Source organism: Triturus cristatus, chromosome 4_1 (genome assembly GCF_964204655.1).
Source record: "Triturus cristatus chromosome 4_1, aTriCri1.1, whole genome shotgun sequence".
Classification (NCBI taxonomy): Eukaryota; Metazoa; Chordata; class Amphibia; order Caudata; family Salamandridae; genus Triturus; species Triturus cristatus.
Genome location: NC_140585.1, coordinates 1,242,615 through 1,386,793, shown reverse-complemented (window position 1 = coordinate 1,386,793; position 144,179 = coordinate 1,242,615). Strand labels below are relative to the sequence as shown.

At 47.4% G+C, this 144,179-nt stretch overlaps 1 protein-coding gene across 1 annotated transcript; it reads right to left on the bottom strand.

The window, feature by feature from the left end:
* Positions 1-40,416: 40,416 nt before the first annotated feature.
* On the bottom strand, positions 40,417-136,179 carry LOC146839249 (uncharacterized). The gene is made up of 4 exons (XM_085651293.1): positions 136,028-136,179; positions 44,460-44,531; positions 43,786-43,926; positions 40,417-43,409 (listed from the first exon to the last, which is right to left on the bottom strand). The coding sequence occupies exon 4, from the start codon at positions 42,269-42,271 to the stop codon at positions 40,982-40,984; it is 1,290 nt and encodes a 429-aa protein (XP_085507419.1). The 5' UTR covers positions 42,272-43,409; positions 43,786-43,926; positions 44,460-44,531; positions 136,028-136,179; the 3' UTR covers positions 40,417-40,981.
* Positions 136,180-144,179: the final 8,000 nt, after the last annotated feature.

Here is a 144,179-nt window from a genome sequence, read left to right as displayed (position 1 = left end):
AGGTGGCCCCCCTCCCTGGTCCACTACTTACCACTTTTGCTAAGGGGGCCCCCTTGTGCTCTGCACCCCCGGACTGCGGGGGCTTATTTTACGCCACCGCTGCAGACAAATATTCACTTGAAGTATTGCCTAAAATACATACGAACGTTACAGAAAAAAAAATAGGGGCATGCACAATTCACTCTGAATGTGTGGATGAAAAGCATGATTGGGTATTTTCAGCACAATGAAAAATGAACATTGCCATATTAACAGAACACCGCTCCTCCAGAGGAAGCATGGGATTGAAGACATTTGGGCCTTGCCGTTTGTCCGCTTTCATAGTCCCCACCAGGGTGTAATGGAGAATGGCTGTTGCAAAAGCCCTTAGTCAAGTTTTTCATTTGTGGCACCCGACCCTCCAATAAAGAAGCATCAATAAATCGAATACCCTCGCAGGGCAGCAGGCTGGCTTCCACAATATTTTGCGAATGAAAGGCTTTCTTTATGATGGGTGTAAGGCCCGTGGTGGCTAGAGCCTCGCAAACGGCATGCAAGCAAACCCGGGGCCCAGGGCCCTGAATAAAAGCAGCCCCCACTGCAGAGAAGTGAAGAGAGAACATAACCAAACTCAACCAGTGGTCAAAGTGGGGAAACAAAAGTAGAGGAACTGTGGGTGGAGCATCAGAGGGTGGGAATAACCCGAAGGACTTGGTCAGTGGGCGGAGTCAGACGTGTAACCAGAAACAGCAAGACAACCCAATTTCTAGTATGTGTTTGCCATTTCATGACCAGTTACAGCTTATTGCATTATTTAATTCAACAAATGGATGCGCATGTTTATTAAAGGTTTAATATGAGTTAATGACATTAAAATACATTCACAAAGTGGGATACATCTAGGAGCCATGCAGTTTCTGTCATCAGCACTTCTCTTCCCCTTTTCTACAAGAGCAGTTCATACACAAATGTCAAAATATCCTAGTTTACAAATGTATTCCACATAATTACGGCCCTGACATATTTGCCACATATTACACCATCTGCTGCATAATTTGACGATTATAACTAATAAATTGTTTATAGCTCAAATGGATCAAAAGTTACTAAAAAATGTGACTTACCTTGTTGCGAAGTGGAGGGCCCTTTGCAAAGATTTACTGGTCACCTTTCTCACTGCTGCATTTGTATGTTACACTGGTACTAATCAGGCAAAATCTTTGCAGAGATTAAAAAGTATCAGCAAATATACCGCATTACACTGCAGCCATTTTGTTTGCTGCATAATTTAGTCAACACTGCGGCATAATATTGTCCTCCCTTGCTGCATAACTCCAGTGGCCACAAAGCAGGCAGCACATGTTAAAAGGGCTTGTGAATGAAGCAGAGATACCGTGCAGTTTGCAATCTTAGGTCGGTGTACATGCAGATCCTGTAATGCCGATCCCTGGTGTGTTGCACTACTACTGCTGAAACAAGGCCAATGGAGGTACCAATGGGTGAGGCGGACTGGCCTCAAGGGTCCTGTGACCTCAGTGACAGTGAGTATGGATTGTGGTGGACAGGCCTTCAAGGTTAGCCTTTTAGCCTTTTTGCCGCGGCGCAAATTTGGCCGTGGCACGGGCGGGGCTAGGGGGTGGGCGTGGCGCTCCCTTACTCATGGCGGCTCCATGCTGTCACGGGCGGCGTGCGCTCATGACGATGTGGAGCCGTCATGACCCCGCCCACTCACTAATTCGCCAGCACAGGCGGGGAATTAGTGCCGCGTAGACGGAGCGTAGGCTGCGCAGCAGGTGCACGATGGCTCCATGTCGTCATGAGCACACGCCGCCCGTGGCTCATGATGGCATGGAGCCGTCAAGAGCATGGAAAGAGTTAACCCACACTTGTCACCGTTAGGGTCTACCTGCTGGTGCTAAGACACCAAGGCTTCTAAGGTCTTGTGGGGCCTTCTAAGGTCTAGCACAGGAATCTGCTCCCTCAGGAGAGTGGTCTTGGGGACTGGCCATGAAGGTTGAACCTGGTTCCCCAGTTCCAAGTTCAGCAGCTTTGGCCATAGTGCCACATCCTCTCCCCACTGAACACCATACTGCTCCACTGAGAGAGACTTGCACTGCCTTCAGCTACAACCCAATCATACTGTGCTATTAACACCTGAATGCAAATCAATTCAAATTATGCACTACACAAGAGTAATATGCTGCATGAAAAAAAGGAATGTCCGGGAAAAAGCAAACACTCATAGGGACTGCAAGATTCAGTAAAGTATGTGAACGTAAGCAGGATCAACATGGTTACCTTAACGCTTTTACTATTATTATTCAGAAATCAGTGAGTGTTTTTGCCTGAAAAGTTAAGCACATGACCATAGGGCACATAAGGGGCGGGTTTCAATGTCCACTGCTTATATCCTTACAAAACGTAAGCAGTTTGGTTTAGAAGGACCACGTTCCTGAACGCATATAAACTAAAATAAGGAAAACAACTGATAATGGTCACATTAAACGTGTACCACTGTACACATTAACCAGGTAGTGCAGTACCTCCAGGAATGGTGCACTTCCCCACCCTGGGAAAACGATGCTGTTCAAAGAAAGACGAGAAAACAAAAGTAGCGCTTCACTAGTAAACTCTGCAAAGTAGCGCTAAAGTGTGTGGGTGTGAATAAAACCAATCTGGCCACTTTGCAACCACAATGTCTTGCTTTATTTAGTTATTTGTTTTTTGTATTTTTAACCTTTTTTTCTCTCCATCCCGAGGCGGCACTTTGGAATAGAAACACATTTCCAGCAAGTGTTTTCTTTTTTGGATCCATTTCACAGGGAAACAAATAAAGAAAAGGAGAGAAAAGAGAGGGTAAAAGCCGTTTGTTGAAGTCATGGTTTTCCGGCCAGTGGCGGAGATTTAAAATCTCCACCTCTGGGCCGGAAGCTCCGCCCCTGGCCCGGAAGCCCCGCCTCTGGGCCAGAAGCTCCGCCTCCGGGCCGGAATTTCCAGCCCGAGTGCGGACGTAAAGTTAGTAGTCTTAAATCCATTCTGTGAATAGCAAAAGTAGTAAGTTTATTCTGTGAATCGCAAAAGTAGTAAGTTCATTCTGTGAATATCAGAAGTAGTAAGTGCATTCTGTGAATACCAAAATGGTACTAAGTTTAGGATTTTGTCTTAAGTTTGTTCTGTGAATCGGGCCCATAGTATTTTGGTCATGAGACGTTGCTGTCATTTTGCATCATTCAACAACATATGTGTGTGTAAATGTCAAACTATGCCTGAGTGTTGAACTAACTCCAGCCATCCATACCCTGGGATCAGAGTCTAGTACAGGACACACATGGGTCACAAGGTATCATTTAATGTAGGCATGGAGCACAACACTCACCTGTGATGGCCTCTGGCTGCTGAGGGGGGGCTTGCAATACTGTGCGGACAGACCGATTTGGGAGATTATCATCAAGGCGTAGAGGTCATGGCTCATGTGGAGGTTCCCGGGGAGGGAGTCCCAGGTATGTGTGGCCAGGTGGGAGAACAATGTCCTGTATGCTGGAGTACGGTGGATGTGAAGAATGGTGGCCAGGGCAAGGTTGGATGCACGGAGATGGCCCAACGGGATCTAGGATGACAGACGTACAAGGTTGGTGTGGGGTCGGGGTTGTGGACTGCCTTCTGAGTGTGGGTGGGGAGTGAGGAGGTCATCCTGCAGCAGACAGTGATCCATTGCAGCTATCTATGGTGGACGGTGAGGTGGCTGGGGCGCAGGGTGTTGAAGCTGAGGTGTGCAGATGCACCCTGGATGTGGACAAGTTTCCTGGGAGTTTGGCTGTACTTGCTCCTTAGAGGGCAGGGCAGTATTTGACATGGATGTTGTCATGGACCTGGGAGATGGTCTGTCTTTTCTTGGAGTGGATCTATCTGTGGATCATGTGCATAATGCAGAGGGCGTTGCAGCATGAGGTACAGATGCTGTGGACTATCATGGCAAATGTGAGCGAGCAAAACATGATGCACACCATCTTGTGTGTGTGGCCACTGGGTGCTTGTGCAGGGCTCTTGCGGGTGGGGCACAAGCACTTGACCCAGCTGGAAGGGGACAATCCTCAGATGATCACCTCAGTCCTGTACAAGTCCAGCCTCAGGTGGCTCGTGTTCAGCCATTCATCAATGGATCTCATGCATTCTTGAATAATGGAACTGCCAATGTCTGTGTCTTTGTTGAGGGTGAGGAGCACCTGGCTGTCAATGGCATACGAGCTGATGATGAGGTGCTGTGCGCATGTGATGGTGGAGAGGGGGGTCCTGGACACTTTGTAGATTGACATGCTGAGAGATGATACCTCTGCCATGTGCCAGACGATGACACCATACTACATGCTGAAGCCTTGAGTCCCCCTCCCATGCCCTTGCTGGGGTACAGAGCCGGTGGGGAGTATTAGGGACATGACCTGGTTGGTGTGACAGGACCTGGAAGGCGGGGCAGCGCAGTGTAGGCAGTTGGAGTTGCACACTCAGCATGCAAAGGTGTCGTGTGTGTGCCCAGGGTATGTCTGACAGCAGGTGTCAGATGTGCGGCTGGACATAGCTTGGAGTGTGGCTGCTACATCAGACTGTAGTGTGATGTGGGTTATGCAAGGACAGGATGGTGGTGCAATGTGCACCTTGCATGTGCTGATGGTCCAGCCTTTGCCACCGCATGGCGGAAACAGTGGCATAGACAAGCTGAGGACAGCCAAATGAATGGGTGGAGGGAGGAAGTGAGGAGCATCTTTGAGGCATGTGTGTTGCCAAATCTGGATACTCTGCGGTCCCTTGCTGCAGGGGCTGCAGCAGCAGGCGGCATGTCCTGGAAAATATGCCAGAATTTGTACACAAAGACTAGGATGTCAGAAGGACAACTGCAACAGGCGCGTGGGTAAAGGAAGGCGTGTCCAGTGTCACATGGCACACCCAGAGACAATGCATGCACAATCGCCAAAGATGCATGACACCGGATCAGGAAACTGAAGGCCGAGCTGCGCACAGAATACACACCCTCAGCTGGTGTTGATGGCCCATTGTGTGGACCAACATGCCAAAAAACATACACGACCATGTACTTCATGCACAATAGGGATCATAATCCATGAGCAACTGCATGCATGTTGCTAAACTGCACATGGACTCCTATGCATGATCTTTCACAACTATGCCAGATATGCCGCATGCAAAGTGGCAAGAGACCTGCATTGACAGAGATGAGGCACCTTGGAGTGTGAGGAACACCTTTATTACTCAGGCTCACACTAAGGGAAAAGCATCCTTTTGAACAGACTCACAGGTCATTCCTCTGACCATGTGGGACCTACACTGGACACCCCCTGCAACACACAGATGTGGTAAATCCTACTGAGCTGGCACACAAGTGAAGGGGGTGAGCCTAACACCCCTTGCTGCACACGGAGAGTCTGCAATTCCCCATTGAGCCTCATATGGGGATGTCCCACACTATGTCCACCATTATCATCCCGTCCTGAGGGACGTTATACACACATTGATGCCTTCATCAGAATCCACAAACCATTTCAGATGACTGTCAGGAAGGGTGACTATCAATTCATGGGAGCCATGCCACACGTCATGTGCCCCATGGTGAGTCGACATGTATGCATGGTAACACAACATGCACAGGAGCAGTCCCCACATATCCCAAACACGTACCACCCACAAAATGCCTTGCTGCACTCCTTACCCAAAATGACTTTTCACCATGTCTGTGCATGTAACTCTGATCCAGCACATGTTGCAATACTCATGAGGAATAGCAGGAGGGCAACGATGACACTAGCAGACGACAGGCGCAAGAACCTGGGGAGGACAGACACACAACAAGTCAGCGAAGAGCTAGTTATCCGCCGACATGGACATGTACTCTACAGGAATGATGTTGTCACCATGCTCTCAAAAAATTTAGCGTCCCAGCTAATATGTGTGGAATGACATCATCACTTGAATGACACATCAGAACACACCTCCAAGTCACTTAGCACACAGTCAGCTGGACACACACATTGCAACACATGCCACACAAGGCTCAAAGCGTGCACACTCAGACACAGGGACTCACCATTATGAGAAGAAGTTGCGGATAAGCTGACTCCGGATGTCCTGATCCTCATCCTCATCCTCACTTGCCCCGTGCCCAAGCCCTTCATCCTCCATGGGTGGATGATCCTGCTCATCCGGATCAAGGATGAGTGGCACGGCCTTCTCCACTGCCATGTTGTGCAGCATGCAGCACACAAGGAAGATTTTGCAGACCTTCACCGGGGCATATGGGAGGGAGACGCCGGTCTTGTGGAGGCACCGGAATCTGCTCTTCAGGAGTCCAAACGTCCTCTCAATCATGCGCCTCGTCTGCCCATGGGCGTCGTTGTACCGGTGTTCTGCGGCTGTTCTGGGGTTGCGGAGAAGCGTCATCAGCCATGGCATGTTTGGATAGCCAGAGTCCCCTACATGGAAACATCATGTGAAGAAGTGGGTCAGGAGATGCCGTAAGATACAAAGATAGCGCTAAACACAGGACAAACAGAGTATACCCACCAACAAGACATGCTCGTTCGGCGTGCAGCTGCAGCATCATTTCTGGCACCCTGCTACGCCTCATGATGTAGGCATCGTGTGCGGACCCTGGAAAACGGGCACAGACATGGGAAATGAACATGTTAGCTAGACACACCACAAGGGCATTGATAGAGTGGTAATGTTTGCAGTTCCTAAAGGCTACCTCCTGTGCCCGTGGTGGTACCAAAGCCACATGTGTCCCATCAATGGCCCCAATTACGTGAGGAATCCCTCCCAGGGCATAGAACTCACCCTTGACACCTGTCAACTGCTCACGAGTGGGAAAATGGATGAATTCATCCAGGTGCTCCAACATGGCTTCTAAAAATCATGCAGGACACGGCTGAACATGGTCTGGGACATGCCACCTACATCAGCTATGGTCAATTGAAACGTGCCGGTGGCAAAAAAATGTAGGGCTGCCATCACCTTCATCTTGGGGGTCAGAGCTGTAGGATACCTGTGTTGTGGTTGGAGGTGTGGTTCAAGCCGGCGGGTCAAGTTCTCTATCAACTCTTGCGAGAAACGGTATCTGCGGATGCAGTCATGTTCACGCATGGCATCCAGGTCTGGCATTGGTCTGGGGAGAGGCGGTGCCCTGCAGAGATTTGGAAGGAATAACGAAGAGTGAGTACATTACAACACCAATGTCAATGAGGTGAGCACATGTTCAACAGCTAATACACATCTGATAAATACAGAGTCTGGTCTGTGCAATACATCCAGGACACGTATGCCAGCCAGGTGATACTCCTACGAAGAGCCAGCCACAATAGTTGATTGGCAATGTCGACGTGACATGCCATGAAAAGAGCTGTGGGCCAGTGTAAGTGAACAGCCAGACACATTACAGGAGTGACAGACATCCACATATCAGCATTTGAAGGATGTTATCTCATACAGACAGCTAGCGGGAGGCTAGATGCACAGGTCATCGGAAAAAGGACAGAAAACACACATTTCCATGAAGGGGTACATGTCAAAACCTGATAACACAGACATTGAGACAACGCAGATATTGCCTCATGTCAGGAAGTCATCTTCGAACCATCCTGACACATGTAATGTGTGAGTCCACATGTGGCATGGTGTGCGTATATGTGTGCCATACACATATGCACACAGACACATGTTGGATGCTGCAACAGCAGATGGAGTTGACGGAACACCAACTGTAAGCTCATGGGAACACATGACACACACATGACATAGTCACATCGTGGCACGCTGGTAGTCACATGTCAGGTGTAATTATCCGTGTACCTGGCATCAGGGGACAGTTGCGGGTGTTGGTGACTGTGCCATACCAGTGATGCAGTGTTTGACACGTTTGTACTACATGCACACATGTGCAAATTGTGAAGGGAAAGTGTGCCACGTAGTGCCCCATCACACATGACATGTGTAAACAGCTCATCACACATCTATTGTGCCACAACAGGAGGAGACATGTGCCACATCACTGGCTGACACACCTAGGCCCTGCACATGAAGGACTGCACTGACAATGACTTGACTACAGCCTTGTGCGAGTCTGACACCTCCATTCCTTTCGTGTGTGCCTCCTATCACCAGTGTAAGCTGTAAAATGCAGTACACACGCTCTGAGGCCGTGTGTGTGGCCCGTACATGCGTGAGTATGGGCCGTACACGCGTGAGTACGGCCCTATCACTATGGCCTACGGTAACACAACTATAGTGATACGGGCCGTACTCACGCTTGTACGGGCCGTACACGCGTGAGTACGGGCCGTACACGCGTGAGTACGGTCCTATCACTATGGCCTACAGTAACACTAAGTAACACTACTATGGTGATACGGGCCGTACTCACGCGTGTACGGCCCGTACATGCGTGAGTACGGGCCGTACACGCGTGAGTACGGCCCTATCACAATGGCCTACGGTAACACAACTATAGTGATACGGGCCGCACTCACACGTGTACGGCCTGTACACGCGTGAGTACGGGCCGTACACGCGTGAGTACGGCCCTATCACTATGGCCTACGATAACACAACTATAGTGATACGGGCCGTACTCATGCGTGTACGGCCCATACTCACGCGTGTATGGCCCGTACACGCGTGAGTACGGCCCGTATCACTACAGTTGTGTTATCGTAGGCCATAGTGATACGGGCCGTACTCACGCGTGTACGGCCCGTACACGCGCGAGTACGGCCCGTATAACTATAGTCATGGTGCCCTAGGAGTACATGTGAAACGCGCCGTACCTGTGTGGGGATTTAAAAATTACAATGGGGACACATGAGGGACAAGTATTAGGGCCTAAATGCATGCTGGTTGTCATGGATACCGAGTTTCAAGTTCAAAACTTTACATCATGTGGTCTGGAAAAAGCAGTTGGCCATATTATACATTGTTGCAAAGTGGTTGTTGACTTGAGATGCTGCAGCAATTTTGAAAAATGCTAATGCTGTCACTGGTGTATGTTTAAGGGGATTGGAGGAAACGTAGGATTCAAATGAGTCTGACCAATCAATCTGTACTCCTGTAAATGAAATAGGCCAGCAAGGCAGATATAAGGCAGCCAGAACCCATGAGAGGGCACTTGCCTGCACAACATGTCAGTCGATACCACTGCTGCTGCAATGTCTTCCTCTGGCACCATGTCAAGGACTGTGGAGAGGGCCCAGCCTTTCACCCAGGAGGAGAATGAGGCCCTGCTGGATGTGATTCTCCCACGGTACCCCATGCTGTATGGTCGAGCAGGTGAGTGCTGACTCCACTACCTTTGCCTGTGCACCTTTTTTGTGTCTGTCACTTCTGGCATTGTGTCCAGGTGTGACAGACATTCCATGTTGGTTGGAGTGGGTCCCAGAGGGGGGGGGGGGGGGGTGGATGGCTTATGTCTCTCATGCAGGGCTTGATGTAGTTCATGTGTGCACTCCTCACTTGCATTGTGCTTACTGTGACATTCACTGCATAGTGCATGGCACATTCAGCCTGGCTAATCCTCTTGGGCATTCTTGTTCTATTGTCCTGCGGTGATTCAGTGGTCACCCCGGTGTGACAGGTGACTGCACCCACAGATGTGTGTGAGTTGAGTGGAGCTGTGGTGAGAGTGGTGAATGTCCAAATGATGTGTACGCCCCCTGGACACTGATGTGTGTGAATGTTCCTTGTCATGTGGGTGAGTGTCTATGTGGAGTGTTGCACCACAGCTGCATGGAGGAGGCAACTGCTCGACCCATCTAATGTGAGAAGTAAGCCGTGCTGTGTGTCTGACTTGCTGAGCTAGCCCCACACCTGTGACACCCCCCTGGCAAGTGGCACATGTGCAGAGTGAGGTTTGCATCCGCTGTTGCCAATGGCAGGTGAGTGATCTGTGCCTGTGTGTGTCTGTGTACTCAGCTGAGGTTTTGTCAGTGGCCTGGGGCATGTGACTGCTTTGCTGTGCTGTCCATCAGCCTTGTGTTGCTTGGGATGCACAGTGTGTGCCATGATCAGGGATTGGTTTGCACCCCTCATGCCACCTGTGTACTTACTATGCCATGTAGTGCATTGGTGCGTCCACTGTGGCAAATGTCCCTATGACTAAGGTGCTATTACTTGCCAGCATACTATGCCCTGTTCAAGAAATCAAAGATGTTCAAATGTGTGCCTCTGTGACATGGTGCAGGTGTAGTGATGTTGTCCCACTTTGTCATCCTCACAGGTAACCACCTACTAGAAGGGGAAGATCTGGAAGGATGCCGTCAAGGCTGTGCAATCGGTGGAGGGTCGCAGACGGCGCCTGCCACAAGTGAGGAAGGGATGACAGGACATCCGGTGCTGGACCCGGAGGATCGCCCGGGTCATGCTGAAGGAGGAGGCTCCTCGCAAGCATGGCGGGCACCGGCGCCTGACCCACCAGATGAAGCGTGTCCTGGCGGTGGTCTACCCAGACCTGGATAGGCGGATACAGGAGTTACATCAGCAGGAAGGGGGTAGGTACATGTGTATTTGTTGTGTGTCGCCAGCTTTTGTAGCTGCTCAGTCGCCTGGATACACTGCCAGGCTATATATGTGCAGTGCATATCCTGTTCCCCCAAGTCAACCTGTGATGTTCTTCCTCCCTTCCCCTCCTTGACATGTGTTACCTGGTCTGTGTGTTATCACTATTGCACATGGTCATCTAGGCTGCCAGTTAATCAAGGTGCACACTGCTTTCAGCATTATGTGTGGGGGTGGTCTGCCTGTGCCCTGTCCTGTTCAGTAATTTGGGGGTGCATAATTGTTGGCACTGATGCTGAGTCTCAACATAGGAGTGTGAGGTTTCAAATGAACAGACTTGCAGCATGCATTACCAATGTTGTGGCCTCAGACATGATGTGCATGAGTGGGAGATATGCATAGTGCCGGGACGGTTGCTCCTGTTACAGTCAGCTCATTCCAGGACCATGGAGCTGTGTGCCCACTACAGTCCCCTGACACAGCCTGCCCTCCTAATCATGTGTGCCATCCAACACTGTGCACATTCACTGTGGGTTCAGCATAGCTCTGCCTCTGTGGCATTGTTCCCTGGCCTAGGTTGTATTTTTCATATGTGTGCTACATGTGTCCACTGGACAGGTATACACCAGTTTGCTTGTGCATACTCACACTGGGCAGTGCCTATGTGGCTATTCACAACAATCTGTTGATGTTTGTTTGTGACAAATATGTTTTGCCAGCCCTACAAGGTGAAGTTGTGTTAATGAAGCTAGTTTTCAAGCACAGTATTGTAACCCTGAATAAGAGGTGTCACTTCTTGATCGGTATCAGTCACATTGACTCAGGTATGGGTGGGTGTGTGCGGGAGGGGCGTACATGTTCAACCCTGAATTTTCATTGCCAGTTCTGACTTGTGTGTGATAATTCGCAGTACAGAAAGTCACCGTGCAGTGCCCCCGTGATGTTGGCCAGTGCTTAATGTTCGTGCTTCGTAGCCTGTGTCAGTTTTTGACAATCATGTATCCTGCTTGTACATTTTTGGCACCTGTGTGTGGTTCAGATGCTACACAGTTGTGACTTTGTGTGCTGACATCTGTGGGTACATTCTGGCTTGCCATGAGGGTGTCCCCACAGTACAGCTAGGCTTTTTTGCTAAACAATTGCAGGCCCATTGGCTTATGCATTGTCCTGGGTGTGGACATGTGTGCCACTCCAGATGACAGTCAGTAGGTCATATGCGTAGCCAACTGTGTAATCAGGTGACGGATAGCCATGTGACAAATGACATTATTCAAGTTGTTACTCAGAGAAAATGTCCCTTGGCACTCACTACACCTGTCAACATGTCTCAATGTTTCATATGCTTGACCTTGTTGTTTTGTTGTGAAGGACAATGATGTGCCTGCATGACAGATGTCTCCCAAGGAAGTGCACAAGAAACCACTTTTACACTTTCCAGGGACACGCTGGCACATTTTAAAGTAAGGCACAGTTTGAACAAAACTTGTTTGGAGTTCATACATATACATGTGTTCTCCATGAGGACAACTGTTACGTCCAAAAATTGGCTCTTTCCATACGAGCTTGTTATGGGGAACGAGCAAATGTATATGGGTTTGCCTCTCCACTGAAGTTGCAGGAATTGACGCATTCTGCTTTATTGGATTATTGTAAAGAACTAACTTCTGCCCTGTCTACCATTCGCCAACAGGTGAGAGACACTTGGTCCCCGCCTCTGGAAGGAGAAGTACATGACATCAAGCCGGGGGACTGGGTCCTGACCAAAAACTTTGTGAGGAAGAACAGCCTACAGCCCAGATGGAAGGAGCCTTCCCAAGTTTTGTTAGTGACACAAACAGCAGTTCGATGTGATGGACACAAAAATTGGATCCATTTGTCAAAGGTAAAGAGAGCACCACCGTTCTGGCCACAATTGCCCCCGGAAGAGGAACATTCTGACCGAAGGATTGGTGACTGCACTCCTGCAAAGATTGACAATAAAGGAACTGTATCAGGATACAATCTGCGCCCAAGGAAATTGAAGAGTGCTTAGGACGGAGCAAGCACCAACTGCCGCGCACTGAACAGTGCCATCTTTAAAGGACTAACTTGTGCAGTGAGGTTAGTAAAATAAGGACACTGCTGATAAGGATTTGCAGCAGCCGCAGCAGCAATATTTCCGAGGCAGTTTGGTAGGCCTCTTGCTACCGGATCCAATGTTGAGGAAAAATAGGCACATGGTCTATTCTTCTCTCCATTTTTCTGAGTTAGTACAGCCATTGCGCACCCTTCCCTTTCATATACGAACAATGCAAAGTCTTTAGTGTAGTCTGGTGTGCCCAAAGCAGGTGCGTTGCATAAAGCATTTTTTAAAGCCATGAAGCTATCGGGATGCTCTTTCTCCCAAGGGACGGGATCTGTCACATCTTTGTGAGTTAAGGACAGTAATGGTTTGGCCAGGTAAGTAAAATTTGGCACCCATTGCCTACAAAAGGAGACAATTCCCAGAAATGCACGCACATCTCTTTGAGTTCGAGGTCTGGGAATGTTCTGCACTGTTTGTATTCTGTCAGATGATAATCTTCTCCCTCCTTTCGACAGGAGATGACCTAAATACGTCACTTCCTGTCGACAATACTGTAGTTTAGCTGGCGAAACCTTATGTCCATGCAAAGCGAGAAATGTTAAAACAGCATGCGTAGCCTGTTTACAGATGTCCTCCGTCTCAGCTGTTATTAGCAAGTCGTCCACATATTGTAACAATACTGTACCAGGTGGCATAACACAATTATCTAGTTGTCTTTTTAATGCTTTGCTATAGATGCTAGGACTTTCCGGATAGCCCTGGGGAGCTCTACAAAATTGGTACGATCTTCCTTGGAAACTGAAACTGAACAAATATTGGCTATCTGGGTGTATGGGAATACTGAAGAAAGCGTTTTTGAGATCAATTACCGTGAACCACTGGGCTGAAGGTGGTACAGATGAAAACATTGCAGTAATGTCAGGTACAACAGGATATTGGGGATCCACTATTTTATTAATGGCTCGTAAATCAACCACCATCCTATATTTGACCCGCCCTGTTCCATCATCACGTTTAATCACAGGTAGAATGGGGCTATTACATAGGCTACTTGTGACTTCTTTTATTATTGTCGTTGTAGCAAGTCTGATATGACAATTTTCAGTCCCTCCTCACCTTCTTTTGATGTCTTATATTGGGGAATACGAGGCAATCGAGCATTTTCTTTCACTTTAATATGTACTGGGTCAATATCCATTTTCCCTACATCATTTGGTCCATGTGCCCATAATTTTGAATCTATATTATGAAGTTCAGGTGGAATGTTATTTTTGTCTGAAACCATGTATTGTCTAGATAGACATTGTTGCTTAGGAAGTGCTGTTTTCTTGCAAGTCAAGTAGACACCATCCGGTGTACAATATATAGTGGCATGCATCATTTTCAAAGCCTTGAGGCCAAGTAAATGTAGTGAACATTTTTCTGTTAATACAAATGGCATACTCCCTGTTATGGGACCAATTGTAAAGCCCAATGGTCGTGAAATAGGGCTTGTGACAACAGCATTAGAAAATCCCACCGACTTATCTAACTTTCCCGAGAGAGGAGCATGGGGGAGCAGGCGGTGGGAAATGGATGTATTAGTGGCACCAGTATCTAGAAGAAATACCCTCTCTTCACCTTCAACTACCATTTTTAAATATGGCCCTGAAGGATCCACTGGTATCTGCACTCACTCCCTATCCTCTCCTGGGCATCCCTATTGTGTCCAATTTTGAAGGTCATCATCCTGTGTGTAATCCTGTGTGAAATACGCATTATTTCTTTGATCAAAATAATTTGTCTGCTCTGCATTGTTATAATTTCTCTGTTGTCCCCTACCTCTCCCTCTGTCTGCATGGGGGGTTGTATTCCCTCTATACGTATTTGCATTAGTTCTCATATTCTGACCCTGGCCCTGTAACAAAGGGCACTCGTTCTTCCAATGACCCTCCTGATAGCAATTGGCACATGTATTGTACCCTAACCCTGCTCTCTGCTGCGTCGTAGCTGAAGCAGCTCGACCAGCCCCTCTACTACGTCCACCTCCCCTCGGAAAATTTGTACGTCCTCTTGACCTTCCTCTGTCAGGAAAAGCTTGCTGCATTAATGCCTTTGTTTTTAACTCCTTCATTTGCTTATCCTTTTTTCCTTTCTCTGCATTTCTCTTATTCTCATAATAGCAGGCCATTGTTAATAATTCAGCTGGATCTTTAGCAGTCCAGGTACTCTCGTAGGTCTTTATACTGTCAGATAAGTCAGATAAGAGATTATGCACGAACTGATTAGCAAAAATGCGCTTTCCTTGTACAGTCTGTATATCTTGTCCACTATATCCTTTAAAAACCTCTTCTATTCTGCTGAAAAAATCAGTCACTTCCTCACCCTCCTTTTGTCGACATGCAGTCAATTTATCCCAATCCACCTTTTCCCTGGGTAATATTTCCTGCATTTGTGTTATAATATGCCCTGGTAGATCCTTTACTGTTTGTGGCACAGCCCCTCCCGCTGGTCTTCCAGCGTCATCATTTGTTATGTTTTGCCAGTTAATGGTCGCGCAATTGTTGTCCCTAACTTGACGCCACATGTTCCCACAGTGTTGTAGCATTTGGGTTAGTCCTTGGTTGTTGCTGATACCAACTTACGAGTGTCAAGTCATCCCGACCACCGTGGTGCCATGTATATGTACTTACTGATACACCATTTCTGCCTAACAGTGGCTTATTTGAATGAGTCTGCCAGCTCAGACAATGACTGTGTACATGTAGTTTAGTGTGCACCTCCTTGTGTGACTTCTGCTATACAGACACATGTGAGTTCTGTTCACAAAGTGCCACATTCACACATTCTAGACATGTCCATTGTGTAAAGGGCTGTGATCCTCCAGGAATCACAATGTATTTCTTTGGGGTTTCCAAAGTACTCACAGGTCTCTGAGTGTGGGGACACCTTCTGCATTGGCATGTGGTATTTGGCCTTGGGTGCGACAATACTGTTTGGTTCACAGTGAACAGGAGGTGGCATGCCTTCATAGTCTTGCTGTGCTCAACTGATTACAGACACTAGCTTCTCATGATCTTGGGATTGCAAGTTATTTGCTGTTGTGTCCTAATTTTCTTTTTTTCCAAGTGGCATGGTGGGTCAACCAACTGGGGAGTGCAGGGCTTACATATGTGGGGAGTATTCTAGATGTTACTCATGATGCCTTTCCTGATATGCACTGTTGCCTATTTTGTTTGGACTCATGTGTCAGATGTATACAGGTGACTGATTTTTTCCTGTCTCTTCACCTTGCCCACAGCATCATCGGAGGACACCGAGGGAGACACCGGCACGGACGTGGAGGAGGGATCGAGCACTGGTGCCACCACTGCTGAGGAGTCGGCGGACTCAAGTGGCACCGAGGGCGAGGGGAGTGAGGCGGAGGACCTGCCCAGTACCAACACTGACTACGAGGTGGACGGGTCCGAGGCTGAACTCCCTGAGGGGGCGGAGGCTGCTCCACCAGCTGGTAGCAGCACTCCATCCGTCACCGCCCCCTCCATTCCCATCACCGCCCTCCCACTTGCTCAGGTCCCTTCTGTCCGTGCTAGGCAACACCGTGTCTCCTTCGTGCCAGGCACCGCACCCCCTGCCCCTGTCCCCCCTGCTGCCTTCACTGCCGAGTCTGTGGACATTCAGCGGCAGTTGCAAGTTGGGCAGACATCGATCCTGACTGTCCTCCATGGCCACACCAGACTGCTGACCCAGATGGTGTCGTACATGGAGGGCATGTCATCAGCGATGTCTGACCAACAGATGTTGCTGAGGTCCATGGACTCGTCACTGACGGCAGTAGCGATTCACCTGCAGCTCTGCGTCTCCCCCCTACCCCTGCACCATCCACAAGTCCCACACCCATGCCTGTCCCAAGCACACCAAGACATCCACACACACGCACCCCACCAGACACAAGCAGCACACCACCATGTAAGGGCAAGCGCACACCTCCTGACACGCACACTCAGGGGGAAGCAGGCACACCCACTGGGTCTGGGGCACACTGGCAGGCACGCAGCCACAGTCCTCGTCCACATGACTCACTCCCCAGTCCCTCTGATGTCACTCCCCTTGGCTCCCCTGCCCCAGAATCGGAGAAGGAGGCCTACTTTGCTGGGCTGGGCCTCAGCCCCACTAGTTCACCTGGCCGGAAACAGTCAAGGCACTCCACGGGTAGGGGAGTTAAGTCCCCCAGCCTGTCCACCACCTCCCCCAGTAGCGCTGCAACCCATCCCTCCGACCCCCCCCCTCCTTGGGGCCTTTTGTTTCTCTGGGTGCAGGGGAGACGCTTGAAGATCTGGCAGAAGTGTGCAGCGCCGAGCTCACCTCCACCTTTGGCGCTGCCCCACCCCCTGTGGTGGAGTCGTCTGTCCCTGCACCCACCACACCCACCCTTCCCCCTCCTGTCCCTGCGGTGCCTGGTCCTTTCCCACATGATGCCCCCCCCCCCCAGTCGACGATACAGAGTCTTCTGATGTGCAGGCAAGCTAGGGGAGACGCATGGCCATGTGTCCCCCCCAAGGACTTCATATCTGGACTGGCCATTGGCCTTTGTACATAGTGTTCTTTACTACATCTTATTTTTTCATGCTGAATAAAGCTTTTTCTTTTTGAAAAGTCTTGCATTTTATGTATTGATGTTAATGCTGAGGCTCCAGGAGTTGGGGTTGTGGGAATGTGTTATGTTTCATGGAAATGTTGTAGTCTGCATTTCATGGGGTGGAACCTGGTATCTGCGTGCCCTCACATGGTCTATGCAAAGATTCTTTGGTTGTGTCTGCTCTTTGTGTTTGGAGACATTGTCCATAGGAGTGTTCCTTCCTCTGTGGCACCTGACATCTCCCCTGCAGAGGGTTGCACAATTGTGGTGTTGACCTGTGTCTACATTTCCTTTGTTGGTGATGGATCCCTTCAACTCTGCTCAGCAATGTCTCCGGCTGCATCGTCTGTGCCATCCTTGGTACTCACTGTACTTGTGTATAGAGTATGTTGCCATGCCTTCATGGAGAAATTGTCCCTTTTCCGCACAATGCATGTGTGTAATCCCAGCCTAGCACACATATGGTACTTGTTCAGCAGGGTATTTGGGCACCAGACTCACAATTGTGGGCATTGTATCTGTAGGAAGTCCACCCTATTCCTTCCATGTGAGACAACATCTTGGTGCCTGTCCCAGCACCTGTACATTCCTATCAGTCCTGGGAGCTGCGTGACAGTGTGTGTTCCCTTTGGCTCTCTTAGTTTAGTAGGCATTGACATGACCATACAGTCTTATGGCATGATCTCTGTGTGTGTATTGTACTGCATCCACCAGGGGTGGGTATGCATGTGTGATTTGTCCTCACGCCCACATGTGGTGTGTCATGCCGTGGGGGAAGGACATCCATCCTCATGGGAGTGGGACACTGCGGTCAGTGATGTGTTGTTATGGCACTATCAGCATAGTCGAAATATCGGGATGCGTACATACACCCATGGAGTTGGGATCATCTGATAATAATGTACACACCCCCATGTCTCTGTCCACTGCTGGGAGTGATGGGCACCCACCCCTCACATGTCTGTGTCCACTGCTGGGAGTGATGGGCACCCAACCCTCACATGTCCCTGTCCACTGCTGGTATTCCTCTGCACCCACCCCCATGTCCCTGTCCACTGCTGGTATTCCTCTGCACCCACCCCCATGTCCCTGTCCACTGCTGGTATTCCTCTGCACCCACCCCTCACATGTCCCTGTCCACTGCTGGTATTCCTCTGCACCCACCCCCATGCCCCTGTCCTCTGCTGGTATTCCTCTGCACCCACCCCTCACATGTCTGTGTCCACTACTGGTATTCCTCTGCACTCACCCCTCACATGTCCCTGTCCACTGCTGGTATTCCTCTGCACCCACCCCTCACATGTCCCTGCCCACTGCTGGTATTCCTCAACACCCACCCCCATGTCCCTGTCCACTGCTGGTATTCCTCTGCACACACCCCCATGTCTCTGTCCACTGCTGGGAGTGATGGGCATCCACCCCTCACATGTCTGTGTCCACTGCTGGGAGTGATGGGCACCCACCCCTCACATGTCCCTGTCCACTGCTGGTATTCCTCTGCACCCACCCCCATGTCCCTGTCCACTGCTGGTATTCCTCTGCACCCACCCCTCACATGTCTGTGTCCACTGCTGGTATTGCTCTGCACCCACCCCTCACATGTCCCTGTCCACTGCTGGTATTCCTCTGAACCCACCCCCATGTCCCTGTCCACTGCTGGTATTCCTCTGCACCCACCCCCATGTCCCTGTCCACTGCTGGTATTCCTCTGCACCCACCCACTTGCACCCTTGCTGTGGTACACTGCTGTCCTGGGCATACACCACCCCCAATTAACAGATGATGTGCTGCACCAAGCCGTACACCAACATTCGTGGCGTTTGTACGCCTTGTATCCATCATGTAATGGGGCCGTAGGGATATGGGTGGTACGGCCCGTATCCCTGCATTCATAGTGTGTGTACGGGCCATACCACGCGTACCCCTACGTCACCGCCACAATGGTGGTACGGCCAGTACCCACGCTCTGGGGGGCGTGGGTACGGGCCGTACCACCATTGTAGTGGTGATGTAGGGGTACGCGTGGTATGTCCCGTACCCACGCTCGGGGGGGGCATGGGTACGGTCCGTACACGCGTACCCCTACATTACTGCCACAATGGTGGTACGGCCTGTACCCACGCTCTGGGGGGCGTGGGTACGGGCCGTACCACCATTGTAGTGGTGATGTAGGGGTACGCGTGGTATGGCCCATACCCACGCTCGGGGGGGGCGTGGGTACGGTCCGTACACGCGTACCCCTACATCACCACTACAATGGTGGTACGGCCTGTACCCACGCCCCCCGAGCATGGGTACGGGCTGTTCCACGCGTACCCCTACATCACCACTACAATGGTGGTACGGCCCGTACCCACGCCCGCCGAGCGTGGGTACGGGCCGTACCACGTGTACCCCTACATCACCACTACAATGGTGGTACGGACCGTACCCACACTCTGGGGGGTGTGGGTACGGTCCAAACCATTGTAGTGGTGACGGGTACGCGTCCACGTCCACTTCCGTTGTGGCGGGATGTGGGATTGGTGGACACTCCCCCCGGAGTGACCAGAGCCTGGAGGTCATTTATGTGCAGGGCATATGTATATTTTTTATTGTGTGGGGGTTATGTTTCCTGCCCCAGCCCCCCCACCCCCCTTTGCCCCTGGGTTTTGTTCTGACCTTCTGCGGCGTCTGCATCGGTTTCTGAACACGAGATCGTAGGCTATGAGGTCCGGGATGACGCGTAGGTTGGGGTCCATGGCTGTTCATCGTGTACCGGGACACCTTGTTTGCGTCGTCCTCAATTTTGTGGGAGTTTTTGGCTGCCGTAAAAAATGAGAGGTGCGGAGTGACGTGGGCACGGATCGTACTTGCTGGTCCGTAAAACGCTGCCTGACTCCGTCCGGACGTCACGTACGCGATGTCCCAGATCGGAATTGTGGGTATATTTTTGCCGCACGTAGTTTTTTACGATTCATCCAGAAATGGTATTTCTGTCCGAATCGTACTTGCGGGTTTGTAAGGTGTTTTTCCCGGGTACGAGTCGAACGGAGAATACGCTCCGTACGACCATTCGTACTCGGGTTTTACAGGATCAGAATCGACGCCCTAATGTTAAAATAAATTAAACATATACATATAAATTAATATATATACTTACTCCACATAGTGCAACAGTAGGGAAAGCGCTGGATAGCGTAGGGGTAAAAATTACTATTCCCACTCCAGTGAGTGCAACACTAAGGAGAGCTTTGGATAGCATAGGGGTAAAAATTACTATTCCCACTCCAGAAAGTGCAACAGTAGAAAAAAGGGCTGGATAGCGTAGGGGTAAAAATTACTATTCCCACTCCAGTGAGTGAAAAGCAGGGAAAACGTTAGATAGCGTAGGGGTAAAAATTACTATTCCCACTCCAGTGAGTGCAACAGTAGGGAAAGTGATGGATAGCGTAGGGGTAGAAATTACTATTCCCACTCCAGTGAGTGCAACACTAGGGAAAGCGCTGGATAGCGTAGGGGTAAAAATTACTATTCCCACTCCAGTGAGTGCAACAGTAGGGAAAGCGTTGGATAGTGTAGGAGTTAAAACTAACATACTTATAAATCAAATAAATATTGTAATGAAATAATGATTTATAAAAAAATTAACAATAAAAAAATAAAAACTACAAATATATCCAAATTAATAATTACTTTATTAATATTAAATACTTTCCACCCTATTCCCCAATAAACACACAACACTCAACATAACGTTTCACACAATAATTTGATTTTCAATTAATCAATTAATAAACATTAATTTGCAATTAATAATCAATTAACAATAAATGAAATATCAATACCAATAAATATTTAATAACAATCAATAACCAATTAATAATTGATTAACAAAAAATTAATTATCAATACACATTTTTTTATTAATTACTTAATTACAAATAAGTTACTTTCCACCCTATTCCCCTATAAATCCACAACCCACTCCAATCATAAATTAATACAAATAATATAATTATCAATTAATAATAATTACCAATTACTAATTAATTAACAATAAATTCATTATTAATACCAATAATTAAGAATGACTTAATTAAAATTAAATTACTTCACACCCTATTCCCCTATAAACCCACAACCCACTCCAATCATAAATTAATACAAATGATATAGTTATCAATTAATAATAATTAATTACCAATAAATTAATTATTAATACCAATAATAAAAAAATAATTACTTCATTTAAATTAAATTACTTCACACCCTATTCCCCTATACACCCACAGCCCGCTACAGAACTAAAACACAAAATTTAATTTAAAATAATTAATAATTCCTAAAAATGTATATTTAATTTACTATAATTAAATTACTTCCCACCCTGTTCCCCTATAAACCCACAACCCGCTACGGTACTAAAACGTAAAATTTACTTAAAACAAAATACTAAGTAAAAAAAAAATTATACATATATATTTAAATAAACAGTACAATACTTAACAAAAAATATAGAACACATACATATAAAATACATACTAAAATACATAACGCTAACATAAATATCGATATTATTAACATCGATAATTTTACTATCGATATTACTAACACCAATATTTGCAACATCGATATTTCTTACCTTAAGGTCGATATTCTTGATGACGATATTCTGTCCCTACGATATTTAAAACTCGATATAAATGTACTTCGATATTTAAAAATCAATATTTTGACTGTTCACCAGCACGATCTCCATGGATATACTTCAATTAGCGTTATAAAGGATCATATACTCGATTCATTGCCATCCATTTCCTCTTAACCTCCAAAGGACGCCCGATGATATTGCACCTTACGTGTAATCGGTTAAGATTTGGATGGTGTGGTTATCGATAGTGGGATCATTCACCATCTCGACGAGCGGCCCTGAGGATGCAGTCGAGATCCCTAAAGTTTAGGATCTTTGTCATGAGTTTACTCGGCAGGTCTCCCATCAGGGGTGACTGCATAAGGGCTCGGTATCAGCTTTCAATTACAATATAAGAGGGCAGATCGACCATGGGAAGGGCAGTTTTGATCGAGCGTTTAAGAGTTCAGGAGCCCTGCTCCCGCTCCTTCCCTGAAATCCAACTAAATGTAAATTACATCTCCGGAAGCTGTTCTCCACATCGTCAGCTCTGCGCTCCAAGGCCACTGACTCGGTGGACAAGCCAGGGAGGGCAGCCTTCAGGACAGCCACCCCATTCTGCAATTTAGACAGGGTTTGTCTGTGGCAAGAGACCTTTCTGACACTGTGCGGAGGTTGACACATGAGTCCAATATCGAGAGACACTGGGTCTATTTTGGCTTGCACCGCTGCACTTGAGGCGTCTATGGGTGCGAATATATGAGCTCCAATGAGGTCCAAAATGTTCTTTTTTGCTTTACTGGAGGGGATTCACATGGGGGATATGTGCTCAGCATGCCCCCCACACCGTGTTTTGATCCATCCTCATCAGCTGTGCCCCCCTCTGTGGTCTGTCCTTGCCCATGATGGTGCACCCCGAGTCGCAAGGCAGTCCTTAGTGCAATGAGTATGCCACGTAGGGACCTATGGCAGTCTCACATCGCTCCTGTATGTAAACGTTTGTCTGATGTCCAAGAGCTAACTGCAGGGAGCTGCCAGGGCCCAGCACTGCCGCCACGAAGACCCACTGGGGAGTATCGAACACCAACTCAAGGTGTATTATCTACCACCCCTGTGTGAAAAATGCAGCGTTGAGCAGAATGTAGTGCCCAAAAAGTGTCCAAGAGGCCAAAATGGGCGGGGGGGGGGGAGGACCAGCCAGGGGCCAAATGAAGCAGAGGCAGCAGCAGCCAGGTGATGTGCCCAAGCGACTCCCAGCACCATAGCTCCCTGGTCACAGAAGTCGCCTGGCGTAGTCAATGGCCCCCACGTGCAGCAGACAAAGTCCTTTAAGTGAGCAAAAGTTCACCCCCTAGGCAGAGGTGAAGTGTGGTGGCAATGACCTCTGGGTACCAGACACAGAAGTCTATCTCCTACCAGGACAGCAAGGGCTATGGCAGGGTGTGCACCAGGGCACTCCTCACAGGTCATATCGCACCCTTGTATATACAATCAGGCTGGCTAGTACACAGTCACTGCACCAGCAGAGAAGGTAACAGGGACCCATGCTTCTTTTCCCAAGCGAGAACTGCCTCGTGCTAGGCTCTGCGTCTGCTCCCGACCTCGTGTTTAACCGAGGTTCAGGCTGGTGTGGCCGAGTCAAGGAGGCGGCCCCTGCGGCCCCCAATCCTCCAACCAGTCATGCCGGAGATCAGCAGGCCCAGAGGCTTTAGTACGGCTCAGTTGCTGTGCGCTTGACCCGACCTCAGCCAGCGCCTCCCATGCAGCCGGCCCTGGGTCCATCCACGGGTGGCACCCAGTGGACCATCCCTCCCGGTGCCCAGGCCTCAAGAATGGCCCACTGGTACTGTGCCCTGATTGGGTGGATTTTTTTCACACACCCTGAGGGCACTAAGCATGACTGGCAGGGGGGGCAATTCTAGGAGTGGGGCTGCTGCAGTAGAGGAAGTGGGGCTAAGGCGATGTCTGTTCATGCTGGGCCGGGCACCGCCTGCGCCTGTCAGCCGTGTCTAGGTCACGGCACCAAAAGGACGAAAGTTTGTTGTCGTTCACCACAGATTCCTCCTCCGCTCAGCCCCCACCTGTATTCCGATTGAGGGATAGAGGTGCGGGCACAGAACAGCAGGATGGGCAAGAGAATTTCCAGATACTTCACGGGCGGATTGCAGTGCTCCTCAAGCATCCACTTCGGCCGCCATCTTGGCCATGCCCCCGTCAGCTTATTCATAGATAAACCTTAAAAGTGATTTATTGGTGATCAAGCAAATTAATCTGTTTTAAGAGCCATTGAGCCGACCCTTATTTTCTTCGTACCTAACTTGGTACTTGGATTAGTGTGAAATGTTAATGGAAGGGTCTGGTGATCATTGGGATGGATCGTATCAATTTTTATCTAGGTTTTTATGGGCGCTGCCAGTTTTCCGAGACTCTGTCTCTCCTGGTGTATGCCTAGATGCACCGTCTGTGCGGGCTGCTTGCAACCTACACGTACACGGGGAGGGTGCATGTCGCTGTTAAGTGTTGTTAGTGGTTTCAACGTGCTCCAACATCATATGTGTGTGTATTCTTCTCTGTTCTCGGCATGCAGAGTGTAATGCGCCCTTCCCCTGTGGTGCCAGATATCTCGACTCTGCCCTTTCTCTTGAGAATTCTTTTTAGGCCACCTTTGGGCTCCTTTTGCTGCTTTGTTTAGCACTTCTCTAAATCTTAAGGGGTTAGAAAGTTGTTCCAAGCCCCATGTACCACTGATCATGCCGATTTGTAGTATCCGAGGTCAGCTCTTACTGCCTTCCCCGGATGGTGTATGTTAGGCCTGGTGCATTGATTAATTGCTAGGCCTGATACCGGGGAATGCACATTTTGCGTTGACTCTCTCTCAGACCCTATATTTTATGTGCACTTTGATCTGTGGATCGCAGTTTGTAGCTAGGGGCTTCCAACTAGCGGGCATGCTTCTTTCGTTATTTAGGAGGGGCATGGCATGCTGACCAGACTTTGGAGATTTTAAAAACCTGAATGAAAGAAAAAACACCGCCAGGATCAGAAGACATCTGGGAACCTAGGTCCAAGGTTAAGAACCTTCGCTGAACTTTGCCTAGGGATGATGACTGGACCGGGACTGCCTCACAATTCTAGGACTTCTGGCTAACGTGGCAAACCTCCTGATTACCTTGACACCATGCAAGTGCCTGCTACTCATTGGTTCTTGTGTATGTGCTGTGGAGGTTATGGGATCTTCATTGTCCCAGGCCGACAGGAATCTTGGCTCCCGTCACTTGAATACAGCTTCGGTTTAGAAGTGAATCGGGGCCTCCATCTGGCCAGAGGCTTCTAATTTTTGGGAGGCACTGTTGCGGCTACACACCATGAAGGAAACATGGGTCCTGGGCCAGATGCCAGAGAATGGGGACCTTTCGATTTGGTAGTTTGGATGCAGGGAGCAGAGTGCCTATTTTTAGGTACTTTGTCTGGGAGCCACCCCACCCCCTCGTCAGACTGCCCTCCCCCTGGGGTGTGAATAGTCAACACCGCTCTGAGGGATCAGCAGCAGAGTGGGCCCTTGCCTCCCGCTGGTGCTCTTAATTGCAAACATTAGTGAGAATACTCGATCTATAGAACACATATAGCAGCCCTGAATCCCCAGATGCAAGTAACGGTCTGTATTCCCTAAATTGTCTCATTGGTCCTTCTTTTGGCTTTGGTACAATTAATTTTTGGGATATGGGTGAATGGGTGGTATTTACTCTGGGGGTTTTACCTTACTTCACATTTGGACTATGTCTGTGTAAAGACATTAATGCTCCAGACAGTTACCCCTCCCTGCTGAGTCTGTGGCCCCGGTCCCTTTTGGGCTGAGTTCTCCGTCTGTGGTTGCTGTTGCTACGTGTTTGTCCAACTACTGGATCCTTGTTTCGGTGGCTGACTGACCTCCCTGCGGCTGAACGTAAGGGGCAATCGGGTTTCCCTGGGCTTGGTACTGTGGATGAGAACTTTGTGGTGGCTGGCCCTGGCCCATCGATCTCTGTTCGTGGTATGCTTTTAGCCGGCATCAGTCTGGCAAGTGGCCCATCCTGTGGCAATAATAACATTCCCTGGTGTCTTCCAACTTCCTTGGCCTCTGCCGCTATAGCTAGGTTGAAACCCTCTAGGGTTTTGTGGTCGAGCTCCCTTTAAGACTGGTGCCAGTTGCACCCTCGCTGCCAACAGGGTCCCCTCCAGGGCATTCTTTTTCAATTTGTGTTGAATCAATTTAGCAGTGTCTCTCTGGGCTTGTTCCTGTTTCTGAATCGTTCTCTTGCCTTTTTTTGAGGTAATGTAATATGTGGGCTTGTATCTCCCACCAGGTCACCATGTCCAATCCGTTTTCTTTCTCAGTGGTGAGCCCCTTTTTCAGAATATTGTAAAAGCATGTGACTTGTAGTCCCGTATCTGTCCATGGCTGTCCTGTCTCTTGTCCCCATTGTTCCCTCATTTTATCAGGAAGACGGTTATACTCTCCCCTTGCTTCATAGCCTTCGCCATTAACCCTCCTACATCAGGGCGGGGGGGGGACATCTCTCTCAGGGCTATCCATATTCGATGCCTGTATGAATTGAATGCGGCTGCATGATGCTCAGTGTTTGTCAGCGTAATTCCTGGGATGCAAGCTCAGGCTAGTCGAGGCGTGGGTGGAGACTGCAGCCTAGGAGGTTGAGGGGCTGCACTTCCCCGCCTGTCACATTGCTCCCCTGGGACCTGCCTGCTCAGGGCCCCATGGAGTAGGAGCACCTGCTAGAGCACTGTTGGGGGCCCACGGTGAACACTGGCCCCAGGTCGGCAGGATAATCTAGATGCGGGGTTGCCACCGGGGGTCTGGGGCTCTGTGACTCCCTACCTTCACCCGCTGTTCTTCTTGCGTCAGCTGTACCAGAGCACCACAGTTGGGCCTCGTGGAGTGGGTGACAGCTTGGTCAACTTCAGCACCAAACTGCGGCCCGCGATGTCAGGTGCCGACCGCGCCGACGATGCCTGGGCTTCCTGGAACAGGTGGCAACGCAGGGGGAGGACTCAATTACACACAAAGCCTTCACCTCAAGTGTCTTTGAACAGTTCCCCCAAGCTGCAACAAATTGTTGCGGATCACAGGCTCCTCAGCCACGGACGATGAGCAAGGTCTACACATCTTCACATCTGAGGAGGACCCAAGCACTCGGGCAGCTCCCAGGCTGATTTGTCTACACCTGCCGTAGTGACTCCAGAGATGGCAGATACCCTCATGTAGCTGATTCGTGATTACTCACCTGTGCTGAAGATGGCACAGTGATGCAATACTGCAGAAATGCATCCCCTGCACCTCCGGCAACCTCCCTTTTTAGACATTTTTGGGCAATGCACCTTCTCTGTATTAGGAACACTTTTAGCTCACCCCCCACGATCCACTGGAGCATGCTCCACACATTCTGTTTTGGCATATCACCGGTTGCGGTAGGCCCCCAGTATTGGGAATATCCTATCCCCAGTTATTGCAGGTTTACCTTACTCTTCCCATCCCTTCACCATTAGCACTATGGCGGGTGGGTGTCACCAGGCTACAGGGACGGGCACACTGGCACTGGGGAAGGGTACCGTTACGTGTCTCCCATACACTACTGTCACCTCGTCATAGCTTCACCGGCTGACACCCGTCTTCTCACCCTCAACATCTGAGGTAAGCATGCTGCTTGAAAATGCTATACTGTCTACTCCTATATGAATCACCTGCAGGCGCAAATAGTCCTTCTGCAGGAGACACACTTTACTGCTGAGTAGCTGCACTCCTTACATGAGAGATGGAGAGGGATTCTTTGTGCCACTACCTATTTGCCATTTGCACGAAGGGCTATGTTGTGTATGTACCCTAGGGTCGCATTCCAGGAGACTCGCAGGGTAGTCAACAAAGACGGTCTGTGAGCCTTCCTTGATGGGCATCTGGACAGCCATCCGGTATTCCTGGGTAGTATCTATGCACCAAACACTGATCGGGCACATTCTGGGAAACCCTCTCCGGCACGCTGGCCCACTATACAGCATTGGATATTAGCACGGGAATACAATTGCGTGCTTGACATATCCTTGGACGGATCCCACTCTCCACTTCCGCACTCCCCGCCCTACGCACAGATGGAGCGCTTCCTCCCCTGGGTCCATCACTGGACACTTACGGATGCTTTGGGGTCCTGACACCCCAAATCCAGACTATACTCTTTCTATTCCACTCTGCACAGTCTCTATGAGCGCCTTGAGCGCTTTCTCTACTCACCCCCAATTGTACCTATGATCCAGCACACAGAATATTTAGGCGGGGTAATATCATAACCATGACGCGCACATTATGACCCTTAACTGGATGCCCCCTGCATGGGAGTCTACCTATATCGTAATCCTTGTGACCTTTATGAGAGCAACCACCGCAGGGCCCTGATGGGCGTACGAAACCAAGTAGGCTTCTGGAGGACAAATCCCATAGCCCCCATTGGCAAGATCGCCCTGGCAAAAAATGTCATTTATACCCGCCTCTTATATTACTTCACAAATCTTCTATTTGTCTGACCTCACTCTCACTTTAAAGAGCTGGATGCACTCCGTGTTCACTCATTTGGGAGACCGGAAGTCAGCGAGTTGCCTTGGACAAGATGCAGCTACCGACGGATCGGGGAGGCATAGGGCGCCATCCTTCGAGGCATATTTCCTGGTGGCACAGCTTCAATGACTGTCTCACTGGTTGCTACCTCGGGGAGGCATGCACGGATACCGGACCCCAGTAGCTGCTGTCAATCCGCCGTCTGTTTCTACTGGGAGCCCAGCCCGTCCCTACCTATTCCATACATGTGGCGATGGCAAAGGGTAGAATGGCTAGGATATATCATTTCTCCCTGAACCTTCCGCTCTATACTCCTTTGCTGTTCCTGGTCGGCTTGCCTTGGGGCCAGGGCTATTATACAGCCAGGGCACGGCGCGCCTTGACCAATGGCTCACTACTAGAGGAGGAGATCCAGCTTCTCCCCTTCGCTCATCTGGCTGAAGAGAGCAGGCTCCCTCTGGGGCAGTTCCTCCTTCACAGGCAACTTATATTCTCCTGTGAGTAACTCTGGGAACTATCCGGGTGTGAACCAATGACACACACAGTGCTTCAGGCCATGCTGACCATGGGATCAGGTCACCATTTTATGACATGGCTGTACAAAGCCATACGGGAATTGGCGGCCGCACCGCTCAACACACTTTGCCAAAAATGGGAGTCGGAGTTCAGGAGGGTGCTTCATGATGAAGAACGGGAAAAGGACTTGGAATTGCCAAAGAAGGTTTCCCGAAACTCATATTTCAAAAACATTCAGTTCTTCCTCCTACATCGGGCATATCTAACGTCAGCGCAGCTCCATCGCCACTTCCCAGAGTCACACTTTGCTTGCCCACGATGTCACACATCTTATGCGTCACTTGTACACATTTTATAGTCCGGCTCGGCAGACATATTCACTCGGGAAGCCTTCTTGCTAGGTGTTATCAAGCCCCGGAAGAAGCACAAGGTGCAACCGTGCTTTGCAGCCCTAGCCCTGCTGTTAGCCAAGCAGGCAATCCCACTACACTGGCGAGCACCAGCAGGCCCCCCAGTGAACGCATGGACTGGAGCAGCATGCAGATGGGGTGCTGCAGAGGCGGAAGCCCTTCGGTACGAAGAGGTGCGTCGGATGCGTTCATGCCTCATCTCCCCACATCCCGCTATCTTGCTCGCGCACTTCCGCAAGCAACTGACAAAGATTCTGAGACCCGCAGTTCTAGCACCCGCTGGAGGTACCAAGGTGGGCACCTTTCCCAGCAGAATTGACTAACCCCAGCCCTCCATGAGTGCGGCCCTGCCCAGGCCCCTATTATTCTCACTAGTGTCCAACATCCAGAGATCCCATTGCTAGTTACCTGTGCCTAGACCCGCACTCCCTACTACCATCACAGCACTAGAACCCCACCCATCCCCCCCTTACCATCCCTCCCAGAATTCGCTTCCGGTTAACAGTTTATTTTCATTCGTTGGTGGGATAACACAATGCAGCACTTATCACACCATTTAACTTAAAGCTCCTAGACTTGCTTCTTGTCACTGCCTGTTGTTAAATGCATTGACCTCCATAACATGTTACACCTTTAGCCTAAAACTGCATGTTCCATGTAATGGCACTTTGGTGCATATGCTATCATTTGTATTGCTATTGTATTATTGAAAAACCCAATAAAAACATTAAAAAAATAAACAACAGCTTAGCAGACTTTTGATATTGACTAAGCTGACTCCAGTGCAGAAGGTACCTAGGAGTAAAAGAAGAGAATAGAGTGAAGACTTCTCGTGTCAACAATACAAACTGAACATGAGAAGTAAGAAGAGAAGTAAGCTTAAAAAAACATTCTGGTAAGACAAGTAATCTATAATAAAATTGAAGAGACAGTAAGTTTTAGGTTATAGTTTAATTAATGTGAAAATGTTAATGTTGGCATCCCTGTAAGAAGAAGGTGAAGAAGACGAAGCAGAACAGGCAGATTTTTGGAGCAGTCTCTTCTCTGTCCCAACCTCTTTCCCCTCTTGGTACTTACCTGCGATGGAACACTGAAAACCTAGCAGGGAAGGTACAGAGAAGGGCATTGGGATTTAGCGCCGTTTTGCTCCTGTGCAGTTCAGATAAATAAAAGCCTTGCCCCTGACATTGGCTATGTATTCCTAACTTCATTAGGCATCTAACTTTATGGTGATTTGGGAACGTGCCCATCTGTAGTAGCGGGTACATTCTTACTTTGGGTAGCTCAACTGGTTTATCCCTAACATGGCGCTCCCATCTTCTTAGGCATTCCTGCATGTAGGGGAGGTTCCTCTTGAGATCTCCTCCTCCATATCAGATGCAATCTTCCGCTATAGCCATGTCCTCTGGTTCCAAGGATCCCTCCTCCGGCCACGTGCATGTGCAAAGGTGTCATCTTCCTATGTCTTGCTTGGTTCAGCACCAGGCTAGCTTGGTCTTCCATTTCCCAGTCAGCCTATCTCCTACGATGAATATTTTTAAGTCTCGGATACCAGCCACAAGCCTCTATTTTAATTCTACCTCTGATTCTTCCTCGATGAGTATCCTCTTCCTAAGGATGCTCTCTTCATGTGGTGGGCACACTGCTCTGTTTTATCACTGTGCTTCCTGGATGTAAGCTTTTTCTCTCTCTTCCTTGATGTACAAATGTGAATCCCTCCAGGCGGGGTCCCCTTGCTTTATCTGTAGTTAGGTTCAAGGTACCAATTAGCTCCTATCTGGCTCACCAAAATGTTTGAACATGAAACACCTTGGAAAAACAAGAGACAAGAGGTATTTGGCAAGCCAGACAGATACAGCCAGGAGAACTGTTACAGTCAAAGGGTCTGAGGACTGTCTCAACTTATAGTCGATCTGAACTGGGTTTTAATACAATACATTGAGTGCGATAAAATAGTTCCAGCGATCCTTATTTGGTAAGGAATGTGAATCTCTGTCTTTGGAGCCATAAATTAGTTTATTCGATGAGGAATCCAGGTGGGCCTTGACCTTGCGTGGACACAATGCGGCCAGTGGGAAACACGTCCTGATGTCCTGCATGAGTAGTGTGTGATCACTGCCTGTACTGTGTCCTGATTGGCTATGTGATCTAACTTTATGTGGCATTTGACTTTATGGTGATTTGGGAACACGCATACCCCTCCCGCCATGTGTGCTTTATTGGGGCCAATCTCCCTGGACCATTGTGGTGTTGCTGTGCATATCTATGGGACTGATCTGGGGTTTCCTGTACACACGTTTGTCTGCCAGCTGCATGCCACCCTGTGAGTCACCTCGGGCATGGGTCTCAGCTGCTGCCTGATTACGTGCTTCTGAGTCGGGGTTGACATGGATTTCACAACAGGCGAATTTGTCAATAAAGATGAGGTTTTGTGTTTATACATTGTCACGGAGTCACAGATCTCCCACAGGATACCGACCCAGAAGAACTAGATGAAAACCCTTTACCTCCTCATGCTATGCCCTTTCTTCTTTTACAGCTGTTTCATCCGTTCATGGCTTCCTCCATGCAGAATGAATATATCAGTGGGCCCTTTAAGGAGGAGGATTTCCTAGAATCCAAACCTATCCCCAACCAACTGCATCCAATGATCAGTTGACGCGGAAGTCAAAGGCCAGAACCTCCCAGAGACTGTGCGTTGCGAGAGGGCTCGAGAGGATGCCGATGATTTCAACGAAGGAGACTCGCAGTACGGAAGGGCTCTACGGCCAAGACCTGGAGAATGCTTCCTGCATAGATGACGTAAAAACCGGGAGACCCGACCCGACTTCCAGAGAGACGACAGCATTACCCATTGTTACAGTAGGGAGGAAACAAGACAAACGAAAGACCCCACGCAGAAGCTAGCCACGTTCCAGGAGGAGCGTGGCTCACACTTGCAATGAACTCACTCTACATGGTGCAATAAACTAGCAAGAAGAAAAATAATCTTTTTGACCTATCTCCTTATTTTGAGCCAACTTCCTACACGTGGTGGAGAATGCGTGCAAATGCTCTCCATTAGAAGACAATAATGGAAGACCTAATGCAACACCGGATAAAGGGACAAGAAAAGTTGGAATAGGCCCTAAAGAACCAGATGTCCACGGCTCAGGCCGAACGAGACTTGTTCAAGGACACAGTAGCCCAACAAGTTGAGTGTATACCCAAAGTCGTGGAGGATCAAGGCCAACTTACTACCAGTGTACAAACCCCACAACTTGCTACTGGGGTCCCAAACATTGCCCTCCAGAAATACGTTCACGGGGAAGACCCGGATACCTTCCTCCTGAATTCTGAGAGGGCCGCAAGGGCATGTAGGTGGCCCATAGCCAAATGGCTATTCTTCCTAGCTCCTCACCGGTGAGGCCCAGGCCACCTATCAGGTCGCCAATAGCAGGGGTAATACCCCTTATACAGAAATCAAAGAATTTATAGAGGATCATCTAGGTATGGATGTAGAAGCATACCAAGTCAAGTTTAGAAAGGAGAGATCCTAGCTAGGAAAATTGAGTGACCTGGCCTATTCCAACTTAGAAAAGGCCCAAAAGAATCAAAAGACCTTTTACGACAAGGGGAAGAAGTGAAGACTTCCACAAGTCGGTGACTGGGTTTTAACACTCCATCCCCCTTCTCTGACAAAAGAGAAAACCAAATGGAAGGGACCCTATAAAATAGTGGGGATAATAGGGCGGACGTTCTGTTACATATAAAACCGTAAAAAAATATATATATGTCACATTAACATATTAAAAAGCAGATAGCCCCCTCCCTGAAACAACCAACCTTATCCAACCTAGTGACCCCTCTACACTAGAGCAGTTAGTTGTCAATGAAGTCTTAACAGCCAAAGAAGTGTCCCAACCACAGGAGGTTTTACGCTCGTATTCTACCATCTTCTCAGATCTCCCGGGTACAACATCTCTCGTAGAGCATACTATAATCAGTTCCCCAGGAGAAGTGGTCAAACAACAACCTTACCGTATACCTGCTGCCAGATGGAAGGCCATTGATGTTGAGCTAGACAACATGTTGAAAATGGGTGTCATACAGCCTTCTCAAAGTAACTGGTCTTCCCCAATAGTCGTAGTCCCAAAACCGGACGGTTCCGAATGGTTTTGTATTGATTTCAGAGCTGTCAACTCCATTTCCAAATTCGACTCATATCCACTTCCCCGAATCTATGAGCTGATCGAAAAACTAGGAGAGGGACAGTACATATCCACCAAAGACCTTACCAAAGGTTACTGGCAGGTTCCCCTTTGGAAAGAGAATCAAGAGAAAACGGCCTTCGCTACACCTTATGGTTTATATGAGTTTATAGTACTACCATTTGGGTTAAATGGGGCTCCTGCTACATACCAGAGACTCATGAACAAGGTCCTTCATGATCACAAAAAGTATACCTCCACATACTTAGATGATAATGTGATTTTCAGCCCCTCTTGGGAGGAGTATCTCGTACGCTGTTAAAGGGTTCTCAAAGCTCTTGAAATGGCTAGACTTCACATTAATGCAAGGAAGTCTAGAATGGCTTTTCAGAAAGTAAGATATCTTGGTTATCTCCTAGGGAAGGGTGTTATAGAACCCCAAGCAGAAAAGGTCAAAGCCATTTTAAATAACCTTTCCCTACCATTAAACGGGAAAGTAGAGCATTTCTAGACTTACTGAGCTACTATCGCAGGTTCATACCAGGATACTCAGATATAGCACGTCCCCTTACTGATCTCTTAAAAAAAGAGGTGAAAAGCAAAGTCCTGGCAAAACCCCCTCCTGAAGGCAAAAGGGTGTTCACAGAATTAAAGCCATAACTTCCAGTCCCATTTTGGTATCTCTGAATTTAAACAAGCCTTTCATCCTACAAACGGATGCATCTGGCATAGTTCTAGGAGCCGTTCTCTCCCAGCTCTCAGTTGAAGGAGTTGAATTCTACATTTTATTTATCAGTCGGAACGGAAATACCCCATTATAGAGAAAGAATGCCTTGCAATCAAGTGGGCCGTGGAGAAGTTCGCTACTATCTGGAAGGGTGCATCTTTACGTTGTATACAGACCATGCCCCCTTTCTTTCCAAACCTTTCGGTTTGAGGTCCGTCATCGAAAGCGTACTGCTAATGGGAATGCCGATTTCCTTTCCTATGTTCCCCATTTCCGCCACGGGAAAAGTCTGGTGTGGTGTGTGTCACGGAGTCACGGATCTCCCACAGGACACAGACCCTGATGATTCGGACGAAATCCCGTTACCTACTCATGCTATGCCCTTTCTTCTTTTACATCCGTTCACGGCTTCCTCCGAGCAGAACACATATATCAGCGGGCCCTTTAAGGAGGAGGATTTCCTAGCATCCAAACCTGTTCCCAAGGACTATGGCATTAACGTCTTCCAACTAACAGCATCCAATGACCAACTGACACAGAAGTCAAAGGCCGGAACCTCCGAGAGACTGTGCGTTGCGAGAGGGCTCGAGAAGACACCGACGATTTCACCGAAGGAGACACGCAATACGGAAGGGCTCTACCACCAAGATTGGGAGAACGCTTCCTGCAGAGAGGACGTCAAGACTGGAAGACCCGACCCAACTTAGGGAGAGACGACAGCGTTACCCGTTGCCGCAGTGAGAGGAGACAAGAAAAACCAAAAACCAAACGCAGAAGCCAGACACATTCCAGGAGGGGCATGGCTCACAAAGGTACAAGACCGTTTAAGGGGTTTAGGCGGGAGGCGGGCGTCTCACTCCACTTGAGTTACTGTATGGTAAAACACCAGAGTCAAAGACTCGGTGACACTGGTGAAGGTTATTTTAAGGTGTAGAGATCCTGTGACTACCCACCCTGTGTTCCACTCCAGCCGCCGAAAAGTCACGGACTCTGGTCTCCCTATTTCTGTATTTGTTTTCTGAGGCACTGAACAATGAGCACTCCAAGGAGAGACCACGCGACGCCTGTCAAGAGACAGTATCAAGACTGGCAAATTTATTTTCTGTATTCTTAGTGAAATGAACTCACTTTACATGGTGCAATAAACCAGCAAGAAGAGAAAGAATCTTTTCAAAGTCTCTCCTTATTTTGAGCCAACTTCCTATATACATCAATGTATCGTAAGTCATATTCACATCGACTTTCCCATTATTAACAAGTGAAAGAGGACTGTTAATGCATCATGATGTGATATTCTTTAAAGAGGAGCATTTTCACCTCTTCTCTATCACAATTTGCAGCTCTGACAATTTCATATATGTCTATCTTATTATTCCTATTACAGCGCCTTCAGCCTTGAGAAGGCCCACGCGGGACCAACGTGCTGACAAATCGAGAACAAAGGGATTTTGGCATGATCAAGGAAATGTAACAACCGATCCTGTGTCAAACATCAGATGTTCAATCGATGGAGAGAAATGGGCGATATAAAGTGATATACTTAGTAATAAGTAACCTAAAGAATTGCTGCAAGTTAACTTTAATTAAAAAAACGAATAAAGAACTACATAACCACAATTGTGTGACTTGGATGCTTATTATTTCTCAATATAGCCCTTTTTTGGGATTCTGTTGCAGTTCCTACATCACCACCCCCATTAAAGAAGATAAAAGCCTGGGGCGTCTGTTCACAGAGGCTCATTTACATACAAAGAGGTCGGGGCACAAGTCCAATCACAAAGCACAACGGTAACCTTTTCATCTGGGTAGTTTGCTTCCTGGAATCAGCCTGCTTTGTTCCCATACTTAGGTCAACAAAGGTAAATTTGTTTTGCACTAAAGTGTTCTTGACTTTCCTTTAGTAAAGTGTCTTGAGCAGAAAGGCCACGCTCGAAGGTAAATCAAAACAGTGGAAGTCACACATTTCAATACAGTGTCTTATAAAGAGAGAAGGGGTTACAGATTCAAACCAAGTTTAGATATACAAGAGTATTTAATAATTATAAGAAGTAAATCAAAAGCAGGTCCAAGATTTAAGGATTCATAATTAGCAAAAACAACTGTTCTAAAAAAATAAAAGACAGTCCCAGTGATGTATTCAAAACTACAAAAAAGATACATTAGTTTAAAAAAAAAAAAACAGATCCACTGAAACACTGTTGAACACACATAGAAAAAGGTACTTGACCTCACAAGCTATGCTCGAGGGGGCACTGATAAGCCTATTCTCCGGTGATGATTAACACTGGATTTTGATACAAGGTTTTGGGCAGAACCAGTCAGAGAAGGTGACGAGATGCACAGAACTCGCATGAGGTGCAAAATAGACACAAAGAGTTGAGTCATCAAATCAAACCCAAATCTTGGCCATCAAAATGTGTCAAACATCAGGCAATTAAAACAGCTGCAAAGTCTTTGGGGTTGCCAGGTTATGGAGATGGTTCGAGGTTCGAGGTTGATGATCCGAACCAACGCACAGAACGTGGTATGAGAACAAGCAGCGTACGAGAGCTCACGCTGACGGTACAAATATCAAATTTGTAACCGCCAAGGTATAACACAGCAGGTTCAAAGGTCAATCAACAATTCAACCCACATCTCAATTATCCAGTTGGAGAGATGGAATACCAATAAAGGCAGATCAAGGTGCAGGAATCTTAGGTTTTGGTCTCTCTGTGCTTACACTGTAGCCGTACAGCGAGGAAAAACAACTGTTCATCGTATAAAAATGTACATGAAGAATAAGACCGCAGAACCATTCAACAGCAAAGTACATTTCAGTGCAATGCGGTGGTAAACACAACAATATCAGGTGAAAGGAAGAGAAGGGAAAATATAAAAGTAATTCATGATAACATGTTTAACAACAAGGAGAAATTACCTGATCCTACTAATGTAGCAAGTTCAGGAAAATTACTGTAAGATATTCGTTGCCGCTCCTCAGTCAAACAAACACATCGGACGAGTGCCCTGGTATTCCCGCAGGATCCCCCCATTCGCTCTAACAGCCCAAGAAACCGAGTCCACTTTAGCTTTACTACAAAAATGAAACACTCTGGTCGAGATGGCCGCCTCGAGGGCTATTCACAAAGGTATTTTACACCTGTGAGTGCTCTATACATGCAAGGATGCTCCTAGAGTAACTTTGCCACTTTTAGCTATTTACCAATACGAGCGCAAACATACTAAAACATGCAGACCTGCGCGTCTCTACGCCATTTAACTGAGGTGGGGCAAAAATTTACAAACAAACTTACTACAGCTAAAGTTGAGCAATAGAAAGTGCAGCCCCATGTGAGAAGATGGCCTGATATCTGCTGTCCACTAGTTCTAGTGGGCACCTTGTATCAGTCCAAACAACTCCTTATGGTGATAGGTTAAAGACAACCTTTATTGAAAGCTTCCTAGTGGTAGCTATGGAGAGCAGCCTTCAGGCTAAGTCTTGAAGGAATGTAAAGCAGCTTGTTTTACCAGTCTATAATCTCTTGAATGATCAAATGAAAAGACAACCACACCAGGTGTATATTCAAAATATATCTATTTAAGATAATACACACTCCTCTAGTCTCTTTATGAGACTGGAGTCCGAAGTACCTTAGTTACAAGTGTTTAAGCATCAGTAAAAGCACAAATACACATTTGGGCCCTAGGGGCGTACCAAACCATATACTAAGAAAGTGGTATAAGAACCACGACTGGAATAGGCAGTGTGCCTATTGACTCTAGAATCGCTGGGACCCAAAGGGAACTGTATGCAGTGTGGAAACACAACCGCGGATTCCTATTATCTTCTATGGGGAATGTCGCAGTTGGAATTTTAAAGATTAGCGACACTTCTAATCGAGTCAGGACCAAACCCTTTTGGACTTAGACAGTTATAGGGCTAGCACCCACGAGAGTACCGGAGTACTCGAGTTACCTCACCCAGGGAAGCCGGGTGCATAGGTGCCTTTTGGTGTCGGGTCGCGTCGTCGATTCCAATGGAAGCCTGCAAAGAACTGCTGCTGCCGTGAAGAGGAGAAGTGTCCGGAGAGATCCAAGCCTGGCTCTAGGATGTAAGGAACCTGAAAGCAGAGGGGACAGAGTCTGGGTCACTTGAGAGTGACCTAGGGCAGGATGGACCAATGCCCACAGATGTCAGGTGCTTCAGGTGAGTTGACGGGTGTCTTGACTCTTCAGCCATGAGGTCCAGGAGGCATCGACGAACTCCACGAGCCTTGGCAACGGCAAATCTCAGGAAATCAGAGAAAGGACTGCGGTGCAGACCAGCAAGGTCTGATGGACTCACCCAGCAAGGGTAAGTATGAGCAAGTCTGGAGGAACCAGAAAAGCCCAAGTAAAAGTGGAGTTGCCTTCGTGGGGACCTGCTAGCTAATGGGCTAGTGATCGCGAAGGAGCCTTGAGCGGCTGCACTTGGAGCTGGCCCACGGTTCACTCGTAGAGTGGAGGCCAACAATCTTCGGTGCAGGAGGTGCTCAAGGCTGGGGCTACTCAGAGCCTAAAGCACAACTTCGAGGATGACAAGGAAGGTGTTGTTGCTGCAAAAGTTCACGGTGTCCAGGGGTCACGGTTCCACGTTACACACGATAGCCACGGACCCCAGCTTTGCTCCGGACTCAGGGTAGCCTAGGGGAAGTCTGGAAATCCACCTCTGGGGATGCAGAGTCTTCGGCGTCCGGCGGGAGCTTCAGTAATGCAGACCGGTCAGTTGCTTCTTTGGTGCCTGCCAAGCAGGGGAGTCACTCCTTGACCCCAAGGGAGATTTCTTCCGTCTTCTAGTCGGGATAGAAAGTCGAAGATCCAGGATATATGTTTCAGAGGTTCGTCCAGGGTAATCTAAAGTCCTAGGGACTGGATTCCTATACTTATACTGAGTTTAGGGGATGGACTAACTCTAAGGCCCCACCTACGGGTGGGCTTGGGGTTGGGGTGGTTACACCCCTTCCCCTTTGTCCAGTTTCGCACCAGAGCAGGGGCTGAGTGTCCCTGCAACCGGTTTGAACTGGCCTATGTACAGGGACACCTTGTGTGCCCCAGGCAGTGTCTCAAAAGCATTCTCTGAATGCACCCACCCTGCCCCAATACACATCTACCTGTCTGGGGAGGTGGTTACACCTCCCTGTGACAGGAAACCTATTGTCCAGGCCTCCCCTGCTGGAGTGTCGGTCAGCAGCAGGAGGCCAGACCCGTGTCTGTGGCAGTGGCATCCATTTTCTGATGCCAGGGCTTTGGAAAGATTTAACCGGGTTTAGCCAGTGTGAACATGTCTCTCCCTCTAGAAGGGTGGAATGCTACCCCCGCCGACAGAACTGTAGGGGAGGGGGTAGTATTCCAAAGCGTTTGACACCAAACACAACATGTTTTGATGCAGCCATCTCAAAGTTAGCATTTACCGCAAGGTTATAATGCACTTAAGAGTATATGGTATGGCTGTATCACAAAACAGGCATAAGGAAGTATTTCTGAATGCTGCAGTGCGGCTCAGCTCATGCTTGGGCACCCTCTCACATAAAACCAAGCACTCTGCCTTCAGGATTGTCAAGGCCTGCCATAGGAGTGGCTTATAGGTTTATATGTGTCTGTATAAGGTAGTGATATAGGTAGCCTATACCACAGTAAGGAGTGCAAGCACACCCTTACCCAGGTTGCAGTAGCAGACGTGTGGTGTCATTTTGGAGTGCTTCCCAGGGGTGGCATAGTACATGCTGCAGCCCCTGGTAGGCCTCTGAGGTACCTATGCCCTAGGTACATAGTATACCTTATACTAGGGGCTTATAAGGCAATCCAGAATCCAATTAGATATGTACCTAATGTACATGGAAACCATTTTAGAGAGGAAACAGCTAGGCTGTGGTCCTGATTAGCAGGGCCACAGCCAGACTAAGGTCGAAAAACAGTGAAACCCCAGCAAAAAGTGGGGGTACCCATGTGAAGCAGATCCTACTCTCCTACACCCCACACATAGCCAACCAATGATAATGCAAAACCCTCCCTTAGAAAATGCTGGAGACAGAGACTTAAAAATAGAACCCAATAGGAAATTAAGATAAATTAAAATTATTTATACATTCAAAAACTGTTTACAAAATAAATAAATAAATTACTTCATGATAACATTTTAGACTTTTAATTTAAAAATCATTGTAACTTTTAAGAACATAATTTCAAATAATTCTATTTATAACTTTTTATAAGGCACAAAGAAATAAGGCAAATTCAAGCATTTCCATCCCTCGCTGTGTGCGTTTCTCAGTACACGGTTTGTTGGACAATCAATGGATTGATGTCTTTGTGGCTGCTTCATGTCAATGTTCTGCTATAGTGAAACCTCCTCCCCAGGGTTGACACTGAGCACCTTTTATTCTCCCGCATTATCTATCTCATGTACATGGGTTGCATTTATAACTGAAGTTTTCATCACATTTAGAGCACTGTTAATTTTCTTTCTCCCGTTGGGTTCTCTCATATTGACGCAAACTGAATCTCCAGCAGACACCTCCCTGGCATTTAGAACAATAACAAGGTTTTGTCTAGTGTGAATTCTCTTGTGTTGAGCAAGAGTAGATTTTTGGCTGAAGCTTTTCTGGCATTCAGAGCACTGATGAGGTCTTTAGCCAGTGTGGATTCTCTGGTGTTGAATGAGCTGGATCTTACAAGCAAAGATTTTTTGCCACTTTCAGCACTGATCAGGTTTGTCCCCTGTGTGTGTTTTCTTATGTTGAGCAAAACTAGTTTTCCAGCCAAAGGTTTTCTGGCATTCGGTGCACTGATAAGGTTTTTCACCAGTGTGAGTTCTTATATGTTGAACAAAACTAGTTTTCCAGACGAAGGTTTTCTGGCATTCGGTGCACTGATAAGGTTTTTCACCAGTGTGAGTTCTTATATGTTGAACAAAACTAGTTTTCCAGACGAAGGTTTTCTGGCATTCAGAGCACTGATAAGGTTTGTCCCCCGTGTGTGTTTTCTTATGTTGAGTGAGCAGACCTTTCAGACTGAAGCTTTTCTGGCATTCAGTGCACTGATAAGGTCTTTCACCAGTGTGAGCTCTCTCATGTAGAGCAAGGCTAGATTTCCGGTTGAAGCTTTTCTGGCTTTCAGTGCACTGATAAGGTCTTTCACCAGTGTGAGCTCTCTCATGTTGAATGAGACTGGCCTTATAAATAAAACCTTTTGGGCACTTTGAGCACTGATAAGGTTTGTACCCAGTGTGTGTTATCTCATGCTTAGTCAGGATACTTTTCTGACTGAAGCTTTTCTGGCATTCAGTGCACTGATAAGGTTTTTCCCCAGGGTGGATTCCCTCATGTTTAATAAGACTGGCCTTCCACCTGAAACTTTTTGGGCACTTTGAGCACTGATAAGGTTTGTACCTAGTGTGTGTTAGCTTATGTTCAGTGAGATTACCTTTCTGACTGAAGCTTTTCTGGCATTCAGTGCACTGATAAGGTCTTTCACCAGTGTGAGTTCTCTCATGTAGAGCAAGACTAGATTTCCGGTGGAAACCTTTCTGACATTCAGTGCACTGAAATGGTTTTTGCCCAGTGTGGATTTTCTCATGTCGAATGAGATTGACTTTACAACTGAAACGTTTTTTGCACTCTGAGCACTGATACGTTTTGTAGCCAGTGTGTGTTATCTTATGTCGAGTGAGATGACCTCTCTGACTGAAACGTTTCTGGCATTCAGTGCACTGATACGGTTTTAGCCCAGTGTGAATGAACTCATGAATAATGAGACTGGATTTCCACTTGAAACTTTTCTGGCACTCTGAGCACTGATAAGGTTTTTGGCCAGTGTGAGTTCTCTCGTGTTTAGTGGGGTGGGATTGATGACTAAAGCTGTTCTCACATTCATTACTCTTATTCGAGTTATGTGAATCTCCATGCTGGGTTTGCTCCTGGACACCGGCCATGTTAAGACTGAATCTGATTCCAGAGTCTGTACTCGTATATGTTACACTCAGCATTAACTTCTAAAATAAACTGCAGATGCTCTTCTTAACATTTGCATTTAACTAATTATAGCTTTTATCTGGAGATTATTTTCCTACTTTTAAAGGCAGCCTGTCTAACCTGTTTTATCAGCTTTCACCGAGAGGCCCCTTGTATTTATTGAGATGGATTCAACTTCTCCAAGTTATGCCCGGGTGAGTTCTCTCAAGTTGAATTAAACTCATTTTGTGACTCCAGTTTATCAGATTCGATTTAGGAGTTTTAAAAGCCTTGATAAGATCTCTGGGGTCTAGTATAGGCTGTTTAAGTATATTTGTTCATACAAGTAATGACAGGTGATTAGGGCATGCTAGAGTGGCTTTATGAATTAGCAATACATAGCACCGGCCCCTTTTAAACTTTTTGCCAGGACATGCTTTGTCGCTCTAAGTCTAAGGCAGGTACATGATCGGCTTTTGCGGTCCGGGACACTTTGAAACTACTCTGATCAACCCAAGACACAGCGTTAGTGCGGGACAATGTTTTGGTATTGGAAAGGAAAATCCAGCGTCTTTGCTGTAAGGACACTTGAGAAAGAGCATTTACAATTTGTTTTTTCAAACAATGTCTTCTCTCTAACAATCACTTGAGAAGTAGACAAAAGCTTGCTCTTTTAAACCGTGGTTATCAGTCTTTCTAACAATTCTGTCACATCACATGAATGGATACTGTTGTTTGGGAGGGGTTTGGGTCCCCAGGGCATTTCTCATAAACCATCAGACAGAATTTACAACACTGATTATCCTCAAATGCACTGTGTGGGTATCAACTTTTGCCAATTTTCTTTGTTCTTGAAATGTTTCTTTCAAGTGAAAATATTTTTACAAATAGTAGTAGCAGACTTTCAATTTACTCCTGAGTTCCATTTATATGTCAGAGGCTTCTCAATCTCAGTAACTGACTCGTCATAAACATTTAACGTAATTTTTCTTTAAATATTTGGCAACTTTCACATTCAGCAGTTTCTTCTGCTCCAAATTCATCACCATTCCTGGCACTTAGAATGTGTTTCTCCTCTGGAGCTCGAGAATGATTTAACTTTCCATGAAATAATCCTTTTTATTGTGTTTCACTTAATTAAAACCTTCTTTTATCTGTTCATGCTTTGGTCACCTAGAGAAATAGAGTTAGATATTGTAAATCAACCTGAAGAACAATTATTTATGACTTTGTACTTTACAGAAAGAAAGCATTTATAGACGCAAGATAGGAAATCAGTTTGAGTTGCATTTCTGATCTGGGACACAGTGTAGAAAGGGAGCTTGGAACCCACTGGAACTCAAGGTTGTGAAAGCAAAACAAGTGAATATTTAAGGAAGAATCACAAGTTAGACATATATTGCGACACGGATTATCAGACGCAGCCAACATATTTGTAATACTTGTAATGAATTATCAGATGCTATTTATTCCACTGCACACTGGGAGTGTTCCAGTGATCTATGAAAGAACATTTAATTGAACAAAGGAATGGGCCTGTTGTACTCACTGCTTCAAATGCCACCATAGACCGAAGCCGTGTCCAGTTAGCTCAGTGGAATTCACCATTTCAAATTGTGGGGATGATAATGACTTACTTTGTGCCTGGAACTCCTCACACTCCTCCGACAGGGCCCAGGCACTGCAACACCTGACAAAGGAAAAATATCACAATATTAAAGGAAACCAATAAGGGCGAGAAAAGAAAAAAACACAAAACAAACAGACGAATGAGAGACAAAATAGACTATCTTCCACTCTCACCACAAGTACCCAACACAATCCCTGAAGTGGCAGAGAAGACAGTAAAGGGCTGGATGGGAGGACGTAAAGAGGTGGAAGTCAGATCCAGAGAGAAAAGATGCAGAGAGACCAGACAGAGAGGGGATAGTATCACGTGGTGTAGAGGAGGAGACAAATGCACCAACAGTAAATGAACTGCTGGGCAAACAGGAGGCAAGTGCTCACAGCCCAGTGCATCCTGCCATGATAAGGAACCTGATAAGGAACCTGACCTAGACTAGGTGCTCAACATGTTCCATCAGGTTATTATCGGATAGCAACAAGAATAGTGTACGGAGGGAGTCAAATGCTGAAGTTGGAGAGACACAAACCCAGATCGAGAGAGTGAAAAGAGAAAGAAGAAACAGGTTACAAGGAAACTTAGGGTGCTAGGAACACTACCTGACAGTTATTTGTTTCTTCCTCCAAGGGTGTCAGCCTCACCTCAAGCATTGCCTGATCATTCCAGAATACCTTGAAAGGAAGTAAAGAGAAGGTTTTACATCAGACGACAATCACACTAGATTACCGTCCTAAACTAACAAAACAAAATGAACTGTTGTTCTCTGAAAACCACTGTGAAGCAACTATGGTTATGAATATATAGACCATGATCTATGATCCCACAGCTGGGAAAGGTCTCGGTGCATGTGGAGCGCACCCACAGGCTCAGAGAACAGACCCCAACAACTCAGTCCCTTCTTCATAACTCCCATCTGTCCATTTACAGTTCATGAAACTTGCGAAGCAGAACAATCTGGTTCACAAACGGCATGCTAAAGTCCTTCTACATAATTCTGCCCACAGTCCATAAGTCAGTCAACCGCACTCTTATATTTATACAAAGCATGCTCTCTGAGAAACAGCAACTCAAGGTCAAGCTGATGCAGTGTGGGAACACTGAGAAACGGAAAGCAACAAGGCATCAATGTGTTGGCGCTTTTTATTTATAAATGATCTAAAGTGATGATGTGGAGGGTCGGTGTCTTGTGAGCCCCAAAGGACGGCGACTCAAGAGCTGGAATTTGGACTCAAACCTTCGCAGGACAAAGCTTAGAACATTGGAATGTTGAGATCTCCATTGAACACAAGGAGCAGCAGCAGCCTCTAAAACCAGATACAGGCCCGCTGCTCTCAACATTAAAGTGTCTTCATACACGGCCTCTCTCTTTCCCCTGCCTCTCCGAAATATGTGGATTGGGCAGAGAAAAGCAAAAGATAGTGCCTGTGCTGTCGGGCCCCAGGAGCCTTCCACCCTTCTTCTTCCCGTAGCTCGTAGTGTCACTGGTGCTTCAGAAGGAGAGGGGGATTACTGCTCAGCCCCTGCATCTCCCTGGCTCACCTGAACAACAAAAAGAAGTTTAGTCGAGCCCAGGGAGAACAAGGTGTGGACTCCAGCCCCTTTCATAGCTACTGCTGTTAATGTTCAATAATTAACCACCGTGGCATTGCACGCAGCTCCTAACTGTTGAACATTCACATCAACAGCTGTCAAACAAAGGTTTCTCAACCCCCTCGGTCTCGGTCCCCTTTGTTTTATTAATTAACACATTCTGCCCTCCTTAGTTAAATGATGTAATGGACCTATAGTCCCCCGCAGCAGGCTATACCAGCCATTAAAGGACCGCTCCCTAGTGAAAGGCCTTTGCCTTTGGAGCTGTAAGGCATATTAAAGATTTAAAATATTTACAGTAGTCAGAAACATGGTTTCAAAGAAATAATCATTATAGTATTTGCAAGAGGATCACATAAGGTATATCAATAGACAGACCAACACAACAACTGTCTGCTAAGAAATGGAAAAAGGTTCTTTTATAACATCAAATAGAAAATTGACAGAGTCTGCTTAGTTAAAATGAAAGGAAAGTTCTTAAGTATAAAATTAGAGGTGGGGCGTAAACTTTTCAGATGATTTCAAGACAAGGAGGCCCGCTGATGTGTCCAAAGCAAAGCGGCCCAGGTTGATGATACTTGCACCATATCTATTTTTGTGAATAGGATTTTGTTTGGCATTTGTTGCAGTACACAGCCCCTCATCCCCCAGCTCAGGTGAATGTGCCTCAAATTTTATCGTTCCGCACAATACCATTCCAGTTCGTTATCAGGGTGGGAGTTTTCAGTTACAGATGGGCACAGTAATGTAAACTCCTTGGCCAGAAGCGAACGGCTCCTTCTCCAACTGAGAGGGGACGGCCAGTGTGTGGGAGCCCCGTACCTCTTGCTGCCCATCCCAGCCAACCAGAAAGTCCATTTGGGTTCACATGCCTCAGAGTTCCCAGACAAAGAAGGTTTCAACCCCTTCCTCCTTGCTTGAGTCTACCCTCCCCCACCTTGCAATATCCCTACAAAGCCAAAGAAGGGGGGCAACCGGCACTTGAGTGGACTGTGCAGCTCCAGGGTTTATGGGTAGGTCCCTTCTTTACCTCACTCAGTCTGTAGCTGGGGCTGTGGAGGCAGAACCCCAGAACCCTGGGATTATGACTGACGCTTCTTGATGTGATTTTTGCTGTCAGATCTGGGCTGCTGCTTGGGTCATCTCCCTGCTGCGAGGAGTGGAAGCCCTAATCATACCCCATCAATCTCTGGAGAGCTGGGCTTCTACGGAGATGGGGGTAGGGAGAGACACGTCCTGCACAGCCACACAGAAGTGATGGGGTGCTGGCATTGGCGTGCTGGGGTAGTTATGGGCTTAGAGCTGGAGTTTGTTTCCATGTCACATGTGGAGAAGTGTGGCTCAATGGTTAGAGCGGCAGACCCTGATGCAGAGGTCTGGCCTGGGACCAGGGTTCAATCCCCTGCCTCGGCGGGTCTTGGGCTCAAAAATTCCACAGACCTGATTATTCTCGCGTCGGTGCCTATTCCAATCATGGAGTCCCACTCTGCAACTCTGGGCAATAGCTTGCTTAATCTCCACAACGGCCCCCACAACGCTAAGGATGCCTGGCCTCCACCCTGGGGGTGCCCAGGAGTGGACGCCTCACAGTGTAAGCCAGGATGGGTTCCACAGCGGTATTCGTACAAGTGCCTTGAGACCCTTGCGGGTGAGTAGTGCGCTATACAAGTATCAAATTTACATTTATTGTGCTTTCTCCATTCTGTCCGGAACACAGTATCTTTTGCGGGATGGCACTTTCTTCTTGAGTGGGTAAGGCTTACAGTGGGTGGTGAACATTGGCTGAGAATTCTTATTTCGGGGTGAGCCTTTGTTGAGGCTTATTTTGTTTGACTCACATGGGACTGTTGTTGCCAGTGCCACTAAAGAGCCGTTTGTTGAAACTGCTGGGCACGGAAGCGTGAAAAAGATTGTTTGTTTGTAAAAGTCACTGCCCTGCATGTTACTCTTTGAGGTTTTGCTACCAGTTCCTAAGGGTCAGTCTGTGCAAAGGTGAGGGGTGTTAGTAGTATAAATTGTGAGGTTGAGTCGATGGTATGCATGATGTTATGTTATGTTATGTTATTTATTCTTTTGTATAGCGCAACGGTTACTCAAAAAGAGTGTCCCGGCGCTTTTAGGTAAGGGGAACAGATTTCAGAATAACACAACACAGCTAAAAGAGGTTAAAAGATAAACAAAAAGAAAGCAAAACTACTGGCAAACCTATTGGGAAAACAGCCAGGTTTTGATTCTGTTTAATTCTATGTAGAGTGCTATTTGAGCTCCTCCTCACGGTTACAGAACAAATTCTGAATCCTGGAGCCCCCACTTTGGCACCAGCATGTGTTCTTTGCAGAGGGACTAAACTTCCTTGCCCTTTGGAGCCATCAGAAAAGGTTGGAGTCAAAATTTGAGTTTTCATAAGTTTCTAAAGGTTATTTTTACAAAAGTTAAAGGGTTCCATAGCGATCCTTCCTGCAAGGAGACAGGCTACACTCTCTAAGTTGACAATGTCTTGCGGTGCCTTGGCCCCTGAAATGGAAGGGGTTAGGGACAGGATTGAATGATTAAAAGATCTAAAGATGTGCCCTTAGCACATGGTGTCCCAGCGATTTCTACCAGAACAGTGAGGCACCTACTGTGTGTAGGCTGAATGTGCATACTTCGTACATCTTTGGGCTTAGAGTTGGATTTACCGACGAGTGTACTCATACAGATAAGAATCGGCCCTCTAATGTCCCCTTACTCTCAACACCTCTTGGGAGGATGGCTGTGAGGCACCAGGATTCTACCACTTGCACCGACATCAGGGGTCCAGCTTTGGGTTCCTTTCTTCTGTCGTGTGGTTGTCAGGTAGGACATGGGGTGTTCCCCAACGCCGAAGCCTCACTGCCTAAGTAGGAGTTGAGGTGTTCAAAAAAGGCAGAGCTCGCAGTCATTAGTGTCAGGTGTCTGCAGTGTCACAACTCGCAGGACCACATGCCAATAGTAGCAAGGCCTCATTTTTGTCATGTTGTTCCCTAGCAGCTCTTTGCTTCCCACCGAAAATCTCACCTGCTAAGACCAGGACTTATTATACAGGGAAAGGCAGTTTTCCCCTCTGATCCAGGCAGTATTTTATTTCAGCCTTATCTTTATTTTGTTTGTTTTCTGGTCTGCAGCGTGGTGTCCTTGCACCTTCTAGTGTGTCAGCCAGCATGCTGACATGCAGTAAATCACAGGTAACAGACCATGGCAAGTGCACTGCACATGCACGTTGCCCTTTGTGTGAATCCCAAAGCCCAAGAGTCGGAGTAGGGGGCAAGAACTCTTTGTTTCTTGGGTGGCACTGTGTCATAGTCAGGGTGGTTGAGTGGAACTCCGCAGAATCTTGCAGAGGTTTTGTAAATCTCACCCGAATTCCGTGGAAAAAGCTCTGCAAGTTTCGCCCACCACTATAAAAAATCTGTAAGAGGACTGGCATGAAGTCCACCTATTGGAAAAGGGTACAAACATTCCAGCAAATATCCCCAAAACAGTACATTTTATAAGTTTTCACATTATTGACAGGCTTCATGATGAGGCAATAATAACAACAACCATATAAAGTTCATGAAAAGATAGCAAAACAAATTGCAATTTTACAAAACATACCAACAAAATGAATAATTAATTGTGACTGAAAGCAAGGGGATGACAATGGATGTTGCATGTTCTACAATATAATACATCAACATGGGACAACATGGGACAACAATATTACTTTTTCTCAGGTTCTGTACTATACTTCATTTTCCACTTGTTTTTTTAATTCCCATGATTAGATGGGCTCCCTAACACTCCTTTTAGAATGCCCTGCTCAATCATTTTATCAAGGAGAGGTAGGATACACTGCAGTCGGTTTCACCGTGGTTGCACTGAGGAGCGTGTGGATACACTGCAGTCGGTTTCACCGTGGTTGCACTGAGGAGTGTGTGGATACACTGCAGTTGGTTTCACCGTGGTTGCACTGAGGAGTGTGCGGATACACGGCGGTCGGTTTCACCATGGTTGTGCTGAGGAGTGTGCGGATACACTACAGTTGGTCTTACCGTGGTTGCACTGAGGAGTGTGTGGATACAGTGCAGTCGGTTTCACCGTGGTTGCACTGAGGAGTGTGTGGACACACTGCAGTTGGTTTCACCGTGGTTGCACTGAGGAGTGTGTGGATACACTGTGGTCCGTTTCACCGTGGTTGCACTGAGGAGTGTGTGTACACTGCAGTTGGTTTCACCATGGTTGCACTGAGGAGTGTGAGGATACACTGCTGTCAGTTTCACCATGGTTGCACTGAGGAGTGTGTGGATACACTGCTGTCAGTTTCACCGTGGCTGCACTGAGGAGTGTGTTGATACACTGCAGTCTGTTTCACTGTGGCTGCACTGAGGAGTGTGTGAATACACTGCATTTGGTTTCACCATGGTTGCACTGATGAGTGTGTGGATACACTGCAGTCGGTTGCACTGTGGTTGCACTGAGGAGTGTGTGGATACACTGCAGTCGGTTTCACTGTGGTTGCACTGAGGAGTTTGTGGATACAGTGCAGTCGGTTTCACTGTGGTTGCACTGAGGAGTGTGTGGATACACTGCAGTCGGTTTCACAGTGGTTGCACTGAGGAGTGTGTGGATACACTGCAGTCGGTTTCACTGTGGTTGTACTGGGGAGAGTGTGAATACACTGCAGTCGGTTTCACTGTGGTTGCACTGAGGAGTGTGTGGATACACTGCAGTCGTTTTCACCGTGGTTGCACTGAGGAGTTTGTGGATACAGTGCAGTCGGTTTCACTGTGGTTGCACTGAGGAGTGTGTGGAAACACTGCAGTTGGTTTCACAGTGGTTGCACTGAGGAGTGTGTGGATACACTGCAGTCAGTTTCACTGTGGTTGTACTGGGGAGAGTGGGAATACACTGCAGTCGGTTTCACTGAGGTTGCACTGAAGAGTATGTGAATACACTACAGTCAGTTTCACCGTGGTTGAACTGAGGAGTATGTGAATACACTAAGTCAGTTTCACCATGGCTGCTGTGGTAAATTTAAATTACCTAGACTTAATTTATGCGGTAAAATTCAATAAGAATAACTCAGTAAAAATAAGAGGCAGAATCCGTGGTATTTGAGGTTATAAAAGGGATTTATTCCTTACAAAGGAATTGGTTCGAACCAGGCAATCGGATTCCGTCACCACGAAGGTTCAGGAAGGGATAGGCAATACATTATTGACAGGTTATCATATATATAGTCAATGCATTACAGTAAGACAGATGCAGGAGGCGTAACAGCTGATAGGAAAGATAAGAATACACATACGTAATGAAAAAGGCGTTACAATAGGCGTGCATAAGGGCGTATACTAGAAACGTCATTATGAGGATGTCACAGGTGGGTGGATCCATAAGAGAATCCTGCATTGTCAGCAGAAATATAAGGCAGAGATGCGCGCGCAGCTGCATGACGTGTGATTGACGTGTAACTGGAGGGTGAAGGGGACTTGACATTTAGCCCTACATGAGGAGACAGAAGTCTGGGATGTCAGAACAACCTAATCCCAAATCATATCTAATATCTTGTGTTTAAGGAACTGTATTATCTGGAAGGAAAGGTCTCTCGGTTAGAGTCTATTCTATACTAACTGCTAGTGCGTGTATAAGCGTCTATGTGTCTACATGAGATGCGAGGGGGCATGGGCCTACCATGGTAACAGGAGCTATGAATTACTTGCACGGAGACAGTAAGGCCGGGCCCTTTGCTCTGCAGCTGGAAGGATGTTTACCTAAACTACTAGACAGGAATGTATTGGTTGAGGAGCGGAGCAGATAACTTGAAGGCGAAATACAGTCTTGGCAGGCAACAGGCCGAGCCAGGCACCGTTAGCCGCGCAGGGAGTAAGACAAAGGTCATGGATACAGATGCAGGCCCAGGCTGGAGCTTTCAGAGGCAGAAGGCAGGAAAAGGCTCGATGGCAGAATTCAGGGCCTACTCGCCAGAGCTGTAAAACGTGAAAGGTGCACCATATGAAGTCGGTGGCCAAGCATACTTAGGAACGGAATATCCGACCCATTCATGGTGGATCTGAAAGAGGACATGTTAACGTTGGACGCACATGTATTTGCGTCTTCATAGCTGGAAGTGGAGGGAACATACATGTACTTGTAGCACGTACATGGAGCCTTTGGGGTCTAAGATAGGGGACACAATTGATCATAAAAATCCATATTTCCTCATTCCCTCCTTGTCCCCTACGGACCCTTCATGAAATATCGATCTTCATTTATCCATCAATCTGTTCATATAACATCATTTGCTCTTCTTTCTTCTTACGAGATCTTGAATGAGAACTTGAATGTGGAATACACGATGTGGCACACAGACCACAAATCGCTGGCCCACATTGTAGACACAGGCAACAGCTGAATATTATGAGAAGGCCAATACCTAGGAAGGATAGGACCTTCCATCCCCAGGCTGACAACACGCTCCAGAACCAACCGGACCAAGTCCAGGTGCCTGGATTCTGGTGTATCTGGCTTACAATCTTATGAAGACGAGTTATGGCTTTATATACTGATGGCGCGTTTTCTGGAATGAAAACACAGCAACTCGATCCGATGACTCTACAGGCTCCGCCCCTATCGGCCAGGATGACGTCAAGGACAAGACGATTTTGAAGAACAACAATCCGCATCGCAGACTGCTCCTCTGTTAAGTTGCCTAGGGCGGAAGTAGTTTCATTCACTACTGCTTCAAGGGTTCTGGTTAATCTACGTATCAGTTTACTATTAGTGACAGTGCCTATGTAGGGAAAGAAACCTTTATTGAAGTCTGTGTATTGCTCCCATGCCGTTTCAGTGTAGTCGACAATCGGGAGATCTCTCTGGGGTCTATTGTGTACTAGATGGGTATTTCTATGATAATCAGGAGGGGCTAGGAAAACAGGTGGCAGAAGGAATGCAATGTAACAGGTACCATCCCAATCTAGAGGTAAACTTATATATGCGGTATGACCACATATGAAGTAGGAATGACGGGAAGCTCTAAATGTAGACTTGCCTTGATCACTGAATTCGATCACAGTAGTACATTTACTATGACCCAGGTGTACTGAACCATTCTTTCTTACACATAATTCACCTTTGACTGGAAATACTGACATAGCAGGCAAGACTGGTGCAGCTTCGGATTCAACATTCAGAATCATGAGGTTAAGTGTAAAGTTACCTAAGCCATATACTTCATTTTCTAGATCAGTTCCTGTTCTTTTGGGAAGTCCCTCCTTGTTAGGATAGCAGACTTTAAGCAAAACTAAGTTCAGGTTTCCCCATACCCAGTTGTCCTGGTAAACTACGGCATTTGAATCTAAAGAATTAATCAAACTAAACCATGCTCCACAGGAGCCATTGTGTGTGAACGGGTACGGAAAGAGGGGCAGAACTCCCTTGTATTTCTGGTAGGGAGGGAGTCGGCCACATATCCAACAGTTTGTAGCGTTGCTGGTCTGATGGGAGTGATGTAACATACTAATGAATGTGTTGTTGCGCAGCGCAAATCTGTAGGACAACTCATGCGGAGGTAATTCACTAAAAGAGTGTTCGGCAGTAGCATTGAAAGCACGCTTGGAAATAGGATAGTATATGTGCAACAGTATACTTACAGCAATAATCAGAAGACTTAGAAAAAACATAATCAATAATGTCACTACACAGTGACTACGAAGTGATTTACAGTATGCATGTTTCTTGAGCTGTTTCTGTCTATTTCTCTCTCTATTTCGGTCTAGAGGATACATGTCAGAGACTAATTTAACCGATTCACCTTGGAGAGGACTTAAACAATCAAATTGTCTGACTTGCTAGACCTTAGTTTCAGTTTGTATTCTTGCGATGCAGTTTTCTCAACCAGGGGGAGTTTTGAGTCAGTCTGTGGGGGAAGGCAGGGCTGAGAGTTCAAATCAGAAAGTGGTCCATGAAATTTCTTGATATGGTTCGAGTGTAGCCAACCCTTGCGACCCTCAATCTTCACTGCTGTTCTCGTGGTCAGAAGTACCAATTTCGGCATTTGCCAGCGAGGCTCCAGCGGGCTCCTCCTGTCGAAATTTCTTATGAAAACATAATCCCCGGGAACCACTTCATGGGGCTTCACCTCGGTGTTGTCGGGAAAAGCTGCAGCTACCTGTGAACGGCAAGATTGTAGTGCAGACATCAAGGAAGCAAGGTAATCTGTCAGCATATTACAATCAACATCAGTGATCTTTCGAGGTATAGGCGCCCCCCACATATTTGGTGGCCTACCGAAGACCACCTCATACGGGGATAGCCCTGTTCGAGAATGTGCTACCATTCTCATGTAAAAGAGAGCAACTGGTAAAGCTACTATCCAGTCGACACCTTTCTCTCTGCAGATTTTAGAAAGTCTAATTTTCAGAGTCTGATTATGACGTTCCACGAGACCTGCTGCCTCGGGATGTCGGACACAGTGGAATTTCCATTGATAGCCTAACAGGAGTGAAATGTGTTTCATTAGCTCGGATGAGAACGGCTGGCCGTTATCTGAGTACACGATACGGGGCAAACCATACCGTGGGAAGAATTCACGAACTAACTGTTTGGCAGTGGTCGGGGCAGTGTAATCTGAGACGGGATATGCTTCTGTCCAACGGGAAAGCGCACATACAACTACGAGGACATATTTGAATCCTCGACAACGTTCCATCTGGATATAATCCATCTGGAGGGCTTCAAAAGGGTGATCGGGAGGTTGAAATCCACCTTGCTCTACAGGAATGCTTTTACCTGGGTTGAACTGACAACAAATCATGCAAGTACGCACTTTCTGTTTGGCTGCTGCTTGTAAGTGTTTGTTGAACCAAATGTGTTGAATACTGTCTAGCATAGCTTTCTCCCCTAGGTGCGCTGGACTATGTATTGTGTTAATGATAACTTGAACCATGGAGTCGGGGAGAAACCATATAGATTTTCCCTTCGTCATCCATCCCTGATCTGGTTGGATCCCTCCTAGTTCAGTCCATTTCTTGATTTCCTCTGGTGTAGCAAGTGTCTGTATGTCAATTACATCAAGGGCGGGATCCCTAACTGTCATGCAGTGTGTCGATGTCGGAACTATTGTCTTTGTCAAGTCAGTTGTATGACTCCGATTCTGAGCTGTCTGCTTAGCTGTTCGGTCTGCTAAGTCGTTACCCTGGGAAATAATGTCGGTGACTTTTGTATGGGCCTTGCACTTCATGATAGATATCGCAGTAGGCAGATGTATTGCATCTAATAGAGCTTGAATGAGGGGACCGTGTTGAATGTTGGCACCATGAGAAGTTAAATAACCTCTCTCTCGCCAAAGGACTCCGAAGTCATGTACAACTCCGAATGCATAACGTGAATCTGTGTATATGTTAACTTTCTTATGTTTGGCTTGAATACAGGCTTGTGTCAGGGCGATGAGCTCTGCTGCTTGAGCTGACAAGGTATCAATACAATTCGTTTCAATAACTTCGGTGTCTGTTGTGACTGCATAAGCGGCCACTAACTCTCCTGTACTTGTTCTCATGCATGAACCATCTACATAAAGTGTCAAGTCTGGATCTGGTAATGGAACGTCAGTCAAGTCTTGTCTGGGTTTCGTCGTAATAGTAATGACTTCAATACAATCATGTGCCAATGGGTCTGTTCCACTTAATGGCAAAAGTGTGGCAGGATTTAATGTACTACACCGTCTGATTTCTATGTGTGGCTGGAACAATGTTAATTCGTAACCTGTCAGTCGTGCTATAGTCAAGTGTTGTGTTTGTGTCCGGTTCAAGAGAACCTCTACTGCGTGTGGTACTTGTACTGTCAATTGATGTCCTAATACTATGGAATCGCTTTGTCTGATCGCTAAAGCTGTCGCTGCGACTGATTTCAGGCACGCAGGAAGAGCCTGGGCTACTGGATCTAATGTGCTATAAAAGTAAGCACACGGTTTGTGTGAACCTGCTTGTTCCTGAGTGAGTACTGACAAGGCAGTACCTTCACGTTCTGTAACAAAAAGTGTAAAAGGTTTACTATAACATGGTGTCGCTAAAACAGGTGCTTGACATAAGGCTTTCTTTAAGTTCTCAAAAGCTTGTGTATGTTCCTGAGTCCAAGGGAGGACAGTCGATGTCGCTGCCTCCTGGGTTGTCAACTGAATGAGTGGTTTTGCTAGAAATGCGTATTGGGGAATCCACTGCCTACAGTACGAAGTGAGGCCTATGAAGGCCCGTACCTCCTTTTGTGTCTTGGGTGGTGGCATGTTTACAATTAACTGGATGCGATCAGGTGTGAGCTGTCTCCCCCCCTTGGACAGCAAGTGCCCAAGGTACACAACTTGCTGAACACAGAATTGCAGCTTTGAAGGGGACACCTTGTGCCCCTTGTCGGCCAGAAAATGTAAAACCGTCAGTGATGCTTTTTCACATTCAGGTTCGCTTCGGGCGGTGATCAGTAGATCATCGACATACTGAAGCAGGGCAGTGTTAACAGGCATGTGGATACTGTCAAGTTGTCTTTTCAGTGCTTGGCTATAGATGCTGGGGCTTTCTGTGAATCCTTGAGGTGCGCGTGCGAATTTAAAGCTTCGTCCATTTAAACAGAATCCAAACAAATATTGGCTTTCCGGATCAATTGGGACGCTAAAGAAGGCGTTCTTGAGGTCAATTACAGTAAAGAACGTTGCTTCTGAATCAATAGCTGTCAGTAATGAAGAGATATCTGGGACCACGGGATATTGTGGTACAATGCATTTATTCAATTCGCGCAGATCAATAACTAATCGATATACTGGAGGTGCTTTTGGATCAGTACGTTTAAGAATCGGAATGATCGGAGAATTACATACATTGGAGTCAGTTTCCACAACCACTCCTTGTGCAATGAGCTCGTCAATGATTTGCAGCAAAGCCACTACAGCATCTGGAGGTAACTTGTATTGTCGCATTCGTGGTAATACCACTCCTGCTTTAAGTGTGACTCGATATGGTGTAATGTGCATACAACCTACATCAGTGGGGCCTTGTGCCCATAAATGTGCAGGTACATTCTGTAACCGGTGATCCATGTCTCTAAATACATAGTGACCTTTAAAGTCACGCAAAAATAGTCGTACTCCTTCCGGAGAACAACATATTACAGCTCCTAGAGCTTTCAGTGTCTTTATACCTAACAAGTTTTCTGGACATGATTTTGTAAGCAATAAATCTGTAGTCCGTGTCAATGGACCAACTGCAAGAGGAAGCGGTTGCGATACTTCGTTAATAATAGGCTTTCCTGAAAAACCAAGGGAAATATTCTGTGAGCCTGAGAGGGGTGTCCCTGGGACTTCGTCATGACTTATTGTTGTTCTGCTTGCCCCTGTATCAATTAAAAACTTTCTGTCTTTCCCTAATACTTGACTATGTACATAAGGACCTTCCTGATCTACAGGAACCTCGATAAGTGGTAAGTCAACTTCCTTCTCTAGGCTATTTCATGTGTATCGCTGATAATCGGGATAATCATTTTGTGCATACTGGTACATCTGTTGTGTCGTGTTTTGTGTTGCAGCAATAGGCTGTGGCTGTGATACTGCTACGGTCTGTTGTGGAACTGGCATAGGCTGTACATGCTGAGGTACTTGTTGTTGGATCTGATCCTGTCTAGGTGCGCGCGGTCTCTCCTTGGTTTTACCCGTAGAGATATTATGTTTCAGGACTGTACAATCGTTTATATAATGACCTGGCTGTTTACAATAGTTGCATGTCCCTTTTACAGGAACCGCTGAATTACTGGACTGTGTCGCACCCTTTTTATGACCGTCAGCTGGAACTGACTGAGCAACAAGCATTTTCATTTTTGTGTCTTTCATACGTCTTTGTTCGTGTTCTTGTTCTTCTCTAATTCTATTCTGGTGATACTGTAACATTTGTAACATCTGTGAAGGGGTGTTAGCTTGCCAAGTGCTCTCGACTTTCAATACTCTGTTCTTAACTTGGGGCAGGGAATTCTCGACTAGTTTTGTTACAAAAAGATGTGGATATGACTCGCTATTTGCTTTCAGGCCGCTATTAATACCAAAACATTTTTCAAATCGGGAATAAAAATCACTAGTGTCTTCATCGGGTTTCTGTTTGCAGGCTGAGATTGCACCCCAGTCTTCCTTTTTCGTAGTTAATAAACGTGGCAATACTTGTACTAACAATCCTGGTAATGCTTTAGTTTTATCCCCAAGCCCTCGTCCTGCAGTTCGGGCATTTTCTTCGTTTTCTAATGCGGTCCAATCAATCTTTTGGTCTCCCACCTCCCATTCTTTTTCTTTGAGTTTCTCGTAAATACCGGCAGGCAATAATACTTTTAATATTTTCATAATGTCAGGATAGGTATAATCACCCATGAGTAACATGTCCTTTATTTCACGGTGAAAACCTGCTGGATCTTTGTCATGGCTGGGCACTAATTTTTTCATTTCCAATAGTTCTATTTTAGTTATGGGCGTGTACACAAACACGCGCGTAAAAGAATCATCATCATTTTTAACTGGGTGCACTTCGCGTAGGGGATTCTGTCTGTCTATATAATACGTTTTTCTTTCCATGGAGGGAGCTGAATCATGCTCTGGGCACAGGAAGGCACTGTATCTATGCCGATGTTCTAGAATTTCTTTAATTAGATCGGTACCCAGACCTCTCCATTTATTCATGAGTAATTCTATCAGTATATCAGGTAGGGGACCAGGATGGGAGTGTTGGCTTTTATATAATATAAGGAGATGTTGTATCATGTATATACCAGCTAAACGCTGTTCGTCTGGTGAAAGATTCAAAACGTGTGTGCTAGCGCGTCATCACTATATTTTTCAGAACTGTCAGCCCATTGTACTGCTGACCTGGCTAATTCTTGTTCATCCATAGAATCGAGTACATGGTACCCCATTCGTTCTCGAAGTATTTTATCAGTAGCCTGAAATAAGTGTTCAGGGGACCTTGGATTTGACATGGCTGCTCGAAAAATTCTGTTACTTTCTGGACGTATCGGACGTATTTGATTATTAAAAGATCTTCCCTTACCTACATAAGCTATCATTTCTCTAGCTGGTAATTGTAATTGTCCTGTTGTCATTTCTGTTTGTTCTTCCTCCTCCTCCTCTGATTCAGTTTTATCTGCCTCTAATCCTTTTTCATGTATTCGTTCTACTGCTTTTCGGATCTTTCGGTACATAACTTCTATACTCTTCTGTTTATCATGTTTTCCGTCTGCTATATTCTGACCTCATCTGTTAAGTATTTGCATTTCATCCGGATCTACCTCAGGCCTATCTCTGTTTCTGATCAAGCAGTTTATGAAGAAGCGTAACAATAGTTTTTGCATGTCCACTTTCTGGTATTCCATGGCCTCGCCAATACTTTCAGGACCTTGCCCTGTTTGGATAAAATGATATATTTTGTCTAGATGACCAATCATTCCTGGTAGCGTCATTAGATAGTTCGAAACTCGTCGTAGACGTACTGATGATAGCATCATTCTGTCGTTTTTACCGGGTACTGGATCATATCTACAATCTGTAAGAGGCTCATTAAATATATTGTGATTAGCTGTTTGAGGTGTACGTTGGTGTGCTAAATCCCTATAAGTCAATCTAGGTGCTGGCGGTGGCGTAGAAAAACCTCCTATCGCACCTCCTGAGGTGCCAAGTCCAAAAGGATTTGTTGGATGTAAGGTAGGGAGTGTAGAAACAGGTGGAAGGTTTGAAACGTGAGGAGGAGTTTGTTGCTGCGGAGGTGGGGGCAGATGATCTTGGGGTTGAGCGCCGTCAGCAGGTGGTGCGCGTGGCTGCGCAACATTAACATATTCGGGGGCTGCATCATCTAAATAGGAAGAAAGGAAAATGTCCTTTGCGGTCTTGGGGTGTACTTTAATCGGAAGTAATGGTGGTGGCAGATCTTTTGGTACCTCCAGGGTGGCCTTAGGTAAACCCTCGGCCAGAAGAGGATACATACCATTCATAAGAGTGTTTCGTTGTCTGTCTACTCTGTTTTTACTCGGCTACCTTCCTCAATTAATATGTTTTCTCGGGCTTTGTCCGAATTCTCCCTACTTTTCTCTTCTTTTCTGAACGCTTTCTCTGCACGTCTATGCAATTCTTTACGCCATAATTCAATGGCATCTTTCTGTGACTGTCTGGCTTTCTTTTTCCATAATACTTCTTCTACTCTCATGATGCAATCTGCATCCCATGTCCCAGCAGCGGGCCATCTCTGACTCTCTGCTAAATCCTTGGTATAGTCCACCCATAAATCAAGATATAATACGGCATCTAGGCCATGTTTATGGTACATAAAGTACCCCGGAGTATCCCTAGGTGGAATGGGAACGGCTTCTTCGAGTATCCCTTTTCTGGTTTTTATCTGTCTTAATTTTGAAAAAAACGGCATCTTTAAATCTTGCTACTTGATTCTTACTCGAACTTGAACATAATTAATACAATAAACACAGTAATGAAGATCGAACAATCACTCATACCACGACATTTTTTTTTTTTTTAAAACATATTAAAACATTTAACATTTAAAACGAACAACGATAATTAGAATAGAATTAGCCACTGACATAATACTAGATATACTGGATGTACTGCTAAACAGTACAGATACACTGCTGAAACAGTGCAGACCGGATCTGTGTACCCAAACCCGTTTCGACCGGCACAAACTAATGCGCACGTCTAAATGCGTCCCCAGCAACGGTACTCACCGGGAAGCACGGAACGGAAGGCCTCGGAAACTCTGAACTGGACTGGATCGGACTGGACTCGACTCGACTCGTGACATAGGTACTTCGGAACTTCGGAACCTGGTGGGCCTCTGTATACCTCGGATCTTGCTCTCTCAGCTAGGCTCTGGTCGGGATCCTCCGCACTCCTCACCGCCTCATCTGGGTGTTGATCGCAGCCTCAGTCACCTCCGTTTGGCCGGAGGGAGATACAGGAAATCCTGCGGGTACGCGTAGTTGTCCGTCCGGCTGTGGCAGGAGACCGGGCCTGCAACGCACCTCCGGCGTGTGAGGTGGGGAAGGTGTCCCTGTTCGGGCGCCAATTATGTGGTAAATTTAAATTACCTAGACTTAATTTATGCGGTAAAATTCAATAAGAATAACTCAGTAAAAATAAGAGGCAGAATCCGTGGTATTTGAGGTTATAAAAGGGATTTATTCCTTACAAAGGAATTGGTTCGAACCAGGCAATCGGATTCCGTCACCACGAAGGTTCAGGAAGGGATAGGCAATACATTATTGACAGGTTATCATATATATAGTCAATGCATCACAGTAAGACAGATGCAGGAGGCGTAACAGCTGATAGGAAAGATAAGAATACACATACGTAATGAAAAAGGCGTTACAATAGGCGTGCATAAGGGCGTATACTAGAAACGTCATTATGAGGATGTCACAGGTGGGTGGATCCATAAGAGAATCCTGCAATGTCAGCAGAAATATAAGGCAGAGATGCGCGCGCAGCTGCATGACGTGTGATTGACGTGTAACTGGAGGGTGAAGGGGACTTGACATTTAGCCCTACATGAGGAGACAGAAGTCTGGGATGTCAGAACAACCTAATCCCAAATCATATCTAATATCTTGTGTTTAAGGAACTGTATTATCTGGAAGGAAAGGTCTCTCGGTTAGAGTCTATTCTATACTAACTGCTAGTGCGTGTATAAGCGTCTATGTGTCTACATGAGATGCGAGGGGGCATGGGCCTACCATGGTAACAGGAGCTATGAATTACTTGCACGGAGACAGTAAGGCCGGGCCCTTTGCTCTGCAGCTGGAAGGATGTTTACCTAAACTACTAGACAGGAATGTATTGGTTGAGGAGCGGAGCAGATAACTTGAAGGCGAAATACAGTCTTGGCAGGCAACAGGCCGAGCCAGGCACCGTTAGCCACGCAGGGAGTAAGACAAAGGTCATGGATACAGATGCAGGCCCAGGCTGGAGCTTTCAGAGGCAGAAGGCAGGAAAAGACTCGATGGCAGAATTCAGGGCCTACTCGCCAGAGCTGTAAAACGTGAAAGGTGCACCATATGAAGTCGGTGGCCAAGCATACTTAGGAACGGAATATCCGACCCATTCATTGTGGATCTGAAAGAGGACATGTTAACGTTGGACGCACATGTATTTGCGTCTTCATAGCTGGAAGTGGAGGGAACATACATGTACTTGTAGCACGTACATGGAGCCGTTGGGGTCTAAGATAGGGGACACAATTGATCATAAAAATCCATATTTCCTCACTGCACTGAGGAGAGTGTGGATACAGTGCAGTCGGTTTCACTGTGGTTGCACTGAGGAGTGTGTGGATACACTGCAGTCAGTTTCACAGTGGTTGCACTGAGGAGTGTGTGGATACACTGCAGTCGGTTTCACTGTGGTTGCACTGAGGAGTGTGTGGATACACTGCAGTCGGTTTCACCGTGGTTGCACTGAGGAGTTTGTGGATACACTGCAGTTGGTTTCACTGTGGTTGTACTGGGGAGAGTGTGAATACACTGCAGTCGGTTTCACTGTGGTTGCACTGAGGAGTGTGTGGATACACTGCAGTCGGTTTCACTGTGGTTGTACTGGGGAGAGTGTGAATACACTGCAGTCGGTTTCACTGTGGTTGCACTGAGGAGTGTGTGGATACACTGCAGTCAGTGTCACCGTGGTTGCACTGAGTGTGTGGATACACTGCAGTCGGTTTCACTATGGTTGCACGGAGGAGTCTGTGGATACACTGCAGTCGGTTTCACTGTGGTTGCACTGAGGAGTGTGTGGATACAGTGCAGTTGGTTTCACTGTGGTTGCACTGAGGAGAGTGTGGATACACTGCAGTTGGTTTCACCGTGGTTGTGCTGAGGAATGTGCGGATACACTACAGTTGGTTTTACCGTGGTTGCACTGAGGAGTGTGTGGATACACTTCAGTCGGTTTCACTGTGGTTGTACTGGGGAGAGTGTGAATACACTGCAGTCGGTTTCACTGTGGTTGCACTGAGGAGTGTGTGGATACACTGCAGTCGGTTTCACTGTGGTTGTACTGGGGAGAGTGTGAATACACTGCAGTCGGTTTCACTGTGGTTGCACTGAGGAGTGTGTGGATACACTGCAGTCAGTGTCACCGTGGTTGCACTGAGTGTGTGGATACACTGCAGTCGGTTTCACTGTGGTTGCACGGAGGAATCTGTGGATACACTGCAGTCGGTTTCACTGTGGTTGCACTGAGGAGTGTGTGGATACAGTGCAGTTGGTTTCACTGTGGTTGCACTGAGGAGTGTGTGGATACACTGCAGTTGGTTTCACCGTGGTTGTGCTGAGGAATGTGCGGATACACTACAGTTGGTATTACCGTGGTTGCACTGAGGAGTGTTCAGTTACACTGTGGTCGGTTTCACCATGGTTGTGCTGAGGAGTGTGCGGATACACTACAGTTAGTCTTACCGTGGTTCCACTGAGGAGTGTGTGGATACACTGCAGTCGGTTTCACTTTGGTTGCACTGAGGAGTGTGTGGACACACTGCAGTTGGTTTCACCGTGGTTGCACTGAGGAGTGTGTGGATACACTGTGGTCGGTTTCACCATGGTTGCACTGAGGAGTGTGTGTACACGGCGGTCGGTTTCACCATGGTTGCACTGAGGAGTGTGTGGATACACTGCTGTCAGTTTCACCGTGGCTGCACTGAGGAGTGTGTGGATACACTGCGGCCGGTTTGACCATGGTTGCACTGAGGAGTGTGTGGATACACTGCTGTTGGTTTCACCGTGGCTGCACTGAGGAGTGTGTTGATACACTGCAGTCTGTTTCACCGTGGCTGCACTGAGGAGTGTGTGAATACACTACAGTCAGTTTCACTGTGGTTGCACTGAGGAGTGTGTGGATACACTGCATTTGGTTTCACCATGGTTGCACTGAGGAGTGTGTGGATACACTGCAGTCGGTTGCACTGTGGTTGCACTGAGGAGTATGTCGATACACTGCATTCGGTTTCACCATGGTTGCGCTGAGGAGTGTGTGGATACACTGCTGTCGGTTTCACCGTGGCTGCACTGAGGAGTGTGTAGATACACTGCAGTCAGTTTCACCGTGGTTGCACTGAGGCGTGTGTGGATACACTGCAGTCGGTTTCACTGTGGTTGCACTGAGGAGTGTGTGGATACACTGCTGTCGGTTTCACCAATGTTGCACTAAGGAGTATGTGAATACACTACAGTCAGTTTCACTGTGGTTGCACTGAGGAGTATGTGAATACACTACAGTCAGATTCACCATGGCTGCACTGAGGAGTGTGTGGATACACTGCAGTCGGTTTCACCGTGGTTGCACTGAGGAGTTTGTGGATACAGTGCAGTCGGTTTCACTGTGGTTGCACTGAGGAGTGTGTGGATACACTGCAGTTGGTTTCACTGTGGTTGCACGGAGGAGTCAGTGGATACACTGCGGTCGGTTTCACCGTGGTTGCACTGAGGAGTGTGTGGAAACACTGCATTTGGTTTCAGCGTGGTTGCAGTGAGGAGTGTGTGGATACACTGCGGTCGGTTTCACCATGGTTGCACTGAGGAGTGTGTGGATACACTGCAGTCGGTTTTGCCGTGGTTGCAGTGAGGAGTGTGTGGATACACTGCGGTCGGTTTCACTGTGGTTGCACTGAGGAGTGTGTGGAAACACTGCATTTGGTTTCACTGTGGTTGGAGTGAGAAGTGTGTGGATACACTGTGGTCGGTTTCACTGTGGTTGCACTGAGGCGTGTGTTGATACACTGCAGTAGGTTTCACTGTGGTTGCGCTAGGGGTGAGTGGATATACTGCAGTCGGTTTTACCTTGGTTGTACTGAGGAGTGTGTGGATACACTGCGGTCGGTTTCACCGTGGTTGCACTGAAGATTGTGTGGATACACTGCGGTCGGTTTCACCGTGGTTGCAGTGAGGAGTGTGTGGATACACTGCGGTCGGTTTCACTGTGGTTGAATAGAGGAGTGTGTGGATACACTGCGGTCGGGTTTACTGTGTTTACACTGAGGAGTGTAGGATACACTGCATTCGGTTTCACTGTGGTTGCACTGAGGAGTGTGTGGATACACTGCAGTCAGTTTCACTGTGGTTGCACTGAGGAGTGTGTGGATACACTGCAGTCAGTTTTACCGTGGCTGCACTGAGGAGTGTGTAGATACACTGCAGTCTGTTTCACTGTGGTTGCACTGAGGAGTGTGTGGATACACTGCAGTCGGTTTCACTGTGGTTGCACTGAGGAGTGTGTGGATACACTGCAGTCAGTTTCACAGTGGTTGCACTGAGGAGAGTATGGCTACACTGCAGTCAGTTTCACTGTGGTTGCACTGAGGAGTCTGTGGATACACTGCCGTCGGTTTCACAGTGGTTGTACTGAGGAGTCTGTGGATTCACTGCATTCGGTTTCACCGTGGTTGTACTGGTTCTGCACTTTCAATCAATCCAGTTTCTTTTCCTGTAAAATTCTAAGCCTCTTACTTTACTGTGTAATTAAAATCTGGAGGTGAATCCTCTTTTGTAAAGACTGGGAAGAAATTAACTCCTGAGTCTTGTGAATGTAATATAGAGTCTTTATTTTGTGTCTGAATGACAGCACCATCCGTTGTACAGAAAAGTACACAATTCATGCAAAGAAGGTAACGCTCTAACAAAAACATTGGACTTGTCTCACTAAGTATACATTTGTGGCCATTCATTACCAACCCAATTTGTACAGGAACATTTTCTGACAGCTTATTAGTTAGTTGTACATCGAAGGGCCTAAAACTCGTACTTCTTTTCCCAAGAGGAGTAGGTTGGGAGCTTCCGTTTGTCTGACTGTGGGAGCAGCACCTTCACAGATAAAAAGTGGTGCTGGATGGCCATTTACTTCTCCTTCCACAAAAGGTTCACTCTGGTGTGCCTCTAGGACTGCACCAAGCATGCAATCCTTCGCCCGTCTCAGGCACCGTCATTGTGTCTGATTCTGGCCAGTAGGAATTCCCAGTGTAGGTGTAAATTGTGCAAAATCATTATTAATAACAGAAGGATTTTTTTTAAATCTTAAATTTGTTGAGAATTCGGCCTTCTATATTGCATTAGGCTGTGGGGTCTCAGGACTGAAGGCATGTTTAAATTTAACTGCCTTTGATTCTGCATGTTCGACACAGAGGCCAGTTAGGCTGGGGCCATTGTCTAAGGCCCCCCACTCTGTGCCAACTGATTCATGTTCTGTGAATCACTCTGAAACCAACACTCCCAGTTACTGCAAATATGGCAGGGAGTGCTCCTTATTCTGCACATTATTAGTATTTGAGGTGAATACTCCTCATGCACTGCTAATTACCCCACATATTACATCACTCATGACATCATCTATGGCATTATTGATAATATCAGTGCAACATTTGTTGTAAAATTATTGATTAGAAAACTGTGCATGGCGGGGGCGAGAGTTATGGTTACCCTAAAGCACAAGTTATAGTCATTTGGCAATTTCCTAACTTTAATGTCCCTGTAACCTTTGTTTTTTTCAATGAATTTCTACATTTTTAATGCTATTTTTGGGTGGGAGTTTTCTATAGCGTGAACTCGACCCGAAGGCATCAGAGCACTTTACATGAGCACCGGTTGCGTTACAGATGGACACATTCACTTTGTTAAGCACAGAAGGATTAAGTGATTTGCCCAGAATCACAGGATGTTGAGTGCCCTTCATGAGACTTGAACCCGGTTCCTCAGCTTCAAGGTTGACCGCTCTAGCCATTTGGCCACATCTGCATCAACAAAAACTACACCACACTCGGTAAATCCTACCAATCCATAGTATCTGGGCGCTTGTCGGACAACATAAACTAAGGGCCTGGTGTCAAGACTGATTTCACACAACCCCACAGGATATGTTGGCCTATGTACCAGCCAGCTCACAGTGCCACCATAACCCCCTAACCATACCGGGAAATGAATGGTTTCTGGCAACCACTGAACATGACAACCCTGACCCCTCACGGATCGTGGAAACAGTACCGTACTTTTCGCTCAGTCACTCTAGCTCACTTATTTTCAGAGAGGTATACAGAAAACACAGTGGGGTGGTTCAATATATTTATTGAGCCAATGTTATTCTTGAATAAAATGCATGTGCTGCGATAATCAGGAGACAGAAGCAAATGAAAGTGATAACGAGCATCAAAAGAGTGGACGGTAGATACATTTCTACTATGGTGTTAGAACATTGAATATGTGCAGGCATATTAAAAGACAGCAATCAAGTGTACTCCTACTATGCAAACCCTTCTCTAAGTGCTTTTAGAGTGTTTGTAGGTGTGTAGCCAAGAATCTGTAGTGAGGGCTGCAATTTAGATGCATACATTGCTAAGTTAGCATAACCGCGTTAGATGTTAGAAAGCCATCTTGCCACTTTTTGCTGCTTTTGCACACAACACAACGTGTGTTTGCACTGTGCTACGTGCAATTCGCATAGTGCAAAGTAGCGCAAACTTCGCAAACTACAAGAGCGTAATGTAGTACTTCGCCCAGGGTTAATTACGAGCACCAAAAAAGTGGACGGTAGATACATTTCTACTATGGTGTTAAAACATTAAATATGTGCAGGCATATTAAAAGACAGCAATCAAGTGTACTCCTACTGTGCGAACACTACTCTAAGTGCTTTTAGAGTGTGTGTAGGTGTGTAGCCAAGAATCCTCTCAAGGGATGGTCCGACCCCATTACCTGATGGAAGAGAATGAAGGACCCCGTCTTGGTCACAAGTTGGACACCCCTCACGGAATGTCAGACCGCTGCGTGGTGAAGACTCAGCATGCAGGGACCCTCGAAGTCAGCGGAAGTGCCTCCTCTGCTAATCTATCAAAGCCATCGATCTTTCATAGTAGAAAGTGGTCTTATGATGTGTTTATCGATTAGTGATGTTATGGATTATGGATAGCCCGATCACCCTTGGATGAAGACAACAATGACATTTGTACAGGGTGTGGCTAGATCTTGTACGTCATGTACAAGGATTATTATAATGTTGTCAGAAGCCTTATGCATAATGAGTTTAGATTTAAAGCAACATTGTCAGGTACGTATGTCAGGTGCCTTGAATCAACCACAGCAGCCGATGACGGTCCCAATGCCCCTCCGCCTCCACTGCCACCCGAAAGATTCTAAGGTGGCAGCGGAAGTAGGAGGGAAAGGAGAAGTGGAAGACCAAGAGAGACAGCCTTGTTATTGGAGCGTTGAGAATTTCTCTCTTCACTGTCAATGTGGTGTCTTCAGAAAACTGCACGAGTTATAGAGACACAATGCTAATAATATTAATTAATCAATAACAACATTTGCCCCTTTTGACACTGGCTATTGCTTCTCTCTTGTACATTAAGTCAGAGGGTTTTGCTTATGCTGCATCTGTTTTTGTGGCGAACAAGAAAACATCAGCTATCACCACTCTACACCTTAATAGTATTAAATCTCTTAAAATACAGTTGTATGTTTACCCACTCCGAGCTTTTGCAACTGCTTCTTTTCCAAGTAGTAACTTCGGAGAAAATTAGTTAGTTATCCACTAAGTTGTGTACTTTAGTCTACAATGCGTTATAATTTTTTGAGTAAATAAGAAGTTGTGGTACCTTGTCTGACGAGCGCTTGGACCTCAGCGCTGCCCACTAATCAGGAATCTAAAATTACCTTGAACCAAGACAAGCAAATTTACGAAAGTGAATTCAGCAGCGAATTCTGTGTTACACCAGACGGTTTCTGTGTTTTCTTTCGACGTTTCTCTCGACCTGGAAATCCCACGTTGCGCATGCGTCGAGTCTTCACATTCAGGTTTATTTAAAGGAAACACATTCGGCACACAAGACGCTGAACACGTCTAATGAATTCCGAGTTTAAACGCTAGTAGACCATGCACGGTGAAGAGACGCTTTCTCCTCACAGAACGGCTACAGTTGAAGTGCGCAGTTCCTTCTTGGAACGTGCGCATCGGATCCTCTGCCAGTCGCGAGGCCAGAAAGACTAGACCGCAACCCTGACAGTGACTGATTCTCACCTGCGCTGCCATCTCTCTTGCAGGAGTCTTTTATTGTTCTTAAGCATTGCCTTAAAATGAGTTTTGATATCAAATGTCTTTTCCTCCAACGAGGGTATCTTGTCAAATCCTTGAATTGTTTGTTCCTCTTCTTACTAATTCCCAGGGTATGAACTTGGCCGGAAACTAGAGAAGAAACTAGAGAAGAAATGGCTTCACGATCGTACACCAGACAGTCTCGCATCCCACAAGGACGTCTCCCGCAGACATCACCAACTCATAAGAGCAGCCAAGAGATCCTCCTTCAAAGCCCGCCTGGACAACAACGCACACAACAGCAAAGAACTTTTCAACATAGTGAAGGAACTCTCCAACCCCAGCGCCATCACCAATGACATCCCACCCTCACAAGACCTGTGCGGCTTGTGGAAATATGGATTTTCATGATCAGTTATGTCCCCTATCTTGGACCCCAACGGTTCTATATGCATGTTACAAGTACATGTATGTTCCCTCTCTAGTTCCAGTTTTGAAGACGCAAATACATGTGCGTCCACCGTTAACATGTCCTCTGTCAGATCCGCCATGAATGGGCTGGATATTCAATTCCTAAGTATGAAAGGCCACCGACTTTATATGGCTTAGTTATTCCATTTTGCAGTTCAGGCGAGTAGGCCCCGATTCTGCCATCAAGCTTTTCCTGCTCTCTGCCTCTGACAGCTTCAGCTTGAGCTCGCATCTGTATCCATGAACTTTGTCCTACTCCCTGTGCGGCTAACGGTGCCTGCCTCGGCCAGTTTTGCCTGCCTGCCAAGAACTGTATTTCACCTTCGAGTTATCTGCTTCGCTCCTCAGCCGATGCATTCCTGTCTAGTAGTTTAGGTAAACATTTCCTTCAGCTACCGAGCAAAGGGCCCGGCCTCTCTGTCCTAATGCAAGTAATTCATAGCCCTGTTACCATGGAAAGTTTCTGCCCCTTGCATCTCATATAGACACTTAGACGCTTGTGCACGCACACACAGTCAGTATAGAATAGATTCTGTCCGAGAGTCCTTCCTTTGTGGATAGCATAGTTCTTTAAACATAGGATGTTAGATATGATTTGGGATTAGGTTGACTTGACCCCCCAGACTTCTTGTCTCCACATGTAGAGCTAAATGTCAAGTCCCCTTCACCCCCTAGTTGCACGTCAATCACACGTCATGCTGCTGCGCGCGCATCTATGCCAAGTATTATCTTATAGATCCACCTATATATGACATCATAACCAATAACGTTTCTTTTTACTCCCCATTACGCCCATTTTCGGTTACGCATATGAATTATCATTTTTCTTATCAATTGATACGCCTTCTGCATTTGCTTCATTGTAATGTACATTCTATAAAAATGATTGTCTGTCAATAAAGTATTGTACTTCACTTCCTGAACCCCCGTGGTGACGGAACATGAAGGCCGCGACTCGAGTCGGCCATTTTGGAATAAAGCCCATTCAGAAACCTCTTATACCACGGATTCTGCCTCTTATTTTTCTGAGCTATTTTATTAGATTCCGTATCAAATTCAGTCCCGGTAATTAAATTATTTACCACATAATTGGCGCCCGAATAGGGACACTTTCTCATCTCACGCGCCGGTGGTGCGTTGCAGGCCCGGTCTCCTGCCACAGCTGGACGGACCATAACGCGTACCAGCAGGATTTCCTGTAGCTCCCTCCGGTCAAGCGGGGGCGACTGAGGCTGCGATCAACCCAGACGAGGCGGTGAGAAGTGCGAAGTATCCCGACCAGAGCCTAGCAGAGAGAGCAAGATCCGAGGTATACAAAGGCCCACCAGATTTCGAAGTCCCGACGTCCAGAGGGTCCGATGTCCGCAGTTGTCGAGTCAAGTCCAGTCCCCTTTCGAGGCCTTCCGTTTCGAGCTACCCGGTGAGTACCATTGCTGGGGAGGCGTTCTGACGTGCACTTAGGTTGTGCCGGTCAAGACGGATTTGGGTACACAAATCCGGTCTGCACTGTTTCAGCAGTGTATCTGTACTGTTTAGCAGTATATCAAGTATTCCGAAGTATCTAGAATTATAGAATTATGCTTGGTGATTAGTTATGCAGACGATCATCATTGTTGGTCATTTTAAAGGTTAAAATATTTAATGTTTAATGTTTAATGTGTTAAAACGTCTTGCATATTGTGGTATGAATGATTGTTCATTGTTGTGCTTTCCGTACTAAGTGTGTTCAAGATTAAGTATCAGATCAGTTGTCAATATGCCGCTCTTTTCGAAGTTAAGACAGATCACTACTAGAAAAGGGGTACTTGAAGAAGCAGTTCCTATTCCTCCTAGGGACACTCCAGGGCACTTCATGTATCACAAACATGGCTTAGATGCCATATTATTTCTTGATTTATGGGTAGATTACACCAAAGAGTTACCGGAAAGTCAGAGATGGCCCGTAGCTGGGACCTGGGATGCAGAGTGCATTATGAAAGTAGAAGAAGAGTTGTGGAAGAGGAAAGCTAGACAGTCACAGAAAGACGCTGTTGAGTTATGGCGTAAAGAATCGCATAGACGTACCGAAAAAGCGCTAAGACAGGAAGAGAGAAGTAAAGAAAGTGCCAATAAAGTTCGAGAAAATCTGTTGATTGAAGAGGGTACACGAGTGAAAGCAGAACAAGCCGATAGACAAAGAAATGCCCTTATGAAAGGTATGTATCCCCTTCTCGCCGAAGGATTACCTAAGGCTACTACGGAGATACCAAAAGACTTGCCACCCCCATTGTTTCCAATAAAAGTACATCCTAAAGGACATCCCAGAACCGCAGAAGATGTTTTTCTGTCCTCATATTTAGATGACGCAGCTCCCGAGTATGCTAACCCCGCACCACATGGACCGTCTGCTGGGGGGGTTCAACGTCAAGATCAGGCATCTGTCTCTGTGCAACAACAAACTCCGACACAATCTTCGGCGAGCACATCTGTTTCCGCATCTGTTCCCGCAGCCGATTCTACAGTTGTGTCCACACCTGTAGTTGCTGTAGCACGTTCAACGAATCCTTTTGCGCCCAGTACCCCAGAGGGGGCTACCGGAGGTGCTACTAGCATTTATTCTACGCCACCCCGAATAAGTAAACTTACTTTTCAAGAACCAGTACATACACGTACGCCAAAACTTGTAAATACTCGCATGCTCAAGGACCTTTTAGTAGATTGTAGATATGATCCGGTGCCCGGCAAAGAGGACGAAATGGTCCTGGCATCATTACGTATCAGAAGAGCTGCAGGGTTTTTAGGGAAGCTACCAGGAATGATTATGCATCTGGATAACATATATCATTTTGTCCAAACAGGGAGAGATCCTGAATGCATTAACAGAGCTATGGAATATCAGAAAGTGGAGATACAGGGGGAATTGTTACGTTTTCTCGTAAATTGTGTGATCAGAAATCAAGACCGACCGGGGGTGAACTCGGGAATAATGCAAACTCTTACGAGATGGAGTCAGAATATATCAGACGGAAGACATGATAAACAAGGAAGTATAGTAGCCATGTGCCGAAAAATCAGGAAAGAAATAGAACGTATACATGAAGAGAGATTGGTGACAGACGAGTTTGAGCAAGACGAGGCGTCCGAATCAGGGGATCCCGTAAGACAGTCAGACACCATAGCCTATGTAGGTAGAGGAAGGTCCTGTAATAATACTAGATGTTTTACTGATCCGATACATTCAATATGTCCAGATAATAACAGAACTTATCCGACGCCTATAATAAATCTGAAGTCTCCCGAACATTCATTTCAGACTGCTGACAAAATACTCCGAGAGCGAAGGGGTTACCACCTCCTCGATTCTATGGATGAGCAAGAATTAGCTAGGTCAGCCGTTCATTGGATTGATAGTCCCGGAAAATATGGTGATGACACAGTAGCACACACGTTTTTGAACCTCAGCCAAGATGAACAACGTTTAGCTAGAATTTATATGACTCAGCAACTTCTTATATTATATAAGAACCAACATGCCGATCCTGGTGCCTTACCTGATATATTAACTGAACTACTCACGAATAGATGGAGAGGTTCTGGTAATAAGTTAATTAAAGAAATACTAGTATCACGAAAGCAGTACATTCTTTTTGTAAGCCCAGATCCTTTCTCACTGCCCAACAAGGAAAGAACGCCGTACTACATGGATAGACAGAATCCTTTACGAGAAGTGCACCCAATAAAAGGCGAGGACAATAATTTTCACCGTGTATTTGTATACACACCCATATCTAAAATGGAATTGTTAGAAATGAAGAAAGTGGTACCCAGTCATGACAAGGACCCAGCAGGTTTCCACCGAGAAATTAAAGACATGTTACTGATGGGAGAGTATACCTATCCTGACATTATGACGATATTAAAGGTGCTAATGCCTGCTGGCATTTATGAAAAACTTAAGGAAAAAGAGTGGGAAGTGGGAGATCAAAAGATAGACTGGACAGCATTAGAAACCGAAGAAAGAGGCCGAACTGCAAGTTCAGGGCTTGGGGATAAAGTTAAAGCACTACCAGGTTTACTAGTACAGGTACTGCCACGTTTATTAGCTACGAAAAAGGAAGATTGGGGTGCAATCTCAGCCTGTAAACAAAAACAAGATGAAGACACTAGTGATTTCTATGCCCGATTTGAAAAATGTTTTGGTATAAATAGTGGTATAAAAGCAAATAGTGAGTCATATCCACATTTATTTGTGACAAAATTAGTGGAAAATTCCTTGCCTCAAGTGAAGAATAGAGTATTGAAATTCGAGAGTACATGGCAAGGTAACACTCCGTCACAAATGCTACAAATGTTACAGTATCATCATAATAGAATAAGAGATGAACAAGAACACGAACAGAGACGTATGAAGGACACTAAAATGAAAATGCTAGTTTCCCAGACAGTACCAGCGGATGGTCACAAAAAGGGTGTGACACATTCCGGAGATTCAGCAGTTCCTGTAAAAGGAACATGCAATTACTGTAAACAACTAGGTCATTATGTACACGATTGTCCAGTCCTGAAGCGTAATATAGCTGTAGGTATTGCAAAGGAAAGACCACGACCACTCAGACAGGATCAGAATGAACAAGGAGCTCCGCAGCATGCACAGTCCATGCCAGCTCCGCAGCAGTCCATGCCAGCCTCACAACAGTCCATACAGTTTGTGCCAGCTGCACCAGCGCTGCCTGTTGCTGCCACACAAACCACAACACGACAAATGTATCAGACCGCACAGTATGAATATCCTGAGTATCAACGTTACGCATGAACCAGCCTAGAGAGGGAAGTTGACTTACCCCTTATTGAGATCCCAGTAGATCAAGAAGGACCTTATGTGCACAGTGAATTATTAGGTCAAGACAGAAAATTCTTACTTGATACAGGGGCAAGTCGAACAACAATAAAACGTAGTGAAGTTCCAGGGGCACCCCTCTCAGGCTCTCAAAATGTTTCCCTTGGTTTTTCAGGAAAACCTATTGTTAATGAAGTATCACAGCCACTTCCACTCACGATTGGTCCCTTGACACGAACTACAGATTTATTGCTTACTAAATCATGCCCAGAAAACTTGTTAGGTATAAAGACATTGAAAGCTCTAGGGGCTATTATATGTTGTTCTCCGGAAGGAGTAAGATTGTTCTTACGTGATTTCAAAGGTCACTATGTGTCCAGAGACATGGATCCCCGACTACAGACTTTACCCGCACATTTATGGGCACAAGGCCCTACTGATGTTGGTTGCATGAACATTACACCATATAGAGTCACACTGAAGGCAGGAGTGGTACTACCACGAATGCGACAATACAAGTTACCACCAGATGCTGTAGTGGCTTTACTGAAAATCATTGACGAGCTTATTGCCCAAGGAGTGGTTGTGGAAACCGACTCCAATGTATGTAATTCCCCGATAATTCCGATTCTTAAACGAACTGATCCAATGGCCCCGCCAGTATATCGACTGGTTATTGATCTGCGCGAACTAAACAAATGCATTGTGCCACAATTTCCTGTGGTCCCCGATATCTCATCATTACTGACAGCCATTGACTCACGAGCCACATTCTTTACAGTAATTGATCTAAAGAATGCCTTTTTCAGCGTCCCCATAGATCCGGAAAGCCAATACTTGTTCGGATTTAGTTTAAATGGACGAAGTTTTAAATTCACACGCGCTCCTCAAGGATTCACAGAAAGCCCCAGCATCTATAGCCAAGTACTGAAACGAGAACTTGACAGTATACACATGCCAGCTTGCACTGCACTGCTTCAATATGTCGATGATCTGCTGATCACCGCCCGAAGCGAGCCTGAATGTGAAAAAGCATCACTGACGGTTTTACAATTTCTAGCCGAGAAGGGGCACAAGGTATCCCCTTCTAAGCTGCAATTCTGTGTACAGCGAGTTGTTTATCTTGGACACTCGCTGTCCAAGGAGGGAAGGCAGCTTACACCCGACCGCATTCAGTTAATTGCTAACATGCCAATACCAAAGACACAAAAGGAGGTGCGGGCTTTTATAGGCCTCACTTCATACTGTAGGCAGTGGATCCCTCAATATGCATTTCTAGCAAAACCACTCATTCAGTTGACAACACAGGAGGCAGCCACATCGACTGTCCTCCCTTGGACCCAGGAACACACACTAGCTTTTGAAAGCTTAAAGAAAGCTCTATGTCAAGCACCTGTTTAGCGACACCATGTTACTATAAACATTTTACACTCTTTGTTACAGAACGTGAAGGTACTGCCTTGTCAGTACTCACTCAGGAACAAGCAGGATCACGCAAGCCATGTGCTTATTTCTCTAGTACATTAGATCCCGTAGCTCAGGCTTTGCCTGCGTGCCTGAAATCAGTGGCAGCAACAGCTTTAGCAATCAGACAAAGCGATGCCATAGTGTTAGGACATCCGTTGACAGTACAAGTACCACACGCAGTAGAGGTTCTTGTGAACCGAACGCAAACACAACACTTGACCATAGCAAGACTTACAGGGTATGAGCTAACATTGTTTCAGCCACATATAGAAATCAGACGGTGTAATACATTGAATCCTGCTACACTTTTACCTGTAATCGGAACAGACCCACTAGCTCATGATTGTGTTGAAGTTATTACAATAACAACGAAACCCAGACAAGACTTGACAGATGTTCCATTGTTAGATCCAGACCTGACGTTGTATGTAGATGGATCATGTATGAGAACAAGTACAGGAGATTTAGTGGCCGCGTATGCAGTCACAACAGATACTGAAGTCATTGAAACAAACTGTATAGATACTTTGTCAGCCCAAGCAGCAGAGCTTATTGCTCTGACACAAGCCTGTATTCAAGCCACAAGTAAGAAAGTTAACATATACACTGATTCACGTTATGCATTCGGAGTTGTACATGACTTCGGGGTGCTGTGGCGAGAGAGAGGTTATTTAACCTCTCATGGCACCCACATACAGCACGGGTCTCTCATTCATGCTCTGTTAGACGCAATTCATCTGCCCACTGCTATATCGATTATGAAGTGCAAAGCGCATACGAAGGTTACTGATATCATTTCTCAAGGCAATGATTTAGCTGACAGAACAGCTAAACAGACTGCTCAGACTCGCACATCCGACATGACAAAGCCAATAGTTCCGACACCAACACATTGTATGACGATTAAGGATCCCGCACTTGACATAATTGACATACAGACACATGCTACAGCAGACGAAATAAAGAAATGGACTGAATTAGGAGGGATTCAGACAGATCAGGGATGGATGACAAAGGAGAAATCTGTATGGTTTCTTCCTGACTCTATGGTCCAAGCTATCATAACTACGATCCACAGTCCGGCGCATTTAGGAGAGAAAGCTATGCTAGACAGCATTCAACACATTTGGTTCAACAAACATTTGCGAGCAGCAGCTAAGCAAAAAGTCCGTACCTGTATGATATGTTGTCAGTTTAACCCAGGTAAAAGCATCCCCGTAGAGCAGGGTGGATTTCAGCCTCCTGATCACCCTTTTGAAGTCCTCCAGATGGATTATATCCAGATGGAACGATGTCGAGGATTCAAATATGTTCTCGTAGTTGTCTGTGCTCTTTCCCGATGGACTGAAGCATACCCAGTATCAGATTACACTGCCCCGACCACTGCCAAGCAGCTAGTTCGAGAATTCTTCCCACGGTACGGTTTACCACGTGTTGTCTATTCAGATAACGGCCAGCCTTTCTCATCCGAACTGATGAAACATGTTTCACTCTTGCTAGGATATCAGTTGAAGTTCCATTGTGTCCGACACCCCGAGGCAGCAGGTCTCGTGGAACGACATAATCAAACTTTGAAAATCAGATTGTCCAAAATATGCAGGGAGAAGGGTGTTGATTGGGTAGTAGCCTTACCAGTTGCACTCTTTTACATGAGAATGGTAGCACACTCTCGAACAGGGCTATCCCCTTATGAGGTGATCTTTGGAAGACCACCGAATATGTGGGGGACGCCTATACCCCGTAAAATAACTGATGTTGACTGTAATATGCTGACAGATTACCTGGCTTCCTTGATGTCTGCACTACAATCTTGTCGTTCACAGGTAGCTGCAGCCTTTCCCGACAACACTGAGGTGAAACCCCATGACGTAGTTCCGGGGGACCTTGTTCTTGTGAGAAATTTCGACCGAAAGACTCAGCTGGAGCCCAGGTGGAAAACACCCAAATTGGTCCTGCTCACCACAAGGACAGCCGTGAAGATCGAAGGCAGGAAAGGATGGGTGCATTCAAGTCATATCAAGAAATTTTATGGACTTCCTTCGGATGTAAATAACCCACCTCGTGTGTCTTCACCCATTGACTCAAAACTACCTTTGGCTGAGGCCACCAGTGAGGAACTTTATAAGTTGAAACTCAGGCCTAAGCCGTCGGACGATTTGATTGTTTAAGTCCTCTCCAAGGTGAAGCGGTTGAATCTGTCTTCGACATGTACCCCTTAGACCTGAATCATGGAAAATCGCGAAAAATGTTGAAACGACATGCGTATTGTAAATCACTGCGTAGCCACTGTATAGTGACGTTATTAATTTTGTTTTTCTTGAGTTTTATAATAATTACTGCAAGTATATTGTTGCATATATATTATCCTATTTCTAAACATGCTTTCAATATAACTGATGAACATTCTTTTAGTGACCTGCCCCCGCATGAATTGTCCTATAGACTTGCGCTGCGCAATAACACTTTCATTAGTATGTTGCATCATTCCCATCAGACTAGTAATGCCACTAATTGTTGGGTGTGCGGCCGACTCCCTCCCTATCAGAATTATAAAGGAGTTCTGCCTTTCTTTCCACATCCGTTTACACATAATGGCTCCTGTGGAGCATGGTTTAGTTTAATCAATTCCATAGACTCAGACACAGCAGTTTATCAAGACCATTGGGTATGGGGAAATCTGAACCTAGTTTTACTCAAAGTCTGCTACCCTGACAAGGAGGGTCGCCCCAAAAGAACAGGAACTGATCTAGAAAATGAAGTATATGGATTAGGTAATTTTACACCTAACCTCATGATTCTGAATGTCGAATCCGAAGTTGAACTAATTTTACCCACCATGTCAGTATTTCCAGCTAAAGGTGAATTGTGTGTAAGAAAAATTGGTTCCATACACATGGGCCATAGTAAATGCACTACTGTAGTAGAATTCAGTGATCAAGGCAAATCTTCATTTAGAGCTTCTCGCCACTCCTACTTCATATGTGGTCAGACTGCATATATGCGTCTACCTCTAGATTGGGATGGTACTTGCTACATTGCATTCCTTTTGCCACCTGTTTTCCTAGCTCCTCCTGATTATTATAGAAATATTCATTTAGTACACAATAGAGAGCGGAGAGATCTCCCAATTGTCGATTACACCGAGACGGCATGGGACAAGTATGTAGATTTCAATAAAGGCATCTTTCCCTATATAGGTACGATTTCAAATAGTAAGCTAATACGTAGATTAACTAAGACTCTTGAAGCTGTAGTGAATGAAACTATTGCCGCCCTAGGCAATCTGACAGAGGAGCAATCTGCGATGAGGATTGTTGTTCTTCAAAATCGTCTTGTCCTTGACGTCATCCTGGCCGATAGGGGCGGAGCTTGTAGGGTCATCGGATCAAGCTGCTGCGTATTCATACCAGAAAATTCGCCATCTGTATATAAAGCTATAACCCGCCTTCATAAGATTGTGAGCCAGATACACCAGAATCCAGGCACTTGGACTTGGTCCGGGTGGTTTTGGAGCGTGATATCAGCCTGGGGATGGAGAGCTCTATCCTTCCTAGGTATTGGCCTTCTTATACTATTCAGTTGCTGCTTATGCCTGCAATGTGGACCAGCGATTTGTGGCCTGTGTGCCACATCGTGTATTCCACATCAAGATTTTCACTCAAGATCCCGGAAGAAGAAAGAAGAAGAAATGATGCTCCATGAACAAATCGATGGATTAATGAAGATTGATGTCTCTTGATGGGCAAGTAGGGGACAAGGAGGGAATGTGGAAATATGGATTTTCATGATCAATTATGTCCCCTATCTTGGACCCCAACGGTTCTATATGCATGTTACAAGTACATGTATGTTCCCTCTCTAGTTCCAGTTTTGAAGACGCAAATACATGTGCGTCCACCGTTAACATGTCCTCTGTCAGATCCGCCATGAATGGGCTGGATATTCAATTCCTAAGTATGAAAGGCCACCGACTTTATATGGCTTAGTTATTCCATTTTGCAGTTCAGGCGAGTAGGCCCCGATTCTGCCATCAAGCTTTTCCTGCTCTCTGCCTCTGACAGCTTCAGCTTGAGCTCGCATCTGTATCCATGAACTTTGTCCTACTCCCTGTGCGGCTAACGGTGCCTGCCTCGGCCAGTTTTGCCTGCCTGCCAAGAACTGTATTTCACCTTCGAGTTATCTGCTTCGCTCCTCAGCCGATGCATTCCTGTCTAGTAGTTTAGGTAAACATTTCCTTCAGCTACCGAGCAAAGGGCCCGGCCTCTCTGTCCTAATGCAAGTAATTCATAGCCCTGTTACCATGGAAAGTTTCTGCCCCTTGCATCTCATATAGACACTTAGACGCTTGTGCACGCACACACAGTCAGTATAGAATAGATTCTGTCCGAGAGTCCTTCCTTTGTGGATAGCATAGTTCTTTAAACATAGGATGTTAGATATGATTTGGGATTAGGTTGACTTGACCCCCCAGACTTCTTGTCTCCACATGTAGAGCTAAATGTCAAGTCCCCTTCACCCCCTAGTTGCACGTCAATCACACGTCATGCTGCTGCGCGCGCATCTATGCCAAGTATTATCTTATAGATCCACCTATATATGACATCATAACCAATAACGTTTCTTTTTACTCCCCATTACGCCCATTTTCGGTTACGCATATGAATTATCATTTTTCTTATCAATTGATACGCCTTCTGCATTTGCTTCATTGTAATGTACATTCTATAAAAATGATTGTCTGTCAATAAAGTATTGTACTTCACTTCCTGAACCCCCGTGGTGACGGAACATGAAGGCCGCGACTCGAGTCGGCCATTTTGGAATAAAGCCCATTCAGAAACCTCTTATACCACGGATTCTGCCTCTTATTTTTCTGAGCTATTTTATTAGATTCCGTATCAAATTCAGTCCCGGTAATTAAATTATTTACCACAGGCTCACTGGCCACCTTCTTCCACCGCAAGATCGCTGACATCCATGACAGCTTCAACACCATGACCGCCCCGACTACGGCAGACTCCACCCACCCCGCAAGCACCACCTGCACCAACCTCCTGACCTCCTGGTCCTACGTCAACGACAACGAGACACGCAAGGTCATGAACTCCATCCACTCAGGATCCCCGTCAGACCCCTGCCCTCACCACATATTCAACAAAGCTGACACATCCATCGCACCCCAACTACGGAAGGTCATCAACACCTCCTTCAAGACAGCGACATTCCCAGAAACCTGGAAGAACGACGAAATCAACACCCTCCTCAAAAAACCCAAGGCGGACCCCAAGGACCTCAAGAACTTCTGGCCCATCTCTCTGCTCCCTTTCCTGGCAAAGGTCATCGAGAAAACCGTCAACATGCAACTGACCCGCCACCTTGAGGACAACAACATCTTAGACCCCTCCCAGTCCGGATTCAGACGACACCACAGCACCGAGACAGCCCTCATCGCCGCCACAGAAGACATCAGACGCCATCTTGACAACGGCGAAACATCAGCCCTGATCCTTCTGGACCTATCAGCTGCCTTCGACACGGTCTGCCACCGCACACTAAAGACACGCCTCCAAGAAGCCGGAATCCAGGAGGAGGCCCTGGACTGGACCACGTCCTTCCTCACCGGCAGAGCCCAGAGAGTGAGCCTCCCACCCTTCCGTTCCAAAGCCACCGACATCAGCTGCGGCGTACCCCAGGGGTCATCCCTCAGCCCTACCCTGTTCAACATCTACATGGCCCCCCTCGCACAAGTAGCCCGCCAGCATGACCTGAACATCATCTCCTATGCCGACGACACCCAGCTCATCCTCTCCCTCACCAAGGAACCGCACACCGCCAAGACCAACCTCCACAAGGGAATGAAGGCCGTCGCCGAATGGATGAGGAGCAGCCGTCTGAAACTGAACTCGGACAAAACGGAGGTCCTCATCCTCAGCCCCGCCCCCTCTGCCTGGGACGACTCATGGTAGCCGACCACACTGGGAACAGCACCAACACCCATGGACCATGCACGCAACCTAGGATTCATATTCGACTCTACCCTCTCCATGTCGAAACAGGTCAACGCCGTCTCCTCCTCCTGCTACAACACCCTCCGCATGCTCCACAGGATCTACAAATGGATCCCGACTGAAACCAGAAGAACGGTGACCCAAGCCCTCGTCAGCAGCAGGCTGGACTACGGCAACTCACTCTATGCAGGAATCCCGGCCAAACACCTACAACGACTGCAACGCATCTAAAACGCCTCCGCCCGACTGATCCTCAACATCCCACGCCGCAGCCACATCACCCCCCACCTGAGAGACCTGCACTGGCTCCCCATCAAGAAGAGGATCACTTTCAAGCTCCTCACCCACGCACACAAAGCACTCCACAACACCGGACCAGCCTACCTGAACAGCAGACTCAACTTCTACACCCCCACCCACCAGCTCCGCTCCCCCAGCCTCGCCCTCGCCGCCGTCCCCCGCATCCAACGAGCAACCTCCAGTGGCAGGTCCTTCTCCTTCCTCGCCGCCAAGACTTGGAACACCCTCCCTACCCACCTGCAGCAGACCCAGGACCTGCTCACCTTCAGGAAACTCCTCAAGACCTGGCTCTTCGAGAAGTAGCAGCACCCCACTCCCCCAGCGCCTTGAGACCCTCACGGGTGTGTAGTGCACTTTATAAATGACTGATTGATTGATTGATTGATTGCCACTGTGGTCTTGACAACGTAACTGTGCAAAAGGTCACCGCTGAAAAAGTTATTATGAAAAAGTCAGGGCAATGTAAGCAATGAGACGCTTCGCTGCAAGGGCCTAATTAAGGAATATAACAGTATGAGTGGTTCTCTGACTCCGAGTAGATGTATCTGTGACTGTATGAGTATGTAAGAGGGTGTGCGAGTGGCTGTATAGATATGTGACATTTAGGGAGCAGCGGATGAGCACTGACAAGGTTGATTAAGTTTTCCCTCTGGTTTCTTGCTATAAAATCCAAGAGTAAATCACAATTAATTCAAGAGAAAGGCGCACATAGTGCGAAAAAATAGCGCTGTTACACAGGCGCAAGGTATAATAATGGGGTGCAATTGTTGTACCCGCAAGTTGTTTTACACAGAGCTGCATTAAAAATGATTAAAACCATGATATTTATAGACATGCTTGTCATTTTGTAAACCCAAAATATATGTAGACCAATGGACGCGTATATGTCCTACACTTAAGCAATGGGTCCCCAACAAACCTCCTTCGTGATGGTCTGATCCAAATAATACAATGGGAAACCCTTTTTTCAGGCAGCAGGAGTCAAAAGTAAACCACATCTGTCACTCGAGAATACAGTCGCATTAAGTAACCCAACCACAGAATGAGTAAATGAAATGAGGTAAACTGTTGTAATATCCATCAGAACCCCACACAAATATGAAACTACCCGTTATTTTCTGACTCGCCTGCCTCTCAGAATGTACGATGTTTGTCAAGGGATCTTATCTCTTTGTGCGAGTGACATTTAGTATGCAATTCAGCTAGCTCCGACGCTGCATAGTTTCAGCTAGATTCACAGGCTGGGTGTGAGAAGTTGGCCTGGCATATGCTGGTCAATAGTTCTAGTGGCCACCTTGCACCAGTCCAATTCGACTCTTGGTAGATAGGTTTAAAGACAACCTTTTAAAAGAAAGCTATCCTAGTGGTAGCTGTGGAGAGCAGCCTTCAGGCTAAGTCTCTGAGGAATGTAAAGCAGCTTGTTTTACCTTATAATCTCTTGAATTACCAAATGAAAAGACACCACACAGGTATATATATGAAATATATATGTATTTATTACTAAATATACTCTACTAATCTCTTTATGAGATTAGTCCCAGGTAAACATTTAAAAGATCAACATTTCTCAACAAATTTAATACATAAATCACTGTAGCCCTAGGGGCGTACCAGACCATATACTAAGTAAATGGTATAACAAATTCGACAAGCAAAATGAAGAGGCCTAGGGCCTTGGGAATCGCTGGGGCTTCACTGCTGTAGTGTTTTCAGGTAAGTAACTAGCCCACAGGAGGCGCGTGCAGTGTCTAAACACGCACGCGAGTTTCTCATAGACTTCAATGCAAAAATGTCGCGATTTGTATTTTAAAGTTCTAGGGCACTTCTGAGTGGACAACAAGCACACAACTTACAGGGTAAGTATTTCGATAGCCAATGCACACTTGGGCACCGTAATGCCAGAGTTACCTCACCCAGGGAGTCCGGGTGCACAGGTGTCCTTTGGTGTCGGGTCGCGATGCTGATTTCAATGGGAATCGAGGTGTTCTTGCTGCTTGTGTCGTCGAGAGAGGTGTCCGTTCGGTTCCAACGATGGATTGGAGTTGCAGGCGACCTGGAAATTGAGGGGACAGAGTTCAGAGTCACTTGCCAGTGACCGGTGGCCTTCAGGATAGATGACCACAACTGTCGCGTCGCTTTCGTCGCTGTTGGTGTGTTGTCTCTTCGCCCACGTCGTCCAGGAGGGATCGATGGCGATCAGCAGCTGGAGTTGGAAGGTCCCACGACGTCTGCAGCTGTTGGCGGTGTCGGCACTCGGATTGGAGCCAACAAACCTTGGCAACTGCAAGTCTCGTGTAGAGTGAAGATTGTGGATGGCTCAGACCAGCAAGGTCCGAGGGACCTACCCAGCGAGGGTAAGTGAGGGTAGGCCCAGAGCAACCAGGCCAGCTCTTGGAATAGTCGAGGATGTCTTCAGGGGGGCTACTAGCCAACGGGCAAGCAACCGCGAAGACGCCTTTACAGGAAAAATTCAGCAACAGCCCACGGTCACTCGGGATGGGGTAGGCCGCTGATCTTTGGTTCAGTACCTGCTCAGGACTTGGACATTAAGTGGTCCAAAGCACAGGTTTGTAGTTTGTCGTTCAGGGCTTGCACTCGAAATCAGTGCACGGTTCCCTGGTATTGTCGTTCCTCGTCACTCGTGGGGTCCAGACGCCACAGCTTCGCTGGGGAGTCAAAATGGCCGTAGAGAGGTCAGGAAATCGACTTCAGGGGACGCAGGGACTTCGGGCTCCGGCGGGAGCGGGAAAGTTTGCAACCGTTGTTCAGTCCTTAAGGTGCCTGCAAATCAGGGGAGCCACTCCTTGGCTCCAAGGGAGATCCTTCAGTCTTCTAAAGGTAGTAGAACGTTGAAGGGACCGGATTCTTCTTCGTAGAGCGTCGTCCAGGTGTAATCTGAATTGCATTGGCAATATTTGGTATCTTATACTGTAAAGATGGGAGGGACTAGCTCTATGGCCACTCCTCTAGGAGGGCAAGGGTAGGGGGTGGTTACACCCACTTCCCTTTGTCCAGTTTCGCGCCAGGACAGGGGCAGAGGCCCCTGAACCGGTTTGAGCTGGCATATGCACAGAGGAGCCTACTGCTCCCCCAGTGCAGGACTTCAAAGGCACTCTAAGAGTGCACCCACCCAGCTCCAATACACTAAATCCTGTCTGGAAGGTTGTGACACCTCCCTGTGACAGGAAACCCTTTGTTGAGCTCCCTCCACTGCGAGTTTCGGTCAGCAGCAGGAGGGCAGCCCGGTGTCTGTGCTGGTGGCATCCATTTTGTGATGCCAGGGCTCTAGAAGATTTCTACCGTTTGGTACAGTGGGTACATGTCGTCCCCTCTAGTAGGGTGGGATCATACTCCCACACCAGTTACTGGTGTGAGGGTATGATTCCAAAACGTTTGACACCAAACACGACATGTTTTGATGCAGTCATTCCAAAGTTAGCATTAACCGGGAGGTTATAATGCACTTAAGAGTATATGGTTTAACCGCATCCACAAACAGCAGCAGAGAATAGACTCTGCCAGCTGCAGAGGGGTCCTGCTCAGGCAGAAGCACCCCCTCACATAGTAAACCACGCACCCTGCCCTTGGGATTGATAGGGCCTACCATAGGGGTGACTGATAGGTTCATATGTGTGTGTATGGTGAGATATAGAAACCTATACCTCAGTGAGGAGTGCTAACACTACCTCACACAGGCTGCAGTAGCAGGCCTGTGGTGTCAGATTGAGAATGCTTCCCAGGGGTGGCATAATACATGCTGCAGCCCCTGGTAGGCCTGTGAAGTACCAATGCCCTAGGTACCTAAGGTACCATATACTAGGGGCTCACAAGGTACCACAGTATCCAATCACTAGTGCATCTAGTATGCACACCAATCATTTTAGGGAGTAAGCAGATAGGCTGGGGTCCTGAATAGCAGGATCCCAGCCAGACTAGTCAAAAACCACTCAAACACCAGGAAAAAAGTGGGAGCAACCATATAGTCAGATTCCACCTTCCTACATAACCCCCCCCCCCAAACGAAAGGAGATAAGGCTAACCTTGTCCAGATAAGCCTTTATTTCCTGAGTGGCCATATAAGGAAGAACCTGCACTAGCATGGTTGCTCCCTGTCTCATGGTCCACTTGGGAAATTCTACCCCAAGGGGTTCTAGAGTTTCTCCAAAGTCTAGGGAAATTACCTGTATTGGTTTTTGGGTCAGAGGTGGGCTGGTGGGGTGTCTGAGTCTGGAAGTGAGGCCCTATTTGGGTTGGTCTCAACCTCCTCAGATCACTGGCCACTATGGAAGCCTTTCTGCCCATGACTGTGTCATATCTGGCCCTAAGGGTCAACCTCTGGCTGCCTACAGCTGGGGGTTGGATCCCTTTGGTTGGAATAGTGGAGGGCACTGGAAGGTTTGGGGCAACTAGGCCCCAGGTTTCCCTGTGTTCAACAACATCCATTTGAGGGGGGCCTATACCTAGGGGTAAGGGGGATCCCTCAGGTTGTAGAGGAATTTTCACCTGGCTAGAACTACTCTGCTGGGTGTCCCTAATCTGCTGATGAGGGGGTTCCTCTGGACAGGGGCCCATTAAGGGTCCACTGACCTCCCTGACCTCTGCAGCCCTGGGCTGACTGAGGCAGGGTAGAGAGGGGCAGGATACCTGCTCCAGACTGGGTACCACCTTGGAAGGATCCCCTGCCATCAGAGAGGTGACCAGGCCAGGCCTGTCCACTTCTGGGGCAGTTACTTCACAGGGGGCAGGATCAGTACCCTTAGAAACTTGACCCTCACCCTTGGTCTGGTGGGGGGAGGACTGTTCCTCTCCCCCTATGCTCTCTGTCTGGGTAGAGTGATCCATAGTTTCAGGCTTCACTCCCCTTACTTTCTCCTGGGGTGGAGGTGAGGCCCTCAGGGTCTCATCCACTCTCTCAGGGATGCCTAACATTCTTAAATGGGCATTGTGGTCTACCTCAGCCCAGGCTGAGATCTCTAGATCATTCCCCAGTAAGCAATCTACAGGCAAGGTTGGGGACACTGCCACTCTCTTGGGGCCAGTGACCCCTCCCCAGCTGAGATTTACTACTGCCATGGGATGGTCTGTCCTAATTCCATCAATATTGGTCACCTGGTAGCTAAACTCAGGTAAAAGCTGTTCTAGGGGCACTAGTCTCCTTGTCACCATGGTGACACTAGCCCCTGTGTCCCTGTAGGCCACAGCCTTCTGACCATTGATCATGGGCTCTTGTCTGTACCTGCCCAAGATATTGGGACTCATGGTAAAGTTGGCAAACCCCATGCCACCATCACAGACTAGAGTTGCTTGTGTAGGGGACCTGGTTAGGCCAGAGTCCACCTGTGTTCCCCAAGAAAACCCAACTAAGTTTGTGGGTGCACTCCCACCACCTGGGGGATTGCTACTGGTAGTAACAGGAGGTGTTGGAGCTGCAATGGGAGGAACATTCTCTTTATTGCCATTCTTTGGACAGCTGGAGTCAGTTTTCCAGTGTCCAGGTTTCTTGCACACATGGCAATATGGTTTCTTATTGGAAGAGGAAGTATTTTGGGACCCACCCCCAGAACTGGGTTTTTGGGGCCCTTCAGAGGACTTTTCTGTTTTATCATCCCCACCTTTCTCTTTGGGCTTAGTGGAATCTTTCTTCTGGTCACCACCTTGGTTCTTGGGCCTAACCCTGGTTCGGACCCATTTGTCTGCCTTCTTTCCCAATTCTTGGGGAGAGGTCAGATCAGAGTCCACCAGGTACTGGTGTAAGAGTTGGTTTTGACAATTATTAAGGATCTGCTCTCTCATAATCAAATTATACAATCCCTTAAAGTCAGTGACTCTACTGCCAACAATCCAACCCTCCAGAGCCTTGGTAGCACAATCTACAAAGTCCACCCAATCCTGAGTCTGTGCTTTCTGGGTATCCCTGAACTTCAACCTGTACTGTTCAGTGGTTAAGCCAAACCCATCTATCAAAGCACTCTTCAGGGATTCATAGTCATTAGCATCCTCTTCTCTAACAGTGAGGAGCTTGTCTCTACCTTTATCTGAAAAGGAGAGCCACAAGATTGCTGCCCACTGTTTCTGGGGGACCTGTTGCACTTTACAGGCCCTCTCCATAGCAGTTATCCATTTGTGGATATCATCCCCACTCTGGTAGGGAGGAACAACCTTGGACAGGTTCCTATGGTCAGGAGTATAATCTCTGTTTCTAGGGACACTGTTGCTGCCACCAGGGGCATCTAACCCCTCCTTCTTTGAAGCTCTTTGGAGCTCGAAGGCTTCCCTATCTAAGGCCAGTTGCTTGGCTCTGAGAGCAAGCCTAGCTTCCTCATACTGTAGCAACTTGTACCTTCTCTCAGAAGAGGTCTCCCTGGGAAAGTTGGAGTTCTTCTGTGGGACAGATTCTCTTCCAGAGTGGTATGAATGGTCAGATTCCCTTGAGAGGGACCTAGGCCTCTCTCCCACTCTGTCAGTTCTCTTAGAGAGAATTCCTCTGTTCCTTTCAGACTCTTCTGAGTCTGGCCCTTCAATCACAGACTCCAGGTCATCTTGATTTTCATCATCAGACCCAGAGACTATGTTTGACCCACCCCCTGATCCAGACCCACTTGCTCCTAGAGCTTGTTTCAGGTCATCTGCTACTAGCAGATCTATCAGGTGCTGTGATGAGGGACTCCTGCCCACCCTCAGTCCTCTTTCAAAGCATAAGGCCTTCAGGTCAGTGTAGGCCAGGTCTTTGTACTGAGCTGGGATGGACCCACTGGCTCCATCCTGGTGAGGCATACTAGTGTTGTGCAGTGTTGTACTACCTACACTAGTTGTGGCCTACTAAACCTAGCTTGAGCTGTAGCAAGGGTGTGCTTATCCCTTTACACACAGCTCTAAGTTCAGTAGAACTTATTGATACTAGCTTGACTTTATATGTACCTTGAGTACCTTAAGTGGTTTTCAGTTAGTAATTCAAATTGAGATTTTCTGGTAAAACAATGGCAAGCTGTAATCCCACACGCTGCCCACCAATGTGAGAAGTTGGCCTGGCATATGCTGGTCACTAGTTCTAGTGGCCACCTTGCACCAGTCCAATTCGACTCTTGGTAGATAGGTTTAAAGACAACCTTTTAAAAGAAAGCTATCCTAGTGGTAGCTGTGGAGAGCAGCCTTCAGGCTAAGTCTCTGAGGAATGTAAAGCAGCTTGTTTTACCTTATAATTTCTTGAATTACCAAATGAAAAGACACCACACAGGTATATATATGAAATATATATGTATTTATTACTAAATATACTCTACTAATCTCTTTATGAGATTAGTCCCAGGTAAACATTTAAAAGATCAACATTTCTCAACAGATTAAGCACATAAATCACTGTAGCCCTAGGGGCGTACCAGACCATATACTAAGTAAATGGTATAACAAATTCGACAAGCAAAATGAAGAGGCCTAGGGCCTTGGGAATCGCTGGGGCTTCACTGCTGTAGTGTTTTCAGGTAAGTAACTAGCCCACAGGAGGCGCGTGCAGTGTCTAAACACGCACGCGAGTTTCTCATAGACTTCAATGCAAAAATGTCGCGATTTGTATTTTAAAGTTCTAGGGCACTTCTGAGTGGACAACAAGCACACAACTTACAGGGTAAGTATTTCGATAGCCAATGCACACTTGGGCACCGTAATGCCAGAGTTACCTCACCCAGGGAGTCCGGGTGCACAGGTGTCCTTTGGTGTCGGGTCGCGATGCTGATTTCAATGGGAATCGAGGTGTTCTTGCTGCTTGTGTCGTCGAGAGAGGTGTCCGTTCGGTTCCAATGATGGATTGGAGTTGCAGGCGACCTGGAAATTGAGGGGACAGAGTTCAGAGTCACTTGCCAGTGACCGGTGGCCTTCAGGATAGATGACCACAACTGTCGCGTCGCTTTCGTCGCTGTTGGTGTGTTGTCTCTTCGCCCACGTCGTCCAGGAGGGATCGATGGCGATCAGCAGCTGGAGTTGGAAGGTCCCACGACGTCTGCAGCTGTTGGCGGAGTCGGCACTCGGATTGGAGCCAACAAACCTTGGCAACTGCAAGTCTCGTGTAGAGTGAAGATTGTGGATGGCTCAGACCAGCAAGGTCCGAGGGACCTACCCAGCGAGGGTAAGTGAGGGTAGGCCCAGAGCAACCAGGCCAGCCCTTGGAATAGTCGAGGATGTCTTCAGGGGGGCTACTAGCCAACGGGCAAGCAACCGCGAAGACGCCTTTACAGGAAAAATTCAGCAACAGCCCACGGTCACTCGGGACGGGGTAGGCCGCTGATCTTTGGTTCAGTACCTGCTCAGGACTTGGACATTAAGTGGTCCAAAGCACAGGTTTGTAGTTCGTCGTTCAGGGCTTGCACTCGAAATCAGTGCACGGTTCCCTGGTATTGTCGTCCCTCGTCACTCGTGGGGTCCAGACGCCACAGCTTCGCTGGGGACTCAAAATGGCCGTAGAGAGGTCAGGAAATCGACTTCAGGGGACGCAGGGACTTCGGGCTCCGGCGGGAGCGGGAAAGTTTGCAACCGTTGTTCAGTCCTTAAGGTGCCTGCAAAGCAGGGGAGCCACTCCTTGGCTCCAAGGGAGATCCTTCGGTCTTCTAAAGGTAGTAGAACGTTGAAGGGACCGGATTCTTCTTCGTAGAGCTTCGTCCAGGTGTAATCTGAATTGCATTGGCAATATTTGGTATCTTATACTGTAAAGATGGGAGGGACTAGCTCTATGGCCACTCCTCTAGGAGGGCCAGGGTAGGGGGTGGTTACACCCACTTCCCTTTGTCCAGTTTCGCGCCAGGACAGGGGCAGAGGCCCCTGAACCGGTTTGAGCTGGCATATGCACAGAGGAGCCTACTGCTCCCCCAGTGCAGGACTTCAAAGGCACTCTAAGAGTGCACCCACCCAGCTCCAATACACTAAATCCTGTCTGGAAGGTTGTGACACCTCCCTGTGACAGGAAACCCTTTGTTGAGCTCCCTCCACTGCGAGTTTCGGTCAGCAGCAGGAGGGCAGCCCGGTGTCTGTGCTGGTGGCATCCATTTTGTGATGTCAGGGCTCTAGAAGATTTCTACCGTTTGGGACAGTGGGTACATGTCGTCCCCTCTAGTAGGGTGGGATCATACTCCCACACCAGTTACTGGTGTGGGGGTATGATTCCAAAACGTTTGACACCAAACACGACATGTTTTGATGCAGTCATTCCAAAGTTAGCATTAACCGGGAGGTTATAATGCACTTAAGAGTATATGGTTTAACCGCATCCACAAACAGCAGCAGAGAATAGACTCTGCCAGCTGCAGAGGGGTCCTGCTCAGGCAGAAGCACCCCCTCACATAGTAAACCACGCACCCTGCCCTTGGGATTGATAGGGCCTACCATAGGGGTGACTGAAAGGTTCATATGTGTGTGTATGGTGAGATATAGAAACCTATACCTCAGTGAGGAGTGCTAACACTACCTCACACAGGCTGCAGTAGCAGGCCTGTGGTGTCAGATTGAGAATGCTTCCCAGGGGTGGCATAATACATGCTGCAGCCCCTGGTAGGCCTGTGAAGTACCAATGCCCTAGGTACCTAAGGTACCATATACTAGGGGCTCACAAGGTACCACAGTATCCAATCACTAGTGCATCTAGTATGCACATCAATCATTTTAGGGAGTAAGCAGATAGGCTGGGGTCCTGAATAGCAGGATCCCAGCCAGACTAGTCAAAAACCACTCAAACACCAGGAAAAAAGTGGGGGCAACCATATAGTCAGATTCCATCTTCCTACACTGGGGGATGGGTAGGAACCTGCTGATTTAATTTTGCCACGATCAGCTAATATGAAGCGTAGCCTCACTTCAGCCAAAATAACCAGGCACCTTAAAACATAGATCGGATTGTCGTATAGTTCCTACAAATCTATAAGGGATCTGCTTGTTTAGACAACATAAAATAAGGTATTGGTGTCCAGACTGATTCCAGACACCCAGAGGGTATGTTAGTCCGCAGACCAGATAGATCACAGTGCCACTATGAGCCCCTCTTACCAAGGAGTGAACAGTTCCTGGCGACTATTGAACATGACAACGCTGATCCCTCAGGGACCGTGGCAACAGTACAGTACTTTTCGCTCAGTCACTCGTGATCACTTGTTCTCAGAGAGATATACATAAGAAAATATGGGGACATGATCAATAAGCATTTATTGAACCAGCGTCATGCTAGTATAAAATGTGTGTGCTGCAACAACCATTAGACACTAACAGATATATACGGTTATAAGCACCAATAAAATAAATAGAAGGTCAAATTCTACCATAGTGCTAAAACAATGAACATATGCAGGCATATAGATACATGACATTAATAATGCACACTCCTACGATGCAACCCTAACTAGATGTACCTAAGAGTACCTAGCATGTATGTAGGTGTATAGCCAAGAATCCCCCTAGGAAAGAGCCAACCCCAGTACCTGATGTGAGAGAGTGAAGGACCCCGTCTTGGTCTCTAATTGGACACCCCTTGAGGGATGTCAGACCACTCCGTGCTGGAGTGTCTGCGGGCAGGGACTTCAGCGTCTCCTGTCAGCATGGAAGTTTCTCCTCCTATGGCTGCCTAGCAAAGATATGGTGCTTATATACCCCAAAGGTACCCTCAGGGGTTCTACCTAGATGTGTCATGGTACTATGGGCATGTCGGCCAAGGATGATAATAGTGGTGGCCCTTATACAGAGTTATTATACAGAAGATGGTTACCCTGCTGTGATACTGAGAATCCGCATGCATAATAAATTAGGCTAGTTTTCGGACAAAATCACACGACATTTATGCAGCAGCCAACTAGGTAAAAGGTCAGCCCCAGAACCGTCATGTAGAACAATGGTAAGACAAATGTAGGTAAAAGGTCGTGAAACTACCTAGACCTATATTGGGGTACATTGGGGTTCATAACAGGATCTACTGGTGGCAGCGATAGAAGATAAATATTCATGTAGATACGCCTCCAGAGCTTCCAATTTGAGAGATATCACTGATTCCCAACTAAGGAAACAACAGTGGTGGAAGAAAAGCACAAGTGACAAGGACAATTAATTTATTTTGTGCAAATAGTTTATTTAGCATACACAGAGAAGAACGTGAAGTGTGATCACTTTTATTGACAATCGTGTTAAAATAATAAAGGATTGTTGCAGGGAATCTGCTCTGAACAGAACTATGCTTGGGACCGTAGAACATCAGCATGTAGAGACTGAGTCACTAAACCACCTCAGTATCTATAAGGCAGAGTCCGAATAGCTAGAGTGCCTCACATGCCCTCCTAACCTTACCAGAGAAACAAGTGAATTTGCACCCCCAGAACACAACACTCTAGACCAACTCAGGGATCGCGGTAACAGGAAACACCCTTTCGCTCGCTCACTTGTAATTGTCAACAATAAGATAACCAGAAGACACGAAGAAGAGACATCAACTTCCACCTTGAGAATCTTCAAGACCCCAACACCTAGACAACCTCCACAACATAGGACTACGACAGATCGTGACAGAGCCAACACACTTCACAGGACACACCCTTGATCCCATCTTTACTACAGGAACCTCCGCTACCTTCAGCCACACCACGGAACTCCCATGGACAGATCACCAATGCATCTACTTCACCTTCAACACACCCACCATCACGAGACCCCAACTCCAGCCATCGCATAGAAACTGGACAAGAATAACCGCCGATCAGCTCACAGCCACAATCGCCATTGCCGCCCCCACTATTGCACGCAACGATAACCCAAACACCGCAGCACACACCTTCCACAATTGTATCACCGACTACACCAAAGCCCCCCTCAAAAAGAACAACACCACCCACACAAAGAAAGCCAGCTACTTCACCCCTGAACTCCGGGAATCAAGACCCACCTGTCACCGCCTTGAGAAAATCTGGAGAAACACCAAATCCCCAGAAGCCAGAAAGAAGTCTATCCAAGACAGGATCTCCTCACAAGTACACAACAGCAAGAAACTCTCAGCATCATCAAGGAGTTCGCCCAACCCAACAGTGACACTAGGGACATCCCACCCTCACAGGACCTATGCGACAGACTCAACACCTACTTCCACCAGAAAATCAAGACCATCTATGACAGTTCCAACAAGGACAACACACGCACAGAACGCCCCCTTCCAAACCCCGACACCAACAAACCTACAATCTCCTCCTGGACACCCCTCTCCACCGAAGATACCCTGGAAACTATGAAGTCCATACACTACGGGCCCCCATGGACCCTTGCCCCCATTGCATCTTCAACAGAGCTGCAGACACCATCGCCCCCAAGCTCCGCCTCACCATCAACTGCTCACTAGCTGACGACTGGAAACACGCCCAGATCAACCCCCTCCTCAAGAAACCCTCAGCAGATCCCACCGACCTAAAAAACTACAGGCCCATCTCGCTGCTTCCATTTCCTTCGAGAGTCATTGAAAAAGCAGTCAACAGACTACTCATCATGTTTTCAGAAGACCACAACATCCTCGACATCTCCCAATCCGGATTCAGGTCTAACCACAGCAGCCAAACAGCCCTACTGGCCGCAACAGAAGACATCCGCTCCCTACTGGACAAGGGAGAGACGGCAGCACTCATCCTACTGGACCTCTCAGCGGCATTCGACACAGTCTCCCATCACACCCTGATAAAAAGGCCCCACAAAGCTGGCATCAGAGACAAGCCCCTCGACTGGATCCAATCCTTCCTCTCGGGCAGAACGCAACGAGTGAGACTTGCCCCCTTTCTCACAGAACCCACACCCACCACCTGCGGAGTGCCCCAGGGATCCTCCCTCAGCCCCACGCTGTCAATGTCTACATGGCCCCGCTAGCCACCATTGCCAGAAGCTACGGAATAAACATCATCTCCTACGCCAACGACACCCAACTCATCCTCTCCAATGAACCCAACAAGGCCAGATACAACTTCCACTGAATGAGAGACAGCTGCCTTCAACTCAACACAGACAAGACCGAAGTTCTCATCATTGGCCCTCAACCCAACGCATGGAGCAACTCCTGGTGGCCTCTCACCCTCAGAAACCTGCCCACCCCGATAATTAAGCCTGCAACCTCAGAATCATCCTGGACCCCAACCTCAGCATGAACCATCAGATCAACTCAGTCACCTCCACCTGCTTCTGCACCCTCCACATCCTACACAAGACCTTCAAATGGATCCCCTCGAACATAGAAAGACCGTCACACACACCCTCATCACCAGCAGACTGGACTACGGCAACGCACTCTATGCCAGAATCAACAAAAAACTCACCCGCAAATTGCAAAACTTCCAGAACGCCGCCACCAGACTGATCCTCGACCTACCCCGACACTGCCACATTTCGCAACACATAAGTACACTGCACTTACTCCCCATAGAGAAAATAATCACTTTCAAGACCCTCCCCCACGCACACAAAGCCCTCCACAACACCGGACCAGCCTACCTGAATCAGCGACTAAACCTCCACGTACCCCACAGGGCCCCACGCTCAGCCCAGCTCTCTTGCAGAAGTACCCGGCATCAGGAAAACCAGAACAGGAGGACGCTCCTTCTCCTACCACGCAGCCACTGCCTGGAACGCCCTACCCATCCACATCAGACAAACCACCTCCCTCCCCAGCTTCATGAAGGAACTGAAGACTTGGCTTTTTTAATCCACCTCACCGGCACACACTACACTCCCCCCGCGCCTTGAGACCCTAAAGGGTGAGTAGCTGCGCTATATAAACCTTGATTGATTGATTGAATGATCGATATACAATCAAAAGCACTGTCATTTTATAGGACAGAGTAATCTTACACACCCTCCCCTGCTTCTAAGGCTAAATGAACATATGAATAATCTTGGGGATTACCAGCAGACCCCATACCTAAGCATGCAGAGATGGACATTTTACATTTCAGGGCATGCAGTGCTATTCTATCAGAACTCTCTTTCCATGTGTCTGTTTTTAGCTGATGTACTCATCTATATGATAGGACATGTGTGCACATAAACAACAGCTGCATTCTTGTGTTATATCTAGGTGCTAGTGCCTGGCCAGAAGGGATAACATGGGGCATTCTTGTTTGGCCTTGTCGGCTGCACGCAGACTAAATCCCAGGAAAAGAACAGAATGCAAAAACATTTGCAGGTTCTGTGTGAAAGTACAAGGAAGCATGTTTATATGGTAACATGTGCAAAAATAAATGAGGCCTATAAGGTTAGGCTAACAGAGAAAAATAAAATGTCCCATGCAGGAAACACTGGACAGGAAGAGAGGCTTGTGAAAAAAAAAAATTCACATGCACTTAGAAAATATGACAAGTTGTTTCTGAAAAAGAGAGTTCAACGAAGCAAATTTCTGCTGTTGTGGGCAGAAAACGCATTTCTAAGCTGAGTTCTGCACATCTCCAAACAACAGCCACATGGCGTGACGGAGGGGGTGAGGTCACGGAACACGTGCCCTCTGAATACAGCATCTGGCATTTAATCTCAGTGTTTGAATGCTCAGCAAATGTGAAGAGATAAGAACAAGCTTTACAGGCCTGTTCCCAGAAACTGAATCGAGTAAGTGAAAACAGGACCGATCGTGTAAACTGCAGTTCAACAAAGTGAAAAAGTAGTTCCTAAAAATGATGCTAAAATGAAACCAGTGGATTGATATAGTGATTGCCCCATGCTTTCGGAGAGGGCTAAACACAGGAAAAGGCATGACGCATGCATGCCCAGGACAAATGGGGAGAAAGACGAGGAGGAGAGCCATGATGGAGCCATCAAATGGGAAGCCTATGGGCGGGCTGAAGCCTAAAAAGTATATGCATCATATCTCGAAGAGATAGCACAAGCGTTGTCTAGCTGAGACCTAAAAAGCACTCTTTCTGGACCAAGATCTAGATTTTTAGAAACTGCATGGGGACCCCTCGCAATTTGGGACCCCTCCTTGCATGCGGGAGTCGCCGCCACTATTTCACTTTTACAGCAACGTTATTGGTGGCGTGGTTTGCATCAGCAAACTCCCCGTTATGTCCTATGTTGCGACATTTGTCAATAGATTACGTTTTCTACTGTGTCCCGTCCACCTGAGACGCAGCTCTTTCTTTCAAATCAGCCGTTTGGCTGTGTTTATCTTGACCATTGTGGTTCCCTAGTTTCTGATAATGCATGTTACTCGATAACATCCATGGGGGTGCAGGTGCATCTTTCATCTCCATATAGGCCCGAGGGCAATTCTGTTGTGGAGCCGATGAACTGTGACTTAAAGCAGTCTTTAATGGCAAAGGTATTAGGTATGGGACGTGGCTGGTTGACTCATCTTTATGGGGTGTCAATGTGCACCTAACAACCTCCCTAAAAGATTTCTGGGTGGGTAGAGCCCATATGAAATGCTCTTTGGCTTCAAGATGTATCTTCCAGACCTTGATGGTCTAAACATTGGGGCGGCAGCCGCAACCTTTGACATAGATAATCACCGTACTGCCTTGCAGAATCTACAAAAATGTTGTGACTTCCTGGCGAATACACATTTGCCTTCGACTCGCTCATCGGATGCAGCTGTTCTGATTCCTGTCTCTGGCTGGCTTCCTAAAGTTAGTGATCTGGTTCGTGAAAAGGTGGCAATCAAGAAAGAATTCGGTCCATCTTACTGTGCTCCTGTTCCAGGGCTTGGTCTTCAGGGTACCCAAACTGTCATTCTACCTCCTCTTTCAGGATTCAAAGACAATTGTTTTGTTTCCATTCAACAGGTGAAGTTACACCATATGGCCGATTCTAAATAATATGCCTAGAAGTGTCCCACTACAGCATGTCATTTTGCAGCATTTAAACACCATCATCCCTGGTTCTCCCCGGCCACCAGAGGGAAACGTCAGGTCATCAGTTGACCTGGTACCTGTTACATCTACTTCACATTCCGCGATTTAAATAGTTTATTCTGATCCACCCCTTCGGATGTGCAAGCTTCAAGTTCTTATCCAGACTCATAGCCTCCCCTATTCCAAATGAGTTCTTCAGGCTACTATATTGATCAAGATAACTTTACTTCCCACAGTGTTTCATTGTCCTCAGTTTTGCATCCTAACAAAGCTGAACGCTGTGCTAAATACCTACCTGCCGTGAGGGGAACGGCCTGCTGTGGGGTCGCTGGGCTGCATTTTGGCGGACCTTCATTGCCGTGAGGGGAACGGCCTACGAACACTACAAATCCCGGCATTCCTGTACCGGCGCTTGCCGATGACGACGCTACCCAGCGCCGGACCTCCTTAAAATCGAACAGGCGCTCACGCACGATCCTGACTGGACTGGGCAACATCTCTAACGCTGCTGTGACACTATATCCAAGGTAGAAGGGCGTACTCATCCTTGTTCGGTCTCGAAAGTGATTGTTGCATCCCCTTGTTTAGCTTCATAGTCGCCCATTTTGTTCAGCGAGTATTGTGTTCTAGTGGAGTTGTATCTTACTCTCTTGTAATTGTTCCTTTTAGGCTAACGAGCACATTGGCCCTAGTATTGTATGCTTAGTACAAATGGCGTCCAAAGGTAAACGTACATGCGGGGGTGGGTCTGTGACCGGTACACTCGACCATTTTATTACAAGAGCTGTATCATGTCTTGAGCACGAACTGGCTATTACTGAGCGTCGCTTGTCTGTTGAGTTAGCGCAAGCTAGACGCTCTTCTTTGGGAATTTTGGCTGGGGCCAAATCTCCTTTGAAGTTAGCGGTCCAGAATGAGGGCGAATTAGTCCTGCAGGAAAATGTTGGGACAAGTCCTTCCACATCGCAGCCCTGCAGTGTCGTGTGTGATGCTCCTGGGGACTCTGGTGACTCTGCGATAATAACTTGCAACCCCCCTATCTCTAATAAATTAGTTATAACCCACCCACAGACTAGGGCTAGCAAAAGAATTGTAAATCCCCCTAATGCCAAGAGGAAACGAGTAGGGGGGTCCCAGGGAGGGAGGAAGGCCAAACACCCTAATGTTACGGAAAAATCTCCAATGGGGGTTACACAGGGCGAAGTTCCCTCATCTCCTAGTGGGAATATTACTTGTCATACAGACCAGCCCCAATCGAGTAATATGGTCCTTGAAATAGAAAATTTTTTCCGTTCTCTGATTCTCCCCGTGCTGGAAAGGGTTAAGCAAGTTAGTGAGAAGGTAGATAGATTAGAACAAACTGTTCTGGATAATTTTTGCTCACTGAAAAATGTTATTAAATTAGCTACCAAGGCAAGGGACAATCCTGTAGGGGTGTCCTCTACCCTTCCAACTCCCCCGCTGGCATCCTCTGCTAATGAAGTAGTGCATGGGGTTTTACCCGAGGTCGCTCTCCCCAAGGTACAGGTCATTGATAATTCTAACTTTACTAGCCAATGTATTGATAATTTGGGAGACAATCTTCCGAGTGTGCCCAGTATTAATGCTGGAAAAAAGTCTATGAGCCAAAAAAGGTCCTGGGAACCTGGGGTCAAAAACAGTATATCGCCTAGGGCTCATATTCATCTGCCCCCTGCCTGTACACCCTATGTTGCTGTTCTAACTGGAGTCCCTGAACTACAGGAAGGTGTTTCGGAATCGTACCAGCAACTAAAGAACAAAGTTACGTTTTGGCTAAATAGGAACAGACCGCTTCCTAACCACCTAGATGGAAAGATCCTCTTCACTAGAAGGGTTAGCTGGGTAGGTCCAAGACCCAAAGATGTCCCAGGGGACTCCATTTTAGTCAACTTTGGAGATAGTCGTACAGTGCATTATATTTGTGGCTCCCGACTGGCTTGCGACCAGTCAAAAATTAGGGTACATGATCTAGGGTTTTTTTATAACTCTTACCCTGTAGGACTTAGTCCACCTCTGGAAAATTGGGAAGCAAATGATTTGTGCTCCCCAGTAGCTTTTGCCTGACCGACACCTGGGCCGCAGTTATTTACTACACCTCTCAATCCAAGTATTCCTGTTGGAGGGCCTAAGTTCAACAAACCTCTACGTTACTCCCCTGTTACCGGGGTGGATAAGATAATAGATGTAGTTGTAGCAACCCCTGATCTGTCTATGGGACCAGAATGTGGACTCATGCAGCTGTGTGCGAACTCTGCCCATGTCCAAGGCCAAGGAAGGGAGGGGGGGTCTATGGTCTCTTGGAATATTGCAGGCTTAAAATCAAAAATGGATTCACCGGATTGGCTAGGCTATATAGGCAACTTTGATGTCTGCCTTTTCCAGGAAACCTGGACCTGTGAGCCTCAGTTTCTACAGGGATTTTTGAACTTCTATGTCCCCGCAATCCAGGGTATAAGGGGACGTCCAAAGGGAGGACTGACAATCTGGGTCCGACAGGACATATTTTCAAAGGCTTCTGCAATACCTACTGGGTCCGAAGATATTCAATTAGTGAGGGTGTCACTTGGAACCCTTGGTGATTTGGACATCTACAATTTGTATTTGAGGGACCCTAATAGGACAGGCTCCCAGGTTTTGGCTCTCTTGGTCTCCATTATCGACCAGCACTCAGGTGGGAGGCGAATAGTGGTAGCTGGGGATTTTAATATCACCTTTGAACCGCTCCTAGACCCTGATTCTGGGTGGGGCAATGAAGCTGTGGAAGACCAATTGTGGGGAGTACCTGCGCTTGATCTCAGTCCAATTAAAAGGTGGACTGAGATTATTGTCCAGACCAACGCTCTCTGTTTTGAGCATGGTCTGAGGGCCCTGAATGGGAGGACGCCAGGTGATAAACAAGGGGCGAAGACTTTTGACAATGGTCGACATTCTAGTAGGATTGATTACGTCCTATGTAGCTTGCAATTATGGCAACCAGCTTTAGATATGGTTGTTGAGGTTAGAGTTGAGAGTGACCATAACCCTATCTGTGTTGCGCATAGATGGTGGTCTAGTAATCGCTTAATAGCTGGTGGAATGGTTCCGTGCCTGCCTGAGGTAACTCTAACAAATAACATGCGTAGACTTAAGTGGGGGGAGCTCGAGCATAACACCCTGGCCATTGCCGATATAGATAACAAATTAGTGGATTCTATTGTTGAGCTTGAGGGTTTGCTATTCCAAGATCCAGGCAATAATAAAGTCACTGCATGCCATGAGAAGTTGTTTGCTGAAATAGGTTCCTATTTTACGAAGCCCCTGAGGAACACGAATAAGGCTCCAACTAAGAAAAATAGATGGTATGACGGTGTTTGTAGGGAATCCAGGTCCAACCTAGTGAAAGCCCTGTCTAATGGTGGACTGGAGGGTATCCGCTCCGCCAGACTAGCATATAAAAAAGCTGTAAGGGTGGCCAAAAAAAACTGGGACGAGCAACACTGGCTGGATTTAAAAAGCGCATGCCATACCCGAGATTCCCGGCTATTTTGGAACATTCTCAAGTGGGGCCATGGTGGGCGCCCTGATAGCCCCTCCAACTATGTTTCACAGGCAGAGTGGGTACAATATTTCAAACCTCAATATGCTTGTAACATTTTGTTTAACTTTGCATGGGTGCCAAATCATGTTTTCTATTCCCAGGGTCCCTTTTGTATCCAAGACGCCAGTAGGGCTTTGTGCTCAGTTACCAGTGGACGTGCCCCCGGCCAGGACAGGGTTCCTTCGGACGTCTTTCTCCACAATAAGGGTAACTGGAGCAAGTATATAACCCTATTGGCTAACGCTGTGGCTGTAGGCACGCCAGTCCCAAAATCTTGGAGGGGGGCAGTCATCATACCTGTATTCAAGAAGGGTGATAGGACGCTCCCGGGAAACTATAGGCCAATTAGCCTCATCGATTCCATTCAGAAGGTGGTAGGGAGGATGGTCTTGAACCAAATACAAGAATGGATGGATGATAATAACATTTTGTCACCCTTCCAAGCTGGTTTTCGGAAACTAACCAGCACGGTGGACCAAGTCTTTTACTTTGTCCAGCTCCTCTGGAAGGTGGTGACATTGGGGAACGGCAGTCTTTATGTAGCTTTTGTTGACTTAAGGGCTGCCTTCGATCTTGTACCACGACACCGGCTGTGGGCAGTTCTAGAGAGGCTAGGTCTCCCCAAAGAAATTCTGACTATGGTGATGCGTCTGCATGAGTCTAACTATGCTAGGATTCAGTGGGGAGGGGCGGGAGAGGACACATCTGAGTTCCCGGTTGAGCGTGGTGTGAGACAAGGTTGTACTATGGCACCCACGCTCTTCTCACTTTATATCAACGGGATAGTTGAACTCATGCTCTCTGCTAATACCGACGCTCCAAGGTTGGCTGGTGTTTCCATCCCCATATTATTGTTTGCAGACGATACGCTTATCGTATCCAGAACATCTAATGGTCTGCAAAAAGCCCTTCGCCTGTTTGATGAGTTTTGCCTTGATCATGGTTTAGAGGTTAATGTGGCAAAAACGAAGTTTATGGCCTTTAACCCTCATAGCAGCTTTCAAGGGAAAAGAGTGTTTATGAATGGGCAACCCTTAGAATTAGTGACCAATTTTACATATCTTGGATTGCAAATCTCAAATAATAATAATTGGCGCAGACATCTGGAAATGGCCTCCCTAAGATTTAAGCAGATAACTGGTGCTTTGACCAGGGAATTTAGTAGGTCATTTACGAAACCAATAAGCCCGGTTTTGCAAGTATACGAAGCAAAGGCCCTAAACTCTGTCCTTTATGGGGCGGAACTTTGGGGCTTTGAACAGCTAGCGACTTTGGTAAATGTGGAGCATAAATTCCTGCGTAAAATTACTGGTCTTCCTCAGAGCACCCCTCTGATCCCACTTAGGTATGATCTGGGCAGGAGGTCCATTAAGGATATTGCAAGACTCCGTCCGGTTTTATACTGGCGGAGGCTTTGGACTACTCCTGAACTTTCCCACTATGCCAAGGGCCTGAATGACATTATAAAATCTGATGTTTTTCACAAAATCGAGTGGCTGAAGAACTTACATGCGTCTTTAAAGGACATGGGTATGGAAGGGTTGTGGACCGACCCAGCTTCTGCCCAGTTTCCATCAAAAAGTTATCTTAAAATAGCATACTGGGAAAGAATAGATTCCCAGGTACTGAATAAAGCAACTGGGATGTCTGGGAAATTTTTGGAGTTCAAAGATTCCCCCTATTTGGAACAATACTGGGATGTGGTGACTAATGTGGGTGACAGGAAACTTTATTTCCAGTTTAGAGCTGGTTCTTTGCCCCTTAGATCTTTGACTGGAAGGTGGGCCAGGAACTCGGAACTGCAGTGTCCTGCATGTGGGGCTGCGATTGAAACATCTCCCCACTTTCTGTTTGTTTGCCCGGCACTTGCCATTCCAAGGCGTGTTTGGCTTACACCAATGTGTAGATTGCTCGGCACAAGGAGCAGCACTGTAGCTTTACGCATTCTGCACACTAGCTCTTTGACATTTGTCTCTGTTGCATTGGCAAAATACCTGGGCTGGGCATGGGCATTGCGGAGAAAATCAATTAAGCGCTCCCTTGATGGTCCCTAATGAATTCAGTGTTTGGGTCTTCCCCACTTTTAAGCTGTACCAGGGACAATTTTAATCTAAAAAAACCTTTTATTACTATATCTCAGTCTGTTGAAGTGTTTAATGTTTTTTTAACAAGGCTCTTTTAATAAGGTATTTTAATGTATTTATTGAAATGTATGTTTTAGGTACTATGTTTGTGTCTTTTATGATTGTATTTTTAAATCGAATAAAGACTGATTGATTGCATCCCAACCAGTGTCGATTTGTGTTTTCATCTCCTGATTAAAACGCTCTTATCTGGTTCCACAGTGGATATATATCTGGATAGTGCTCTCCATGGTATTTCTGTTCATATGGATTGGATTTGTGACTGTTTATTACCTTTCGATTAATGGCCATTATCCCCCAGAATGCTCCGTTGCGGAACTGTTGGACGGGCTGTTGGCTCCACATTCATCCTCATATAGAATGAAAAGAGACTAGTCCCAGTCACTGATGGAATTGTATCGGATAAAGTCCATTTGATGTTTTTTGGGCCAAGGGTTTCCATGGGTGATGCTATAGTGCCTTGGTTGCAATCGGATGATTGGGATGTTGATACTATAAATTTGATGTTTTCAGAATTACAATATTACGCTGTTTTTGAATCTGAAGATTTCTTTTTGAATTCTGCTAACTATGCTGAGTTGTTCTGTTATCAACATTATAGACATCATTTTCTGCATAGAGCTGATGGACAGCGTCCCCAATATAACTAAACTCAGTGGGAGCATTGCCCAACTCCGCCTCAGGTTAGCTCCAAAACACAAAAGATGAAATATACATATTTCACGAGTTATGACGCTTCTGACCCAAGATCATACTATTTTGAATTGGTTCCCGCTACTTATAAAAATATATGCTTTCTTAAACTAAGTTACTATATACCGCCTTGACAACCTAGTCCTGAAAGTCAACGATTATTGGAAGGATAATATTGACTTGAAATCGATTTGGGGCACTAAGTCCTGGCAAGTCCAAGGTACAGAATCTCTATTTCGTACATGTCTGATTCCCAGGCAAATTATTTTTCTGAACGACACTGTCCGGCAAACAACTTTTCTGAGGTTGGCAAAAATTAAATACTTGAATACTCCCAATATTCCATCACTAGCCCCCTTCCTGGTCAGCAGTCTTACACAAATTATACTGAAGACCAATTAAATGGTATTATACAAAACGCTACCTTTAATTCTTCAATCATGGCTTCGGGTGAGTGGTTATTATGGCCAATGGACACAAATGTTTGTCACTCTCGCTTTTAAAACACAACATCTGAATTCAAATTAAATAGACCTGGTCCCCGATATTCACAAGCCATACACTCTAACACTGTAACAGCATATTCTGTGGGTAAATTGTGTCAACGGCGGTTAAAACATTACACTTTATCTGCAGTGAAACAACATCTTTCTCTCAAGTCCGAAGAATTGGATCTACCTGATTCCCTTTTGGGTCCAAAATCACCACGTTGTAAATGATTTATTTATGCTGCTTACAATGAACTTTGGATGTTGTTGCAACTCGAGGCTGCAGTACGTTTACGTCAAATTGACAGAGATAATTTAGATATTGCTGTGGTGGACAACGTTAATACATTGTCATCTCGTATTTATACTTTCGATAATATTGTATCATCTGTAATTGATATTGTGCAAAATTGTACCATGGTCAGAATCAACTTAGATCAATTATGCAATTTAGCTGGACATTACAAACACTTAAGAAAGGTCACGTCCCTTGGCATTATCTCAACAGTACCGCTTTGTTCTTACACAAACACAGCAATCAACGGGTACATCTATGGGCAACTATGCTGCCCCAACGTATGCCAATATCTTTATGGGCAATTATGAACAACAACACATCTTAACGAATCCAGAATGGCTTAACCACCTAAAAATGTTCGTACGCTTCATCGACGACATCTTTATTTTGTGGCAGGGACCAACCACAACCCTCACAAAACTATTAGAAGAACTTAACACCATCGACCAAAGAATACAGTTTACTTTCGATATCCAACAACACACAATCAACTTTCTGGATGTTACCATCATACAAACTAATCAGGGTTTTCAAACAGACCTCCACAGAAAAATCACGGACAAAAACAACACCTTATCATATGACAGCTTCCACCTCAACGTTCTAAAAAACAATCTACCCTTTACACAAATACTAAGAGTCAATTGAATTGTATCTGAACCCGGCACCATGACAGCTCGCACAAAAGAGATGCTACACCGGTTCAAAACAAGAGGATACCCCAATAATATCCTTCATCAAGCAGAAGTGAGAAATGATAACATCAGCAGAGCCACAGCATTATTACCAAGAGAAAGGACTCAACAAAATCGCTTGACAGTGGTATCTAACTACTCCACAATGAGTAAACGCTTCAAAAACACTATCAAGAAGCACTGGTCAATATTACGCCTAGAACCAGACTTTAACCTAATCTTTGAAAATGAACCGATATTTGCATATACCAGAGCCAAGAACTTAGGAGAGATAATAAAGAATCCAATCAGCCAAGACCAACACATCAGATACAAAGGAACCATCCCATGTAGAAATTGTAATAATTGCAATAACATCATACCCGGACCACAGATCACACATCCTATGAAAGGACACACACTCAAACTAAAAGTAACCGCCACATGTGATACCACCAACCCCATATATGCCCTAAAATGCCCATGCGGCAAGATTTATGTGGATCAGACAGAAAGAAAAATTAAAATGCGCATAAATGAACACAAAAGCAACATTAGAACTAGCAACATGAAATCCACAGTGGCCAACCATTTTCAAGAAGCCGGACACAACATCAGCCAACTCAAGTTCAATGTTTTAGAAATTGTCACCAAATCTGAAGGCAAAGACAATCACAAAACATTATTGCAACGAGAAAATCACTGGATTCGTTTATTGAACTCTATGAAACCACATGGAATGAATGATCGCATGGAATTTACGTGTTATCTCTAAATTGATTGCCTTTTTCATTTTTCATTCATTTAATGAATTATGTATTTTCATTATTATTTTTTTCATCTTCCATTAATCTTCTTCATTAATCATTTAATTAATTAACCTCAGCACCATTTTGCACATATCCTTTATTCCCTTTTTCTTTTATTTAACAAAATAAATCTTTTCCATTTAAATATACGTTTTACACTACACACCTAACTCAGATCTAGTCTGTTGTTACTTTCGTTCACGCATAGAAACCAGTCCCATCTCGACCTTCACACACTCACACATTTAAACACACGCCCACCGACGTGCCGTCATCCTTCACGGAACACTCAGCACGTCGCAAAATTCGAGCGAGCCTTAGAAACCATTCAAACACCGACCGCGTTGATTCACAAGTAAGTACTGCAGCTCAAAACATGTAGTTCACTTGACTCGTATTATGCACTTTTAATATGCACCGGTAGATCACCTTTATCAAGCGAGTCAAATAATTACCAAAAAACCGATTACGCTTTTTATAAGCTAACTGAGAAACAAGAAACAATCATCGTTAATTTGATTGATTTCACTAACCCTCTAACGCACCAAAAGGACCATGTTCATCTCACGCGCATGCAACCTGAGCACAGACCCACTAACACAAATGCGCATACCGAGTTTCTCTCACCGAATAAATATACGACTACACTTTAAATAAGTGTATAGTCGAGAGATTTTCTACCGTGCATGTAGGATCACTTTAACTGACGCGCAACCGCCCGAGTACAAATACATAGAAAGAAATGCATATTGAATTTCCATTATGCATCTAAGATCACTTTAACTGACGCGTAAGCGCCTGAGCACACATACGCATAAAGAAATGCTTGCTGAATTCTTTCTTCTAAACTAAACACTTTTGGGACAACTCCTTACACCCGCATGTTCTAGAGATTTTTTCATGCATGAATATGTGCGGAAAAAAACCCTTGATTTTTATTGTTTTTTTTAAATCTTTTTTCTTTTATCTTCACACACATATCACGCTACACATCGCCCGAACATACATTTTGTATCATTTTCTTGCAGATAAAACCCCTGACGAAGGCTACACTAAAGCCGAAATGCATTGGGATATGTAATGAACGTGGAACTTATTGATTACTGCATCTTCGTAAAAAGACGAAAATGTAACGTCGTGATGAAATAAAACCAACGTTTTACCTCATTGAAATCAGTGCAACTTTATTGAAACTCAAAAGGTGTTCGCACCCATCAACCAGTGCCCGGGGGACACACCCTTATCTACAGGGTTTGCTATTAAGGATTCATTTCGATGCACTTTCATTCAGAGAAGTGACACCCAGGAGCACGGAATAAACTTCATAGATCATATAACTACGTTTCAACACATTCATTAAAGCTGTGCACGCGCTTAAATATTTGATATTATCTCAACAGTACCAATTGGTTCTTATGGTTCTTACCCTTTAATTGACACAAACACAGCAATCAATAAAAATGAAAGACGCTAGTTACACTATGTTACACATAGAGAAGCTTGAACAACTCCCCTTCACTGTAGCGGCAGCGCCATCAGCAGTGTTGTTAATACACGGGGTTATCTCATTGCCATCTCAACCTTTCAGTTCACTGCCTGCATGAAACACTTCCCCATAAGTAGATAAGGACCCCTTGGGAGCAGCTACATACATGAGTTATGGTCCTTGCCCTTTACCTGTTGTTGTCAACATGCTGAAAGAGAAGTTTTTCTTACAGGACTGGAGTGTAACTCACCTGTTGGTCATCATTCCCTTAGATGTCAACATGTTAAAATTCATGGCGCCTGTAATGTTTCGACCCCCAATTTGGCTTATTTAAAAGGAACTCCAGTTCCTGTAATAATTCCCACTATAACTTTGCTTTTGAATGGAAGCTATTTAGTCTTAATATTCATGACGGCTGCGGAGTGCGGGTGGGTATTCCCTATTTGCTGTCTGTTTCTCAGAGAGTCACTAGCTGCAACTATGTCCTGTTTATCCCTCTAGATGGGAATGTAGACAGCTCTCTTTGGCCTTCAATTCCGACTTTAAAAAACAGATTTCAATAAGCTAATCAGACTCAAAGTGTTATTGTTTTAGTAAGAAGTGGCTCTCACGTCGGCTCGCGATACCTTAGATTGGCAGGTGGGAAGAACTTCCAGTGAAATACAGTCATTGTTAAATTCAAATCTCTCCCTATAATTCAGCGAATTGATCCACCAAATTTTTAACGTTTCTGATACCATGGGCCTGGCACACTTTTTTAAACTTGTGGGCTCCAGCCTTGTGACATCTTTTAAAACTATTTTGTAGTGACCCTGCTTTTATACATTCTATCTTTTCCAGCGTGTTTGGTGGGTTACCGCAAACTCCTTATTGTAATTTGCGACATTTTTGTCCTGTTCCTTTTATGCCTCAATGAATGCTTCATTTGTGGTCCTGCCAGCGCAGGCATCGCTGCAGCTGTACTGTGATCGAATGCTGAAACTTATTGGAATGGTGCCCTTAGCAGCTTTGGATGCCGAGTTCTGCTTAACCTTCCGCTACGCCTATTTCACCTGCGTACAACCTGTGTTTAATTGTATAAGGTGCCCCTTTCAATGGGCCATGGATATCTGCCTGGCTATGCCACCACAAGCTGTTGATGGATTCCTTAGTGGCCCATTACAGGACTATTCCTTGGGTATGCAACTGGTTTATAGCCCTGCATTATGGCTGATGACCGGAGATGCTCCCTGTGCAACAGCACAGCGTCTTCTGGATCTCAGCATCATCAAAATTAACAAAGGTTGTCCTCTGTTGGTCCTACCGACGTCTGTCACCGAAGAGCATGTTTGTTCTTTTGACCTGCTCAATTGGATGGCTGATGACCCTATCTCGGAATGTTCGGATTTCTTACTGGAATCGCTGACTTTCCACTTGGCATCCCAGTTCCTGGCTCCAACGACACGCTATATCTGGGTACATTTTTTTTAACTATTTTTTTTGCCTGGCCGACATGACAACTAAATGTGAAATCTGTTAAACTCACGTATTCGAACACTTTGCTTTTGCTTACCTGCTGAGTTCTGTCGTCATCTTGGGTGCTACTATCCTGACCAAGGTGAGGGTGTCGTATGTCCCATGCAGGCCCATTGTTGTTTTCCCAATGGTAGCCTAAGCAGGCTGCACTCTGCGTTGCACACGTTACTATACAAACGCACTTTGCTTTGTGCCACCCTGTACTTTCACACGGAACCTACCGTTGTTTTTGTGTTTTGTCCTTTCCTGGGATCTCATCTGAACACAGTGAACAGGGTCAAACAACAATGCCCCTTGTCATTGTGTTCTGGTCAGGCACTAGCACCAAGACAAAACATACAGATGCAACTGTCTTTTGGGAACACGTACTCTTTGTCGTATAGGTATGCACAGACATGTGAAAGACACACTTGGAGGGAGATTTTCAGAGAGAAGAGAGCGACTACAACTGTGATGTAGAACTTTCATCTGTGCATGCTACGGTACGGGGTCTGCTGCAAACACCCAGAGATCTTCTGATGCGTAATCATTTTGCTTCAGTGGAAGAGGAGGGGGGTTATTTTACCCTGTCGGATATCATGACAGCTGCTTTTACGATTTATGGATTACTTGCTATACTGACCGTATTTGTGTTAGGCTTTTCCTTGCTTATTGTGGCACATGTACCGCATACTAGAGCACGATAGTTAAAATAATCATTTTACACTTGTCTTGTGTCTCTGTCAGAGTTTACTGTGGACAAGTACATGTGTGAGAGTAAAAGGGTGTGTCCGGTCACTGCGATTCCTGAGGGTCGGCAGTGTTGTGTTCTAGGTTGTCTAATCACTTGGTCCACTGTGAGTAGGAGGGCAAGTGAGACACTATAGCTAGTCGGTCCAGCGCTCATGGGTGCTAAGGTGCTAGGATGACTCAGTCCCTGCCTACTAAGGTTCTATGGTCCCAAGCATCGATCCTCGACTCCGCAGAAACCCTGCAATCTTTCTCACAGTAAACGTACCATGCCCAGGAAAGTGCATCTGCTGATCGTCAGCAGTGATCTTATTCTATATTTTAAGCCACAGACATGTATGTAGCCCCAGATTCAGTAACATTTTGTGGGCTGGTGTACTAGCTGGAAGCAAAGTCTCTCCCTCGCATGTAGTATTCAGAGATGTTTTACATGCGCAACTATTCACAATGTGAATCAAGACAAAATAAACAAACACAAAAGGCGAGACGTATTATCAATGACCAAAACAAATACACTTTGGCTGCCCTACCAGGACACGGGAAGGAAACCAAAGTTACAACTAAAAGGAATGTTGGTGTCCGCTGCTCCAATACCAGCAGAGAGCACACATTATCGAAAAGTTTCATGTTGAGGTACCAACTAAAACAACCAATAATCGTTCATAAAAACACAGCTCCACAAAATGTAGCTTCACAAAACACACCCATAAAATGAATAATTAATTGTGACTCTCCCCCTAAAAACAAGAGAATGACATTGCATTTTGCTTGTTTTACAACAGGCCTCACTCTTTGCATTCTTCAGTCTAGCAGGAGCACTTCTTCTGCCAGAAGTGCTCTCCATAATCCCTAAACCCCTCTGGTGGAGACACCACCACATTCACACATTCAACTCTCCCTAAAGTGAAATTTGATTAAGGAAAAACATTTATCTTTTTCCGAAAAGGTTTATTTCGTGATTTTTTTGGGTGTAAGTTTTTGAGAATTTATTACTGAAAGAATTCCGAGTCCACTTGGGGTGGTGGGGGGGGGGGGGGGGTTGAACAATGACCACCACAATAATTCCTAAGTGCAATTTGTCATTTTATTATTTTCTTTTGCTAAAACTTCCTCATTTAAATTCAACTGTAAGGGTGTCCTTAACTGAACCAAAAATAGGAGGCGCTCGGCTAGTGTACTAACCTGCGGTCAGTGTAATGCCTGAAGTAGCGTGAGCACTCAGCACCAGTGAGAGAATGATGGTAGTTACTCATGTGTTACACCCCACAAACATCAAGAAAGAGATCTCTGAAGAATCCAAGCCCACCACACCAAATTTAATCATTTGCTCCTCCCGGACAGGCCTCACCTCCTCTGCTTTTCGCAGGACAGACCTCACCTACTCTGCTCCCCCTTGGACAGGCCTCTCGTCCCCTGCACCCCTGTAAGTAGGCCTCACCTCTTCTGCACCCCCTTGGACAGCCTTCATGACCTCTGCACCCCCACTGGACAGGCCTAATCTCTGTTGAATCCCCCTGGACAGGCCTCACGTCTTCTGTAGCCCATGGACCGGCCTAATTTCCTCTGCACCCCCCTGGACAGGCCTCACATCCTCTGCGCCCCCATGCTTTGGACAAGCCTCACCTCCTCTTCACCCCCATGGACAAGCCTCATCTCCTCTGCACATCCTGGACAGGCCTCACCATCTTCACAGCCCCTGAATTGGCCACACCCCGTAACCCCCCCGGGACAGACCACAACTCCTCCGTAACCACCCAGACAGGCTTACCTCCGCCGCACCCTCACTGGACAGGCCTCAATTCTGCATCCATATGGACAGACCTCACCTCTTCTGAGCCGCCCTGGACGGCTTCACCTCCAGTGCAGCCCCTCTGAAAAAACCTCATCTCCCCTTCAACCACGTGGATAGGGCCTCATCTCCTCTGCTCCCCCACGGACAGGCCTCACCTCCTCTGCACCCCTGGACAGGCCTCATCTCCTCTGCTCCCCCACAGTCAGGCCTCACCTCCTCTGCACCCCTTGAACAGGCCTCACCTCCTCTGACCTCCATGGACAGGCCTCACCTCTTCTGTAACCCACCAGACAGGCTTCATCTCATCAGCACCCCGATAGAAAAGGTCTCGCCTCTTCTGCATCCATGGACAGGCCTCACCTCCTCTGCATCCCCAATGGCAGGCCTCATTAGCTACACAATGCACCAGACAGGCATCATCTACTTCGCACACCCTTCCGGACCGGCCTAACCTCCTCCGCACCCCCATGGATAGGTCTCACCTCTTCTGCAGCCCCCCTTGACTGGCCTCACCTCCTCTGCGCTCCCCTGAACAGGCCTCACCTCCTCTGTCCTCCCTGGATAGGTGTTAGAAAAGGTAGACGGACCGGGAGGGTCGGCCGGGGTCAGGAGGAGAGGTCTCCGGGGAGAGCCGTCTCCAGCGATCGTACAGACAAGTAACTTCCCCCCCACAGACAGATACCACACACGGATAAGGTTCAGTGTTCTTTATAAGCACTTCTTAAGGTACGGGTGAATGGTACAAGGAGGTCTGGACTCAGGGGTCCCCTCGATTCGAGTCTCGCAAGGTAGGGAAGGGGGTAGCGGGACAGTCTGTTTACCAGTCAGGTAGTTCGGATGAGATGATGAGCTCACAATCCTCGAGCTTGGTGGTTAGGTGGTACGGGCCGCGGCAGCGCCAGCAGGTCCCAGAAAGATGGACGATGTACGGTCCGCGGCAGCGCCAGCAGGTCCCGGTGAAGATGGTCGTTACAACGGGCCGCGGCAGCGCCAGCAGGTCCCAGGAAGATGGTCGATGTACGGTCCGCGGCAGCGCCAGCAGGTCCCGGTGAAGATGGTCGTTACAACGGGCCGCGGCAGCGCCAGCAGGTCCCAGGAAGATGGTCGTTACAACGGGCCGCGGCAGCGCCAGCAGGTCCCAGGAAGATGGTCGTTACAACGGGCCGTGGCAGCGCCAGCAGGTCCCAGGAAGATGGTCGATGTACGGTCCGCGGCAGCGCTAGCAGGTCCCGGTGAGGATGGAGGTTGCAGAAGGCCGCGGCAGCGCCAGCAGGCAGAACGATGGTTCACAAGAGCGGGCTACGGCAGCGCCAGTAGACCGTCAAGGCTGAGTTCACTCGGTGTCTCTCGACTCCAGGATACAACTGCCTTCCTGCTCCGGAGCTGCCCCAGTTATAGGGCTGGTGCCCTTTGATGTCCGGACCCTCGCACTTGGAGGTCGGAGGGTCCGGGATGAAGGTGTTCAGACACCCAGCAGGGGGTGGAGCCAGTGCCTGGGGGAGCTGGGGGCGATCGGCACCTGGCGGGGGAGAGCCTTTGACACCTCGTTCTCCCATTGACCTGCCAAGTGGTCCGCTCACCTCCTGGGCGGATGGTGGTGCCGGGATGTCGGGGCCGGCCAGGCCCGGGGTTAGGGTCGGGGTGAGGCCACGCGGCCGCGTGGTGCAGGGCCCAAGATGGCGGCTTGACCCGGCCGGGGAAGCCGGTGGGGCTGGACCCCGTGATGAGTAGTGGTCCGAGGGCAGAAGATCTGTCGGGAGACGGGGTACAGGTGCTTGTCGCGGGGGTATGCCTGGTGGGCCGGAGCTCGGGCCCTGTCGTGCGGGGAGGGAGCAAGCCCTCTGTGTGGCCTGTCAAACATGCGTCCCCCCCAGCTGAAGGCGGGGAGAGTCACCCATCTCCTTGGGGACTCTCTTCGTCGAGGCGGAAAAAGCGGGACAGGCCATCCGCGTTGGCGTGGTCTTGGCCTGGTCGGTGCTCCACGGTGAAGTCCATTCCCTGCAGGGAAATGGACCAGCGCAAGAGTTTTGGGTTCTCCCCCCGCATCTGCATCAGCCATTGCAGGGGTCGATGGTCGGTTTGTACCCGGAAGTGGGTACCGAAGAGATAGGGTCGGAGCTTTTTGAGGGCCCACACTACTGCAAATGCCTCCCTCTCGATGGTGCTCCAACGCTGTTCTCGGGCCAGGAGACGTCGACTGATGAAGGCCACCGGCTGGTCATGACCTTCGGGGTTCAACTGAGAGAGGACGGCCCCGATGCCGTGGTCGGAGGCGTCGGTCTGCACCACAAATTCCGGACTGTAATCGGGGGCCTGGAGCACAGGGGCGGTGCCCAGGGCGGCCTTCAGCTTCTCGAAGGCCGCTTGACAATCAGGAGTCCAGTTAATCCGCTTCGGTTGGTTCTTGGACGTGAGACCCGTGAGGGGCCCCACGATGCTGCCGTAGTCCTTCACGAACCGCCGGTAGTAGCCGGTGAGCCCCAAGAAGGCTCGGACCTCGGTCTGGGTGACGGGGGGCTGCCAGGACTGGATGACCGCAATCTTAAGTTGTAGTGGGGCCACCAGCCCGCTCCCCACTTGGTGCCCAAGGTAGGTCACAGACCCTTGGCCAATTTGGCACTTGCCGGCCTTAATGGGGAGGCCGGCCCGCTGGAGGGCTTGTAGGACCTCTTGGAGGTGACGGAGGTGGTCGGACCAGTGGCGGCTGTATACAGCGATATCGTCCAGGTAGGCAGCGCTGAACTCTTCGAGCCCCGCCAAGACCTGGTTCACAAGGCGATGAAACGTGGCGGGGGCATTCTTCATGCCAAAGGGCATGACCTTGAATTGATAGTGGCCATCGGGGGTAGAGAAGGCTGACCGTTCCTGAGCCCTGGGTGTGAGGCCGATCTGCCAGTAGCCCGCTGTTAGATCGAAGATACTAAGGTAGCGGGCGGCCCCCAGCCGGTCGATCAGCTCGTCTGCTCGGGGGATGGGATGAGCATCGGTCCGGGTGACAGCGTTCAAGCCCCGGTAGTCGACGCAGAATCTCAGTTCAGGTGCGGTGCCGGGGGCAGCGGCTTTGGGAACCAATACAACCGGACTGGCCCAGGGACTGTCCGAGGGCTCGATGACCCCGATCGTGAGCATCTTGGCCACTTCCTCCTGTATGCAGGCCCGTACCCGATCTGGTACGCGGTAGGCCCGGTGTCGGACAGGGGGACTGTCCCCGGTGTCTACGTCGTGCAAACACCAAGGGGTGACCCCGGGGGTGAGGGAGAACAGGGCAGCGAACTGCAGCAGGAGGTTCCGGCAGTCCTGGCGTTGCTCCGAAGTGAGGGCGTCAGAGAGCCGGACCCCGTCCACGGAGCCGTCATTCTCCTGAGTCTTCAGGAGATCCGGGAGGGGTTCGGAGTCTTCTTCTGCACCACTGTCCGTAGCCATCAGGAGGCTAAGTTCTGAGCGCACAAAGTGTGGTTTGAGTCGGTTGGTGTGGAGGACCCGAAGGGGGTTCCGGGAGGACCCCATGTCGATGAGGTAAGTGACGGGGCTTTTGCGCTCGACCACTTTGAAGGGCCCCGTCCACTTATCTTGCAAGGCACATGGTTCGGTGGGGGACATCACCCATACTTGCTGACCAGGCTCGAATTCAACGGAGGAGGCATTGTGATCATACCACCTCTTCATGTCCTCCTGGCTGGCCTCGAGGTTCGCCTTGGCCATCTCCCTGAAGCGCCGGGTCTGGTTTCGTAGGGCCAGGATGTATTTGAAGACGTCTGGAGGGGTTGTTAGGGGGGCCATCTCCCAACCTTCCTTGACTAGGCTGAGGGGCCCTCGCACAGTGTGCCCGTACAGGAGTTCGAAAGGGCTAAAACCGAGGGACTTCTGGGGAACTTCCCGGTAGGCGAAGAGGAGGCACGGGAGTAGTACATCCCACTGGCGACGGAGGGGCTCTTCCAATCCCCCAATCATCCCCTTGAGAGTGCGGTTAAAACGCTCCACTAGTCCGTTCCCTCGGGGGTGATAGGGGGTCGTGAATCTGTAGGTGACCCTGCATTGTTGCCAGAGGGACTTCATGTATTTGGATATGAAATTCGTGCCTCGGTCGCTGACGACTTCTCGGGGGAAGCCTACCCGGGAGAAGATCCCCATTAGGGCCCGGCCAACCACCGGAGCTGTCACGGTCCGTAGGGGCACCGCCTCGGGGTAGCGGGTGGCATGGTCCACTAGCACTAAGATGAACCTGTGTCCTTGTGCCGTGCGGGGGTCCAGAGGCCCCACAAGTTCTATCCCCACCCTCTCGAACGGGGTGGTGACCACAGGGAAGGGTTGAAGAGGGGCTTTCAGCTTCCGACCACTCTTCCCGCTGGCTTGGCATGTGGGGCAAGATCGGCAGTGGTTCAGGACGTCATTCCTCATTTTTGGCCAGAAAAAGTGGGTCACTAGGCGACTGTACGTTTTGTCCTGGCCCAGGTGTCCAGCCAGGGGGACATCGTGGGCTAAGTTGAGCAGAAAGTCTCTGAAGCGGAGAGGTACCACCAGAACTCGACCGGCCCCCAGCTCGGCGATTCTTTGCTCGCTGTAGAGCAGGTCGTTATCCCAGTAGACCCAGTGAGTTCCGGTGGCGTCCCCTGCGTTTTGGGCGCTGGCTTGTTGGCGGAGTCCCTCGAGGGAGGGACAGGTCTTTTGTTCCTGGCGGAATTGTTCTTGGGTGGGCCCCCCTTCTTGACGCCACTGAGCCAGACCCGGAAGGTCCTGGGGTTGCGCGTCCTCTTCGGTCGTCGGGTCCGGGAGGCCGGCCTCGCCGTTGTCCTCTACTGGGGCGACCGGGGGCGGAGGTGCTGGCCATTCGGGTTCTTCTGATCGGGGGGCGGCACGGGCGGCCATGGACCGGGTGGTTATGCAGGCCCAGTCCGGGAGGCCCAGCATCCCCAGGTGCTCTCTTCTCTCGACGGTGGCCCACGGGGAACTCTCGAGGTCATTCCCCAGGAGGCAGTCCACGGGGGCATCGTCCCGGACCGTCACCTTCAGCAGGCCGGAGACCCCTCCCCATTCAAATGGGACGCAGGCCATTTTACACATACTCTCAGAGTTGTCTGCCGAGCGGACGGGGCAGAGAATGTTCGGCAGGATCTGCTCGGGCTTCACCAGGTGACAGCGGACGGCCGTCACACTGGCGCCGGTGTCACGCAGGGCCTCGGCCCTCTGTCCATTAATGGTCACCCACTGACCGTATTTCCTGGTGTTGGCGGGTAGGGGAGCCCGCGGGACCATGTCTCTTCCCCCTAAGCACGCCAGGACCATGGCGGCCGGTTCCCACCCTTGCTGGGCCGGCTCATACTCTTCGGGTTCCTCCGATAATCGCTCTTCCCCCAGGGCGGCGGCAGCTACCTGGCGGGGCTTGGGTGTTTGGTTTAGCGGGCAGCTCGGGTCATTGGCGTAGTGGCCTAGTCGCTGGCACCGGTGGCACGTGATGTTGGCTCGGAACCCAGGCCGCAACGGGGGGTTGCCCCGGCCGGCCGGAGGCGGGGTACTGGCCACGGGTGTTGCTGGCAAGGCATCTCTCCCTCGACCCTGGCCCCCTCCTCCTCCCCGAGGACGGTGCTGGCCTTGGCTGCTTCTGTTCTGGTCGTGTGGCCCTTTCCGGCCCACTCGGGTGCTTTCCCATCGGTCAGCTTCGGCGGCGAGCTGCCGGGGGTCAGTCAGCTTACTGTCGAGGAGGTGCTGCCTGAGCTCGACGAAACAGTTGTTTGACAGGTGCTCCCATACCATAAGGTTGAAGAGTTGTTCGTAGGTGGTGACCTGACTCCCCTTGATCCAACCCTCGAAGGCACGGCTGAAATAGTTCACGTATTCTACCCAAGTTGTACCTAGGATCCGGGTGCAATCTCTGAACCTCTGGCGGTACATCTCGGGTGTGAGGCCGTAGCGGGTGAGGAGGGCAGCCTTCATGTGGTCGTAGGACGACATTTGGTGATCTGGGAGCTGCAGTAGGGCATCGCGACCCTCGTTGATAAACCTCCCCCAAAGTCCGGCTCCCCAATCACTCCGGTCGATCCGGTGGGAGGTCATGGCGATCACATAGGCTTTAAACCACTGTTGTATGTCGTCTTCTCGGACATACTCGCGGACAACATCCTTGGGGATATGGACTTTTTTCTCAATTGGCCCCGGGGTGTGTGGTCGCTCAGGCACCCCCAGTTCCTTATTCTGTTTTCGCAGTTCTATTTCCGCTAGTCGGCGCTCGTGCTCGAGCGTTATTTTTTTCTCTTCCAGCTCTCTCTGTCTCTGCTTTTCTTCTCGTTCCTCTCGAAGCCGCATATGCTCGAGGTTGAGTTTCTGTTCAGCTAACTTGAGTTCCCCATCCATCTTGAGTCGTGCCATCTCCAACTCGTGTAATCTGACTCTGTCTCTTTCTCGGATCTCCTCCTGCGAGAGGCCCGTTCCCCGCTCCTCGGGAGCCGTGGCGTTCCCCTCTGGTGTGATGCTGTTTTGGTCTGGTGTGACGCTGCTTTGGTCGGAGGGTCCTGCGACCCCAGTTTCTGTCCATGACTCAAGGGCGCGCTTTAGATCATCCTTGGTACTTAGGCCGGTGGTAGCAATGCCAAGTTCTATGCAAAATTGTCTCAGTTCGCGGTGGTTGTATTCTTCTAATTTCTCCATTTGGAATTTCTCGGTGGGGCTGCTATCTTTGGTCGACATCGTGTTTTTGTCGTGGGGTGAGCTACTCTCTGTACGATTACGCGTTGATTCGGATCGCGCCGCTGGCCACCAATGTTAGAAAAGGTAGACGGACCGGGAGGGTCGGCCGGGGTCAGGAGGAGAGGTCTCCGGGGAGAGCCGTCTCCAGCGATCGTACAGACAAGTAACTTCCCCCCCACAGACAGATACCACACACGGATAAGGTTCAGTGTTCTTTATAAGCACTTCTTAAGGTACGGGTGAATGGTACAAGGAGGTCTGGACTCAGGGGTCCCCTCGATTCGAGTCTCGCAAGGTAGGGAAGGGGGTAGCGGGACAGTCTGTTTACCAGTCAGGTAGTTCGGATGAGATGATGAGCTCACAATCCTCGAGCTTGGTGGTTAGGTGGTACGGGCCGCGGCAGCGCCAGCAGGTCCCAGAAAGATGGACGATGTACGGTCCGCGGCAGCGCCAGCAGGTCCCGGTGAAGATGGTCGTTACAACGGGCCGCGGCAGCGCCAGCAGGTCCCAGGAAGATGGTCGATGTACGGTCCGCGGCAGCGCCAGCAGGTCCCGGTGAAGATGGTCGTTACAACGGGCCGCGGCAGCGCCAGCAGGTCCCAGGAAGATGGTCGTTACAACGGGCCGCGGCAGCGCCAGCAGGTCCCAGGAAGATGGTAGTTACAACGGGCCGCGGCAGCGCCAGCAGGTCCCAGGAAGATGGTCGATGTACGGTCCGCGGCAGCGCCAGCAGGTCCCGGTGAGGATGGAGGTTGCAGAAGGCCGCGGCAGCGCCAGCAGGCAGAACGATGGTTCACAAGAGCGGGCTACGGCAGCGCCAGTAGACCGTCAAGGCTGAGTTCACTCGGTGTCTCTCGACTCCAGGATACAACTGCCTTCCTGCTCCGGAGCTGCCCCAGTTATAGGGCTGGTGCCCTTTGATGTCCGGACCCTCGCACTTGGAGGTCGGAGGGTCCGGGATGAAGGTGTTCAGACACCCAGCAGGGGGTGGAGCCAGTGCCTGGGGGAGCTGGGGGCGATCGGCACCTGGCGGGGGAGAGCCTTTGACACCTCGTTCTCCCATTGACCTGCCAAGTGGTCCGCTCACCTCCTGGGCGGATGGTGGTGCCGGGATGTCGGGGCCGGCCAGGCCCGGGGTTAGGGTCGGGGTGAGGCCACGCGGCCGCGTGGTGCAGGGCCCAAGATGGCGGCTTGACCCGGCCGGGGAAGCCGGTGGGGCTGGACCCCGTGATGAGTAGTGGTCCGAGGGCAGAAGATCTGTCGGGAGACGGGGTACAGGTGCTTGTCGCGGGGGTATGCCTGGTGGGCCGGAGCTCGGGCCCTGTCGTGCGGGGAGGGAGCAAGCCCTCTGTGTGGCCTGTCCAACAATAGGCCTCAACTCCTCCGAATCCCCTGGACAGGACAGGCCTCACTTTCTCTCCACCCCGCGGACAGGCCTCACCACCTTTGCACCCCCTGGACAGGCCTCACCTCCTCTTCAACCCCACTGACAGGCCTCAAATCCTCTGCACCCCGCAGACAGGCCTCAACTCCACTGCACCACCCGGACAGGCCTCATCTCCTCTGAAACCCTCGGACATGCCTCATCTCCTTTGCACCCCCCAGACAGGCCTCATCTCCTCTGCACACCACTGGACAGGCCTTACCACGGCTGCCCCCCCCCCCCCGCCCCACAGGCTTCACCTTCTCTGCACGCCCTGGACAGGCCTCACCTCCTCTGCAGCCCCTGGACAGGCCTCACCTATCCTGCACCCCCATGGACAGGCCTCACCTCCTCTGCATCCCCCTCAGACAGGTCTCGCCTACTCTGCACCACCCGGACTGGTGCTGGAGCAGAGTTTTCTGTTAGAAAATTCTGGGGCTTTTGAAGCTCTGGCATGTCTATGCGTTATAATAATAATTAATAATTAATAACTAATTATTTGTCTTGTGCAAGTGAGTCGAATTAATCAACCTGTTTGTTCTAACACAAGAGAAGGTTACACATGGGTTAGCGTGTATGTGCTGTATTTGTATTCACCATAACGTGCAAGTTTTTCATGTTTAAACGTTGCTGTGTGCTATTTATTTTGAGCACAAAACGCTGTCTGAATTAATGCTCTGTATGTCGCAAAGCTAGATAAATACATACACATAAGGGTATTAGTGGGGTTAACACTGTCTAATCATTATGATGTAGTAATCTTTATTTTGTCTCTTTAATTAAAGATGGTCTATTGTGGCCTATGGAGGCCTTTATGAAAATAACCGAGAATAATTTGAAGCCTGGCTGAGCTGTGGTTCAGGCGTAGAAAATTTTGGTGTATCAAGAGAGACCCCTGCTGGTGTTCAGCTAACAGAGAAATTGTCGGCAGTCCTTATAAGGAAGTTTCCGGGAGGACATCAGCAAGTTTGGAGGATCTCCAAAAGAAATGCTCGTCCTTGGGAGACAATGGGTCTCAGAGAACTCTGTGCAAAAGCTGGTTTGTCGGAGGAAACGAATATGAACTGTTGCGAAAATTGATTCTTTCTCCGAGGATTTTATAATTATGACTTTTCTTGAGCGGAGATTTTAGGATGTAGTCAAGATACATCCCATCCTTCTTGTTTTACTTGGTGATACAATTTTTGCATGTGGGTTTTCATTGTATTTTATGGTATAAAATGTTAGCTTAGGGAGGGCTCTCCCCACTCTTTCTTTCGTCGCCTTGCTGCGTGAACTTGCGTTGCAGATGACCAATGCTGAGGACTTTATCCTGAAAAGACTTTTCAAGAGACTGGTCCTGACCCGTTCTGACACTAGTTAGAATAGGTAACTATGAGAAATGATTTATTCTGATTTCATTCTGACTAATTTTAGATAAAGCAATATAACTTTTGAACATGGTGTTGGTTGTTTCTTTCCTTGTCATTTATTGAATTATTATTGATTATTGTTTATAGATTGTTTATATTATGCTAGACAGCCACTAAAACTGGTCCTATCGCCTAGATGCAGATGCAGGGTGTTTAGGAGTTTTCTTCCCACAGGATTGCTGCTGGTAGAGTATCGGAGCATATGTAAGTGAAATGGGCCCTAGTGTATGATGAATGTATGTGCGTGTAACTGTAAAGATTACTCTATCTGTGGTAGTGGATATAATTTTATCATCCTGATCTGCATCAGATTCTCTGGTAGCAGAGGATGGTTTTAGATGGTTGTCTTGATCTGATAAGATAAGATAAGATTGCTTGTAAACTAGCTTATTGATTATTGATTTATTTTTGATGTTTTTGGTATATGTACTAATACTAAATGTTGGAGTCGTAATGTTGAGTTAAATGTAGTGCTTCTGGAATTTGGAAGCTGGAAGCAGTTCCGTAGTAGAGCAGAGAAAGGTGTATATGCTGCTCTCGGGAAAGACGGAATTGTAAGGAATTACGTGTGACAATAGAAGTTGCGCGTTCATTCATTGTCTGGGTTCGGAATCAGTGACATTGTATGTTACTATTAGAAATTTCTGGTATATAAGGAGTGTGTATCGTAGTGAAGGTTTTCTGTGAAACTCTGGTCTTAAGTCCCAGGGATCCGTAAGGATTGCCGTTAAAGCTTATTGCGGGAGGAGTAATAGGTATTCTCTGAGCTTGTTTGCAGAACTGGGCAGAGGTAAGCTGCTTGGTTATTGTGAGTTATAATTCTGTGCAGAGGCAGATTGTGCGCTGTTCTCAAGAAGCAGAATTCTGTGTGTATGTACTATTTTTTCTCTCGTATGATTGTGCGTGAATGCATATACATTTATTGATTGTAGAACTCTTTTGGATACGTCCTAGAGGAAACAGTTATGAGATGTATGTAAAATTGTTGACTCTTGAGAAATAGACTCTTTTACTATTCTGTGGTTAGCGAAGCAGACAATGGAAATGTTTTAATGTAGTGACTAACAGATTTTGTAAAATTTTGACACACGAAGTCTACTGAGAGTTTTTGTAAAGGAGGGGTAGACGAGTGACAGAGACAGGAGACAGAGACTGCAGCGGCTGCTGACGTCAGGAGGTTCGCGCACTGATTGGATAGTGACTCAGAGAAGGGTTCGCGCTAGGATTGGTGCGTTAGTGTGAGTCGCGCAAGGATTGGTAGAGCTGTTTAGTGACGTAGACGTTCCAGGACTGGTGCGTTAACAAGAATTAAGTTTGCAAATCTTTAAAAGTAGAGAGTTTTAATAAGAATTAGCTAAAATGTATTATCAAGAGGAGAAAAAGAAAAAGACATTCTTTGGAAAAGTTAAGAAATGGTTTAGTAAGGATAAAGAGGTTAAGACAAGAGAGGGTGAGTTGCTGCCTCCACCGAAAACACCTGCATCCTTCATGGTTGCAAAATATGGATTACATACCTGTGTATGGTTACAGAATTGGGTAAGGTATACTAAAGAAGATGGTGTTCTAGCATTCCCGGAACATGGTTCATTTAATATGGCTGTGTTGAGAAATTTACGGGAAAAAATGTTATGCTTAGACCCGAAGCCGAGACCTACACAGTTCGAGGCTTTAGTGGAATGGGAAGAAGAGGTTCATGATAGAGAAAAGCAAAGGTCTAGGGGGTACTACAGGTACATGTTTGGGAGGAGACATGATAGTGAGTCACATCAGGAAAGAATGAAAAGATGGCGGGAAGCTTGTATGACAGAGGGATTATACCCAATGAGAACAGTTGAAGCTTCGGCTCCTGCAGAAGAAAGAGTTTCTGAGACAGAAAGGAGGAGGTATGGAGAGTATGAAGATGAAGTTTTAAATGACATGATGTACAAGAGACCACCTCCATATAGATCAGAATCAGAAGACAGTACACCAGTTGTTTCTCCAATAAGAGATACAGTTGAGAAAGGAAAAATGACACCTGAATCAAGAAATAGTGATTCTTTAAGAGAGGAAAATGCCAGAAATGCCAGACAATTAGCAAAGACGACAACAGAACTGACTGAAAAGATTAGAGAGTTAACGATGAACATGGAAGCTGTGACAGTACCGGTTACTATAGGTCCGATAATTCCTATGATTGACGGACAAAAAGCAGGTGAAAATGGACTGGTAATTCCATATTTTCCAGGTAATACAGCTGGTCCTTCAGGAGATTCAGGTAAAAGAACAGAGAAAAATGACCTGAGACAAACAAGATATGACACAGATAGCGAATTAATGGAAGTCAGTGATTCCAGCAGTTCAGGAATGCCAATTTTAGAACCACAAAGAAAAGGGGTTCCAGTGAGACAGACAACAGAAATAACAGTGAAAGATTTAAACGAATGGATGAAAGTTCTTCAGAAAAAAGACAAAGATCCACCAATTGTTGATGTGGGTAAATTACGTGTAGAATTAGAAGAGCTTGTGACAGGAACAATCCCGACAGAAATTTTGAAAAGTCACAATGATGGTGAATTACTATATATGTGTAAGAGCATAACATGGAGAGCGAGAAATACACATGATAGATTGAGAGCGATAGCAAATGAGCAGGGAGTTGACATTGATAAAGTAAAGGCTTTACAGAAAACGTACAGGATGGATTTCACAGAAAAAGATATAGAAAATCTGAATAATTCTGGTAGAACAGGACAAATTAAAGAAATGGTGGCATTATTGCGTAGATGGGGTGATGTAGAAAAGTGGAAGGATAGGTGGTATAAAAAGAGAGAGGAATCTGAAGATAGAACAACTTATTCAGCATTTCCAGTGAGAGAAAAAGAGAGACCAGTGGAACAGTTTCCCATGAGAGAAATACCTGGAGGAGGATATGTACATGTTCCATGGACCAGACAGGATATTTTATCATTTACGAATGATTTCCCTCGATTGAGAGAAAAGCCCGTCGAGTGGTATAGGCAGGTAGACAGGTTTGTGAAATTGTCAAAAGTGCTGTGGGTTGACCTGAATAGTTTGTTTGACATAATTGTTCCAGGAGACTTGTGGACTGAGTGTAAAATAGTTGTGAGTTGGCCTAGTGAGGAATATCCAAGAGATCCGAGAACAGGGGCACCAGATCCAGAAGTGATGAGGAAGTATGACCAGGTGATGGTATACCTGAAGAGTAAAGTTCCCCCAAAAGAGACAGACTGGGTTAAGATAGATCGAACACAACAGGAACCAAAGGAATCAGTTCATGCTTTTTATGAAAGGCTGATACTGGCTTTTAAACAATTCAGTGGTGATGAACACCTGGGTGACAAAGATCTGAGCCATTTTGTGTACAGATTTGTATATGGTCTTAGACCTGAAATAGGTGAGAGAATTCGTGAAAACACAGTGGATTGGCAGAGTAAGAAAGTGGATGAGATTCTGAGACATGCAAAATATTTCAGTGATGAAATTGAAGCGAAGCAAAGAAAGCTGAAGGAAAAAGCAATGTGGGCACAGGTGAAAGTTGCAGAGAGACAGGAAGCACAGTTGGTGGAACAGGCAAATAATCCAGGAAATAATACAGGGAATAGACCGAGATTTACAGGAAAGGGAAGGGGAAGTCTTGAGGAAGCAAAGAAAAAGTTCCCATGTCACAACTGTGGCCAACTGGGACACTGGAGATCGGAATGTCCTAATCCACCATTAAATGAGGGTAAATTATTGAATCAACAGGTGCAGAATGAAGGGAATAATCAGCAGCAACAACAACAACAGCAGAAAGTTGTGAAACAGCAGCAGAGTCAAGAGCCAAAACCACCTTTACCGCAGAATAGAGGGGTACAAAAATACAGTCAGGATTCGGGATTCTTCAATGATGAGCAGGTAAACAAACAAAGACGTACTAACAAGGTACAGCAGTACTTGTTAAAGAGTGAAGGGAGTGAGTCTGAAGGTGATTACTGACGGTGCCGAGGAGAGGAAGAAGAGTGCATACTTGGTGCAACTCTAGAAATAGACCAGGCAGGACCATTTGTGGATGGGAAAATAAATGAAGAGGGTGTTACTTTTTTAGTAGACACAGGTGCGACGAGATCAACTGTCAGGTCAACAGATGTTAGAAATCTTCCTCTCTCGGATGAAGCAATCCAAGTAGTTGGTGTAGCCAATACACAGATCAGAACACGTCTTACTGAACCAGTGAAAGTACAGATAGGGAAATTTTCAGACATGCACAGATTTATAGTCTGTGACACGAGTCCAGTGAACCTGTTAGGTAGGGACCTATTGTGTAAGATGAATTGTACGATTTTCTGTACACCAGATGGAATAGCTTTTGAGACACCAGATGATGATGCTTTCTATCGAATGACTTTAGAGACTAGGGAAAATGAGTTGATTGGTACATTTCCAGTGTTCAATCCGGAGGATTTACCTCAAGTACTGAGAGACACAGTGAAAAGAGTAGTTTGGGATTTTACAGGAGAGGATGTAGGATTGATGAATAATGTAGATCCAGTAAAAATTGCAGTGAAAGAGGGAATTGCATATCCTAACATTCCTCAGTACAAAATGACACCAGAAATAATTGAAGGGATAACTCCTATAATTGAAAAAATGATTCAGCAAGGAGTCCTGAGAGAACTATTGAGTAGTCCGTGTAATTCACCGATAATGGGACTGAAAAAGCCTAATGGCAAGTTCAGGATCGTACAGGACCTGAGAAAGGTTAATCAGATTGTGGTGGCATGTTGTCCCATCGTGCCAAATCCATCAGTGATTCTGTATCAAATTCCACATGATGCTGAGTGGTACACAGTGATTGATTTGTGTCATGCATTCTTTTCAATTCCATTGCATCATGACAGCCAGCCGATTTTTGCATTTAGGTTTGGCCAGCGTATTTTAGCATGGTGTCGTATCCCACAGGGGTATACGGAGAGTCCTTCGATATTCAATCAGTTATTGAAAAGATCGTTGGAAAGTCTGATCATGCCTGAAAGCTCAGTGCTAGTGCAATACATTGATGATCTGCTTGTGGCATCAAAGACACGTGAAGCTTGTGAAGTGGATACCATAGCTTTACTGAATCATCTGGCAGATGGAGGGTTAAAGGTATCGCCAGCCAAATTGCAGTTTTGTAAAAAAGAGGTGCATTATCTTGGACATAATATTGAGAAAGGTCTGAGAAAAGTGACTACTGACAGGATTAAAATAATCAGAGAAATGAAAGCTCCAAAAACTCAGAGAGAAGTGAGAATGTTCCTGGGTATGGTGGGGTATTGTCGTCAGTGGATAATTAATTTTTCCCTGATAGCAAAGCCATTGATTAAATTGACAAAATGTGACATGACAGATCCATTGGATCTAGATGCAGAACAATTGGCAGCATTCGAAGAGCTTAAAACAAAAATGTGTGAAGCTCCAGCTCTGGGTATGCCAGACTATGAAAAAGAGTTTGAACTGTACTGCAGTGAGAGAAATGGATGTGCACTTTCAGTGTTAATCCAGAAACATGGGCAATTGAGAAGGCCTATTGCATATTTTTCATCGACACTTGACCCTGTAGCTGTGGGTTTACCAGGTTGTCTAAAATCTGTGGCTGCAACATGCAGAAGCCTGGAGCAAAGTGAGGGGATCATAATGGGATATCCTGTAAGGGTATTCGTACCTCACAATGTGGCAATTCTTTTGACAAGAAGCAGAACTCAGCATATGTCAAACAGTAGGCTGACTAAATATGAGAAAGTGATTCTGGGAGCATCGAATGTGACTCTTGAAAGATGTACAAATGTGAATCCAGCGACACTTTTGCCAGACATTGAGAATGTGGGAATAAGAATGGAAGATGATCATGATTGTTTGGATGTGCTGGAATACTGTACGAAACCAAGACCAGATATCAAGGATGTTCCTTTGCCTGAGAATGATCATGTGCTGTTTGTGGATGGATCATGCCTGAGAAATGATAATGGTGTGCTATGTGCAGCATATGCAGTGTGCAAGGTTTCAGAAGTTATGGAAGCATCACCGTTGAAAGGAGTGAAATCTGCACAAGTTGCTGAATTGGTGGCATTGACAAGAGCTTGTGAGATTGAGAAAGATTTGAGAACAACTGTGTTGACTGATAGTCAGTATGGGTTTGGAGTGGTGCATGATTTTGGCCAATTGTGGCTACAGAGAGGTTTCTTGACATCGGGTGGAACTCCGATAAAGAATGCTGAGTTGATTGGGAAATTGCTTGAGGCGATACAGCTGCCTAAGGAGTTAGCAGTTGTAAAATGTGCAGCACATGTTTCAGGAGAAGATTTTATCACTGTTGGCAACAGATATGCTAACGATGTGGCGCAGTATTGCGCAAAGACGAATCAATCAATTAACAGGGACAGGATGGAGGAAATGTCTTTTCTTTCTGTGATGTTTACTAATGTCTTAGAAACATGGGATGAAGTGAAACAGTTACAAGATGAGGCAGGAGAAGAGGAAAAACAAGATTGGGTTAAAGCAGGTTGTGCTCCAAGAGAAACAGACCATGTTTGGGTCTACAGAGATGGCAGACCAGTGATGCCAAACTCAATTTTGTCGTCAATGGCAAGGATGTATCATGGCCAGGGACATTTGGGGAGGGACGCGATGATTAGGTCCTTTAAACAAGTCTGGTATAATGCAAAGTTTAGAGCAATTGCGGAAAGCATCTGTCAGAGATGTTTAATTTGTCAGCAATTTAACACTGGGAAAAAAACAGTGGTGAGTCTAGGGACAATCGGCAGAGAAGGAGGTCCTTTCACAAGAATGCAAATTGATTTCATTGAAATGCCCCAGGTGAACAGACTAAGGTATGTCCTAGTGGTAGTCTGTTTGTTTTCAAGGTGGGTGGAGGCCTACCAGACAAGAAGGAATGATGGATTAACAGTGGCAAAATTACTGTTGAGGGAGTTGATTCCTAGGTTCGGATTTCCAGTCACAGTTGAATCTGACAGAGGTAGTCACTTTCAAAATGAACTCATTGGTTTAATTTGTGAAGCATTAAAAATACAACAGAAGCTACATTGTGCATACCGACCAGAGGCTTCTGGTGTGGTTGAGCAGATTAATGGCTCGATCAAGAACAGAATTGGGAAGATGTGCTTAGCCACTGGCATGAAATGGCCAGACGTTCTTCCTCTAGTCTTGATGACTATGAGATCTACTCCAGACAGAACTACAGGTTTGAGTCCACATGAAATCATTATGGGACGTGCTATGCGCCATGCATTTGTGCCTGTGAATAAATTGATGGCAATAACTGATGACATGATTTTGGATTACTGTAAAGGCCTGGCTGACGCAGTTCATTCTGTGTTTCACCAGGTTGGAGAAGAAGCTACCACACTTGAGAAGAAGCAAGCCCATGATCTAAGTCCAGGAGACTGGGTGAGGATTAAGGTGCACAGAAGAAGAAATTGCTTGGTTCCAAGGTGGGGAAGGCCAAGACAAGTTATTCTGACTACAACGACTGCTGTAAAGTGTGCTGGAGTGAGACACTGGATACATGCAAGTCATACTCTGAGGATTCCAAGTCCGAGAGAGGGGACTGGTGAGGAGTATTATGAAGAGTCAGATTCCAGTGATGAAGAAGATCCTGAAGATACAGAATCAGTGAGAAAAGAAGCAGAGAGAGCTTCAAGAGATTCACTGCGAGTATCAGAAGGAAGACCAGATTCTGATTCTTTGAAAGAGCCTGAAGTTTCGAGTAGCAGTGGTGGAAAAAGAAAAGAAAAGAGAAAGCACATAGAAACTACTCCTGAATCAGAAGAGGAGGAAGAGATTGAAGAACCACTTGAGATTATTCTTGAAGAAACAGGGTCAGAAGAAGATAGAGAGGGACAGATTGCGGAAGACCACCGAGGAGGTGTAGGGAACATTGATGAGGAGCTAGGTAAAGGGACAAATAGACAGCAAGAAGATTGCGTGTCGGAGACCCGAGGAGGGACAGAAGTAGGGAAGTCTCAAACAGTGGTGCAAGAATCTGTGCAAGAAAAGAAAACTGCTAAGAAGCGAAAGCAAAAGGCAATTGAAACAGAATCGGATGATGAGAATGAACAAACGGAAGGTCGAGTTCTGAGAAAGAGAACTTTGATTGGAAGGAAAAGTGTCAAAGAAGTGAAGCCGAAAAAGGTTGTGAAAGGAGATCGTTGGCCTAACAACAGAGTGAAAAGACTGAGATACAGGATAATAAGAGCAAATACATCGGAAGCTGAACAAGTGAATGAAGTATCCAGTCAAACTTCAAAGGCTGAAGAAGGAGGATTAAAAAGTACAGAAGAACCAGTGGAAATAAAAAGAGTTAAAAGACCCAACCAAAAGTACAGATCACCGGAATGGTCTTATGTGACACTGTCTGAAGAAGGAGGAGAAGAAACAGTGACTCAAGATAATCCGGAAGTGGTCTTGAGAAAAGTGGTTGAGGAAGAAACTGGTGAAATTCTGAAAGTATTCTTGACTGACATCAGAGAAGAATCAGATACTGAAGAATCAAGTGTTGGAGATCTGATACAATTTGATGTTGAAGAAACTGGAGTGAAAGATGATGAGCATCCAAACTGAGTGAAAGAAGGATTCACTTGGACTGAGTGAACAGAAAGATCTTTGAAAAGCTGAAGAGTTTGGAACAAGACGTTGGAAATTTGAAAAGTTCTAATCACTGTAGTGGAGTAGAAGTTAAAGCAGAATGGCTAACACAGAGAATAACCCAAATAGATGTGCCTTCCTGAAAAGGTGGTGCAGGATGTGTTTCTGTTGTACTGGGATATTAATGCTTCTATGGGGTGTTTTAGTTTTATTAGTTACTTTTAAGGTTGAATTTGGAATGGACGAAAACATGACTAATATAGAGAAGAATTCACAAAAGGTAGTTCCTATTGGAAGTGGTAGTTACATACACAAAGATAGGTCAATTAACAATTTTTCTAGTAATGTTTTTTCAAAACTGTTATATGAATATGTGAAAACAATGGAAGTGAGGGATTGCTATGTGTGCATGCAATTACCTGCATCTGTTTCAGAAGGTGTTACTTATCACCATTTACCAGCTACATATGGTATTTCTTGTAGTATTTTAAGTAGTGTATTTTATTTGTTAGGGAAAGTAGATTATAAGATGTCTAACAGAGATAGTATTTTTGGGCACTTGCCAATGAACAAAGAGCTGAATCCAGCTAAAGAAGCTAACACTTTTGGTGAGATTTTTATTGAAGAAAAAGGACTAACATTAGATTACATTTTTAAGATTAATTTAACTTGCAGTTTGAAAGAAGAGGAGAAAGCTTTCCTGGATATGGTAGAGGAAAGGAGAATGAACATGCAGGAGAAAGCGGGAAAATATGAAGTGAGTGAGACAATTTGGGACATTGAGATGGGAAAGGAGTTGAGGAATGGGGTTAGTCCAACTTTAGCTTTGGATGCACCGCAGAAAGGTAAACTATGCATTACCAGAAGGAAATCCCAATATGATACGTACTTTGTGGGAACTAGTGAGTGCCATGATACATACTTCGTTGCGACTGGTTGGGGTTTTAGAGGTGGAGAAGATACTATTTTTCCAGGAGTGTACTATGTGTGTGGGAACAAAGCTTATTACAGATTGCCTGACCATTGGTATGGTACACGTTATGTAGGTTTAGTTTTTCCTAAGATTTTTCATACAGATAAAATAGGTGATGTACAAGATATTAATGTACTAAAACGTTTTAAAAGAGAAACTTGGTCTGAAATTGTGGGTGACATTTTTGGGGTTTTGATTCCAGCAGTGGGAATTTCTTTAAATGCTTATGGAATTCGGAAATTGTCCACAGTGGTTGATCGTTTATCGACAAATACCGCAGGAGGATTTCTTTTGGTAAATACGGAGCTGAGTGCCGTACGTGCCATGTCTATGCAAAATCGACTTGCCCTTGATATTCTTTTGGCCAAGGAGGGTGGAGTTTGTGGAATTTTGAAAGTTCAACATTGTTGCACTTACATTCCTGATGAAAGCAGAGACCTGAAGGTCTATATCAGAAATATTACTGATTTGCATGAAGATTTAGTACCACTTGAAACTGGGAGTATATGGACTAAACTAGCTAATAAGATGATAGCTGTTAAGGATTTTATTACTAAAATAGGTAGTACTATTGTAGGTAGGGTACTGTTTCCTTTGTCTTGTATAATTGTTGCTGTGTTGATACTGAGATTGGTGTGTGTGTGTTATAAAAACAGGAGAGGGAAAGAGAAAATTTTGGAGAATAAGAAGAAAAATAAGAAAAACAAGATTTTTAAGAATTCAAAAAGAGAACCAGAAGAGATTGAATTAGAAGAATTGAGGGAAAGTGTTTATTTAGAGACTAAGAGAGATGATGAAAGAGAGACTGGTGTTTAATGTTGTGTAAGGGGAAAAGACATTTCTGATTTCTCCTAAAATGGGACTAAATTTTCACTAATTTTTTTTTTGGGTTTATTTGGTGATAAAATCACCAAAGGGGGGATTGCTGGAGCAGAGTTTTCTGTTAGAAAATTCTGGGGCTTTTGAAGCTCTGGCATGTCTATGCGTTATAATAATAATTAATAATTAATAACTAATTATTTGTCTTGTGCAAGTGAGTCGAATTAATCAACCTGTTTGTTCTAACACAAGAGAAGGTTACACATGGGTTAGCGTGTATGTGCTGTATTTGTATTCACCATAACGTGCAAGTTTTTCATGTTTAAACGTTGCTGTGTGCTATTTATTTTGAGCACAAAACGCTGTCTGAATTAATGCTCTGTATGTCGCAAAGCTAGATAAATACATACACATAAGGGTATTAGTGGGGTTAACACTGTCTAATCATTATGATGTAGTAATCTTTATTTTGTCTCTTTAATTAAAGATGGTCTATTGTGGCCTATGGAGGCCTTTATGAAAATAACCGAGAATAATTTGAAGCCTGGCTGAGCTGTGGTTCAGGCGTAGAAAATTTTGGTGTATCAAGAGAGACCCCTGCTGGTGTTCAGCTAACAGAGAAATTGTCGGCAGTCCTTATAAGGAAGTTTCCGGGAGGACATCAGCAAGTTTGGAGAATCTCCAAAAGAAATGCTCGTCCTTGGGAGACAATGGGTCTCAGAGAACTCTGTGCAAAAGCTGGTTTGTCGGAGGAAACGAATATGAACTGTTGCGAAAATTGATTCTTTCTCCGAGGATTTTATAATTATGACTTTTCTTGAGCGGAGATTTTAGGATGTAGTCAAGATACATCCCATCCTTCTTGTTTTACTTGGTGATACAATTTTTGCATGTGGGTTTTCATTGTATTTTATGGTATAAAATGTTAGCTTAGGGAGGGCTCTCCCCACTCTTTCTTTCGTCGCCTTGCTGCGTGAACTTGCGTTGCAGATGACCAATGCTGAGGACTTTATCCTGAAAAGACTTTTCAAGAGACTGGTCCTGACCCGTTCTGACACTAGTTAGAATAGGTAACTATGAGAAATGATTTATTCTGATTTCATTCTGACTAATTTTAGATAAAGCAATATAACTTTTGAACATGGTGTTGGTTGTTTCTTTCCTTGTCATTTATTGAATTATTATTGATTATTGTTTATAGATTGTTTATATTATGCTAGACAGCCACTAAAACTGGTCCTATCGCCTAGATGCAGATGCAGGGTGTTTAGGAGTTTTCTTCCCACAGGATTGCTGCTGGTAGAGTATCGGAGCATATGTAAGTGAAATGGGCCCTAGTGTATGATGAATGTATGTGCGTGTAACTGTAAAGATTACTCTATCTGTGGTAGTGGATATAATTTTATCATCCTGATCTGCATCACTGGCCGCACCTTCTTTGTAACCCACCAGACAGGTGTCATCTACTCTGCACCCCTATAGACAGGTCTCGCCTCTTTGCATCCCTGGACAGGCCTTTCCTCCTCTGCATCCCCTGGACAGGTCTCACCTCCTCTGTATCCCTTGACAGGCCTCTCCTCCTCTGCACCCGCTGGACCGGCCTCCCCTCCTCTGCACACCCTGGACAGGCCTCACCTCCTCTGCTCTCTGGACAGGCCTCTAGGGTGCAACACCCCTGGGCAGGCCTCACCTCCTCTGTACCCCCTGGACAGGCCTCACCTCCTCTGGACAGGCTTCTCAGGTGGTGCACCCCTGGACAGGCCTCCCCTCCTCTGCACACCATGGGCAAGCCTCACCTCATCTGCTTCACCCGGACAGGCCTCACCTCCCCCCAGCCCTCTGGACAGGCCTCACCTCCTCTGCATCCCCCGGGCAGGACAGGCCTCACCTCATCTGGACCACCCTGGACAGGCCTCATCTTCACTGCACAGAATTTCCCTCTTCTGCACCCCCTGGACAGGCCTCACCTCCTCTGCCCTCTGGATAGGCCTCACTGCCTCTTCATTTCCTGGACAGGCCAGGCCTCAGCTCCTCTGCACCCACTGGACAGGCCTCACCTCTTGGGAACCCCCTGGACAGGCATCACCTCTTCTGCACCCCCTGAACAAATCTCTCCTCCTATGCATAGTCTTGGACAGGCCTCACCTACTCTACACTCCCCCCGTCTCCTGGACAGTCCCCACCTCCACTGCACATCCCTCCCCTCCCTCCCTGGACACGCCTCACCTCCTCTGCACCCCCTGGACAGGCCATACCTCTTCTGCACCACTGGACAGGCCTCATCTACTCTGCACCCCCCTGGACAGGCCTCACCTCCTCTGCCCCCATGACAGGCCTCACCTCCTCTGCATCCCCCCTAGACTGGCCTCTCGGGTGCTGCACCCCTGGACATGCCTCACCTCATCTGGACCACCCTGGACAGGCCTCATCTTCACTGCACAGAATTCCCCTCTTCTGCACCCCCTGGACAGGCCTCACCTCCTCTGCCCTCTGGATAGGCCTCACTGCCTCTTCATTCCCTTGACAGGCCAGGCCTCAGCTCCTTTGCACCCACTGGACAGGCCTCACCTCTTGGGCACCCCCTGGACAGGCATCACCTCTTCTGCATCCCCTGGAAAAATCTCTCCTCCTATGCATAGTCTTGGACAGGCCTCACCCACTCTACACTCCCCCCCTCTCCTGGACAGTCCCCACCTCCACTGCACATCCCTCCCCTCACTCCCTGGACAGGCCTCACCTCCTCTGCACCCCCTGGACAGGCCATACCTCTTCTGCACCCCTGGACAGGCCTCATCTCCTCTGCACCCCCCTGGACAGGCCTCACCTCTTCTGCCCCCATGACAGGCCTCACCTCCTCTGCATCCCCCCTAGACTGGCCTCTCGGGTGCTGCACCCCTGGACAGGCCTCACCTCCTCTGCACCCCCTGGACAGGCCGCACCTCCTCTGCTCTCTGGACAGGCCTCTCGGGTGGTGCACCCCAGGACAGGCCTCAGCTCCTCTGCACGCCCTGGGCAGGCCTCACCTCCTCTGCCCTCTGGATAGGCCTAAGTGCCTCTTCATTCCCTGGACAGGCCAGGCCTCAGCTCCTCTGCACCCACTGGACAGGCATCACCTCTTCTGCACTCCCTGGACAAATCTCTCTTCCTATGCATAGTCTTGGACAGGCCTCACCTACTCTACACTCCCCCTCTCTCCTGGACAGTCCCCACCTCCACTGCACATCCCTCCCCTCACTCCCTGGACAGGCCTCACCTCCTTTGCACCCCCTGGACAGGCCACACCTCTTCTGCACCACTGGACAGGCCTCATCTCCTCTGCGCCCCCCTGGACAGGCCTCACCTCCTCATCACCCCTGGACAGTCCTCACCTCCTCTGCACCCCTCGCCTCCTCTGTACCCCTCACCTGCTCTGCACCCCTGGACAGGCCTCACCTCTTCTGCACCCCTGGACAGGCCTCACCTCCTCTGCAGCCCCTGGACAGGCCTCACCTCCTCTGCAGCCCCTGGACAGGCCTCACCTCCTCTGCACCCCTGGACAGGCCTCACCTCCTCTGCACCACTCGCCTCCTCTGTACCCCTCACCTGTTCTGCACCCCTGGACAGGCCTCACCTCTTCTGCACCCCTGGACAGGCCTCACCTCCTCTGCACCCACTGGGCAGGCCTCACCTCCTCTGCACCAGCTGGACAGGCCTCAACTCCTCTGCACTACCTGGACAGGCCTCTCCTCCATGCACCCCCTGGACAGGCCTCACCTCCTCTGCACAGTCCTGGAAAGGCCTCACCTACTCTGCACCCCCTGGACAGACCTCATCTCCTCTGCACCCCCTGGACAGACCTCATCTCCTCTGCACTACCTGGACAGGCCTCACCTACTCTGCACCCCCTGGACAGGACAGGCCTCAACCCATCTGGACCACCCAGGACAGGCCTCATCTTCTTTGCACAGACTTCCACTCTTCTGCACCCCCTTGATAGGCCTCAACTCCTCTGCCCTCTGGACAGGCCTCACTCCCTCTTCATCCCTTGGACAGGACAGGCCTCAGCTCCTCTGCACCCCTAAACAGGCCTGACCTCCTCTGCACCCCCTAAACAGCCCTCACCTCCTCTGCACCCCATGGACAGGCCTCACCTCCTCTGCCCTCTGGACAGGCCTCTGCTCCTCTGCCCCCCTGGACAGGCCTCAACTCCTCTGCATCCATAGACATGTCTCGCCTCCTCTGAACCCTGGGCAGGCCTCATCTTCTATTCAACCCCATGGACAAGCTTTACCTCCTCTGCACCCCATTACAGGTCTCACCTCCTCTGCACCCCCGGACAGGCCTCCCCTCCTCTGCACCCCTAGACACGCCTCACCTCCTCTGCACCCCTGGACAGGCCTCACCCCGCTGCACCCCTGGACAGACCTCTCCTCCTCTGCACCCCTGGACAGGTCTCACCTCCTCTGCACCCCTGGACAGGCCCCTCCTCCTCTGCACCCCTGGACAGGCCTCTCGGTGCTTCTCACAGGAGCTCTCGGTGAAGGATTCTCATTAAGGACATAGGAGCCCAGAGTTCACTCCACCCCATCCAGCGCCTCTGACTCCGCCCTGAGCCTCGGGGCGCTATGCACAGGCCCCGAAGAGAGACACTGCTCCCCTGGACTTGCCCAGAGGCCCCGGATGCAGCTGTGGCTCGGACCGGAGGCGCTTTAATACCAGGGTCTGCGCAGCATTGTTAAAACTCTCAGTTTAAAGCTCACTCCAGATACGAGGCGCTACACACTTGACAAGTGTCACTCAGAGTGATGGAAGTGACAGGAATGTCCTGATTCAACCCAGGTCCGTGATCCGGTGATGTCGCTGCAGCCGCTTCAATTAATTTTCCGTCTCCAAAGAAGTGACCTTTAACCCCGGAAGTGCCCTCTCCTGGAGGAGGCAGATCTCTGCCCGTGTCCTGTGCGGGTGACACTGCACCCCACTACTGTCTGTACCTCTAGGGGTGTTACACTGTGTGTATCTCTTCTTGTGAATAACTTGTGATAATACATGTTTAATACGAGGCGCCTTGACTCCCCCCGGCCTCGTTCACGCTTATAAACATCCTGAAATAAATACAGAATAAAACCCCCCCTGGGGGGACTGCCGCTGCCTCTCCCTTGTGACCCCTGTAGTTGGTTAGGAGGGGCCCCTCTGCCTCTCCTTGTGGGAGGGGCCCTCTTCTCCTCGAGGGAGGGGCCCTAGGAGGGGCCCCTCTGCTTCTGTATGTGGGGGGGGGAGGGGGGAGGTCTGCTTCTCCTTGTGGGAGGGGCCCTTCTGCTACGCTTCTTCTGCTTCGCTTTGTGGGAGGGGCCCCTCTGCTTCTCCTTGTGGGGGGCCCTCTGGTACTCGTTTTTCAGAGGCCCGCTCTGCTTCTGTTTGTGGGAGGGACCCCTTTGCTACTCCTTTGAGAAAAAGACAGGGAGGAGAAAAGCGGAGAGAGAGGAAAGAGGAAGATAGAAGGGGAGGAAGAAAGAGATCAGAGAGGGAGGAGAGATGGGAGGGTGGATGGAAAAAGAAAGAGGGGGAGAAGAGGGAGGGGGAGGTAAAGAGAAAGCGATCAGAGAGGGAGGAGAGAAGGAAGCAAGAGAGAACGCGAGGAAAGAGTGAGGGGTAGAAAGTGATAAGAGGGGGAGAGGAGGGGAGAGAGATTGGTTGATGGATAGAGACGGAGAGAAAGAGGGATACAGTGGCGATAGAGAGAGATAGAAAGAGGGGGAGGTAGAGAGAAAGCGATCAGAGAGGGAGGAGAGAAGAGGAGTGAGAGATGGATGAATGGACAGAAAGAGAGACAAGGATGAGGGGGAGAAAGAGTGAACGGGAGTGAGGAGGGGAGGAAGTTAGAAAGCGCTCAGAGTGGGGAGAGAGAGGGATGGATGGATGGAAAGAGAGGGGGAGAGGGATGAGGGGAGAGAGAGGTGGAGGAAAGAGAAAGAGAGGGAGAAGAGGGAGGGGGAGGTAGAGAGAAAGCGATAGGAGAGGGGGAGAGATGGGAAGTGATTGGTGGATGGATGATGGATGGTGGATGGATGGATGGATGGTGGATGGATGGATGGATGGTGGATGGATGGATGGATGGATGGATGGATGGATGGATGGATGGATGGTGGATGGATGGATGGTGGATGGATGGATGGACGGATGGAGGGATGGGTGGGTGGGTGGATGGATGGGTGGATGGATGGTGGATGGATGGATCAATGGATGGATGGATGATGGATGGATCAATGGATGGATGGATGGATGGATGGATGGATGGTGGATGGATGGATGGATGGTGGATGGATGGATGGATGGATGGATGGATGGATGGATGGATGGTGGATGGATGGATGGTAGATGGATTGAAAGGGAGAAAGAGGGAGAAGGGAATTTTACATGAAGCTTAGCAGGCGAGATGACAGGGTGGATTAGGACCTCGCAGTCTGGAGGGGCCCCTGTGATACACTCCTTGACCCCGAGGCCACTGTGGCCTCTTCTGATAGTGAGAGCATGCCGGATGATGGAAATGATGGTCCGCAGGCGGCCGGGGGAGGAGGGCTCCAGTTAGGGGCGTGGCTCGTATGGAGTGCCGCTGTGCGGAGGGCGACTGTCTTCTGATTGGGCTCTCAGAAATTGTGGACTGGATGATTGGCTCTTGATGTACCTTCCCCATAATGTGCCCGCATGTGACATGTCGTATAGACTAACAAATGCTGTAGGTTTGTATGATATAAAACGGAAAAATAAAGGTTTAAAAAAACATACCGCCTCAGAGAGGTAGGACATTGGGTGCTGCACCAGCGGAGAAGTGTCTTCCCAGTAGGGTGTCGATTCCGATCCGGTAAAACCCGGATACGAATGGTCGTACGGAGCGATTTTTCCATCCGACTCGTACCCGGGAAAAACAGCTTACAAACTCGCAAGTACGATTCGCACAGAAACACCATTTCCGTACGAGTCGTAAAAAACACCGACCGGCTAAAAAATACATACAAATCTGAATCTGGACGGCGCATACGCGACGTCCGGACGGAGTCAGGCAGCGTTCTACGGACCAGCAAGTACGATTCGTGCCGACGTCACTCCGCACGCAGCATTTTTTACGGGAGCCAAAAACTGCCGGGAAATTGAGGACGACAAGAACAAGGAGCCCCGGTGTTGTAAATTAAAGCAGAATGTGATTAAGCATTTACTGAAAACATTAATGCTTTCTCTTTAGATCATGTTTTCCTCGTTATGTTGACCGAAGTCCGGACTCCATTTTGTATTGACATGCTGCCACGTGTTCGTCACGAGGAGAGTCCGACCTCTGTGTTAGTTGCTCTTGTAATCTGCCTAGTAACAGTTATAAATAGCTCTCTTGTCCATCTGGCGCATGCCCAGACTTGACCACATCTGTTATAATTAGCTTTGCTTGACCATGTGTTTTCGCGGGCTCAAGGAGTGTGTTAGCTCCGCCCATGTATTGATTCAGTATCGAGAATGGCCATAAATGGTAATGTTCTTCGACCTCATGTTGTATCCACCCACTTATGATCCCCTCTGTTGTGTATAAAAGGGGACTGTGTACGCAAGTTCGGGGTGCTACTCCATGCAATACTGAAGAGTGTTGTGTGGATTGTAGGACCACCCTTAAGGGTTAATAAACGATGTTTTTGTACTTTGCAGTTTCCGTGCCAACTTCCTTATAGATTCCGTTACAGGAGAGCGAACCCTTGTGCCTTGCGGGCCTAGCTGGGGCCTGTATTCATCAATTGGCGCCCGTCACGTGGGGCTCATCGGCGACTCGGATGCTCGAAGGACTGGTCGCGACGAAGGTGAGGAGTTTGGCCGGGGACGTGATCACTGCCAGCGGCGTCTTAGCCCTGGCATCCCGAGGTTTTCTTCCTTCCCTTCCGAGCTGACCGTCTGGGTGGCGCCGGTCATTGACTGAGACCTCTTCTGTCGGTCCTGCCGTGAGAGCCGTTTGGGCGATTGTGGAGCTTGGCAGTTGGAACCTGGACTCTTGATTGGTAAGAACCGTTGTACGGTACTTGCTCCGAGTTTTGAAGCCTGGTCTGGCTATTTGAGTTTGATTGATGGTGACTAGTCATATTTTGAATTTGTCTTTGTGAAAATATATGCGTTGCAACACATATAGGCAGGTAATGTGGAGAAATTTCTCCGGAGCTGTGTAAACTTTGAACGGCGCAACGGTTAAGTGCCATTTTTCTTTATAATATTGCATATTTTGCATTATTCCTAGCATGCCTGCTTTTAGCGCACTCCGTAAGTGGTGCTGCTGTTTTGGAAACCGGTTGAACCTTGAGGAATCTGCTCCAGCTCCCCCAGAGGGGACTCCTAATAGGGATATGTACGTGAAGCATGGTCTTTCTTCCATAATGTACAGCACGCTATGGAGGAAATACACGAAGAAGGATCCTGAGTTGCGATGGCCTTTGTATGGATCGTTTGATATACGTAAGATTGAGTATGTGGAACAGTGTATGTGTAAGCGACGTGCTCGTCAGGATATGTTTGAGTGTGTGCGATTATGGGTGAAGGAAGTGCGTGAGCGAGAGAAGCGTGAGAAAGCGCTGTTTGATAAAGAGCAACGGAAGAATGATCATGTACGAGCGCAGGAAGCGAAGCATCGGGAGGACAAAGAGCAGACGGATAGACAAGAGAAAGAGCGTAGGCTACAAGTTTCGGGTCAATATGTTGTTCGCCAGCCGCTTTATCCTGTCCTTAATAATTCTGATGATGATTTTTATTTGCTAGATCGCTCTCCGCCCCCTTATGTTGGCGCGTCTGCTCCACGGCCACAAGATTCTGACCCGGCTTCGGGTAAGGTAGACACACGGTCCATGTTATCGGCCGAGCAAATGGCTGAGCTTCGGACAGTTTCCTTCCGTGCGCTTAAGGGCAAGGTATCCATGGAGGACTTATTTCAAACTTGGGGGCCGTGGCAGGAGAGAGATAAAGTGTATTTTCTGGGTCATTTCGCGGATGAAGTGATTACTGCTTTCCGAAAATATTCTCATGTTCTTGAGCCTGACGAAGTGTCTTCGGACGCTAGAGCAATACGTAACGGTGCTTTTTCTCCCTCTAAGGCTCCTGAGGCGGCTCGGCGGCTGTTCGCCTTGCGGGACGAGGTGCTGGCCCTTCGAGAGAAAGCACGCCAACAAGCGGAGGAGGAGAAGCAGTCGGATTCGGTTGCGGCAGGGGGCTACCCATCCACCTCCCAGTCAGATAAGGATAATGTAGTGCATGCTAAACCGATGCGAGAGGCGGCGCCTTTGTATGTTCCTCCTAAAGGAGCGGGGACTAGCCCGGACATTAATTCCGCCGATGCTAGGGGATATTTTGTGTATAATTGGGTTTATACTCCATGGCATAGAGCCGATGTTATGGCATTGAAGAATGCGTTGCCTGACCCCCGCAAGAATCCAGCGGCCTTCTATGAGGAAGTCGAGGGGGCCTTGAATTCTTGCATTATGACCTTAGCGGATATAGACCTGTTCTTTGGCCTTATTCTACCACCGGACACGTGGAGGTCTGTCCGAAAGGTAGATGATGTAGTTGCCTTTAAGGCTCGATGGTCTGACCTTGAGGATGAGGATAGGGAACGGAAGCCCGCACAGAAACCACCCCAGAATATTTTAGATCTCCCTGCTGCTATTGTGGCTAAATTGAAAACAATAATCCCCCCTAAAAAGATTGACTGGAATATGTTAGCGGCATGTAAACAGAAAGTTGACGAGTCAGTTGCAGATTTCTTCACGCGCTTTGAAGAAACGTTTCATGACTTTAGTGGCCAGTCGCTTACTGACGACACAGGCCGCCACCTTTTCGCGGACAAATATGTGGCTAATCTGCTGCCGGCAGTTGCGGCCCGGTTGAAAGCGAGTGAGAGTTCTTGGTCCTCCGCGACACCGACGGCCCTTCTGACCATCGCTCAGTATTATGAGCGTCAGGAGCACGAGGCGAAGGGCCAGGAGGAGAAGAAATCGAAAGATCTCAAAACGAAGGTGATGTTAGCACAAGTATATGGCCCGCCCCGACGGGGTAATAATAATAGAGGAAGGGGCGGATCTTATGGTCCCCCTTCAGGCCGATCTGATTTGAATAGGAACCAGTGTGCGTACTGCAAGCAGTTGGGCCATTGGGCCAGGGATTGCCCAGTGTTGCGTGCTTCGCGTCAGGGGCACACTCCGGGGGGCCCGAGAGGTAGAGGGGGCTCCTCGAACTTTAGAGGGAATTCTAACGATAATGTCCGTTTCGATACTGCCGGGCAGCACCGAGATAGCTCAAATGTTTTTGATCGCCAGCACCAGTATCATGTATCGGACATCGATCACTCGGGATATCATGATTCTCAGCATGCATAGGAATGCGTTGGATGGGGGTCCGAATCAGTTGAGGTGCCGGTCGATCAGACGGGTCCTTATGTATCGGCTGAGGTTTTAGGTTCTACTGATCAGTTCCTAGTGGATACAGGAGCGACACGTAGTGCATTGTCTAGGTACTTGGTTCCGGGGGCTCCCCCATCCGGCTCAATGGTTACATCGGTAGGGTTTGACGGTACACTCTCCCGAAGCCCCCTTTCACAGCCCCTTACATTTAAGGTTGATTGTTTCTCCGCGCCCTGTCCGTTTCTGCTTGCCCCGTATACACCGGATAACATTATGGGCCTTGATATGTTAAAGCACTTTAGGGCTACAATCCGCTGTTCCCCTGAGGGTGTGAGGGTGATCTTAAATGACAACTATCCTCGGTCTGGGCGGATGTGTACGATATCAGAGGATGCATTGTTGGCTACCCTCCCCCGAGCTTTATGGGCGACTTCGGACACAGATGTGGGACAAATGGTGATTCCTCCGGTCCGCATTAGTGTCCAGGAGGGGGCGGTGCTACCACGCCTCCCGCAGTATCGTATTTCCCAGGAGGGCGAGGAAGCTCTCATACAGATTGTGCAAGATTTGATCACAGTAGGAGTAGTGGAAGAAGTTCCCTATAATATCTGTAACAGTCCGATTCTCCCTATTTTGAAAAAGGATACAGATGCAAAGGTCTATCGGTTCATAATTGATTTGAGGGAGGTAAATAAGATCGTGATACCTCAGTACCCGGTGGTCTCCGATATCACGACGTTGCTTACCTTGGTCCCGCCTACGGCGACCATGTTTTCAGTGATTGATTTGAAAAATGCCTTCTTTTCTATTCCCATTCACCCTGATAGCCGATTTCTTTTTGGATTCACATTAAACAATAGATCTTATCGTTTTTGTAGAATTCCCCAGGGCTACACAGAAAGCCCTAGTATTTATAGTCAGGCTTTGAAACGACAGTTGGACTCCTTCGTTTTACTCGAGGGGGTCGCCCTCATTCAATATGTCAACGACATCTTGTTGGCGGCTGACACCCTGGAGTTGTGTGAGAAGAGTACGTTATCCCTACTTTCCTTTTTAGCATCCCACAATCATAAAGTATCCAGGAAGAAATTGCAATTCTGTAGACCAAAGGTGACTTATTTAGGTCACCTTTTGTCTAAGGAGGGGCGTGCACTCACACCAGATCGTATCCAAGTAATTTTGGACACACCGAGACCATCCACGCAGAAGGATGTGCGTGCATTTTTGGGTCTTGTTTCTTTTTGTAGACAGTGGATATTGGGGTTTTCACACATAGCTAAGCCATTACTAGCTCTCTTGACAAAAGATACGCCTATCCCAATCCCCTGGTCAGATGAGTGTGATGCTGCTTTTCAGCAATTGAGACAGGCCCTTTGTTCAGCACCAGTGTTAGGGACCCCTGATTATGCTAAACCCTTTTCGTTGTATGTGCATGAGAAAGATGGATGTGCATTATCAGTCTTAGTGCAGATGCATGGTGATAAGCAACGCCCTTGTGCATACTTTTCGGCTGTACTTGATCCTGTCGCCCGAGCATTGCCAGGATGTTTTCGCTCCGTTGCGGCGACAGCTGTGTCAATACGGCAGAGTGAAGGAATTGTGTTGTCCCATAAACTGTTGGTGTTAGTTCCCCATGCTGTTGATGCCCTGCTTAATCAAACAAAGACACAGCATTTGACCAGTGCCCGTTTAACGGGATATGAGTTGACGCTTTTGGCTCCTCATATTACGTTGAAAAGGTGCGTGACATTAAACCCGGCCACATTGTTGCCATACCCCGAGACCCAGCCGGAGGCACAGAAAGCGCATGATTGTATTCTTGTGACTGAGGAACAAACAAAGGGTCGTATTGATCTCCAGGATACGCCCTTTTCAGAGGTAGATGGAGAATTGTGGGTAGACGGATCATGCCTGAAGCTACCAGATGGTACGACTTCAGCAGCGTATGCAATTACCACGTTACAGACGATAGTGGAGACAGCACGCATACCACAGAAATCAGCTCAAGCAGCGGAACTGATAGCATTAACACGAGCATGTGAGCTCAGTACAGGATTGTGTGTGAATGTTTACACAGATAGCCGCTATGCCTTCGGAGTAGCGCACGATTTCGGCCTACTCTGGAAGGAGAGAGGGTTTCTAACGTCACATGGGGTACAGATAATGCATGGGGAGTTAGTCCACAATCTTTTAACCGC

Bases quoted from the DNA above. Each gene is read 5' to 3' on its own strand.
- LOC146839249 (XM_085651293.1), bottom strand. From the start codon at position 42,271: ATGCTGAGTGTAACATATACGAGTACAGACTCTGGAATCAGATTCAGT.